This window comes from Motacilla alba, chromosome 27, assembly GCF_015832195.1.
Source record: "Motacilla alba alba isolate MOTALB_02 chromosome 27, Motacilla_alba_V1.0_pri, whole genome shotgun sequence".
Taxonomy (NCBI): Eukaryota; Metazoa; Chordata; class Aves; order Passeriformes; family Motacillidae; genus Motacilla; species Motacilla alba.
In genome coordinates this window covers 22528-157362 of record NC_052042.1, presented here as the reverse complement: position 1 = coordinate 157362, position 134835 = coordinate 22528, and the positions used below count along the sequence as shown (strand labels likewise).

At 55.8% G+C, this 134835-nt stretch overlaps 13 protein-coding genes, 6 long non-coding RNA genes, 1 pseudogene and 14 gene segments (V, D, J or C); 29 read left to right on the top strand and 5 right to left on the bottom strand.

The window, feature by feature from the left end:
• Positions 1 to 452: 452 nt before the first annotated feature.
• On the top strand, positions 453 to 9188 carry LOC119712282. The gene is made up of 5 exons (XR_005259802.1): positions 453 to 596; positions 3633 to 3806; positions 3890 to 3970; positions 4048 to 4186; positions 5345 to 9188. It is a non-coding gene; the product is annotated as an uncharacterized LOC119712282 (long non-coding RNA).
• A 7649-nt stretch (positions 9189 to 16837) lies between these two features.
• Positions 16838 to 18826, top strand: LOC119712260. The gene is made up of 2 exons (XM_038163300.1): positions 16838 to 17479; positions 17984 to 18826. Exons 1-2 carry the CDS (start codon positions 16874 to 16876, stop codon positions 18185 to 18187), a joined length of 810 nt encoding a protein of 269 aa, XP_038019228.1. The 5' UTR covers positions 16838 to 16873; the 3' UTR covers positions 18188 to 18826.
• On the top strand, positions 17258 to 23203 carry LOC119712269. The segment is given in 3 exon segments: positions 17258 to 17316; positions 22021 to 22183; positions 22647 to 23203. Coding segments are annotated over 2 exon segments (591 nt in total).
• Positions 23204 to 23687: 484 nt separating this feature from the next.
• Positions 23688 to 33360, top strand: LOC119712004. Its single transcript, XM_038162803.1, is given in 4 exon segments — positions 23688 to 24571; positions 32038 to 32200; positions 32704 to 32996; positions 32998 to 33360. Coding segments are annotated over 3 exon segments (708 nt in total). The 5' UTR covers positions 23688 to 24571; positions 32038 to 32148.
• Positions 24551 to 25916, top strand: LOC119712272. The segment is given in 2 exon segments: positions 24551 to 24734; positions 25293 to 25916. Coding segments are annotated over 2 exon segments (552 nt in total).
• On the top strand, positions 26878 to 28838 carry LOC119712262. The gene is made up of 2 exons (XM_038163303.1): positions 26878 to 27513; positions 28035 to 28838. The coding sequence occupies exons 1-2, from the start codon at positions 27462 to 27464 to the stop codon at positions 28787 to 28789; spliced, it is 807 nt and encodes a 268-aa protein (XP_038019231.1). The 5' UTR covers positions 26878 to 27461; the 3' UTR covers positions 28790 to 28838.
• Positions 26926 to 51265, top strand: LOC119712274. The segment is given in 3 exon segments: positions 26926 to 26993; positions 49735 to 50266; positions 50753 to 51265. Coding segments are annotated over 2 exon segments (435 nt in total).
• Positions 34465 to 41691, top strand: LOC119712259. The segment is given in 3 exon segments: positions 34465 to 35381; positions 40266 to 40428; positions 40897 to 41691. Coding segments are annotated over 2 exon segments (585 nt in total).
• Positions 35374 to 36817, top strand: LOC119712003. Its single transcript, XM_038162802.1, has 2 exons — positions 35374 to 35544; positions 36075 to 36817. The coding sequence occupies exons 1-2, from the start codon at positions 35493 to 35495 to the stop codon at positions 36815 to 36817; spliced, it is 795 nt and encodes a 264-aa protein (XP_038018730.1). The 5' UTR covers positions 35374 to 35492.
• LOC119712286 lies at positions 44218 to 44699 on the bottom strand. The gene is made up of 3 exons (XR_005259806.1): positions 44616 to 44699; positions 44423 to 44480; positions 44218 to 44332 (listed from the first exon to the last, which is right to left on the bottom strand). It is a non-coding gene; the product is annotated as an uncharacterized LOC119712286 (long non-coding RNA).
• On the top strand, positions 45521 to 48715 carry LOC119712002. Its single transcript, XM_038162801.1, is given in 3 exon segments — positions 45521 to 45648; positions 48152 to 48444; positions 48446 to 48715. Coding segments are annotated over 3 exon segments (612 nt in total). The 5' UTR covers positions 45521 to 45599.
• LOC119712281 lies at positions 50283 to 53750 on the bottom strand. Its single transcript, XR_005259801.1, has 3 exons — positions 53612 to 53750; positions 50606 to 50714; positions 50283 to 50411 (listed from the first exon to the last, which is right to left on the bottom strand). It is a non-coding gene; the product is annotated as an uncharacterized LOC119712281 (long non-coding RNA).
• Positions 53751 to 54001: 251 nt separating this feature from the next.
• On the top strand, positions 54002 to 55443 carry LOC119712261. The gene is made up of 2 exons (XM_038163301.1): positions 54002 to 54131; positions 54635 to 55443. Exons 1-2 carry the CDS (start codon positions 54080 to 54082, stop codon positions 55387 to 55389), a joined length of 807 nt encoding a protein of 268 aa, XP_038019229.1. The 5' UTR covers positions 54002 to 54079; the 3' UTR covers positions 55390 to 55443.
• A 1277-nt stretch (positions 55444 to 56720) lies between these two features.
• Positions 56721 to 61388, top strand: LOC119712271. The segment is given in 2 exon segments: positions 56721 to 56786; positions 60880 to 61388. Coding segments are annotated over 2 exon segments (549 nt in total).
• On the top strand, positions 59813 to 65474 carry LOC119712266. Its single transcript, XM_038163307.1, has 3 exons — positions 59813 to 60257; positions 63894 to 64013; positions 64503 to 65474. Exons 2-3 carry the CDS (start codon positions 63962 to 63964, stop codon positions 65255 to 65257), a joined length of 807 nt encoding a protein of 268 aa, XP_038019235.1. The 5' UTR covers positions 59813 to 60257; positions 63894 to 63961; the 3' UTR covers positions 65258 to 65474.
• Positions 65475 to 65564: 90 nt separating this feature from the next.
• Positions 65565 to 67976, top strand: LOC119712280. The segment is given in 2 exon segments: positions 65565 to 66656; positions 67527 to 67976. Coding segments are annotated over 2 exon segments (432 nt in total).
• Positions 67977 to 68383: 407 nt separating this feature from the next.
• Positions 68384 to 70190, top strand: LOC119712273. The segment is given in 2 exon segments: positions 68384 to 68882; positions 69358 to 70190. Coding segments are annotated over 2 exon segments (552 nt in total).
• A 1230-nt stretch (positions 70191 to 71420) lies between these two features.
• Positions 71421 to 72530, top strand: LOC119712001. The segment is given in 2 exon segments: positions 71421 to 71472; positions 71959 to 72530. Coding segments are annotated over 2 exon segments (624 nt in total).
• A 2677-nt stretch (positions 72531 to 75207) lies between these two features.
• LOC119712264 lies at positions 75208 to 77390 on the top strand. The gene is made up of 2 exons (XM_038163305.1): positions 75208 to 75338; positions 75849 to 77390. The coding sequence occupies exons 1-2, from the start codon at positions 75287 to 75289 to the stop codon at positions 76601 to 76603; spliced, it is 807 nt and encodes a 268-aa protein (XP_038019233.1). The 5' UTR covers positions 75208 to 75286; the 3' UTR covers positions 76604 to 77390.
• On the bottom strand, positions 75284 to 76048 carry LOC119712283. The gene is made up of 3 exons (XR_005259803.1): positions 75922 to 76048; positions 75702 to 75810; positions 75284 to 75483 (listed from the first exon to the last, which is right to left on the bottom strand). It is a non-coding gene; the product is annotated as an uncharacterized LOC119712283 (long non-coding RNA).
• A 136-nt stretch (positions 77391 to 77526) lies between the features above and the next one.
• LOC119712278 lies at positions 77527 to 79256 on the top strand. The segment is given in 2 exon segments: positions 77527 to 78003; positions 78846 to 79256. Coding segments are annotated over 2 exon segments (432 nt in total).
• A 321-nt stretch (positions 79257 to 79577) lies between these two features.
• LOC119712265 lies at positions 79578 to 90157 on the top strand. Its single transcript, XM_038163306.1, has 3 exons — positions 79578 to 79898; positions 87978 to 88097; positions 88616 to 90157. Exons 2-3 carry the CDS (start codon positions 88046 to 88048, stop codon positions 89368 to 89370), a joined length of 807 nt encoding a protein of 268 aa, XP_038019234.1. The 5' UTR covers positions 79578 to 79898; positions 87978 to 88045; the 3' UTR covers positions 89371 to 90157.
• LOC119712263 lies at positions 79888 to 81588 on the top strand. The gene is made up of 2 exons (XM_038163304.1): positions 79888 to 80018; positions 80517 to 81588. Exons 1-2 carry the CDS (start codon positions 79967 to 79969, stop codon positions 81269 to 81271), a joined length of 807 nt encoding a protein of 268 aa, XP_038019232.1. The 5' UTR covers positions 79888 to 79966; the 3' UTR covers positions 81272 to 81588.
• On the bottom strand, positions 79959 to 80716 carry LOC119712284. Its single transcript, XR_005259804.1, has 3 exons — positions 80590 to 80716; positions 80370 to 80478; positions 79959 to 80163 (listed from the first exon to the last, which is right to left on the bottom strand). It is a non-coding gene; the product is annotated as an uncharacterized LOC119712284 (long non-coding RNA).
• Positions 83929 to 85703, top strand: LOC119712276 (annotated as a pseudogene).
• On the bottom strand, positions 87701 to 88815 carry LOC119712285. Its single transcript, XR_005259805.1, has 3 exons — positions 88689 to 88815; positions 88469 to 88577; positions 87701 to 88242 (listed from the first exon to the last, which is right to left on the bottom strand). It is a non-coding gene; the product is annotated as an uncharacterized LOC119712285 (long non-coding RNA).
• A 142-nt stretch (positions 90158 to 90299) lies between the features above and the next one.
• On the top strand, positions 90300 to 93765 carry LOC119712000. The segment is given in 2 exon segments: positions 90300 to 90770; positions 93266 to 93765. Coding segments are annotated over 2 exon segments (549 nt in total).
• A 9224-nt stretch (positions 93766 to 102989) lies between these two features.
• On the top strand, positions 102990 to 104656 carry LOC119712270. The segment is given in 2 exon segments: positions 102990 to 103340; positions 103858 to 104656. Coding segments are annotated over 2 exon segments (555 nt in total).
• An 8-nt stretch (positions 104657 to 104664) lies between these two features.
• Positions 104665 to 109326, top strand: LOC119712267. The gene is given in 3 exon segments (XM_038163308.1): positions 104665 to 105975; positions 106448 to 106740; positions 106742 to 109326. Coding segments are annotated over 3 exon segments (708 nt in total). The 5' UTR covers positions 104665 to 105923; the 3' UTR covers positions 107105 to 109326.
• A 42-nt stretch (positions 109327 to 109368) lies between these two features.
• On the top strand, positions 109369 to 111208 carry LOC119711999. The segment is given in 3 exon segments: positions 109369 to 109829; positions 110333 to 110732; positions 111148 to 111208. Coding segments are annotated over 3 exon segments (513 nt in total).
• A 265-nt stretch (positions 111209 to 111473) lies between these two features.
• On the top strand, positions 111474 to 114948 carry LOC119712277. The segment is given in 2 exon segments: positions 111474 to 112482; positions 113353 to 114948. Coding segments are annotated over 2 exon segments (432 nt in total).
• Positions 114474 to 116972, top strand: LOC119712268. The gene is given in 3 exon segments (XM_038163310.1): positions 114474 to 114525; positions 114959 to 115251; positions 115253 to 116972. Coding segments are annotated over 3 exon segments (708 nt in total). The 3' UTR covers positions 115616 to 116972.
• Positions 116973 to 117712: 740 nt separating this feature from the next.
• Positions 117713 to 119919, top strand: LOC119711998. The segment is given in 3 exon segments: positions 117713 to 118376; positions 118891 to 119238; positions 119842 to 119919. Coding segments are annotated over 3 exon segments (478 nt in total).
• An 844-nt stretch (positions 119920 to 120763) lies between these two features.
• LOC119711997 lies at positions 120764 to 124228 on the top strand. Its single transcript, XM_038162799.1, has 2 exons — positions 120764 to 121016; positions 123486 to 124228. The coding sequence occupies exons 1-2, from the start codon at positions 120968 to 120970 to the stop codon at positions 124226 to 124228; spliced, it is 792 nt and encodes a 263-aa protein (XP_038018727.1). The 5' UTR covers positions 120764 to 120967.
• The last annotated feature ends 10607 nt before the right edge of the window (positions 124229 to 134835 follow it).

The following is a 134835-nucleotide window of genomic DNA, read 5'->3' as shown; positions in this document are numbered from 1 at the left end:
TGTGAGCTGCGAGGATGATGAGGGGCTCAGAGCAGCCCCGGGTGTGAGCTGTGAGGATGATGAGGGCTCAGAGCGGCCCCGGGTGTGAGCTGTGAGGATGATGAGGGGCTCAGAGCGGCCCCAGGTGTGAGCTGCGAGGATGATGAGGGGCTCAGAGCGGCCCCGGGTGTGAGCTGCGAGGATGATGGGGGGGCTCAGAGCGGCCCCGGGTGTGAGCTGCGAGGATGATGAGGGCTCAGAGCGGCCCCGGGTGTGAGCTGTGAGGATGATGAGGGCTCAGAGCGGCCCCGGGTGTGAGCTGTGAGGATGATGAGGGCTCAGAGCGGCCCCGGGTGTGAGCTGTGAGGATGATGAGGGGGCGGCTCCTGCCGGGGGCGAGGCTGTTTTAGGGGGAGGGTTTGCCTCATATTCATTTTGCATGGAGCTGCTGGAGTGGAGGGGTTTATGGGGGACTCCCGGGGCTGTCTCATGGGAGGACGCTGAGAGCGTCTGACAGGGTCTGGGGGAGCACCTGGATATGCGCTTGGATACGTGAAGCGTTGCTTAAAGGAGGTGCCGAGGGACATACCTTTGCCGGGAAGCAGCAGCTTGAACAGGTGGGTCAGTGTGGATTTGTAGTGGGGACTTTTCTCCTTTCCCTTTTCAATTTCATCTTGCTAATCCCTCCCTGGTGCCCCCAGGGAAAAAAAAAAAAAAAAGAAAAAGGAAAGGTTATGAGGACAAAAGATATTTAAATTGAGGGGAAGTACGTTCTCTTCCCTTATTATCTGTGTTTGACCAGATAAAACGGGGAGGTGGGGAGGGAAGTGGAAAAATAGTGTTGTCGTATTATGGGCTTGATTTGACGGTAGCCCCCCCTCCCCCATTTTTGTCATCCTAAGGATGAGGAGGCTGCCCCGTTGTTCCTCCTTTCAAAGGGTTTGAATTGAGGCAAAAATCTCCCTTTCCCATTCATTTGAAGGATTTTTTTTTTGAGAAAAACCCCTTCTTTTCTGCTATTATTAGGGATGAAATTGAAGGGGCGAACACATTTCTTTGCCCTTGTGTTGGTTGAAGCGAGGTGAGCACCCCCTGTTGCGTCACTTTCGGGGGAATCAATTGAAGGAAGCTCCAGCTCTCGCTGCGTTTGCAGGGTTGAAATCGGGCTCTGCCGCTGCATTCGAGGGCGCTTCTTCTGCCCGTGGGGTATTATGCTTTTAAAGGATTTGTTTTTAAAGGTTTACAATGTTTTTTATGGGTCGTAGCATGAAGTAGAGGGGAGGTTTTTAAATTCTGTTGTGGTGGCTTTTATTGGCGTGTGTATATAGTGTTTTGGTGGGTCTGAGTTACTGCCACGTAGTTAATTGGTGAGGTTTTTAAAATATTTATAGTTGCATTATTGTTTATTATAGGGTTTTTTATTTGGTTGGTTTGATTGTACTGTAGGTTTTCTTGTTATGGCTCATTTGAGAGATATTGTTTATGGTTACATTTATCTTTTGGCTTCATGTTTATTTCTAGGTGGTATTTTTATTTTGGTGGTTTGAGGCACTATGGCTTTATTGAGCTAAGAATAATTTTTTTTGTTGGTAATTTAGGTTTATTTGTTTGGGGTTTTTTTTGTAGTTTGATGTATTTGGTTGTTCCTTTTTATTAGTTTTATTTTTAAAAACATGGGTATTTATATGGTGGATTTTTTAGGTAGTTTTTTTTATTGGGGTAGTTATTTTCTTATTAGTGGTTCAGATTTTTTAATTTAATTAATTAGTTTTTAAAGTTAATTTTATAGGGTATTGATTATTCTTTCAGTTAGTGTAGAGGTAGAGTTTTGGTTATTCTTTTTTAGTAATGTTCAGGCTCTGTTGTACTATTTGGAGTTTAGTAAGTTGGTTGGATTTCTTTTTTTTTTTTAGTGGCTTTTGTGATTTGCTATGTGGGTTTCCATATGTTTTGGTTTTTTTTTTTTTTTATGTTTGTGCTGTGATAAGAATTGTTAGTGAAAAGAGTGTAGTGTGGGTTTTTTTGCTGGTAGTTGGTTGGTTCTATGGTGGAATTTTTTTAGTTTGTGTTATTTGTTTTTGGGGTTTTTTGTTATTTAGAGATTAAAGTTTTTCTTTTGGAGTTAATTTGTAATTACCTTTAAGGTTTTGGGGCGATTTAGGTTTTTGATATGGGTATGCTGTGTGACGAGAGTAATTTATATGTTTGATGTGGTATTGATGGCACGGTAGAGGAGATTTCTGTAGAGAATATGTATTTTAATTACCGTAGTTGGGATGGTAGGAGGAGTTGTGTTTTAATGTTTGTTTTTGAGGTGGTTTGGAGTTTTTTTAATAGGTTGGGGTTTTTCTCTTGTCTGGTGGAGCTATTCTGGCTTTTTTTATTCTATTGCTGGGAATTTCATGCTGTTTCTTTTGTTATTTTATTTTTAGGAATTAGATCTTTTCAGTAGGATTTTTGATTTTGCTTTTTTGATGGTAAAATTGTTTTTTAGGAGAATTTGGATATGTTTAAAAAAGCATTTTTGTTACACTTTTTATCTAATGTTGTTGGTTTATTGTAGATGTTTTGGAGGGTTTTTTAGTGTAATTTGGATGAATTGATGGTGGATGTTAGAACTGTGTTTTTATTTTTGGGTAGTTGGTTGTTAGGTGTATTGTATGTTTTCCAAGTGAAGGTAAATTGAGGTTTGTATTCGGTTGTTAGAGGAATGGAGAAAAATGTATTGGTAATGTTAATAGTGGACTATTTTGGTGGTTTGGATTTTAGTTTGTATTGGAGTTTTGATAAGTTTTGTACAGTAGTATTTAATGGTGGAGTTATTGAAGGTATGATGGTTTATAGTTAATTTTTTTTTAGATTTGTGTATGGGTTACATGGGGTTGTTGAAGGACAAGCGGGTTTTGTTGAATATTTATTGGTGTTTTAGTTAATGGAGTATATTTTGGATGGGAGTTACAGTATTTTGAGTTGTTTGGTGTTGCTGGTGGTGTATTGTTGAGGTGGTAATGCATATTTGTTGGGTTTTTTAAGTTTTATTGTAGATGGTTCTAAGTAGTTGAGGTCAGGCATTTAATTGTTTTATGATTTTTGGCTTTATAGTAGTTATTTTAAATGTTTATTTAAGTTTTCTGGGTTTTTTAAATCTTTTGGAGGAAGTTTATGTTTAGAATGTATGGATTTTTGGGTTGGAACAGAATTTTCAAATTTTATTTTTAGTGAGTTTTTTTAGGTTTTATTGCAGTTCAATTTTGTGATATTTGTGTTAGGTTAGTCATAGAAATAGGTTTTATTTTCTATGTTGTGATGAGGGTAGTGTGTACTGCATACTGATGTTCACTAAGGTTTTATATTTTTGTGGTTCTGATGTGTTAGGTTAATGAATTTATATAGTTTAAAAGACATGATATTTTTGTTTGGTTGGAGGCAGGGCTTGTTTAGTTTTGGGGGAGTTTGCATAATTTTAGAGGCTTTATTAAGGGGATTGAACATGGGGTCTTTGTTATTGTATTTGATAGTTTGGTTATGGGTAAATGGAGTTGACAAGTTTTGGTAGAATTTTGGTGTTTTGTGGTTTTTTAAAATTTCTGTATTTGTATGGTTGGGGTAGTGGTGTTTCTGCTGCACCTCTGAGTATCCGTTCTCGTTTGTAGGCTTTAGGTGATCCACTGATATTATGCCAAGACCCCCTCAGCAATGGGCCAACAGACCCGGTTCGTCGCTCTTGTGGGAACTCGGGAAGTAGTACAGGGCTCTGTGATGAAGCCTTGACCTTTTCCATTTGAAGGTGTCCCCTGGGAAGCCTTCAGGAAGGCTGAGGAGTTGCTGTAAGTCAGGGAACTAGTGAGGAGGAGCCAGGGTCCACTCAAGTTTCAGCAATGCCACATCACCTTTTCTCTTCTTAACCCAGGCAGTTCCTGCGATGATGGCATCGGCCCCTGAGCATTGCCGACGCGTGCAGCCCGAGGAGCCGGAAATTCTTAGGAGAATGGTAAGTAGCAGAATTGTTGGGTTTTGGCTGCTGTGCGGCTAAGCTCATGCAGTGATGTTTGGTGTTCTTGGTTGTAGCTGACCAAGGGACCTCAGCCCGGTGACTGTGGGAAATTCCCAGCGAGCAAGGCGGCCTTCCTTTGTACCCAACGTGGATTCTCATCCCCAGATGTCTGAGAGATAAGTCGAGGCCTATGACCTCCCAGAGGAGATGAAAGTAAGGTGCTGGGAGGACTTTTGGAGTCAGCTTTGGAGGTGGGGATGTGCAAGAGGTGGCCCCTTAGGCCACATAAAGGAAAAGTCTCAGAATGCTGAGGTGCTCAGGGCAGAGCATGTTGTGTCTCCTCTGTCTCAGGTACACGTTGTGTCACTTGTCTATCGTGCCTTCTGTGTCTTTTGTGCGTCTCATGTCTTTTGCCTTAGTCCTTTGAAGGGCTTATCAGAAACCCAGGTGTCTATCTTTGCATCTTGGATCTCTCTGTTCCTCGGCTCAGTGCTGATTCCTTTGAACCTTTGACTCAGGAGCCTGGATAGGCATCAGTGTAGCATCTCTCTTTAGAAGCATCCAGTCAGATGTCTTTTAAGACCTTGTTCTGAGCTGTTCTCAGCAGCTGTGCACTGCAACAGTCTATTCTAGCTGATTAGGACTTGTACAAATGCGAAGACAGGTAGAGCATTCTGACTGTAGGATTCTGGGGCATCCATCCTTGCAGTGCTTGGAATAAGTCATTCAGTTAGCATCTTGTCCCTCCAGGCTTCTCTGAGCCTCATCAGCTCGCCATCGGTGTCACCTCGGTCATGTCATTCCACATTTTCTCGGTCCTTGCGGGCATTCTTCTCACCGAGAGCTTTCTCCCCCGTTGTGTCCCCCCGTTTGTCTTGTGCTGTGTCACGGGTGGTGTCTGGGTATTTGGCCCAGAGCTGCTCTGCCCTGCTGCATAGCCTGGTGTAGGTATAATAGGACAAGTCCCGGGGCCTGGAAATTTGTAATGTAGAGTGTAGTTGGACTCTAGATGGGATTTGTAGATTGACACAAGATGTCTGGAGCTGTTAAGTTATCCTGCAGTGCTCTGACTTTTGTCCTAACATTCTTTGAGATGCAGACAGATGAAATCTGTGTCAGAGCACTCCATCCCAGGTGAAGGGGCTCCCATGAGAAGGGCGGTTACCATTTGTCTTTGCAGGGAAAGTAGAAATGTTAACTATGGTACAGCACTGTTCTCTGCCTTTATCGTTAGGAAGGAAAGCTGGATATGTGCAGTAAAGGTCGATGGGCTGAGGTGAGCGGTGACTGGTGGCAGCAAGCAGTTTTTCTTGCTCAGGTCTCAATTTCTGGTACAACTCTAAGCATACTGTTCTTTTTTTCTTATTTTAGGCAGTCCACTTGCAAGATGTCTTTGTTCAGGATGCCGGAGACCAGGTTGGGTGCAAGGTTAAAGTACACTTGTGACATAATTCAGTCGCATCAGGGAGGTTGTGTTTTCACGGTATCTCTGCATGCTTTTTTGCTTTGTTTCTTTGGAGGTGCTACCAATGCCATAGAGTCTGGGTATCAGATTAGAGATGGCATTCGGGGCTCTGAGGACGTGCAGGGTCCAAGTTGCCGGCAACTCGAGTTTAGGAGAAATCCAGTAATGTTTCAGTATTTCTAGGTTGACACTGGGTTATTGGCCAGCGCAAGAGGCCACAAAAGGAGACCATTTTCCAAGGGAAAAGATAATTAATTTCTCCAGGATCTGTTTATCAGAATAGAGGTGGCACTTGGGGCTTCAAGGACTTGCAGGGTCCTAACTGATGGCAGCTTTAGTTTTGGAGAAATCCAGAGAAGTTTGCAAACTTTCTGGTTGGTGCCACACTGTCTGCTAGAACGAGTGCCCGCAGAGGGAGGCCATTTTCCATTCAAAAAATAAGTAATTTCCCCAGGTCTGGGTACCAGCTCAGAGGTGGCCTTTGGGGCTCAGAGGACTTGCCTGGTCTTACTTACTGGCAGCTTTAGTTTTGGTGAAATGCAGCAAAGTTTACAAATTTCTAGCTTGGCAGCCCACTGGCTGCCTATGCGAGTAGATGCAACTGGAGGTAATTTTTAGAGGTTAAGAGAAATTATTTCCCCAGGTCTGGGTATCAATTCAAAGCTAGCTTTTGATCTCTAAAGGTTTACTGGGTTGTAATTGCTTCCAGCTTTAGTTTTGGAGAAATCCAGCAAAGTTTTGAAATATTCAGGCGTGTACCCCAGTGTCAGCCAGTGTGTGTGGCTGCCAGTTGAGACCATTTTCCATGGAAAAGAGAAGTAATTTCCCCGGGGTCTGGGTGTCAGGTTAGAGGTGGCATTTGGGGCTCCAAGGGCATGCTCAGCCCTAGTTGCTGGCAGGTTCAGTTTTGCAGAAATCCAGGAATGTTTGGAATATTTCAGGGTGGTACCCAAGTGTCAGCCAGTGGGTGTGGCTGCATACTGAGGCCATTTTCCATGGGAAAAAAAAGTCCTTCTCCAGGGTCTGGATATCAGCTCAGAGGTGTCCTTTGGGGCTCAAAGGACTTGCAGGGTCCTTGTTACTGGATGCTTTAGTTTTGGAGAAATCCAGGAAAGTTTGGAAATTTCCAGCTCTGCCCCCCACTGTCTACCAGGGCGAGTGGCTTCAAAAGTAAGGCATTTCCCCAGGATCTGGGTATCAGCTCAGAGGTGGCCTTTGGAAGTTTAAGGACTTGCAGGGTCCTAGTTGCTGGCAACCTCACTTTTGGAGAAATCCAGCAAAGACTCCAATTTCTAGCTTGGTACCTTATTGTTGGCAAGTGTGAGTGGCCACAAAGGGAGACCATTTTCCATGGTGAAAATAAAGTCATTTCCCCAGGGTCGGAGTATCATATGAGAGGTGGCCTTTAGGGCTCGAAGGACTTGCAGGGTCCTCCTTGGTGGCAGCTTCAGTTTGGGAGAAAACCAGCAAAGTTTGCGAGTTTTCTAGCTTTGTACTACACTGTCTTCCAGGGCAAGTGGCTGCAATTGGAGGCTATTTTCCATGGGAAAATAAAGTCCTTCTCCAGGGTCTGGATATCAGCTCAGAGGTGTCCTTTGGGGCTCAAAGGACTTGCGTGGTCCTAGATTCTGTAAGTCTCTCACTTTTGGAGAAATCCAGCAAAGATTTCAAATTTCTAGCTTGGCTCTGTACTATTGGCAAGTGCAAGTGGATGCAATTGGAGGCCATTTTCCATTGGAAAGAGAAGTCCTTTCTCACGTCTAGGTATCAGGTCAGAGGTGGCATTTAGGGCTCTAAGGGCATGCGGGGTCCTAGTTACTGGCAGCTTCAGTGTTGGAGAACCCCAGCAAAGTTTGGAAATTTTCAGGTTAGTACTCCAGTGTAAGCTGGTGGGTGTGGCCGCATACAGAGGGCATTTTCCATGGTTAAAAGAGGTCTTTCTCCAGGGTCTGTGTATCAGCTCAGAGGTGGCCTTTAGGGCTCTAAGGACTTGAAGGGTCCTAGTTACTGGATGCTTTACTTTTGGAGAAATCCAGCAAAGCTTGCAAATTTTCTGGTTGGTACCATAGTGTCGGCCTGTGCGTGTGGCTGCCAATTGAGACCATTTCCTCAGGGTCAGAGGTGTCAGAGGTGGCATTTGGGGTTCTAACAACATGCTCAGTCCTCCTTGCTGGCAGCTTTAGTTTTGGAGAAATCCAGCAAAGTTTGGAAATTTCAGGTTGGTACCCCAGTGCTGGCCAGTGGGTGTGGCTGCAAACAGAGGCCATTTTCCATGGGAAAAGGAAGTCGTTTCCCCAGGGTCTGGATATCAGCTCAGAGGTGGCCTTTGTGATTTTAAGGACTTTTAGGGTCCTGGTTGCTGTGAGCCTCAGTATTAGAGAAATTCAGCAAAGTTTGCAAATTTTTGCCTTGGCACCATAGTATTAGCAACTGCGAGGGGATGCAATTGGAGGCCATTTTCCAGGGAAAGAGAAATCCTTTCTCATGGTCCAGGTATCAGCTCAGAAGTGGCATTTGAGGCTGTAAGAGTAAATAATGAATTTGGCAAAAGGAAAAGCCCGGACCTGATTTCCCCTGGCGTCTGGAATGGTCTTGACAAAGGAGAAAACTCGGACTGGATTCCAACCAAGTCCGGAATGGAGTCTGGAAAAGGAAAACTTGGACTGGATTCTGGCCAGCGTCCGGAATGGACTTGGCAAAAGAGAAAACCAAAACTGGATTCCTTCCACAGTCCGGAATGGAGTTGGCAAAAGGGAAAACCTGGACCAGATTTCCCCTGCAGATTTGAATGGAGTTGGCACAAGGGAAAACCCAGGCCGGATTTTCCCTGGAGTTTGGAATGCAGTCGGGAAAAGGGAAAACCTGGGCCAGATTCCAGCCGGAGTCTGCAATGGAGTCAGGAAAAGGGAAAACCCGGACTGGAATCCAGCAGGAGTCTGGAATGGAGTTGGCAAAAGGGAAAACCTGGACCAGATTTCCCCCAGAGTCCAGAATGGAGTCAACAAAAGGGAAAACCGTGACTGGATTCACCCTGGCATCCATAACTGAGTCGGCAAAAGGGAAAATGTGGACCAGATTCCAGATGGAGTCTGGAATGGAGCGAGGAAAAGGGAAAACCCAGGCCAGAATCCGGCAGGAGTCCGGAATGGAGTCAGCAAAAGAGAACACCCAGACCGGATTTCCACCGAAATGCAGAGTGGAGTCTGCAGATGGGAAAACCAAGACCACATTCCCACCAGAGTGCGTAAGGGACTTTGCAAAAGTAAAAAGCCAGAGCGGAATCCAACCAAAGTCTGGAATGGAGTCAGCAAAAGAGAAAACCCAGACCGGGATTTCCCCTGGATTCCAGATGGGAGTCGGAAAAAGGGAAAACCCAGATAGGATTCATGGCTGGGTCCGGAATGGAGTTGGCAAAAGCGGAAAACTCGGACTGGATTCCCTCCGGAGTGTGGAATAGAGCCGGAAAAGCAGAAACCTAGACTGGATTGCAGCCGATGTCTGGAATGGAGTCGACTGAAGGGAAAACCCACACCAGATTCTGGCAGGAGTCTGCAGTGGAGTCAGCAGAATGGAAAACCCAGACCAGATTGCCCCCAGAATCCGGAATGGAGTTGATAAAATGAAAACCTGTCCCGGATCGTGGCTGGAGTCCGGCATGGAGTCTGCAACAGGGAACACCCAGTCAAGATTCCGGCCAAAATCCGGAATGGATTTGGCAAAAGCAGAAGTCCGAGACCGGATTATCCCCCGCAGTGGAATGGAGTAGGCAAAAGCGGAAAACCTGGACTGGATTCCGGCCGAAGTCTGGAGTCGGCTCAGCAAAAGGGAAAACCTGGACCGGATTTCCCATGGAGTGTGGAATGGAGTCAGCAAATGAGAAAACCTGGACCGGATTTTCCCCAGAGTCTGGAACAGACTTGGCAAAACGACAACCCAGATGGGATCGTGGCTGGAATCTGGAGTGGAGTCAGCAAAAGGAAAAACCTGGCCTGGATTTCTCCTGAAACCTGAAATGGAGTTGTCCAAATGGGAAACCCGGACCGGATTTCCTGTGGAGATTTGCATGGAATTTGCCATAGGGAAAACGCTGACTGGATTTCCCCAGGAGTCCAGAATGGAGTCAGCCAAATGGAAAACCCAGCCAGATTTCCCCTGGAGACTTGAATGGAGTCTGCAAAAGGGAAAACCTAGACCGGGTTTTCCCTGGATATTGGAATGGAGTCGGCAATAGGGAAAACCTGGTTCGGATATCAGCTGGAGTCCAGAATAGATTCAGGAAAAGGTAAAAACTGGGCCAGAATCAGGTAGGAGTCCAGAGTGGAGATGGCAAAAGTAAAAACCTGGACCTGATGTCCACCCTAATCTAGAATGGAGTCAGCAAAAGAGAAAATGTGGACCAGATATCCTCAAGAGTCCGTAATGGAGTCAGGAAAAGAGCAAACCTGTAACTGATTTCCACAGGAATCCAGAATGGGGTCAGCAAAAGGGAAAACCCAGAGCAGATTTCCCTGGGAGTTTGGAATGGAGTTGGGAAATGAGAAAACCCAGACCGGAATCTGGACGGAGTCAGGAATGGAGTCAGCAAAAGGGAAAACCTGGACCAGATTTCCCCTAGAGTCTGGAATAGACCTGTTGCTGGCAGCTTTAGTTTTGGAGACATCCAGCAAAGTTTGCAAATTTCAAGCCTGGTAGGCCAAGGTTGGCCAGAGTGTGTAGCCGCAAATGGTGGCCATTTTCCATGGGAAATAGAAGTCATTTCCCCAGGGTCTGGGTGTCAGATGAAAGGTGGTTTCTGGAGGCTCTGAGAACTTGCATGCTCCTTGTTGCTGGCCGCTTTCGTTTTGGAGAAATCCAGCAAAGTTTGCCAATTTCTGGCTTGGCATGTGTGATACTCTGTCTGAAAATGCTCTCATCTGCCTCATGATTTGACCACCGAACATTCTGTTCGATATCCTGGTTTGGTGGGGGCTTGCCAGGGCCCCGGGACTGGAACTTGAGGTATTGCTCGCAGGTGTGTTTGTCCACCTCATGGTATGCTGAACCCAGTGAAAGGAGAAGGGGCACTTTGCCCTTCTTTGCCTGCATCGCTTTGCTACAATGGCCCTGGGATTTTTCCACCTCCTAACCTGGCTGGACTCTTGTCTGGAATTACCTTTTGGTGGTCTCCACAGAAGACCATTCATCTACTGTACAACCACTGGGACAGATGGACTGAGATGGGAGAAGCCATTCCCTCCAAGACTGAGACATGAAACTCCTATATGGAAAAGACTCCTTTTCTCCCCAAGGACTGAAACCTCTAACCTGGGAGGGGAGGGGGGCAGTGTGTGTGGGGGAGAACAGCTGATCAAGCTGAGATGTTTGCCTGCAAGTAGTGACCACTGAACCAAGAAGACAATAGCTCTCACCCACTGCTGACCACATGAGATCATAAAACTATTGCATCTTTCCCCCCCTCCTTCTCAACTTTCAATAGAAAATTCCAATAAAAACCCTCGAGTTAGCTAGCTTGATCGAGATCTTCCCAACTTAAAAGCAACTCCTCGACTGGACCTCAACTGGACCTCAAAGAATTACATCGCCTCTACGTTGGTAGATATACCCATTCCCTCTTTCTTTTCCTTTCCTGCAGGTTTTCTTTCTCTCTCTCTCTCTCTCTCTCTCCCCCTCCAATGCATTATGCTGTGATTATTCAATAAAGTACACTGGTTTTGATTGTTACTGCAAACCCCTTGCCATGTTGGTGCTTTTGTACCCTGAGATCAAGTGACGAACCATCACAATCCTGTCCATGAGGGTGGATCGTGACAGCATGCCACCATCGGTCAAGGCAAGTGGCCACAAATCACAACCAGTTTCTGCAAGAAAAAGGCGCCATCCGCCGGGGTCATGGGTAGCTGATGAAAGCTGGATTTCTGGACTTTAAGGACCTTCAGGCCCCTTGTCACTGGGAGCTTTAGTTTTAGAGAAATCCAGAAGAGTTTGCAAATTTCTGCCCTGGCCTGCCACCGTTGGCTGGGGCGAGAGGCCACAAATGGTGGCCATTTCCTGCGAGAAAAAGGCGCCATCCTCCCAGGCTCCCGGATATCAGATGAAAACTGGCTTTTGGGGTTTTAAGAACCTGCAGGCCCCTGGTCGCTGGTGGCTTTCATTTTGAAGAAATCCAGCAAATTTTGCAAACTAATGACTGGGCCCCCCCATCATCGGCCAAGGCGAGTAGCCGCAAATGGCAGCCACTTTCCGCAGGTAAAAGGTGCCATTCCTCCTGGGTCCTGGGTATCAGATGAAAGCTGGCTTTCAGGGCTTTAAGGACCTTCAGGCCCCTCCTCGCTGGCAGCTTTAGTTTTGGAGAAATGCAGCAAATTTTGCAAACTTCTGGCTTGCCCCACACTGGCTGAACCGAGTGGCCGCAAATGGCGGCCCTTTTGTATGTGATAAAGACACCATTCCCCCAGGGTCCTGGGTATCAGATGAAAGGTGGCTCTTGGGGCTTAAAGGACCTGCAGGCCCTTCGTTGCTGGCAGCTTTCGTTTTGGAGAAATGCAGCAAAGTTTTCAAATTTCTGGCTAGGCCTGCCGCTGTCGGCCGGGGCCAGTCACCAGAAATGGCAGCCATTTTCCGCGGGAAAAAGGCGCCATCCCCCCATACTCCTGAGGATCAGATGAAAGGTGGCTTTAGGGGCTTTAAGGACCTGCAGGCCCCTCGTTGCTGGCAGCTGTCATTTTGGAGAAATGGAGCAAAGTTTGCAAATTTCTGTCTTGGCCCGCTGCTATTGTCCCAGGCGATTGGCCGCAAATGGTGGCCGTTTTCAGTGGAGAAATAAGGTGCTATCCCCCCCAGGTTCCTGAGTATAAGATGAAAGGTGGCTTTTGGGGCTTTAAGGACCAACAGCCCCTTCATTACGGGCAGCTTTCGTTTTTGAAGAAATGCAGCAAATATTGTAAAATTCCTGGATTGGCCCGCCACCATCAGCCGGGGCGAGTGGCCACAAACGATGGACATTTTCTGTGGGAAAAATGCTCCATGCCCAAGGATCTTGGGTATCAGATGAAAGCTGGCTTTTAGGGCTTTAGGGATTTCACACCCTTAGTGGCTGGTGGCTTTCATTTTTGGAGCAATCCAGCAAAGTTGACAAAATATGGTTTGGCCCGCCACCGTCCTCCTGGGCAAGTGGCTGCAAATGACGGCCATGTTCCGTGGGAAAAATGCGCCTTATCACCAGGGTACCAGGTTTCAGATGAAATCTTGCTTTCAGGTCTTTAAGAACCTGCAGGCCCCTCGTCATTGGCGGCTTTCATTTTGGAGAAATTTAGCAAAGTTTGCAAATTGCTGGCTCAGCCTGCCACCATCAGCAGATGAGAGTGGCCGCAAATGGCAGCCATTTTCAGTGGGGAAAAGGCACCATACCTCCAGAGTCCCGGGTATGGGATGAAAGATGGCTTTCGGGGCTTTAAGGACCTGAAGGCCCCTCGTCACTGGCGACTTTCATTGTGGAGAAATCCAGCAAAGTTTGCAAATTCATGGCTTGGCCCACCACCATCGACCGGAGCCAGTGGCCGAAAATGACAGCGATTTTCTGTGGGGAAATGGCAACATCCCCCCAGTGTCCTGGGTACCAGATGAAAGCTGGCTTTCAGGAATTTAAGCTCAGGCAGGCCATTAGTGGCTGGCGGCTTTTGTTTTGGAGAAATCCAGGAAAGTTGGCAAATTATGGCTGGGCCCGCCACCGTTGTCCCGGGCACATGACTTCAAATGGTGGCCATTTTGCGTGGCAAAAAGGTGCTATCCCCCCAGGGTCCTGGGTTTCAGATGAAAGCTGGCTTTCAGGGCTTTAGGGACCTGCAGGCCCCTCATTACAGGTGGCTTTTGTTTTGGAGAAATCCAGTAAAGTTTGCAAATTTCTGGATTGATGCGGCGGTGTCACCGGGTCAAATGGCCTCAAATTGCAGCCATTTTCTGTGGGGAAAAGGCACCATCCCCCCATGATCTGGGGTATCAGATGAAACCTACCTTTCAGGGCTTTAAGGACTCGCAGGCCATTAGTGCCTGGCACTTTTCGTTTTGGAGAAATCCAAGAAAATTGGCAAATTATGGCTCGGCCCGCCACCATCCTCTGGGATGTGTGGTCGCAAATGGCGCCTATTTTCCGTGGGGAAAAAGGCACTGTCCTTCCAGGGTCCTGGGTATTCAGTGAAAGCTGGCTTTCGGGGCTTTAACCCCATGCAGGCCACAGGTCGCAGCTGGCTTTTGTTTTCGAGAAATCAGGCAAAGTTGGCTACTGCTGCCTCACAGCGCCCCCTACAGGCGGGGCAAGCAGCCACTAATTTTGGCCATTTTTGGCGGGAAAAAGGCGCCATCACCCCAGGGTCCTCGATATCAGATGAAAGATGGATTTTGGGGCTTTAACCCCATGCAGGCCACTGGTCCCTTCAAGCTTTTGTTTTGGAGAAATCCGGCAAAGTTTACCAATTGCTGCCTCACAGTGCCCCCTACAGGCGGGGCAAGTAGCCACTAATTTTGGCCATTTTCGGCGGGAAAAAGGCGCCATCCCGCCAGGGTCCTGGGTATCAGATGAAAGCTGGCTTTCGGGGCTTTAACCCCATGCAGGCCCCTGGTCGCTGCCGGCTTTTGTTTTGGAGAAATCCAGCAATGTTTACCAATTGCTATCTTGCAGCGCCCCCTACAGTCGGGGTTAACTGCCCCCAATTTTGGCCATTTTTGGCGGGAAAATGCGCCATCCCGCCAGGGTCCTGGGTATCAGATGAAAGCTGGCTTTCGAGGCTTTTACCCCATGCAGGCCACAGGTCGCTGCCGGCTTTTGTTTTGGAGAAATCGGGCAAAGTTGGCCAACTGCTGCCTCACAGCGCCCCCTACAGGCGGGGCAAGTTGCGGCCAATTTCGGCCATTTTTGGCGGGAAAAATGCGCCATCACCTCAGGGTCCTGGGTATCAGATGAAAGCTGGCTTTCGGGGCTTTTACCCCATGCAGGCCCCTGGTCGCTGCCGGCTTTTGTTTTGGAGAAATCCGGCAAAGTTTACCAATTGCTGCCTCACAGCGCCCCCTACAGGTGGGGCAAGTTGCCACTAATTTTGGCCATTTTTGGCGGGAAAAAGGCGCCATCCCGCCAGGGTCCTGGGTATCAGATGAAAGCTGGCTTTCGGGGCTTTAACCCCATGCAGGCCCCTGGTCGCTGCCGGCTTTTGTTTTGGAGAAATCCCGCAAAGTTTACCAATTGCTGACTCACAGCGCCCCGTACAGGCGGGGTAAACTGCCCCCAATTTTGTCCATTTTTGGCGGGAAAAAGGCGCCATCCCGGTAGGGTCCTGGGTATCAGATGAAAGCTGGTTTGGGGGCTTTAACCCCATGCAGGCCACTGGTCCCTTCCAGCTTTTGTTTTGGAGAAATCCGGCAAAGTTTGCCAGTTGCTGCCTCACAGTGCCCTTTACAGAACTCCATATTACTTCGAGTGACCCCTGAATGACCTCAAATTACCCTTCAATGAAATCAAATGATCACTCCATGACATCAATTGACCCCAGTCAGAGTCACAAATGGCCTCAAGTGACCTCTCAATGACCTCAAGTGACTTCCCAATGACCTCAAATGACCTCTCGATTTTGTCAAGTGAACCCCTAATGACCTCCAGTTACCACTCAATGACATCAAGTGACCCCAGTCAGGGTCTCAAATGACCTCAAGTGAGCCCCCAATGACCTCAAGTGTCCTCCCAATGACCTCAAATTACGCCAGTCAGGGTCTCAAATGACCTCAAGTCACCTCTCAATGACCTCAAGTGACCACCCAATGACCTCAAGTAACCCCTCCATGACCTAAACTGACCCCTGAATGTATTCATGTGACCCCAAATGATCTCAAGTGACATTTAATGACCTAAAGTCACCCCTCCGTGACCTCAAGTGACTTCTCAATGACCTCAAATGACCTCTCGATTACGTCAAGTGACCCCTACAATGACCTCCAGTGACCACTCATTGACCTCAAGTGACCCCAGTCAGGGTCTCAAATGACCTCAAGTGACCCCTCCGTGACCTCAAGTGACCTCGCAATAATCTCAAGTGACTTCTCAATGACCTCAAATGACCCCTCAATTACCTCAAGTGACCCCCCCAATGACCTCCTGTGACAACTCAATGACCTCAAGTAACCCCAGTCAGGCTCTCAAATGACCTCAAGAGACCAATCCACGACCTCAAGTGACCTCCCAATGACCTCAACTGACCCCAGTCAATGTCTTAAATGAGCTCCAGTGACCACTCAATGACCTCAAGTGACCCCAGTCAGGGTCTCAAATGACCTCAAGCGACCCCTCTGTGACCTCAAGTGACCACTGAATATCCTCAGGTGAGACCACAAATGACCTCAAGTGACCGCTCCATGACCTCAAGTGATCACTGAATGACGTCAAATGACCCCTCAATTACCTCAAGTGACCCCCCAATGACCTCCTGTGACCACTCAATAAACTCAAGTGACCCCAGTCAGGGTCTCAAATGACCTCAAGTGACCACTAAATGACCTCAAGTGACCTCCCAATGACCTCAAGTGACCCCAGTCAACGTCTTAAATGACCTCCAGTGACCACTCCATGACCTCAGTCAGGGTCTCAAATGACCTCAAGTGACCTCTTAACGACCTCAAGTGACTTCCCAATGACCTCAAGTAACCCCTCCATGACCTCAAGTGACCCCTGAATGTCCTCAAGTGACACCAAATGACCTCATGTTATACCTCCATGACCTCAAGTGACCCCAGTCAGGGTCTCAAATGACCTCAAGTGACCCTATAATGACCTCAAGTGACCTCCCAATGTTTTCAAGTGACCCCAGTCAGGGTCTCAAATGACTTCATTTGATTTAAATCATTGGGGGGTCACTTAAGGTCATTCAGGGGTCACTTGAGGTCATGGAGGGTTTACTTGAGGTCATTGGGTGGTCACTTGAGGTCATTGAGAGGTCACTTGAGGTCATTTGAGACCCTGCCATTAAGATGCCGCCCAGGGACAAGCTGCCACCTGTACCATCTTGGGCTGCTTTGAGAGTGTCCATGGAGCTCTGCAAACTGAGACCAGGAACGTGGGGTGGTGGGTTTTGTTTTCCTGAGCAGAAGCCTTTGTCAGGACCAGGTAGGTGCCCGGCTGGAGACGCTGCCCACGGCTCTGCCCTGAGCATCCCAGAGCAGCATTTGCGCAGACTCAGATGGAGCCCGGGTGTCATCGGACAGTGATGGAGCAGCCTGCAGGAGATTTGTCCAGGGAAGAGGCGCTGAAATGCAGTCCCTGCTTCCTGAGCCCACCTTTCCCAGGTGTTTTAAACATCACCCTCTGATACTGCCAATTTCCAGCCGCAAAAAGGATGGTTTCACCCAAGTTTGGATTTATACTTTAATTCTCATTGAATTGCTGTGAGTGCCTCAGCATGGCAGGGATTGCTCACACACAGACAGACATACGGATACATAGACGGACAAATGGAAACAGGGACGCCGACAGATCTCTCCAGGCCAATGCACAGCTGCTCTGCCCTGAGCTGCATCCGATTGGTTTCATGGACACGCAGGAAGCCTGGGGCTTTGTGCCCAGGTCCTGGATCCGTGTGAGTGCATTTCTTTCCAGGGCCCTGAAGGACAATTCGGGAGTCCCCACAGGACAGCAAAGGGAGGATGTGAGGGAACTGACGATGGGAGCGAAGGAAAGGCAGGGACTGTCGATGCTGAGCTGCACGATGCCAGCCCGATGCCCTGGGCCCCAGCCCGGCGCCGCCGCTTGCGACGTGCAGAGAGCCGAGCGCCGCCCCGCAGCCCCCGCGCTCGCCTCCGCTCCGTTCCCTGGCGGGACTGGGCGAGAGCCCGAGCGGCAGCGGCGCAGGGCTGAGCCCCGGGGCGGAGCTGGCGGCGGCCCAGAGGAGGCGGCACGGCCGCAGCAGAGCCGGGGCTCAGGGGCACAGCGAGGCTCGGCCGGCGGAGCGGCGCCATGCGGCGGGCTCGGGCCGCGGGGCTGCCGGCGCTGGCCGCGCTGCTGCTCGGTGCGTTTTGGGTGCCGCAGGGGCCGGGTCGGGGTTTGGGTGATCCCGCATCTCCCCGGAGGCTGCTGTCTAGCCTGGCTTCTTCTCAGACCTCTTCCCGAGAGCGGTTCTCTTGTGTATCCCTTACGCTTCTCCATCCCATAGTCCCGCAGAAATCTCGGGATTATTTTCTCTACCCAACCCGGCACAAGCATTCCTTCTTTATTACTCACGAAGTCTGTCCTTACCCCTTGCTCTTTTTCTTCTTGTCTTTCTGTGCTTTCTCCCACATCCTCCCGTTCTCAAGTGACTGCACCGATCCTTCTGTCATTCACTCATTCATCTCTCCACAAACGATTAATGGACACTTCCATTCCTACATATGTCTGTGACATCCCCAGGAACAGTTTTCCTCCTCATCTCTCTGTGTTCCTGGCTGCTTCTGCGGGCTTTGTTCTGGGGATTGGCAGGCAGAGCTGGGTAGGAAGTAGGAGTTGAAGTTTGTTTCTTTTCTCTCCCTGGCAGTGGCTGCGGCCAGAGCTCAAGTGCAGCAGCAGCCGTTCCTGGAGACCACCGAGGGCACCAGCATCAGCATCAAGTGCTCACACGCCAATATCCGGATGGGCGATTTCATCTACTTCTACCGTCAGCTGCCGGGCCAAAGCCCCGAACTCGTGGCGTTCACTGTTAAAGCGGCCAAGAAGGTGCGAGCCCCTGAAGGGCGTCTGACGGTGTAGGCAGATCGGCGCTCCAGCGCGCTGTGGCTGGCTGCGCCCCGGCGCGGGGACGCGGCCGTGTATTACTGCGCGCTGGGGGCCACGGGCAGAGGAGCCGGGGCTGCGGCCGGGCACGAACCGCCGCGGGCGGGGCCGGGCGGGGCCAGCAGGGGCCGCTGCCGCTCCGCCCGCCGGGCTCCCGGGGCGCGGCTCCGCAGCTCCTTCCTCTGCCCCGAGCCCGCCCGCACCGACCCCGCACGGCCCCGCACGGCCCCGGCGCGCCGCACAACCCGCCTGCGACCCGCGCTCGCACGCTCGCCACGCACCGCCCGGCCTCCCCTCTCTCCCGAGCCCGCCGCTGCCTCACGCCAAACTGCTGCGGGCTGCGCCTCTGCCGCCGCCTCTCGCCCTCCGGACACGGCTGCTGCTGCTCTCGGCCTGCTTTGCAAAGCCACGAGCTGCTCCTTGACAGCACCTGGGCTGGGAGCTGGCAAAGCAGCTGCGCTGACGGGCACACGGGGGCTAAATAATGCAGTGCTGTGGCGTCAAGGGGTCATGGATTGAGAGAGGTTTTCAGTGAGGCTTTCTGAGGTGACCGAGGAATGTCCACCTCTGTCTCTGCAGAAATGTCTCTGTTCCATACTGCAAGGGGAATAAGAAGAAGCATTCTTTCTCCTAGGGATGGGTAAAGAACTTGTTAATTGAATCCCACCAGAGCCTGGAATTCACTTCTCTACATTTTATTCCCCTCCCCAAATGTCCACAAACACCCAATGAATGAGCATTCAGAATCTTTCTGAAACAGTAGAACATTGGGAAGGGAAAACAATCAATCAGTGTGAGTACAGGAGCGTTTCAAATCTGCCGAGGAGCCTATGACACCCACCTTCCCACCAAACCTGATTGGTCCCTTTCCTTCCACATCAGTAACATCTCATTTATCCAGAAAATCAAATGCCAGGGATTAGCAATGCTAAAAGTAGTGGAGGGAGACACTTGAAACACTGAGCTCCGCATGAGGTTTCTCCCCCGAGACTTGCTCTGGAGACCCCATTTCCTTTGGGGACAGGAGCCTTTCAGCATCTTCAGGAGCTCTTTGGCTGAGCAAGTTCAGCAGAGGCCACAGTCAGGGCACATGAAAGGCGACAGTGTCTGGTTCTCTGGTACTCACATCACCTCCATTTTCCCTTCCGTGGGAAGAACAGGGGAAAGGGAAAGTGATGAACAAAGCACTCAGTGACACCAATCGGGCTGTAGGTGATAAGGGGAGAAAGAGCTCAGAGCTCTGCAGCCTCTAATTGATGGGCCTTCGGGGAACTGCTGAGAATTGGCTCAGGCTGAGCTGTGTCAGCCACAAGGAGGGACAAGAGGAACAGGAGGATAATGGAGGTTTGAGGGGGTCTCGTGGGGTTAGGGAGCACCCACCAAGGAATGCTTGTGAGGCTGTGCAGCCTCCAGCCTTGGAGTTCTCCAAAAGCCTTCTGGATCGGGAGATGAACAGTGACCCCAGAGAGCTGAGGACACCTCGGGAGGGTGAGAAACCTCAGCGGGGAAGGAGCCCCTGAGCTCCCAAGCGCCCAGGCCTGGGAGTGCAGCAGAGCTGGCCATTGCAGCTGCGGAGGTGAGGCTCCAGTGCGAGCTGAGCGGGAACAGCCCCTTCCCATCACTGAGGCCGCAGGGGCACGGGATGCTCCCAGTGCCAATGGCTGAGGGAGCCTCGGGGGCTGCTGCTGGAGGAGCGACAAACGCACACGGAGCATTTCAGGCACGGCAAGGACAGGGCACTGCTCTGCCTGCTCCCGCCGCCGCTTCCTTTGCTCCCGCCCACAGGCGTTCCCGGCAGCTCTGCTCTCTCGGCGCTCGGACGTGCTTTGGGCTCTTCCTCACTCGGCAAACACGCAGCTTGGTCTCGCCATGCACCTGGCACATCTCATCCTCACCGTCTTCCTGGGCCAGCTCCTGTTTAAGTCCTGGCTCAGCCCCAAGGCACCCCTAGTCTCTTCTTTCTCTTCTTCTCTCTGCACACAGGAAACCCTCAAGAGCCCAATCAAGACCTTTTTCGGAAATATGGTGAAAAGAGGGAAAAGACTGAGAGAAATCAGCTTCTCTTTGTGGTTTTGCAAGTGTTTGTTCAAGAAGTTCTTCGATTTGCAATGGAAAAGGGAAGGAAGGGAAACCTCAGATCTCTTCTCTGTCTTTTCTCTAACCTTAAAATCATCTCCCTCTGCCTCTCTCTTATGATCTTCCCGCAGTCACATCAGCGGATCTCAGTTGTCTCTCCAGCCCCACATTCCTCCCTTTTAAACTTTACATTCCCAGATCCTGTCAAACCCTCCCCAGGCACCTCAATGTTCTCACTCCACTAACATTAGCAGGGAGTCCCATTCTGCCTCCAGGCTGACACAGCTCTGCCACGGCTTCCAGAGTTCTCTCAATTGGCAACACAACCAGGGCTCCCTCTTTCCAAGCTCAGTTTTGTGTGCTCTCAGGGATCGAGGAGCCCTCAGAGGTGACAGAGATGGGGAAGCAGGATGAACCATTCTGCTGTACCTCACTGGGCTCCTCAGGGAGGTGGAGGGTGCTGGCTCCTGCACACAAAGCTCAAGCATGACAGACTGGTCCTTGGGCCTTTAAACAGCTCGGGGACCGGGAGCAGGGACACAGCCCAGCTCTGCTTTGGGTAATGCAGAGCAAAGAGCTCTGAGCTCCTGCCTAAAATCTCTCAGAGCTCTGCTACAGAGCAGGGAGATTTCTCCACCAGAGTTTTCCATGCACTTCCATTTCCTTCCCATTGTCTTTCCCTGGGGAGCTGCTCACCAGCAATTTCTTGCAGGCACCACGGGGCAGGACACGGTCACCCAGGACGATGGACCAGTCACGGTGGAGCAGGGACACCCCTTCCACACCACCTGCAAATACCACATCCGTTATTTTAGGGCATTGCTGTGGTACCAGGTGCGGAAAGGCCAAGCCCCAGAGCTGGTCTCCTATCAGGCAGGGCCTGGCCCCAGGCGCAGCGGCCGGATCACCACGCACCTGAACACCACGAGAAAATCCAGTGTCCTGCAGCTGGAGGAAGTGGAGCTCTCTGACACTGCCTTGTACCTCTGTGCTGTGCAAGGCACCCTGGTGCAGGGAGCTTCCTCAGCTGTGCAACAAGCCAGGGCAGGGAGGGGATGTGTCAGTGCAAGGCTGAGCTTGGGGAAGGGACTCTGATCTCACCCTGATGCTCAGCAGAAGTTGCATCCCCATGTGTGTACAATGGTCTGATGGTTTGGACAGCGTTCATCCCAGCACTTCCATTGGGAAAGTGCTTTGGACAATTTTGACTCATTTCCACATTGTGCAGTCTCTCAGGAAAAGGAAAGAAGAATATCCCCTGTGCTCGCCTGGGAGCCTGTCCTTCCACACTGCAGCCCTGCTGCTTTTGACCGCCATTTGTGCTCAGCAGAGCCCAGGGCTGGCTGTGTGTTGCTGCCTTGGGTGCCCTTGGAGCAGCCCCGTTTGCATGGACACACGTGAAGCACGGATTTGTCTGGGGCTCCGCTCCGGAGAGCACGGCCCTGTGTGTGTCCGTGTGCGTCCCTGATCGGGAGGGAATGTCCCGACCGTGGCAGGGCCAGCGAGCACTGCCCTGGCCCTGCCCAGCCCAGAGCAGCAGCTGCCCAGGCTCACAAGCAGCCCGAGTGCAGCTGGCTGGGGCCGGCAGCTGCCCGCTGCAGGTGTGCGCAGGGCGGATCCGCTTCCCGCGCGGTGCCGCTGGTGTGTGCGATGGGACACGGCTGTCTCTTGTCGCCGGCCGTGCCCAAGGTGCTCGTGTCGCTCGTAGTGCCGGTGCCGTGAGAGGCGCAGGGCTGAGCCCCGGGGCGGAGCTGGCGGCGGCCCAGAGGAGGCGGCACGGCCGCAGCAGAGCCGGGGCTCAGGGGCACAGCGAGGCTCGGCCGGCGGAGCGGCGCCATGCGGCGGGCTCGGGCCGCGGGGCTGCCGGCGCTGGCCGCGCTGCTGCTCGGTGCGCGCGGGTGCCGCAGGGACGTCCGGGTCAGCGGGCTGTGTGAGATCGGCCCCTGCTCAAGATTCATCTCTTACCCTCCTGTTCCTTTTCGATTTTTTTTACCCTCTGTCCCTTTCTCTACCCTCACCTTTTCTTCTCTCTGTAAATCATTGCTTTCCACGCTGCCTTTTTCCTTTTCTGTCTCCATCCATCCGTCCACCCATCCATCCATCCATCCGTCCCTCCATACGTTCCTCGTTGCAAATCTATTTCCCCCTCCCTTTCTGCCCTTAAAAAAATTCAATTCTCCTTCAAAACATCCGTCATTATTTCTTGTCCCAAGCTAAAGCCTCTCAGAGAAACAAACTCCTCATTCTTTATTATCAGAACACATCCCAGTTAACGCTGCTCTGTCTCTGCCGTATCCGACTGCATGATATTTTCAGATAAAGGAAAGTGATTGTGCTTTTCTCCGTGGCAGTGGCTGTGGCCAGAGCCCAGGTAGAGCAGGAGCCTTTCCTGGAGACCACCGAGGGCACCGGCATCAACATCACCTGCTCACATCCCCAAATCCAGACCGGCCAAACGATCTACTGGTACCGTCAGCTGCCGGGCCGAGCACCCGAACTCTTCGTGAGCATTTTCAAAGACTCCAAAGAGCTGCCGGACAGTGCGGGCCATGTGCGGGTGTCGCCAGATCGGCGTTCCAGCGCGCTGTGGCTGGCTGTGCCCCGGCGCGGGGACGCGGCCGTGTATTACTGCGCGCTGGGGGCCACGGGCAGAGGAGCCGGGGCTGCGGCCGGGCACGAACCGCCGCGGGCGGGGCCGGGCGGGGCCAGCAGGGGCCGCTGCCGCTCCGCCCGCCGGGGCCGCCTCGCCCCGCACGTCCCGGGCTGCCGGCACCGACACCGGCACCGGAACCGACACCGGCACCGGGACCGACACCGGCAAATGGACCGACACCGGCACTGTCACCAGAACCGGCCCCTACAACGGGACCGGCACCAGCACCGGCACTGACACAGGACCTAACCCTGGCAATGGCACCGGAACCGACACCGGCACCGACACCGGCACCGACACCAGAACCGAAACCGGCAACGGGACTGGCACCAACACTAGAACTGACACCAGAACCAATACCGGCAATGAGACCGGGACCGACACTGGCGATGGGACCGACACCGGCACTGACACCAGAACCGACACCCGCAATGGGAACGGCACCGGCACCTGCACGGACCCCAGCACCGGCAACGACAGCGGTACTGGCAGCGACACCGACAACAGCACCGACACCAACACCAGCTCCGACTTGTAGTCACGCATCGTGCTCAGTCCCTCTCCTCAGCCCGAGCTCATCCAGCTGAGCTCCTCACGGCAGCAAACAGCCCCGCCCGGCCACAGCTCCATGTGCACACTGAGATGCTCTGTGTTTGGCAGCGAGGGCAGCAGGGTCTTTCCAAAGCCACCCCTTGGTCCTTCAGAAAGGGCTCTGTGCGTTCTGGGTTACGGGGCATCCTCCGGCCTGTCTGCAAAGGTGGGCCAGTGTTGTCTCAGAAATGCATCAGGGAGAGCACACATTCCCACCCAATCCATATCACGTTACTTGTCCTCTGCCTCTGTCCTTTGGTCCATGGAGTGCAGACTTTCAGGGAGAGATGCCTCTGGGCTGAGTCCCTCATGTGTCCACAGGTTCTGCCAGAAATCAGCTCCAGAATGGGCTCCTCTCCAGGGAGGCAGCGTCCTGCCAGGACCTTGCTCCAGTGGGCGTTTCCATGGGGTCACAACTTCCTTAAGGACACATCCACCTGCTGCGGCTTTGGACCTTTCATGGGATGGATTTCTGCTCCACCACAGACCTTCACCAGCTGTAGGGGGACAGCCTTCCTCACCATGGTCTTCATCACAGGCTGCAGAAATATTCGTGCTCTGGTGCCTGCAGCAGCTCCTCTCCCTCCCTCCTCACTGACCTTCCTGACTGCACAGGTGTTTCTCTCACAGGGTCTCTGTCCTTGTTTCCCGCTGATATTGCACAAGTGTTTCTCTGCCTTTTCAATCTTTGCCGGCACAGATGCTCTCTCAGTCAAGCAAGGAGCCCAGGCTCTTGAGGCCAGCAGAGCCCTCTGCCTCTTGTGCCCCTTGTCCGTCCTTACAAACACATGCTCCGAAGGACAAATCTGAAAGCCCCAGGTGCCAGTGGAGGGGGAACGGGAAGGAGGAGATGGTGGAGGAGAAGGGAGAAAATAATCTGCCGGTGCTGTGCTCGCCGGGACAAAGGGCTCGGGGTCTGCGCGCTTGGCCCCGCTGTCTCCGAGGCCACAGTTCCGAGCGCCGCCCCGCAGCCCCCGCGCTCGCCTCCGCTCCGTTCCCTGGCGGGACTGGGCGAGAGCCCGAGCGGCAGCGGCGCAGGGCTGAGCCCCGGGGCGGAGCTGGCGGCGGCCCAGAGGAGGCGGCACGGCCGCAGCAGAGCCGGGGCTCAGGGGCACAGCGAGGCTCGGCCGGCGGAGCGGCGCCATGCGGCGGGCTCGGGCCGCGGGGCTGCCGGCGCTGGCCGCGCTGCTGCTCGGTGCGCGGGGGGGGGGGCGAAGGGACCGCGGTCAGGGTTGGGGTGATCCTGCAGGTCCCCGGAGGCGGCCGTCCTGCCTGGCTTCTTCTCAGACCTCTTCCTGAGAGCTGTTCTCTTGTATATTTCTCCTTCTCCTCCACCCCATACTCCCTCAGAAATCTCCTGATTCTTTTCTATGTCCAAATCTGCACAAGCATTCAATTATTCTCATTCTTTATTGCTTATGAAGTGAGTCCTTAGCCATTCTATCTCATTTTCGTTTTGTGCTTTCTCCCACATGCTCCAGTTCTGCAGTGACTGCACCATTCTTCCTCGCATTCACGCTTTCATCTCTCGACAGTCCCGAAATGGAGAGTGCTATTCTTGCTTGTCTTGAAATCCCCCTCGGTTTTTGGTTTTGTTTGGTTTTTTGGTTTTTTTTGGGTTTTTTTGGTTTTTTTTTTTTTTTTTTTTTTTTTTTTTTTTCCGTCTTAACATTCCTCCCTGAATCTGCAGGCTTTCTTCTGTGAAGTAGGTCATTGCATGATTTCAGTCTTGTCTTTTTTCTGTTCCCGGCAGTGGCTTCAGGCAGAGCCCAAGTGCAGCAGGAGCCGTTCCTGGAGACCACCGAGGGCACCGGCATCAACATCACCTGCTCACATCCCAGAAAACAGATCGAGGATTACATCCATTTCTACCGTCAGCTGCCGGGTCGAGCACCCGAATTCCTCGCCCTCGCTGCTAGAGGCTCCAAGGATGTGGCGGCGATTGCAGGAACGCTGTCGGTGTCGGAGGACGGGCGCTCCAGCGCGCTGTGGCTGGCTGCGCCCCGGCGCGGGGACGCGGCCGTGTATTACTGCGCGCTGGGGACCACGGGCAGAGGAGCCGGGGCTGCGGCCGGGCACGAACCGCCGCGGGCGGGGCCGGGCGGGGCCAGCAGGGGCCGCTGCCGCTCCGCCCGCCGGGCTCCCGGGGCGCGGCTCCGCAGCTCCTTCCTCTGCCCCGAGCCCGCCCGCACCGACAGCGCCGATGGCACCGAAAAGGCCGACACGCTCCGGGCCTGCTGGCCCTCCCTTTAACTACTATTGCTTCTCCTCCCTTCCATCACATCCCTCAGCATCCCTGACGCCTTGCTGGCAACAAAGCAGCAACCCGAGTAGAAGAAGCAATTAAAGAACTCCTACTGCACATACACGAGTTCATGGTACCACACACACACTCTGGGGCTTGCACACGCCCAAATGATAACTCATAGCTCTGCATTTATGAAGAGGTGTGTGCACAAACATTTCCAAAGGAGACCCAGGCACAGACACTTCTCCTTCTGCCATGTCCCCACTGATGTGCAGACACGCACGCTCGCTCCTCTTCCTGCTCCTGCACCCAAGCCTTTGCACGCACATCTACGTGAACACTCCTGTCCAGAGATGGGCACACACAAAACACATCCCAACACACACTCACATATTCACCTTCCCTTCTTCCCTCCTCAGCTCACCCTGATGCTCACTGCTTTCTGCCTCCCTGTGTGTCATCACTGGGCTGCTGGTTCTGACCCTGCCCTGTTAAAATTGCCTTCAGGAAAGTAGCTGTGATTCGCTGGACATCCTACCCTGTGTTCAGCCTGTGAGTACACAAACCATGCCAGGGCCTTGCCTGACTCCTTGGCCTTCCCCACAAGGCTCCAGCCCTGCTGCAGTTGATCTCAGCTTTCCTCAGCAGCGTCCATGGCTGATTGTGTCCTTGCCTGTGCTCCTGCTTTGTGTGCGCTTGCGTTCAGGCAGGGTCCACAGGAATCCATGGGGGAGCACAAATTCCTACATGAATCCCCCCAGGTGTGCAGGAGCCTCTCTGTGTGTCTGTCTGTGTGTGTCTGTGTGTGAGTGTGTGTCCTATTGTGTTACTGAGCCAGTGGAATGCGTTGATCTCATTGGAGACGCTCTCCACGGCTCTGCCCTGAGCATCCCAGAGCAGCATTTGCCCAGACTCAGATGGAGCCCCTGTGTTACTGGACAATGATGGAGCAGCCTGCAGGAGATTTGTCCAGGGAGGAGGTCCCAAAATGCACTCCCTGCATTCTGAGCCCTCCTTTTCCAGCTGCTCTAAATACCACGCTCTGCTACTGCCAGTTGCCAGCCCCAACAAAGATGGTTTCACCCAAGTTTGGATTTTTATTTTGATTCCATTTGAAATGTTTTGAGTGCCTCAGCACGGCTGGGAGGGCTCACAGACACATGGAAACATGGATACATGGACATAGAGACATACAAATACACACAGGTCTCTCCAGGCCAGTGCACAGCTGCTCTCTCCTGAGCTGCATCCGATTGGTTTCATGGACACGCAGAAAGGCTGGGGTTTTGTGCCCAGGTCCTGGATCCGTGTGAGTGCATTTCTTTCCAGGGCCCTGAAGGACAATTCGGGAGTCCCCACAGGACAGCAAAGGGAGGAGGTGAGGGAACAGACGACGGGAGCGAAGGAAAGGCAGGGACTGTCAATGCTGAGCTGCACGATGCCAGCCCGATGCCCTGGGCCCCAGCCCGGCGCCGCCGCTTGCGACGTGCAGAGAGCCGAGCGCCGCCCCGCAGCCCCCGCTCCGTTCCCTGGCGGGACTGGGCGAGAGCCCGAGCGGCAGCGGCGCAGGGCTGAGCCCCGGGGCGGAGCTGGCGGCGGCCCAGAGGAGGCGGCACGGCCGCAGCAGAGCCGGGGCTCAGGGGCACAGCGAGGCTCGGCCGGCGGAGCGGCGCCATGCGGCGGGCTCGGGCCGCGGGGCTGCCGGCGCTGGCCGCGCTGCTGCTCGGTGCGCGCGGGTGCCGCAGGGGCCGGGTCGGGGTTTGGGTGATCCCGCATCTCCCCGGAGATTGCTGTCCTGCTTGGGTTCTTCTCAGATCTCTTCCCGAGAGCTGTTCTCTTCTATCTGTCTCCCTCTTCTCCATCCCATACTTTCCCAGAAACCTCCTGATTCTATTCTATGTCCAATCCTGCACAAGCATTCAATTCCTCTCCTCCTTTATTTCTTACAAAGTCACTCGTTAGGCGTAGTAACTTTTCTTCTTTATTTTTTTCTTTTTTTCTTTTTTTCTTTTTTTCTTTTTTTTACTTTCTTACACAATCAGCCATTCTCAAGTGTCTGCACCTTTCTTCCTGTCATTCACCTCACCACAAACCAGTTACGGAGATGTGCATTCCTGCTTCTCTTGAAATCCCCTCGGTACTGTTTTCTCATAATCTCTTTACGTTCTTAAATGTTTCTTCGGGATTATTTTCTGCGCAATAGGTCATTGTAGAATTTCTGTCGTGTCCTTTTTCTGTTCCCGGCAGTGACTTCAGGCGGAGCCCAGGTGCAGCAGGAGCCGTTCCTGGAGACCACCGAGGGCACCGGCATCAACATCACCTGCTCACATCCAAAAATCAGTACCAACGACTGGATCCAGTGGTACCGTCTGCTACCGGGCCGAGCACCCGAATTCCTCGCCCTCGCTGCTAGAGGCTCCAAGGATGTGCCGGGCATTGCAGGAACGCTGTCGGTGTCGGAGGACCGGCGTTCCAGCGCGCTGTGGCTGGCTGTGCCCCGGCGCGGGGACGCGGCCGTGTATTACTGCGCGCTGGGGGCCACGGGCAGAGGAGCCGGGGCTGCGGCCGGGCACGAACCGCCGCGGGCGGGGCCGGGCGGGGCCAGCAGGGGCCGCTGCCGCTCCGCCCGCCGGGCTCCCGGGGCGCGGCTCCGCAGCTCCTTCCTCTGCCCCGAGCCCGCCCGCACCGGCCCCGCACGGCCCCGCACGGCCCCGGCGCGCCGCACAACCCGCCTGCGACCCGCGCTCGCACGCTCGCCACGCACCGCCCGGCCTCCCCTCGCTCCCGAGCCCGCCGCTGCCTCACGCCAAACTGCTGCGGGCTGCGCCTCTGCCGCCGCCTCTCGCCCTCCGGACACGGCTGCTGCTGCTCTCGGCCTGCTTTGCAAAGCCACGAGCTGCTCCTTGACAGCACCTGGGCAGGGAGCTGGCAAAGCAGCTGCGCTGACAGGCACACGGGGGCTAAATAATGCAGTGCTGTGGCGTCAAGGGGTCATGGATTGAGAGAGGTTTTCAGTGAGGCTTTCTGAGGTGACCGAGGAATGTCCACCTCTGTCTCTGCAGAAATGTCTCTGTTCCATACTGCAAGGGGAATAAGAAGCAGCATTCTCCCAGGGATGGGTAGTGGACGTGTACTTTCAATCCCACCCGAGTTTGGAATTCACTTCTCTACCTTTTGTTCTCATCCTCGGATGTCCACACACGCCCTTGGATGTGCATTCAGCATCTTCCTGAAATAGCAGAACATGCGGGAGGGAAAACAATAAATCTGTTGCAGTACAGGAGCATTTCATATCGTTGAAGGGCTCACTCACACCCAGCCTCCCCCTGAAATTGGATTGCCCCTTCCCTGCACTTTAGTAACCTGTCAAGCATCCAGAAGAACAGATGCCAGACTTCAGCAATGCCGCAAATGTTGCAGGGAGACACTTGAAACACTGAGCTCCACATGAGGTTTCTCCTCCGAGACTTGCTCTGGAGACCCCATTTCCATTGGGGACAGGAGCCTTTCAGCATCTTCAGGAGCTCTTTGGGCTGAGCAAGTTCAGCAGAGGCCACAGTCAGGGCACATGAAAGGCGACAGTGTCTGGTTCTCTGGGGCTCACATCACCTCCATTTTCCTTTCCGAGGGAAGAACAGGGGAAAGGGAAAGTGATGAACAAAGCACGCAGTGACACCAATCGGGCCGTAGGTGATAAGGGGAGAAAGAGCTCAGAGCTCTGCAGCCTCTAATTGATGGGCCTTCGGGGAACTGCTGAGAATTGGCTCAGGCTGAGCTGTGTCAGCCACAAGGAGGGACAAGAGGAACAGGAGGATAATGGAGATTTGAGGGGGTCTCGTGGGGTTAGGGAGCACCCACCAAGGAATGCTTGTGAGGCTGTGCAGCCTCCAGCCTTGGGGTTCTCCAAAAGCCTTCTGGATCGGGAGATGAACAGTGACCCCAGAGAGCTGAGGACACCTCGGGAGGGTGAGAAACCTCAGCGGGGAAGGAGCCCCTGAGCTCCCAAGCGCCCAGGCCTGGGAGTGCAGCAGAGCTGGCCATTGCAGCTGCGGAGGTGAGGCTCCAGTGCGAGCTGAGCGGGAACAGCCCCTTCCCATCACTGAGGCCGCAGGGGCACGGGATGCTCCCAGTGCCAATGGCTGAGGGAGCCTCGGGGGCTGCTGCTGGAGGAGCGACAAACGCACACGGAGCATTTCAGGCACGGCAAGGACAGGGCACTGCTCTGCCTGCTCCCGCCGCCGCTTCCTTTGCTCCCGCCCACAGGCGTTCCCGGCAGCTCTGCTCTCTCGGCGCTCGGACGTGCTTTGGGCTCTTCCTCACTCGGCAAACACGCAGCTTGGTCTCGCCATGCACCTGGCACATCTCATCCTCACCGTCTTCCTGGGCCAGCTCCTGTTTAAGTCCTGGCTCAGCCCCAAGGCACCCCTGTGCTTCTTCCTCTCCCCAGGAAATCCTCAACAGCCTTATCAGGGTCATGTGGGGAAATATCAGTGAATAGAGGGGAAAGGCTGAGAATAATCTGCTCCTCTTTGTGGTTCTGTAAGCCTTTCCTGAAGAAGCTCTTTGGTTTGTAAAGGAAAAGGGAAAGGAGAGAAGTGAAAGCTCCCACCTCTTCTCTGTCTCTTTTCAATCCATCCACCTCTGCCTCTCTCTTCTCATCCTCCTGCAGTCACATCAGCAGATCTCAGCTGTCTCTGCAATGCACACTCTTCCCATTTAAATGTCAATTCCCAAATCCTGTCAAACCTGCCCCAGGCACCTCACTGTTTCTCATTACATTACATTAACAGGGAGTTCCCTTCTGCCTCCAGGCTGACACAGCTCTGCCGCAGCTTGCAGTGTTCTCTGGGCTGGACACAAGCAGGGCTCCCTCATTCCAAGCTCAGCTTTTGTGTACTTAGGAGCCCCCAGAGGGGGCAGGGCTGGGGAAGCAGCATAAACCATTTTGCTCTATCTCGATGGGTCCTCAGCCTGAGCTACCACACTGAATTCAGGCTGTTCTCCTGTCGTCTGAGCAGCAGCAGTAGGAGCGGGGACAAAGCCCAGTTCTTGTCAGGCTCCTGCTGTGCTGAGAGCTCTGAAACACAGCCCAAAATCACTCTCACCCGTGTCCATCGGCACATCTCTGAAACTGCCTGCAGGGCAGGGAGATTTCTCCACGAGGGTTTTGCACACACTTTGCTTTTTTCCTGCCTGGAATCTTTCCCTGTGGAGCTGCTCACCAGCAATTTCTTGCAGGCACCACGGGGCAGGACACGGTCACCCAGGACGATGGACCAGTCACGGTGGAGCAGGGACACCCCTTCCACACCACCTGCAAATACCACACCAGTGGTTTTAGGGCATTGCTGTGGTACCAGGTGCGGAAAGGCCAAGCCCCAGAGCTGGTCTCCTATCAGGCAGGGCCTGGCCCCAGGCGCAGCGGCCGGATCACCACGCACCTGAACACCACGAGAAAATCCAGTGTCCTGCAGCTGGAGGAAGTGGAGCTCTCTGACACTGCCTTGTACCTCTGTGCTGTGCAAGACACCCTGGTGCAGGGAGCTTCCTCAGCTGTGCAACAAGCCAGGGCAGGGAGGGGATGTGTCAGTGCAAGGCTGAGCTTGGGGAAGGGACTCTGATCTCACCCTGATGCTCAGCAGAAGTTGCATCCCCATGTGTGTTCAATGGTCTGATGGTTTGGACAGCGTTCATCCCAGCACTTCCATTGGGAAAGTGCTTTGGACTATTTTGACTCATTTCCACATTGTGCAGTCTCTCAGGAAAAGGAAAGAAGAATATCCCCTGTGCTCGCCTGGGAGCCTGTCCTTCCACACTGCAGCCCTGCTGCTTTTGGCCCCACATGTGCTCAGCAGAGCCCAGGGCTGGCTGTGTGTTGCTGCCTTGGGTGCCCTTGGAGCAGCCCCGTTTGCATGGACACACGTGAAGCAGGGATTTGCCTGGGGCTCCGCTCCCGAGAGCACGGCCCTGTGTGTGTCCGTGTGCGTCCCTGATCGGGAGGGAATGTCCCGACCGTGGCAGGGCCAGCGAGCACTGCCCTGGCCCTGCCCAGCCCAGAGCAGCAGCTGCCCAGGCTCACAAGCAGCCCGAGTGCAGCTGGCTGGGGCCGGCAGCTGCCCGCTGCAGGTGTGCGCAGGGCGGATCCGCTTCCCGCGCGGTGCCGCTGGTGTGTGCGATGGGACACGGCTGTCTCTTGTCGCCGGCCGTGCCCAAGGTGCTCGTGTCGCTCGTAGTGCCGGTGCCGTGAGAGGCGCAGGGCTGAGCCCCGGGGCGGAGCTGGCGGCGGCCCAGAGGAGGCGGCACGGCCGCAGCAGAGCCGGGGCTCAGGGGCACAGCGAGGCTCGGCCGGCGGAGCGGCGCCATGCGGCGGGCTCGGGCCGCGGGGCTGCCGGCGCTGGCCGCGCTGCTGCTCGGTGCGCGCGGGTGCCGCAGGGGCCGGGTGGGGGTTTGGGTGATCCCGCATCTCCCCGGAGGCTGCTGTCCAGCCTGGCTTCTTCTCAGACCTCTTCCCGAGAGCGGTTCTCTTGTGTATCCCTTACGCTTCTCCATCCCATAGTCCCGCAGAAATCTCCGGATTATTTTCTCTACCCAACCCGGCACAAGCATTCCTTCTTTATTACTCACGAAGTCTGTCCTTACCCCTTGCTCTTTTTCTTCTTGTCTTTCTGTGCTTTCTCCCACATCCTCCCGTTCTCAAGTGACTGCACCGATCCTTCTGTCATTCACTCGTTCATCTCTCCACAAACGATTAATGGACACTTCCATTCCTACATATGTCTGTGACATCCCCAGGAACTGTTTTCCTCCTCATCTCTCTGTGTTCCTGGCTGCTTCTGGGGGCTTTGTTCTGGGGATTGGCAGGCAGAGCTGGGTAGGAAGTAGGAGTTGAAGTTTGTTTCTTTTCTCTCCCTGGCAGTGGCTGCGGCCAGAGCTCAAGTGCAGCAGGAGCCCTTCCTGGAGACCACCGAGGGCACCGGCATCAACATCACCTGCTCACACGCCAATATCCGGACTGGCGATTTCATCTACTTCTACCGTCAGCTGCCGGGCCAAAGCCCCGAACTCCTAGCCATGACTGCTAAAGCCTCCAAGGAGGTGCGAGCCCCTGAAGGGCGTCTGACGGTGCCGGTAGATCGGCGTTCCAGCGCGCTGTGGCTGGCTGCGCCCCGGCGCGGGGACGCGGCCGTGTATTACTGCGCGCTGGGGACCACGGGCAGAGGAGCCGGGGCTGCGGCCGGGCACGAACCGCCGCGGGCGGGGCCGGGCGGGGCCAGCAGGGGCTGCTCCGCTCCCGGCTGACGCCGCTCGGCGGGGCACGGACCGAGCCGCGCCTGGAACCCGCGCCACCCCGAACGGGAACCACCACGGGCCCCGCACACGGCCTGGCCTCCTGCCAGAGACACCTCCGAGCACAAGGATGCTGCCCTGCAAGGCGTACGAAACAATTCTGCTGCAGACGAACATTTCAGCAGCGGTTGAGGCACTCAGGGAAGGGATTTCTGAGCCTATGGGCAGCCAAAGGAAAGCTCAGGAGACGTTGGCTCGTGGATCGGTGAGGAAGGGAACCTGCTGACAAATGACAGGGAAAACGGTGACACACTCAGAGCCTATGTTCCCTCAGTTTAACTGCTATTGCTTCTCCTCCCTTCCATCACATCCCTCAGCCTCCCTGACACCTTGCTGGGAATAAAGCAGCATCCAGAGTAGGAGAAGAACTTATTAACGAATTCTTATTGCACATGGAAGAGTGCACGGTACCACAAACACACTCTGGAGCTTGCACATGCCCAAAGAGAAGCTCATAGCTCTGCATCTATGAAGAGGTCTGTGCACATTCATTTCCAAAGGGGACCCAGGAACAGACACTTCTCCTTCTGCCATGTCCCCACTGATGTGCAAACACGCACGCTCGCTCCTATTCCTGCTCCTGCACCCAAGCCTTTGCACGCACATCTACGTGAACACTCCTGTCCAGAGATGGGCACACACAAAGCACATCCCAACACGGATCTATTCCCACACACTTGTTACCACATTTCTCCTCATGGAGAAAAGCAAGGCACGGCTTTTCCCAGGAATATAGCTGGGACCCACGTTCTCTGGACATCAGAGAAAGACAAACCCAGTTCTTATCACTTGCTGTGCCTGTGTTGTGCCAAAGTAGAATGGAATGTGGAGATTGTTTACCCAAAGTGAGGATGTTTTCTTCCCTTGGCCAATCAAGGCCAAGAGTGTGCCTGTGTCGAGATTGTCTGCTGGCAATCTTGACACAGTCAGCGAGAGTCATGGATGAGTGCAGTTGAGCTTGTGAGTGCATGGCAGATTCCACTGTAGATTTATAGAATAAAGTACTTCATCAGCCTTCTGAAGATGGAGTCAGATGCCACGTTATTTTTCTCTCCCCTTGTCCGGGACCCGGGGTCACCTTGCCTTCTTCCTTCCTCAGCTCACCCTGATGCCCACCAGTTTTTCCCGCCCCGTGTGTCATCACTGGGCTGCTGGTTGGGACCCTGCCCTGTTAAAATTGCCTTCAGGAAAGTATTCATGTCTCTCTGGCCATCCTACCCTGTGTTCAGCATGTGAGTACCCAAACCATGCCAGGGCCTTGCCTGACTCCTTGGCCTTCCCCACAAGGCTCCAGCCCTGCTGCAGTTGTTCCCGGGTTTCCTCGGCAGCGTCCATGGCTGATTGTGTCCTTGCCTGTGCTCCTGCTTTGTGTGCGCTTGTGTTCAGGCAGGGTCCACAGGAATCCATGGGGGAGCACAAATTCCTGCATGAATCCTCCCCGATGTGACGGAGCCTCTCTGTGTCTGTCTGTGTGCGTCTGTGTGTGTGAGTGTGTGTCCTATTGTGTTACTGAGCCAGTGGAATGCGTTGATCTCACTGGAGACGCTCTCCATGGCTCTGCCCTGAGCATCCCAGAGCAGCATTTGCCCAGACTCAGAAGGAGTCTGGGAGTCATTGAACAATGATGGAGCAGCCTGCAGGAGATTTTTCCAGGGAAGAGGCGCTGAAATGCAGTGCCTGCTTCCTGAGTTCTCCTTTCCCAGCTGCTCCAAAAACATCACACTCTGCTACTGCCAATTGCAAGCCCCAACAAGGAGGGTTTCACCAAGTCGGGATTTTTAGCTTAATTCCGTTTCAAACGTTGGGAGTGCCTCAGCACGGCTGGGAGTGCTCGCACACACACGGAAACATGGGTACATGGACACTGAGACATACAAATACACACAGGGCCAGTGCACAGCTGCTCTCTCCTGAGCTGAATCCGATTGGTTTCGTGGACACGCAGGAAGGCTGGGGCTTTGTGCCCACGTCCTGGATCCGTGTGAGTGCATTTCTTTCCAGCGCCCTGAGCGACAATTCGGGAGTCCCCACAGGACAGCAAAGAGAGGATGTGAGGGAACAGATGATGGGAGCGAAGGAAAGGCAGGGACTGTCGATGCTGAGCTGCACGATGCCAGCCCGATGCCCTGGGCCCCAGCCCGGCGCCGCCGCTTGCGACGTGCAGAGAGCCGAGCGCCGCCCCGCAGCCCCCGCGCTCGCCTCCGCTCCGTTCCCTGGCGGGACTGGGCGAGAGCCCGAGCGGCAGCGGCGCAGGGCTGAGCCCCGGGGCGGAGCTGGCGGCGGCCCAGAGGAGGCGGCACGGCCGCAGCAGAGCCGGGGCTCAGGGGCACAGCGAGGCTCGGCCGGCGGAGCGGCGCCATGCGGCGGGCTCGGGCCGCGGGGCTGCCGGCGCTGGCCGCGCTGCTGCTCGGTGCGTGGCGTTCGCGGCCGGGGACGTCCGGGTCAGCGGGCTGTGTGAGATCGGCCCATGCTCAAGATTCATCTCTTGCTCTCCTCTTCCTTTTCTGTTCTTACTTGTCCTCTGTCCACCCAGATGACCTCAAATTTTCTTCCATCTGTAAATCATTGCTTCAGACGTTGCCTTTTGTCTTCTATGTCTGTAGCCATCAATCCATGCATTAATCCATCCATCCATGCATTCATCCATCCATCCATCCATCCATCCATCCATCCATCCATCCATCCATCCATCCATCCATCCATCCATCCATCCTTTCATCCATTCCTCTGAGCCAGTCTATTTTTGACATTTATTTGTGATTTACCTTCAAAACATCTCACATAGGTCCTTACCTTCAATCAAATACTCTCAGACAATTACGTCTCCATACTTTAGTATTCAAACATATCCAAGTTCGCTCTGCTCTGTCGTCCTCTCCCATCTCCTCTTGCATGGCATTTTCTGCAAAAGATAACTTATCCTTTTTTTCTCCATGGCAGTGGCTTTGGCCAGAGCCCAGGTGCAGCAGGAGCCATTCCTGGAGACCACCGAGGGCACCGGCATCAACATCACCTGCTCACATCCCCAAAAATTGAGCGGCTATTACATCCATTTCTACCGTCAGCTGCCGGGTCGAGCACCCGAATTCCTCGCCCTCGCTGCTAGAGGCTCCAAGGATGTGCCGGCCATTGCAGGAACGCTGTCGGTGTCGGAGGACGGGCGCTCCAGCGCGCTGTGGCTGGCTGTGCCCCGGCGCGGGGACGCGGCCGTGTATTACTGCGCGCTGGGGACCACGGGCAGAGGAGCCGGGGCTGCGGCCGGGCACGAACCGCCGCGGGCGGGGCCGGGCGGGGCCAGCAGGGGCCGCTGCCGCTCCGCCCGCCGGGCTCCCGGGGCGCGGCTCCGCAGCTCCTTCCTCTGCCCCGAGCCCGCCCGCACCGGCCCCGCACGGCCCCGCACGGCCCCGGCGCGCCGCACAACCCGCCTGCGACCCGCGCTCGCACGCTCGCCACGCACCGCCCGGCCTCCCCTCGCTCCCGAGCCCGCCGCTGCCTCACGCCAAACTGCTGCGGGCTGCGCCTCTGCCGCCGCCTCTCGCCCTCCGGACACGGCTGCTGCTGCTCTCGGCCTGCTTTGCAAAGCCACGAGCTGCTCCTTGACAGCACCTGGGCTGGGAGCTGGCAAAGCAGCTGCGCTGACGGGCACACGGGGGCTGATCCATGCAGTGCTGTCAGGACAGTAGGCCAAGGCTTTCTGAGGTGACAAATGCATCTCCATCTCTGTCCCTGCAGAAATGTCTCTGTTCCATACTGCAAGGAGAATAAGAAGCAGCATTCTGTTGGACATGGGTAGCGGAGGTGTATTTTTAATCCCACCCGAGTTTGGAATTCACTTCTCTACCTTTTGTTCTCATCCTCGGATGTCCACACACGCCCTTGGATCTGCATTCAGCATCTTCCTGAAATAGCAGAACATGCGGGAGGGAAAACAATAAATCTGTTGCAGTACAGGAGCATTTCATATCGTTGAAGGGCTCACTCACACCCAGCCTCCCCCTGAAATTGATTTGCCCCTTCCCTGCACTTTAGTAACCTGTCAAGCATCCCGAAGAACAGATGCCAGACTTCAGCAATGCCGCAAATGTTGCAGGGAGACACTTGAAACACTGAGCTCCACATGAGGTTTCTCCCCCGAGACTTGCTCTGGAGACCCCATTTCCATTGGGGACAGGAGCCTTTCAGCATCTTCAGGAGCTCTTTGGGCTGAGCAAGTTCAGCAGAGGCCACAGTCAGGGCACATGAAAGGCGACAGTGTCTGGTTCTCTGGGGCTCACATCACCTCCATTTTCCTTTCCGAGGGAAGAACAGGGGAAAGGGAAAGTGATGAACAAAGCACTCAGTGACACCAATCGGGCTGTAGGTGATAAGGGGAGAAAGAGCTCAGAGCTCTGCAGCCTCTAATTGATGGGCCTTCGGGGAACTGCTGAGAATTGGCTCAGGCTGAGCTGTGTCAGCCACAAGGAGGGACAAGAGGAACAGGAGGATAACGGAGGTTTGAAGGGGTCTCGTGGGGTTAGGGAGCACGCACCAAGGAATGCTTGTGAGGCTGTGCAGCCTCCAGCCTTGGAGTTCTCCAAAAGCCTTCTGGATCGGGAGATTTGCAGTGACCCCAGAGAGCTGAGGACACCTCGGGAGGGTGAGAAACCTCAGCGGGGAAGAAGCCCCTGAGCTCCCAAGCGCCCAGGCCTGGGAGTGCAGCAGAGCTGGCCATTGCAGCTGCGGAGGTGAGGCTCCAGTGCGAGCTGAGCGGGAACAGCCCCTTCCCATCAGTGAGGCCGCAGGGGCACGGGATGCTCCCAGTGCCAATGGCTGAGGGAGCCTCGGGGGCGGCTGCTGGAGGAGCGACAAACGCACACGGAGCATTTCAGGCACGGCAAGGACAGGGCACTGCTCTGCCTGCTCCCGCCGCCGCTTCCTTTGCTCCCGCCCACAGGCGTTCCCGGCAGCTCTGCTCTCTCGGCGCTCGGACGTGCTTTGGGCTCTTCCTCACTCGGCAAACACGCAGCTTGGTCTCGCCATGCACCTGGCACATCTCATCCTCACCGTCTTCCTGGGCCAGCTCCTGGGTAAGTCCTGGCTCAGCCCCAAGGCACCCCTAGTCTCTTCTTTCTCTTCTTCTCTCTGCCCACAGGAAACCCTCAAGAGCCCAATCAAGACCTTTTGGGAAATATGGTGAAAAGAGGGAAAAGACTGAGAGAAATCAGCTTCCCTTTGTGGTTTTGCAAGCCTTTGCTCAAGAAGTTCTTCGATTTGTAAAGGAAAAGGGAAGGAAGGGAAACCTCAGATCTCTTCTCTGTCTTTTCTCTAACCTTAAAATCATCTCCCTCTGCCTCTCTCTTATGATCCTCCCGCAGTCACATCAGCGGATCTCAGTTGTCTCTACAGCCCCACATTCCTCCCATTTAAACTTTACATTCCCAGATCCTGTCAAACCCTCCCCAGGCACCTCAATGTTCTCACTCCACTAACATTAGCAGGGAGTCCCATTCTGCCTCCAGGCTGACACAGCTCTGCCACGGCTTCCAGAGTTCTCTCAATTGGCAACACAACCAGGGCTCCCTCTTTCCAAGCTCAGTTTTGTGTGCACTCAGGGATCGAGGAGCCCTCAGAGGTGACAGAGATGGGGAAGCAGGATGAACCATTCTGCTGTACCTCACTTGGCTCCTCAGGAAGGTGGAGGGTGCTGGCTCCTGCACACAAAGCTCAAGCATGACAGACTGTTCCTTGGGCCTTTAAGCAGCACGGGGACCGGGAGCAGGGACACAGCCCAGCTCTGCTTTGGGTAATGCAGAGCAAAGAGCTCCGAGCTCCTGCCAAAAATCTCTCAGGGCTCTGCCTGCAGGGCAGGGAGATTTCTCCACCAGAGTTTTCCATGCACTTCCATTTCCTTCCCATTGTCTTTCCCTGTGGAGCTGCTCACCAGCAATTTCTTGCAGGCACCACGGGGCAGGACACGGTCACCCAGGACGATGGACCAGTCACGGTGGAGCAGGGACACCCCTTCCACACCACCTGCAAATACCACACCAGTGCTTTTTCTGCATTGCTGTGGTACCAGGTGCGGAAAGGCCAAGCCCCAGAGCTGGTCTCCTATCAGGCAGGGCCTGGCCCCAGGCACAGCGGCCGGATCACCACGCACCTGAACACCACGAGAAAATCCAGTGTCCTGCAGCTGGAGGAAGTGGAGCTCTCTGACACTGCCTTGTACCTCTGTGCTGTGCAAGGCACCCTGGTGCAGGGAGCTTCCTCAGCTGTGCAACAAGCCAGGGCAGGGAGGGGATGTGTCAGTGCAAGGCTGAGCTTGGGGAAGGGACTCTGATCTCACCCTGATGCTCAGCAGAAGTTGCATCCCCATGTGTGTTCAATGGTCTGACGGTTTGGACAGCGTTCATCCCAGCACTTCCATTGGGAAAGTAGTGGAAGTGTACTTTCTATCCCACCTGTGCCTGGAATTCACTTCTCTACATGTTTTGTTCCCATCCTCAGGTTTCCCCAAACACGCATGGATTTGCATTCATCAACTTCCTGAAATAGTAGAATATCTGGGAGGGAAAACAATAAATGCATTGGAGTAGAGGAGCCTTTTTATCAGGAGTGTATGTTGTACTACTTTGACTCATTTCCACATTGTGCAGTCTCTCAGGAAAAGGAAAGAAGAATATCCCCGGTGCTCTCCTGAGAGCCTGTCCTTCCACACTGCAGCCCTGCTGCTTTTGGCCCCACATGTGCTCAGCAGAGCCCAGGGCTGGCTGTGTGTTGCTGCCTTGGGTGCCCTTGGAGCAGCCCCGTTTGCATGGACACACGTGAAGCACGGATTTGTCTGGGGCTCCGCTCCCGAGAGCACGGCCCTGTGTGTGTCCGTGTGCGTCCCTGATCGGGAGGGAATGTCCCGACCGTGGCAGGGCCAGCGAGCACTGCCCTGGCCCTGCCCAGCCCAGAGCAGCAGCTGCCCAGGCTCACAAGCAGCCCGAGTGCAGCTGGCTGGGGCCGGCAGCTGCCCGCTGCAGGTGTGCGCAGGGCGGATCCGCTTCCCGCGCGGTGCCGCTGGTGTGTGCGATGGGACACGGCTGTCTCTTGTCGCCGGCCGTGCCCAAGGTGCTCGTGTCGCTCGTAGTGCCGGTGCCGTGAGAGGCGCAGGGCTGAGCCCCGGGGCGGAGCTGGCGGCGGCCCAGAGGAGGCGGCACGGCCGCAGCAGAGCCGGGGCTCAGGGGCACAGCGAGGCTCGGCCGGCGGAGCGGCGCCATGCGGCGGGCTCGGGCCGCGGGGCTGCCGGCGCTGGCCGCGCTGCTGCTCGGTGCGTTTTGGGTGCCGCAGGGACGTTCGGGTCAGCGGGCTGTGTGAGATCGGCCCCTGCTCAAGATTCATCTCTTACCCTCCTGTTCCTTTTCGATTTTTTTTACCCTCTGTCCCTTTCTCTACCCTCACCTTTTCTTCTCTCTGTAAATCATTGCTTTCCACGCTGCCTTTTTCCTTTTCTGTCTCCATCCATCCGTCCACCCATCCATCCATCCATCCATCCGTCCCTCCATACGTTCCTCGTTGCAAATCTATTTCCCCCTCCCTTTCTGCCCTTAAAAAAATTCAATTCTCCTTCAAAACATCCGTCATTAATTCTTGTCCCAAGCTAAAGCCTCTCAGAGAAACAAACTCCTCATTCTTTATTATCAGAACGCATCCCAGTTAACGCTGCTCTGTCTCTGCCGTATCCGACTGCATGATATTTTCAGATAAAGGAAAGTGATTGTGCTTTTCTCCGTGGCAGTGGCTGTGGCCAGAGCCCAGGTAGAGCAGGAGCCTTTCCTGGAGACCACCGAGGGCACCGGCATCAACATCACCGGCTCACATCCCCAAATCCAGACCGACCAAACGATCTACTGGTACCGTCAGCTGCCGGGCCGAGGACCCGAACTCTTCGTGAGCATTTTCAAAGACTCCAAAGAGCTGCCGGACAGTGCGGGCCATGTGCGGGTGTCGCCAGATCGGCGTTCCAGCGCGCTGTGGCTGGCTGTGCCCCGGCGCGGGGACGCGGCCGTGTATTACTGCGCGCTGGGGGCCACGGGCAGAGGAGCCGGGGCTGCGGCCGAGCACGAACCGCCGCGGGCGGGGCCGGGCGGGGCCAGCAGGGGCCGCTGCCGCTCCGCCCGCCGGGGCCTCCTCGCTCCGCTCGTCCCGGGCTGCCGGCACCGACACCGGAACCGACACCGGCACCGGGACCGACACCGGCAAAGGGACCGACACCGGCACTGTCACCAGGACCGGCCCCTACAACGGGACCTGCACCAGCATCGGCACTGACACAGGACCTAACCCTGGCAATGGCACCGGAACCGACACCGGAACGGACACCGGCACCGACACCAGAACCGAAACCGGCAACGGGACTGGCACCAACACTAGAACTGATACCAGAACCAATACCGGCAATGAGACCGGGACCGACACTGGCGATGGGACCGACACCGGCACTGACACCAGAACCGACACCCGCAATGGGAACGGCACCGGCACCTGCACGGACCCCAGCACCGGCAACGACAGCGGTACTGGCAGCGACACCGACAACAGCACCGACACCGACAACAGCACCGACACCAACACCAGCTCCGACTTGTAGTCACGCATCGTGCTCAGTCCCTCTCCTCAGCCCGAGCTCATCCAGCTGAGCTCCTCACGGCAGCAAACAGCCCCGCCCGGCCACAGCTCCATGTGCACACTGAGATGCTCTGTGTTTGGCAGCGAGGGCAGCAGGGTCTTTCCAAAGCCACCCCTTGGTCCTTCAGAAAGGGCTCTGTGCGTTCTGGGCTACGGGGCATCCTCCGGCCTGTCTGCAAAGGTGGGCCAGTGTTGTCTCAGAAATGCATCAGGGAGAGCACACATTCCCACCCAATCCATATCACGTTACTTGTCCTCTGCCTCTGTCCTTTGGTCCATGGAGTGCAGACTTTCAGGGAGAGATGCCTCTGGGATGAGTCCCTCATGTGTCCACAGGTTCTGCCAGAAATCAGCTCCAGAATGGGCTCCTCTCCAGGGAGGAAGCGTCCTGCCAGGACCTTGCTCCAGTGGGGGTTTCCATGGGGTCACAACTTCCTTAAGGACACATCCACCTGCTGCGGCTTTGGACCTTTCATGGGATGGATTTCTGCTCCACCACAGACCTTCACCAGCTGTAGGGGGACAGCCTTCCTCACCATGGTCTTCATCACAGGCTGCAGAAATATCCGTGCTCTGGTGCCTGCAGCAGCTCCTCTCCCTCCCTTCTCACTGACCTTCCTGACTGCACAGGTGTTTCTCTCACAGGGTCTCTGTCCTTGTTTCCCGCTGATATTGCACAAGTGTTTCTCTGCCTTTTCAATCTTTGCCGGCACAGATGCTCTCTCAGTCAAGCAAGGAGCCCAGGCTCTTGAGGCCAGCAGAGCCCTCTGCCTCTTGTGCCCCTTGTCCGTCCTTACAAACACATGCTCCGAAGGACAAATCTGAAAGCCCCAGGTGCCAGTGGAGGGGGAACGGGAAGCAAGAGATGGTGGAGGAGAAGGGAGAAAATAATCTGCCCGTGCTGTGCTCGCCGGGACAGAGGGCTCGGGGTCTGCGCGCTTGGCCCCGCTGTCTCCGAGGCCACAGTTCCGAGCGCCGCCCCGCAGCCCCCGCGCTCGCCTCCGCTCCGTTCCCTGGCGGGACTGGGCGAGAGCCCGAGCGGCAGCGGCGCAGGGCTGAGCCCCGGGGCGGAGCTGGCGGCGGCCCAGAGGAGGCGGCACGGCCGCAGCAGAGCCGGGGCTCAGGGGCACAGCGAGGCTCGGCCGGCGGAGCGGCGCCATGCGGCGGGCTCGGGCCGCGGGGCTGCCGGCGCTGGCCGCGCTGCTGCTCGGTGCGCGGGGGGGGGGGGGGGGCGAAGGGACCGCGGTCTGGGTTGGGGTGATCACGCATGTCCCCGTAGACTTCCGACCTGCCTGGCTTCTTCTCAGTTCTTTTCTCCAGAGCTGTTCTCCCGTTCATCCCTTTTTCTTCTCAGTCCCATTCTCCCTCAGAAATCTCCTGATTCTATTCTATGTCCAACCCTGCGCAAGCACTCAATTCCTCTCCTCCTTTATCGCTCACAAAGCCTTAGCCCTTCTAACTTTTCTTCTTTTTTTTTTCCTTTTTTTTTTTTTTTTTCTTTTTGTGCTTTCTCCAACATTCCCTCATACTCAGGTGACTGCACTGTTCTTTCTGGCATTCGGGCATTCATCTCTCCACAGAGCAGCAATGGACACTTCCATTTCTGCTTATCGTGAAATCCCCTCGGTACTGTTTCCCTCATCATCTCTGTAGGATCCAGACTGTTCTGCGGGATTTGATCTGTGCCGTGGGGCTGTGTAGAATTTAAAGTTCATCCATTTTCTGTTCCCCGACAGTGGCTTCAGGCAGAGCCCAGGTGGAGCAGGAGCCATTCCTGGAGACCACCGAGGGCACCGGCATCAACATCACCTGCTCACACTCTAGCAAACGGATGGGCGAACCGATCCATTTCTACCGTCAGCTGCCGGGTCGAGCACCCGAATTCCTCGCCCTCGCTGCTAGAGGCTCCAAGGATGTGCCGGCCATTGCAGGAACGCTGTCGGTGTCGGAGGACGGGCGCTCCAGCGCGCTGTGGCTGGCTGTGCCCCGGCGCGGGGACGCGGCCGTGTATTACTGCGCGCTGGGGGCCACGGGCAGAGGAGCCGGGGCTGCGGCCGGGCACGAACCGCCGCGGGCGGGGCCGGGCGGGGCCAGCAGGGGCCGCTGCCGCTCCGCCCGCCGGGCTCCCGGGGCGCGGCTCCGCAGCTCCTTCCTCTGCCCCGAGCCCGCCCGCACCGGCCCCGCACGGCCCCGCACGGCCCCGGCGCGCCGCACAACCCGCCTGCGACCCGCGCTCGCACGCTCGCCACGCACCGCCCGGCCTCCCCTCGCTCCCGAGCCCGCCGCTGCCTCACGCCAAACTGCTGCGGGCTGCGCCTCTGCCGCCGCCTCTCGCCCTCCGGACACGGCTGCTGCTGCTCTCAGCCTGCTTTGCAAAGCCACGAGCTGCTCCTTGACAGCACCTGGGCTGGGAGCTGGCAAAGCAGCTGCGCTGGCGGGCACACGGGGGCTAAATAATGCAGTGCTATCAGGTCAGTTGGTTAAGCCTTTCCCAGGTGGAAAAGGCATCTCCACCTCTGTCTCTGCAGAAATGTCTCCGTTCCATACTGCAAGGAGAATAAGAACAGCACTCTCCCGGGGATGGGTAGTGGACGTGTACTTTCAATCCCACCCGAGTTTGGAATTCACTTCTCTACCTTTTGTTCTCATCCTCGGATGTCCACACACGCCCTTGGATGTGCATTCAGCATCTTCCTGAAATAGCAGAACATGCGGGAGGGAAAACAATAAATCTGTTGCAGTACAGGAGCATTTCATATGGTTGAAGGGCTTGCTCAAATCCAGCCTCCCTCTGAAATTGATTTGCCCCCTTCCCTGCACTTTAGTAACCTGTCACGCATCCAGATGAACAGATGCCAGACTTCAGCAATGCCGCAAATGTTGCAGGGACACACTTGAAGGACTGAGTTCCACATGAGGTTTCTCCCCCGAGACTTGCTCTGGAGACCCCATTTCCTTTGGGGACAGGAGCCTTTCAGCATCTTCAGGAGCTCTTTGGGCTGAGCAAGTTCAGCAGAGGCCACAGTCAGGGCACATGAAAGGCGACAGTGTCTGGTTCTCTGGGGCTCACATCACCTCCATTTTCCTTTCCGAGGGAAGAACAGGGGAAAGGGAAAGTGATGAACAAAGCACGCAGTGACACCAATCGGGCCGTAGGTGATAAGGGGAGAAAGAGCTCAGAGCTCTGCAGCCTCTAATTGATGGGCCTTCGGGGAACTGCTGAGAATTGGCTCAGGCTGAGCTGTGTCAGCCACAAGGAGGGACAAGAGGAACAGGAGGATAACGGAGGTTTGAGGGGGTCTCGTGGGGTTAGGGAGCACCCACCAAGGAATGCTTGTGAGGCTGTGCAGCCTCCAGCCTTGGGGTTCTCCAAAAGCCTTCTGGATCGGGAGATGAACAGTGACCCCAGAGAGCTGAGGACACCTCGGGAGGGTGAGAAACCTCAGCGGGGAAGGAGCCCCTGAGCTCCCAAGCGCCCAGGCCTGGGAGTGCAGCAGAGCTGGCCATTGCAGCTGCGGAGGTGAGGCTCCAGTGCGAGCTGAGCGGGAACAGCCCCTTCCCATCACTGAGGCCGCAGGGGCACGGGATGCTCCCAGTGCCAATGGCTGAGGGAGCCTCGGGGGCTGCTGCTGGAGGAGCGACAAACGCACACGGAGCATTTCAGGCACGGCAAGGACAGGGCACTGCTCTGCCTGCTCCCGCCGCCGCTTCCTTTGCTCCAGCCCACAGGCGTTCCCGGCAGCTCTGCTCTCTCGGCGCTCGGACGTGCTTTGGGCTCTTCCTCACTCGGCAAACACGCAGCTTGGTCTCGCCATGCACCTGGCACATCTCATCCTCACCGTCTTCCTGGGCCAGCTCCTGGGTAAGTCCTGGCTCAGCCCCAAGGCACCCCTGTGCTTCTTCCTCTCCCCAGGAAATCCTCAACAGCCTTATCAGGGTCATGTGGGGAAATATCAGTGAATAGAGGGGAAAGGCTGAGAATAATCTGCTCCTCTTTGTGGTTCTGCAAGCCTTTCCAGAAGAAGCTCTTTGGTTTGTAAAGGAAAAGGGAAAGGAGAGAAGTGAAAGCTCCCACCTCTTCTCTGTCTCTTTTCAATCCATCCACCTCTGCCTCTCTCTTCTCATCCTCCTGCAGTCACATCAGCAGATCTCAGCTGTCTCTGCAATGCACACTCTTCCCATTTAAATGTCAATTCCCAAATCCTGTCAAACCTGCCCCAGGCACCTCACTGTTTCTCATTACATTACATTAACAGGGAGTTCCCTTCTGCCTCCAGGCTGACACAGCTCTGCCGCAGCTTGCAGTGTTCTCTGGGCTGGACACAAGCAGGGCTCCCTCTTTCCAAGCTCAGCTTTTGTGTACTTAGGAGCCCCCAGAGGGGGCAGGGCTGGGGAAGCAGCATGAACCATTTTGCTCTATCTCGATGGGTCCTCAGCCTGAGCTACCACACTGAATTCAGGCTGTTCTCCTGTCGTCTGAGCAGCAGCAGTAGGAGCGGGGACAAAGCCCAGTTCTTGTCAGGCTCCTGCTGTGCTGAGAGCTCTGAAACACAGCCCAAAATCACTCTCACCCGTGTCCATCGGCACATCTCTGAAACTGCCTGCAGGGCAGGGAGATTTCTCCACAAGGGTTTTGCACACACTTTGCTTTTTTCCTGCCTGGAATCTTTCCCTGTGGAGCTGCTCACCAGCAATTTCTTGCAGGCACCACGGGGCAGGACACGGTCACCCAGGACGATGGACCAGTCACGGTGGAGCAGGGACACCCCTTCCACACCACCTGCAAATACCACACCAGTGCTTTTAATGCCTTGCTGTGGTACCAGGTGCGGAAAGGCCAAGCCCCAGAGCTGGTCTCCTATCAGTCAGGGCCTGGCCCCAGGCGCAGCGGCCGGATCACCACGCACCTGAACACCACGGGCAAATCCAGTGTCCTGCAGCTGGAGGAAGTGGAGCTCTCTGACACTGCCTTGTACCTCTGTGCTGTGCAAGGCACCCTGGTGCAGGGAGCTTCCTCAGCTGTGCAACAACCCAGGGCAGGGAGGGGATGTGTCAGTGCAAGGCTGAGCTTGGGGAAGGGACTCTGATCTCACCCTGATGCTCAGCAGAAGTTGCATCCCCATGTGTGTTCAATGGTCTGATGGTTTGGACAGCGTTCATCCCAGCACTTCCATTGGGAAAGTGCTTTGGACTATTTTGACTCATTTCCACACTGTGCAGTCTCTCAGGAAAAGGAAAGAAGAATATCCCCTGTGCTCGCCTGGGAGCCTGTCCTTCCACACTGCAGCCCTGCTGCTTTTGGCCCCACATGTGCTCAGCAGAGCCCAGGGCTGGCTGTGTGTTGCTGCCTTGGGTGCCCTTGGAGCAGCCCCGTTTGCATGGACACACGTGAAGCACGGATTTGTCCGGGGCTCCGCTCCGGAGAGCACGGCCCTGTGTGTGTCCGTGTGCGTCCCTGATCGGGAGGGAATGTCCCGACCGTGGCAGGGCCAGCGAGCACTGCCCTGGCCCTGCCCAGCCCAGAGCAGCAGCTGCCCAGGCTCACAAGCAGCCCGAGTGCAGCTGGCTGGGGCCGGCAGCTGCCCGCTGCAGGTGTGCGCAGGGCGGATCCGCTTCCCGCGCGGTGCCGCTGGTGTGTGCGATGGGACACGGCTGTCTCTTGTCGCCGGCCGTGCCCAAGGTGCTCGTGTCGCTCGTAGTGCCGGTGCCGTGAGAGGCGGGGCTGAGCCCCGGGGCGGAGCTGGCGGCGGCCCAGAGGAGGCGGCACGGCCGCAGCAGAGCCGGGGCTCAGGGGCACAGCGAGGCTCGGCCGGCGGAGCGGCGCCATGCGGCGGGCTCGGGCCGCGGGGCTGCCGGCGCTGGCCGCGCTGCTGCTCGGTGCGTTGTGTTGGTGGCGGAGGGGCGTCCCGGTCAGCGGGCTGTGTGAGATCTTCGCAGCTCAAGATTCATCTCTTGCTCTCCTGTTCATTTTCTGATCTTCTCTGCCCTCTGTCCCCTCATCTGACCTCTTATTTTCTTCCCTCTACGAATCATTTCTTCCCACCTTGCTTTTTGTCTCCTCTCTCTCCATCCATCCATCCATCCATCCATCCATCCATCCATCCATCCATCCATCCATCCATCCATCCATCCGTCCTTCCATCCATCCATTTAAGCTAGTCTAGTCTGTTATTGACATTCCCTTGTGACTTACCTTCAAAACATCTCTCATAGGTCCTTAAGCTCAATCAAATACTTTCAGAAGTCATGTCTCCATAATTTTATTCGAACATACCCAATTTCGCTCTGCTCTGTCGTCCTCTCCCATCTCCCCTTGCATGGTATTTACAGTAAAAGAAATATGATTCTTTATTTCTCCACGGCAGTGGCTGTGGCTAGAGCCCAGGTGCAGCAGGAGCCATTCCTGGAGACCACCGAGGGCACCGGCATCAACATCACCTGCTCACACTCCAGCAAACGGATGGGCGATACGATCCATTTCTACCGTCAGCTGCCGGGCCAAGGCCCCGAATTCCTCGCCCTCGCTGCTAGAGGCTCCAAGGATGCGCCGGGCATTGCAGGAACGCTGTCGGTGTCGGAGGACGGGCGCCGGAGCGCGCTGTGGCTGGCTGCGCCCCGGCGCGGGGACGCGGCCGTGTATTACTGCGCGCTGGGGACCACGGGCAGAGGAGCCGGGGCTGCGGCCGGGCACGAACCGCCGCGGGCGGGGCCGGGCGGGGCCAGCAGGGGCCGCTGCCACTCCGCCCGCCGGGCTCCCGGGGCGCGGCTCCGCAGCTCCTTCCTCTGCCCCGAGCCCGCCCGCACCGACAGCGCCGATGGCACCGAAAAGGCCGACACGCTCCGGGACTGCTGGCCCTCCCTTTAACTACTATTGCTTCTCCTCCCTTCCATCACATCCCTCAGCATCCCTGACGCCTTGCTGGGAATAAAGCAGCAACCCGAGTAGAAGAAGCAATTAAAGAACTCCTACTGCACATACACGAGTTCATGGTACCACACACACACCCTGGGGCTTGCACACGCCCAAATGATAACTCATAGCTCTGCATCTATGAAGAGGTGTGTGCACACACATTTCCAAAGGAGACCCAGGCACAGACACTTCTCCTTCTGCCATGTCCCCACTGATGTGCAAACACGCACGCTCGCTCCTATTCCTGCTCCTGCACCCAAGCCTTTGCACGCACATCTACGTGAACACTCCTGTCCAGAGATGGGCACACACAAAGCACATCCCAACACACACTCACATATTCACCTTCCCTTCTTCCCTCCTCAGCTCACCCCGATGGCCACCGCTTTTTGCCTCCCTGTGTGTCATCACTGGGCTGCTGGTTCTGACCCTGCCCTGTTAAAATTGCCTTCAGGAAAGTAGCCGTGATTCGCTGGACATCCTACCCTGTGTTCAGCCTGTGAGTACCCAAACCATGCCAGAGCCTTGCCTGACTCCTTGGCCTTCCCCACAAGGCTCCAGCCCTGCTGCAGTTGTTCCCAGGTTTCCTCAGCAGCGTCCACGGCTGATTGTGTCCTTGCCTGTGCTCCTGCTTTGTGTGCGTTTGTGTTCAGGCAGGGTCCACAGGAATCCATGGGGGAGCGCAAATTCGAGCATGAATCCACCCCAATATACAGGAGCCTCTGTGTCTGTGTGTGTGTATCTCTGAGTGTCTGTCTGTCCTATTGTGTTACTGAGCCAGTGGAATGCGTTGATCTCACTGGAGACGCTCTCCACGGCTCTGCCCTGAGCATCCCAGAGCAGCATTTGCCCAGACTCAGAAGGAGCCCGGGTGTCATTGGACAATGATGGAGCAACCTGCAGGAGATTTGTCCAGGGAAGAGGCGCTGAAATGCAGTCCCTGCTTCCTGAGCCCACCTTTTAGAGCTGCCCTAAATGCAGAAACACACATGCACATGAACTCGTGGACACCCGGACTCATCAACACACACACAGGTCTCTCCAGGCCAGTGCACAGCTGCTCTCCCCTGAGCTGCATCCGATTGGTTTCATGGACACGCAGGAAGGCTGGGGCTTTGTGCCCACGTCCTGGATCCGTGTGAGTGCATTTCTTTCCAGGGCCCTGAAGGACAATTCGGGAGTCCCCACAGGACAGCAAAGGGAGGAGGTGAGGGAACAGACGACGGGAGCGAAGGAAAGGCAGGGACTGTCGATGCTGAGCTGCACGATGCCAGCCCGATGCCCGGGGCCCCAGCCCGGCGCCGCCGCTTGCGACGTGCAGAGAGCCGAGCGCCGCCCCGCAGCCCCCGCGCTCGCCTCCGCTCCGTTCCCTGGCGGGACTGGGCGAGAGCCCGAGCGGCAGCGGCGCAGGGCTGAGCCCCGGGGCGGAGCTGGCGGCGGCCCAGAGGAGGCGGCACGGCCGCAGCAGAGCCGGGGCTCAGGGGCACAGCGAGGCTCGGCCGGCGGAGCGGCGCCATGCGGCGGGCTCGGGCCGCGGGGCTGCCGGCGCTGGCCGCGCTGCTGCTCGGTGCGTGGCGTTCGCGTCCGGGGACGTCCGGGTCAGCGGGCTGTGTGAGATCGGCCCATGCTCAAGATTCATCTCTTGCTCTCCTCTTCCTTTTCTGTTCTTACTTGTCCTCTGTCCACCCAGATGACCTCAAATTTTCTTCCATCTGTAAATCATTGCTTCAGACGTTGCCTTTTGTCTTCTATGTCTGTAGCCATCAATCCATGCATTCATCCATCCATCCATGCATTCATCCATCCATCCATGCATCCATCCATCCTTTCATCCATTCCTCTGAGCCAGTCTATTTTTGACATTTCTTTGTGATTTACCTTCAAAACATCTCACATAGGTCCTTACCTTCAATCAAATACTCTCAGACAATTACGTCTCCATACTTTAGTATTCAAACATATCCAAGTTCGCTCTGCTCTGTCGTCCTCTCCCATCTCCTCTTGCATGGCATTTTCTGCAAAAGAAAACTTATCCTTTTTTTCTCCATGGCAGTGGCTTTGGCCAGAGCCCAGGTGCAGCAGGAGCCATTCCTGGAGACCACCGAGGGCACCGGCATCAACATCACCTGCTCACATCCCCAAATCCAGACCAGCGATTACATCCACTGGTACCGCCAGCTCCCAGGCCGAGCTCCCGAATTCCTCGTGAGCATACTCAAAGACTCCAAGGATGTGCCGGCCATTGCAGGAACGCTGTCGGTGTCGGAGGACCGGCGCTCCAGCGCGCTGTGGCTGGCTGCGCCCCGGCGCGGGGACGCGGCCGTGTATTACTGTGCGCTGGGGGCCACGGGCAGAGGAGCCGGGGCTGCGGCCGGGCACGAACCGCCGCGGGCGGGGCCGGGCGGGGCCAGCAGGGGCCGCTCCGCTCCCGGCTGACGCCGCTCGGCGGGGCACGGACCGAGCCGCGCCTGGAACCCGCGCCACCCCGAACGGGAACCACCACGGGCCCCGCACACGGCCTGGCCTCCTGCCAGAGACACCTCCGAGCACAAGGATGCTGCCCTGCAAGGCGTACGAAACAATTCTGCTGCAGACGAACATTTCAGCAGCGGTTGAGGCACTCAGGGAAGGGATTTCTGAGCCTATGGGCAGCCAAAGGAAAGCTCAGAAGGTGTTGGTTCGTGGATCGGTGAGGAAGGGAACCTGCTGACAAATGACAGGGAAAAGGGTGACACACTCCGGGCCAGCTTGCCCTCAGTTTAACTGCTGTTGCTTCTCCTCCCTTCCATCACATCCCTCAGCCTCCCTGACGCCTTGCTGGGAATAAAGCAGCATCCAGAGTAGGAGAAGAACTTATTAACGAACTCTTATTGCACATGGAAGAGTGCACGGTACCACAAACACACTCTGGAGCTTGCACATGCCCAAAGAGAAGCTCATAGCTCTGCATCTATGAAGAGGTCTGTGCACATTCATTTCCAAAGGGGACCCAGGCACAGACACTTCTCCTTCTGCCATGTCCTTACTGATGTGCAAACACACACGCTCGCTCCTATTCCTGCTGCTGCACCCAAGCCTTTGCACGCACATCTACGTGAACACTCCTGTCCAGAGATGTGCACACACAAAGCACATCCTGTGATACTTTGTCCGAAGATACTCTCATCTACCTCATGATATTCAGACCACCGGGCATCCTGTTTGACATCCTGGTTTGGTGGGGGCTTGCCAGGGCCCCGGGACTGGAACTTGAGTTGTTGTTCGCAGGTGTGTTTATCCACCCCATGGAACACCGAACCCAGTGAAAGGAGAAGGGGCACTTTGCCCTTCTTTGCCTGCATCGCTTTGCTACAATGGCCCTGGGATTTCTCCACCTCCTAACCTGGCTGGACTCTTTTCTGGAATGACCTTTGGTGATCTCCAGAGAAGACCCTTCATCCACTGTACAACCACCGTGACAGATGGACTGAGATGGGAGAAGCCATTCCCTCCAAGACTGAGACATGAGATCCCAATATGGAAAAGACTCCTTTTCTCCTAAGAACTGAGATTGAAACTTCTAACCCAAGTGGGAGGATGTGTGGGGTGGGGGGCAAGTAGCTGCGGGTGTGACCACTGGACCAAGAAGACAATAGCCCTTGCTCAATGCTGACCAGATGAGATCATAAGACCATTGTATCTTTTCCCCCCTCCTTTCCAACTTTCAATAGAAAAATCCTAATAAAAACCCCTCGGGTTAGCCTGAGATTTCGAGATCTCCGCAGCGTGAAAGCAACTCCTCGACTGGACCTGGACTGGACCTTGACTGGACCACGAAGAACTTCGTTGTCTCTACACTGGAAACTATTACCTCCCTTTCTCTCAACGTTTTTCTTTCCATAGGCTTTCTCTCTTTTTTCCCCAATCCCCTCCAAGGCATTTTGCTGTGATTACTCAGTAAAGTATACTGGTTTTGATTGTTACTGCAAACCCCTTGCCGTGTTGGTGTTTTGTACCCTGAGATCCAGTAACGAACCATCACAATCTCCGTTCGTAAGGATGGATCGTGACACATCCCAACACAGATCTATTCCCACACACTCACATATTCACCTTGCCTTCTTCCCTCCTCAGCTCACCCTGATGCCCACCGGTTTCTGCCTCCCCATGTGACGCCATTGGGCTGCTGGTTCTGACCCTGCCCTGTTAAAATTGCCTTCAGAAAAGTAGCCATGATTCGCTGGACATCCTACCCTGTGTCCAGCCTGTGAGTACCCAAACCATGCCAGGGCCTTGCCTGACTCCTTGGCCTTCCCCACAAGGCTCCAGCCCTGCTGCAGTTGTTCCCGGGTTTCCTCAGCAGCGTCCATGGCTGATTGTGTCCTTGCCTGTGCTCCTGCTTTGTGTGCGCTTGTGTTCAGGCAGGGTCCACAGGAATCCATGGGGGAGCACAAATTCCTGCATGAATCCACCCGATGTGACGGAGCCTCTCTGTGTGTGTCTGTGTGCGTCTGTGTGTGTGAGTGTGTGTCCTATTGTGTTACTGAGCCAGTGGAATGCGTTGATCTCACTGGAGACGCTCTCCACAGCTCTGCCCTGAGCATCCCAGAGCAGCATTTGCCCAGACTCAAAAGGAGGCCGGGTGTAACTGGACAATGATGGAGCAGCCTGCGGTAGAGTTGTCCAGAGAAGAGGTGCTGAAATGCAGTCCCTCCTTCCTGAGTTCTCCTTTCCCAGCTGCCCTAAACACATCACACTTTGCTACTGCCAATTGCCAGCACGAACAAAAATGGTTTCACCAAGTCGGGATTTTTAGCTTAATTCCGTTTCAAAGGTTGTGAGTGCCTCAGCACGACTGGGAGGGCTCACAGACACATGGAAACATGGATACATGGACATAGAGACATACAAATACACACAGGTCTGTCCATACCAGTGCACAGCTGCTCTCCCCTGAGCTGCATCCGATTGGTTTCATGGACACGCAGGAAGGCTGGGGCTTTGTGCCCACGTCCTGGATCCGTGTGAGTGCATTTCTTTCCAGCGCCCTGAAGGACAATTCGGGAGTCCCCACAGGACAGCAAAGGGAGGAGGTGCGGGAACAGATGATGGGAGCGAAGGAAAGGCAGGGACTGTCGATGCTGAGCTGCACGATGCCAGCCCGATGCCCTGGGCCCCAGCCCGGCGCCGCCGCTTGCGACGTGCAGAGAGCCGAGCGCCGCCCCGCAGCCCCCGCGCTCGCCTCCGCTCCGTTCCCTGGCGGGACTGGGCGAGAGCCCGAGCGGCAGCGGCGCAGGGCTGAGCCCCGGGGCGGAGCTGGCGGCGGCCCAGAGGAGGCGGCACGGCCGCAGCAGAGCCGGGGCTCAGGGGCACAGCGAGGCTCGGCCGGCGGAGCGGCGCCATGCGGCGGGCTCGGGCCGCGGGGCTGCCGGCGCTGGCCGCGCTGCTGCTCGGTGCGTTTTGGGTGCCGCAGGGGCCGGGTCGGCGTTTGGGTGATCCCGCATCTCCCCGGAGGCTGCTGTCCAGCCTGGCTTCTTCTCAGACCTCTTCCCGAGAGCGGTTCTCTTGTGTATCCCTTACGCTTCTCCATCCCATAGTCCGCAGAAATCTCCGGATTATTTTCTCTTCCCAACCCGGCAAAAGCATTCCTTCTTTATTACTCACGAAGTCTGTCCTTACCCCTTGCTCTTTTTCTTCTTGTCTTTCTGTGCTTTCTCCCACATCCTCCCGTTCTCAAGTGACTGCACCGATCCTTCTGTCATTCACTCGTTCATCTCTCCACAAACGATTAATGGACACTTCCATTCCTACATGTGTCTGTGACATCCCCAGGAACAGTTTTCCTCCTCATCTCTCTGTGTTCCTGGCTGCTTCTGCGGGCTTTGTTCTGGGGGTTGGCAGGCAGAGCTGGGTAGAAAGTAGGAGTTGAAGTTTGTTTCTTTTCTCTCCCTGGCAGTGGCTGCGGTCAGAGCTCAAGTGCAGCAGGAGCCGTTCCTGGAGACCACCGAGGGCACCAGCATCAGCATCAAGTGCTCACACGCCAATATCCGGACTGGCGATTTCATCCATTTCTACCGTCAGCTGCCGGGCCAAAGCCCCGAACTCGTGGCGGTCACTGCTAAAGCGGCCAAGAAGGTGCGAGCCCCTGAAGGGCGTCTGACGGTGTCGAAAGATCGTCGCTCCAGCGCGCTGTGGCTGGCTGCGCCCCGGCGCGGGGACGCGGCCGTGTATTACTGCGCGCTGGGGGCCACGGGCAGAGGAGCCGGGGCTGCGGCCGGGCACGAACCGCCGCGGGCGGGGCCGGGCGGGGCCAGCAGGGGCCGCTGCCGCTCCGCCCGCCGGGCTCCCGGGGCGCGGCTCCGCAGCTCCTTCCTCTGCCCCGAGCCCGCCCGCACCGGCCCCGCACGGCCCCGCACGGCCCCGGCGCGCCGCACAACCCGCCTGCGACCCGCGCTCGCACGCTCGCCACGCACCGCCCGGCCTCCCCTCGCTCCCGAGCCCGCCGCTGCCTCACGCCAAACTGCTGCGGGCTGCGCCTCTGCCGCCGCCTCTCGCCCTCCGGACACGGCTGCTGCTGCTCTCGGCCTGCTTTGCAAAGCCACGAGCTGCTCCTTGACAGCACCTGGGCTGGGAGCTGGCAAAGCAGCTGCGCTGACGGGCACACGGGGGCTAAATAATGCAGTGCTGTGGCGTCAAGGGGTCATGGATTGAGAGAGGTTTTCAGTGAGGCTTTCTGAGGTGACCGAGGAATGTCCACCTCTGTCTCTGCAGAAATGTCTCTGTTCCATACTGCAAGGAGAATAAGAAGCAGCATTCTCCCGGGGATGGGTAGTGGACGTGTACTTTCAATCCCACCCGAGTTTGGAATTCACTTCTCTACCTTTTGTTCTCATCCTCGGATGTCTACACACGCCCTTGGATGTGCATTCAGCATCTTCCTGAAATAGAAGAACATTGGGAAGGGAAAACAATAAATCTGTTGCAGTACAGGAGCATTTCATATCGTTGAAGGGCTCACTCACACCCAGCCTCCCCCTGAAATTGATTTGCCCCTTCCCTGCACTTTAGTAACCTGTCAAGCATCCAGAAGAACAGATGCCAGACTTCAGCAATGCCGCAAATGTTGCAGGGACAGACTTGAAGGACTGAGCTCCACATGAGGTTTCTCCCCCGAGACTTGCTCTGGAGACCCCATTTCCTTTGGGGACAGGAGCCTTTCAGCATCTTCAGGAGCTCTTTGGGCTGAGCAAGTTCAGCAGAGGCCACAGTTAGGGCACATGAAAGGCGACAGTGTCTGGTTCTCTGGGGCTCACATCACCTCCATTTTCCCTTCCGAGGGAAGAACAGGGGAAAGGGAAAGTGATGAACAAAGCACTCAGTGACACCAATCGGGCCGTAGGTGATAAGGGGAGAAAGAGCTCAGAGCTCTGCAGCCTCGAATTGATGGGCCTTCGGGGAACTGCTGAGAATTGGCTCAGGCTGAGCTGTGTCAGCCACAAGGAGGGACAAGAGGAACAGGAGGATAATGGAGGTTTGAGGGGGTCTCGTGGGGTTAGGGAGCACCCACCAAGGAATGCTTGTGAGGCTGGGCAGCCTCCAGCCTTGGAGTTCTCCAAAAGTCTTCTGGATCGGGAGATTTGCAGTGACCCCAGAGAGCTGAGGACACCTCGGGAGGGTGAGAAACCTCAGCGGGGAAGAAGCCCCTGAGCTCCCAAGCGCCCAGGCCTGGGAGTGCAGCAGAGCTGGCCATTGCAGCTGCGGAGGTGAGGCTCCAGTGCGAGCTGAGCGGGAACAGCCCCTTCCCATCAGTGAGGCCGCAGGGGCACGGGATGCTCCCAGTGCCAACGGCTGAGGGAGCCTCGGGGGCTGCTGCTGGAGGAGCGACAAACGCACACGGAGCATTTCAGGCACGGCAAGGACAGGGCACTGCTCTGCCTGCTCCCGCCGCCGCCGCTTCCTTTGCTCCCGCCCACAGGCGTTCCCGGCAGCTCTGCTCTCTCGGCGCTCGGAGGTGCTTTAGGCTCTTCCTCACTCGGCAAACACGCAGCTTGGTCTCGCCATGCACCTGGCACATCTCATCCTCACCGTCTTCCTGGGCCAGCTCCTGGGTAAGTCCTGGCTCAGCCCCAAGGCACCCCTAGTCTCTTCTTTCTCTTCTTCTCTCTGCCCACAGGAAACCCTCAAGAGCCCAATCAAGACCTTTTTGGCAAATATGGTGAAAAGAGGGAAAAGACTGAGAGAAATCTGCTTCCCTTTGTGGTTTTGCAAGCCTTTGTTCAAGAAGTTCTTCGATTTGTAAAGGAAAAGGGAAGGAAGGGAAACCTCAGATCTCTTCTCTGTCTTTTCTCTAACCTTAAAATCATCTCCCTCTGCCTCTCTCTTATGATCTTCCCGCAGTCACATCAGCGGATCTCAGTTGTCTCTACAGCTCCACATTCCTCCCATTTAAGCTTTACATTCCCAGATCCTGTCAAACCCTCCCCAGGCACCTCAATGTTCTCACTCCACTAACATTAGCAGGGAGTCCCATTCTGCCTCCAGGCTGACACAGCTCTGCCACGGCTTCCAGAGTTCTCTCAATTGGCAACACAACCAGGGCTCCCTCTTTCCAAGCTCAGTTTTGTGTGCTCTCAGGGATCGAGGAGCCCTCAGAGGTGACAGAGATGGGGAAGCAGGATGAACCATTCTGCTGTACCTCACTGGGCTCCTCAGGGAGGTGGAGGGTGCTGGCTCCTGCACACAAAGCTCAAGCATGACAGACTGTTCCTTGGGCCTTTAAGCAGCACGGGGACCGTGTCTTGGTTTGAGAGGAAATGAGTTTTTGGGAGGTGGTGGTGGTCAAACCAATAGGTGCCCAGATGTGGATATTGGCACCTGGTTTGACCATTGAGGATATGGATATGCCTCTGAGAACACAGGGGTTAAAAGCGAGGAACTCCCACGGGAATTTTCTCTGCGTTCCGGTGGATGGAAGAGTTCAGACCTCCCCTGCCCGGCTTCGGGCTGGGCGGGGGAGGGGAAAGCCATGCGGCCGAGGGAGTGGGCCGGAGCCTTGGGCAGAGGACGGGAGGCGATGGTTCGGTCAAGAGTGAGTTCCCCACACAGATGGAAGGGTGGAGGAACTCAGAGAGGCAGTGGGCAGCCCCCCCTCCTCGGGAGAGAGAGAGAGGGAGAGAGGTGCCAGTGCTATCTTAAACTTGATAAGCACCGGCCTGGCTGAGGAAGAGAAGGGGGGGCCGACAAGGGAAGAGTGCGGAGCGGTGTGGGAGTTCAAAATGAGCAGAGACTGTGATTTTAACCCTTCTGTGGGACGGTGGAAACCTGGCAAATGCTGATCCTCCGGGAGTCGAAGGAGGAGAGAAACGGATAAGAGGAAATGTGCAAGTGTGATGAGAGCTGTGCAAGTGGAGAAGGACTGAGAGATGTTGAGAAAATCCTAAGTGGAGGAGATGATGGAGTGGCTTTTGGCTGGACTTTTCTTGTATAGCCATGGACAGAACCTTTTCCTGTAATACAGAGACTGCATTTTAGGGGGAGGCGGTGCCAAAGGAGTGATGTGAGCAGAGACGACAGGTGATGAGTGATGGTGAGACCCCTCGGCCCCAGGGGGTGAAATATTGGGGGGGACTGGTGTCCCGAAAAGAGGTGAGAGACTGTCGTTCTCTTCTGGAACTGGGCAAGGCATCCTTGAAAGGGGAAACCCTAAAAGCAGCTCTGGTCCATGTTCAGTGGTGAGAGCACTGAACATGGAAGGAAGAAGTCACGAAGGCGATGGCTGAGTGACGGGGAAACACAGCTGGATTCGGCCGTGTGTTTTTCCAGGGGAAACCTGTGGCACAAGGAGGGCTCCTTCTCTCCTTGATGAAATGAGAAGTGATTATCGGAAGGGTGGAGATGGACTGAGTTGATTATCTGAAGGGTGATGGATTGGGAAGAGATCTAAGGTTTTGTGTCATTCTGTAAAATTGAGTGGGGGGAGGAGAAATGTTTGAGAGGTTTCCATTCTGCTCTATGTGTGTTCATTTTATTAGAATTGTAAGATAATAAAGTTTTTTTCTTTCTTGTTTACAAGTGGAGGCCTGCTTTGCTCTGTCTCTGATCACATCTCACAGCAGACACCAGGGGAGAATGGGTTTTCATGGGGGCACTGGCATGGGGCCAGCGCCAAACCATGACAACTGGGAGCAGGGAAACAGCCCAGCTCTGCATTGGGTAATGCAGAGCTCCGAGCTCCTGCCTAAAATCTCTCAGGGCTCTGCTACAGAGCAGGGAGATTTCTCCACCAGAGTTTTCCATGCACTTCCATTTCCTTCCCATTGTCTTTCCCTGTGGAGCTGCTCACCAGCAATTTCTTGCAGGCACCACGGGGCAGGACACGGTCACCCAGGACGATGGACCAGTCACGGTGGAGCAGGGACACTCCTTCCACACCACCTGCAAATACCACACCAGTGCTTTTAATGCCTTGCTGTGGTACCAGGTGCGGAAAGGCCAAGCCCCAGAGCTGGTCTCCTATCAGGCAGGGCCTGGCCCCAGGCGCAGCGGCCGGATCACCACGCACCTGAACACCACGGGCAAATCCAGTGTCCTGCAGCTGGAGGAAGTGGAGCTCTCTGACACTGCCTTGTACCTCTGTGCTGTGCAAAGCACCCTGGTGCAGGGAGCTTCCTCAGCTGTGCAACAACCCAGGGCAGGGAGGGGATGTGTCAGTGCAAGGCTGAGCTTGGGGAAGGGACTCTGATCTCACCCTGATGCTCAGCAGAAGTTGCATCCCCATGTGTGTACAATGGTCTGATGGTTTGGACAGCGTTCATCCCAGCACTTCCATTGGGAAAGTAGCGGAAGTGTACTTTCTATCCCACTTGTGCCTGGAATTCACTTCTCTACATGTTTTGTTCCCATCCTCAGGTTTCCCCAAACACGCATGGATTTGCATTCAGCATCTTCCTGAAATAGTAGAATATCTGGGAGGGACAACAATAAATGCATTGGAGTAGAGGAGAATATGTTGTACTACTTTGACTCATTTCCACATTGTGCAGTCTCTAAGTAAAAGGAAAGAAGAATATCCCCGGTGCTCGCCTGGGAGCCTGTCCTTCCACACTGCAGCCCTGCTGCTTTTGGCCCCACATGTCCTCAGCAGAGCCCAGGGCTGGCTGTGTGTTGCTGCCTTGGGTGCCCTTGGAGCAGCCCCGTTTGCATGGACACACGTGAAGCAGGGATTTGTCCGGGGCTCCGCTCCGGAGAGCACGGCCCTGTGTGTGTCCGTGTGCGTCCCTGATCGGGAGGGAATGTCCCGACCGTGGCAGGGCCAGCGAGCACTGCCCTGGCCCTGCCCAGCCCAGAGCAGCAGCTGCCCAGGCTCACAAGCAGCCCGAGTGCAGCTGGCTGGGGCCGGCAGCTGCCCGCTGCAGGTGTGCGCAGGGCGGATCCGCTTCCCGCGCGGTGCCGCTGGTGTGTGCGATGGGACACGGCTGTCTCTTGTCGCCGGCCGTGCCCAAGGTGCTCGTGTCGCTCGTAGTGCCGGTGCCGTGAGAGGCGGGGCTGAGCCCCGGGGCGGAGCTGGCGGCGGCCCAGAGGAGGCGGCACGGCCGCAGCAGAGCCGGGGCTCAGGGGCACAGCGAGGCTCGGCCGGCGGAGCGGCGCCATGCGGCGGGCTCGGGCCGCGGGGCTGCCGGCGCTGGCCGCGCTGCTGCTCGGTGCGTTGTGTTGGTGGCGGAGGGGCGTCCCGGTCAGCGGGCTGTGTGAGATCTTCGCAGCTCAAGATTCATCTCTTGCTCTCCTGTTCATTTTCTGATCTTCTTTGCCCTCTGTCCCCTCATCTGACCTCTTATTTTCTTCCCTCTGCGAATCATTACTTCCCACCTTGCGTTTTGTCTCCTCTCTCTGTATCCATCCATCCATCCATCCATCCATCCATCCATCCATCCATCCATCCATCCATCCATCCATCCATCGTTTCATCCATCCATCCTTTCATCCATTCCTCTTAGCCAGTCTATTTTTGACATTTCTTTCTGATTCCCCTTCAAAGCATCTCTCAGAGGTCCTTACCTTCAATCAGATACTCTCAGAGAAGTCATGTCTCCATATTTCATTATTCGAACAGAACCAAGTTTGCTCTGCTCTTTCGTCCTCCCCCATTTCCCCCTGCATGGCATTGTCGGTAAAAGAAACTAATTCTTCTTTTCTCCCCGGCAGTGGCTGAGGCCAGAGCCCAGGTAGAGCAGGAGCCATTCCTGGAGACCACCGAGGGCACCGGCATCAACATCACCTGCTCACATCCCCAAATCCAGATCAGCGATTGGATCCAGTGGTACCTTCTGCTCTCGGGCCAAAGACCTGAACTTCTTGCACTCACAGTTAAAGAGACCAAAGACCTGTCGGCCATTGCAGGAACGCTGTCGGTGTCGGAAGATCGGCGCTCCAGCGCGCTGTGGCTGGCTGTGCCCCGGCGCGGGGACGCGGCCGTGTATTACTGCGCGCTGGGGGCCACGGGCAGAGGAGCCGGGGCTGCGGCCGGGCACGAACCGCCGCGGGCGGGGCCGGGCGGGGCCAGCAGGGGCCGCTGCCGCTCCGCCCGCCGGGCTCCCGGGGCGCGGCTCCGCAGCTCCTTCCTCTGCCCCGAGCCCGCCCGCACCGACAGCGCCGATGGCACCGAAAAGGCCGACACGCTCCGGGCCTGCTGGCCCTCCCTTTAACTACTATTGCTTCTCCTCCCTTCCATCACATCCCTCAGCCTCCGTGACGCCTTGCTGGCAACAAAGCAGCAACCCGAGTAGAAGAAGCAATTAAAGAACTCCTACTGCACATACACGAGTTCATGATACCACACACACACTCTGGGGCTAGCACAGGCCCACATGATAACTCATAGCTCTGCATTTATGATGAGGTGTGTGCACACACATTTCCAAAGGAGACCCAGGCACAAACACTTCTCCTTCTGCCATGTCCCCACTGATGTGCAAACACGCACGCTCGCTCCTATTCCTGCTCCTGCATCCAAGCCTTTGCCCGCACATCTACGTGAACACTCCTGTCCAGAGATGGGCACACACAAAGCACATCCCAATACTGTCACGATCCGCCCTTATGGACGAGATTGTGATGGTTCGTTATCTGATTTCAGGGTACAAAACACCAACACGGCAAGGGGGTTTGCAGTAACAAAATCAATGTACTTTATTGAACAATCACAGCAAAATGCATTGGAGGGAATTAGAGAGAGAGAGAGAGAGAGAGAGAAAGAAAACCCCTATAGGAAAGGAAGGAAAGACTGAGTAAGTATATCTGGCAACATAGAGGCGATGCAATTCTTCGAGGTCCAGTCGGTGTCCAGTCGAGGAGTCGCCTTTACGTTGGGGAAGATCTTCGAAGGCTAGCTGACTTGAGGGGCCTTTTCTATTGAAAGTTGGGAAGGAGGGGGGAAAGAATACAATAGTCTTATGATCTCAACAGTGGGGAGAGCTATTATTTTCCTGGTTCACTGCCTGCAGGCAAACATGATCAGCTTGATTAGCTGTTCTCCCCACACACACTGCCCTCCTCCCCCCAGATTACAGGTTTCAGTCCTTGAGGACAAAAAGAGTCTTGTCCACATAGGGATTTCATGTCTCAGTCCTAGAGGGAGTGGCTTCTCCCATCTCAGTCCATCTGCCACGGTGGTTGTACAGTAGATGAAGGGTCTTCTGTGGAGACCACCAAAGGGTAATTCCAGAAGAGAGTCCAGCCAGGCTTGGGGGTGGAAAACTCCAGGCCATTGTTACAGAGCAAGGCAGGTGAAGGAAGGTCAAGATGCTCCTTGTCCTTTTCACTGGGAGCAGTGTAGCGTGAGGTACAATAACTCAAGTTCCAGTCCCGGGAACTTGGCGAACCCCCACCAAACCAGGATGTAGGATCCTCTTTCTTTTGGTGGTCTCAGTCTTTCTTCACGACGATCGTGAGGTAGATGAGAAAGCAATCTCGGGCAGAGTCTTACAAACACACACTCACATATTCACCTTGCCTTCTTCCCTCCTCAGCTCACCCTGATGCTCACTGCTTTTTGCCTCCCTGTGTGTCATCACTGGGCTGCTGGTTCTGACCCTGCCCTGTTAAAATTGCTTTCAGGAAAGTAGCCATGATTCGCTGGCCATCCTACCCTGTGTTCAGCCTGTGAGTACCCAAACCATGCCAGGGCCTTGCCTGACTCCTTGGCCTTCCTCACAAGGCTCCAGCCCTGCTGCAGTTGTTCCCAGGTTTCCTCAGCAGCGTCCATGGCTGATTGTGTCCTTGCCTGTGCTCCTGCTTTGTGTGCACTTGTGTTCAGGCAGGGTCCACAGGAATCCATGGGGGAGCACAAATTCGAGCATGAATCCACCCCAATATACAGGAACCTCTGTGTCTGTGTGTGTGTATCTCTGAGTGTCTGTCTGTCCTATTGTGTTACTGAGCCAGTGGAATGTGTTGATCTCACTGGAGACGCTCTCCACGGCTCTGCCCTGAGCATCCCAGAGCAGCATTTGCCCAGACTCAGAAGGAGCCCGGGTGTAACTGGACAATGATGGAGCAGCCTGCAGGAGATTTGTCCAGGGAAGAGGCGCTGAAATGCAGTCCCTGCTTCCTGAGCTCTCCTTTCTCAGCTGCTCTAAACATCACACTCTGCTACTGCCAATTGTCAGCCCCGGGAATTATAGTTTCACTCAAGTTTGGATTTTTAGTTTGATTCCATTTGAATTGTTGGGAGTGTCTCAGCATGGCTGGGAGTGCCCACACACAGGGACACGCAGACACATGGACACATGGTCACAGGGACACGTGGACACAAGCAGACACAGACACCAACACAGGGACACATGGACACACAGACACCGAGACACAGACTGGTGTCTCCAGGCCAGTGCACAGCTGCTCTCTCCTGAGCTGCATCCGATTGGTTTCATGGACACGCAGGAAGGCTGGGCCTTTGTGCCCACGTCCTGGATCCGTGTGAGTGCATTTCTTTCCCGCGCCCTGAAGGACAATTCGGGAGTCCCCACAGGACAGCAAAGGGAGGAGGTGCGGGAACAGATGGGCCCCAGCCCGACGCCGCTGCTTCCGACGAGCAGAGAGCCGAGCGCCGCCCCGCAGCCCCCGCGCTCGCCTCCGCTCCGTTCCCTGGCGGGACTGGGCGAGAGCCCGAGCGGCAGCGGCGCAGGGCTGAGCCCCGGGGCGGAGCTGGCGGCGGCCCAGAGGAGGCGGCACGGCCGCAGCAGAGCCGGGGCTCAGGGGCACAGCGAGGCTCGGCCGGCGGAGCGGCGCCATGCGGCGGGCTCGGGCCGCGGGGCTGCCGGCGCTGGCCGCGCTGCTGCTCGGTGCGCGGCGGTCTGGGTTGGGGTGATCCCGCATGTCCCCGGAACCTGCCGTCCTGCCTTGCTTCTTCACAGACCTTTTCTCTAGAGCTCTTCTCTCCTTCATCCCTCCCTCTTCTCCATCTCATACTTTCCCAGAAATCTCCGGATTCTATTCTATGCCCAAACCTGCACAAACGATCCTTCTTGTTCCTTCTTTATGAACCAACTGATGAAGTCTATCCTTACCTCATGCTAATTTGCGTCTTTCCCCCCCCCCCCCCATTCTCTCACATCCTTCCGTTCTCCAGCGACTCTCCTCATCGTCCTGTCCTTCACGCATTTATCATTCCACAAACGATTAATGAACACTTGCATTGCTGCGTATCTTGACAACCGCTCGGAAATGTTTTCCTAACTATATCTGTAGGATCCTGACTGTTTCTATGGGATTTGATCTGTGCAGTGGAACCGTGTAGAATTTGAAGTTTATTAATTTTCATTCCCCTGCAGTGACTTCAGGCAGAGCCCAGGTGCAGCAGGAGCCATTCCTGGAGACCACCGAGGGCACCGGCATCAACATCAACTGCTCACACTCCAGCAAACGTAGCACTGATTACATCCATTTCTACCGTCTGCTACCGGGCCGGGGACCCGAATTCCTCGCAGCTGCCTATACAGGCTCCAAGGATGTGGCGGCGATTGCAGGAACGCTGTCGGTGTCGGAGGACGGGCGCTCCAGCGCGCTGTGGCTGGCTGTGCCCCGGCGCGGGGACGCGGCCGTGTATTACTGCGCGCTGGGGGCCACGGGCAGAGGAGCCGGGGCTGCGGCCGGGCACGAACCGCCGCGGGCGGGGCCGGGCGGGGCCAGCAGGGGCCGCTGCCGCTCCGCCCGCCGGGCTCCCGGGGCGCGGCTCCGCAGCTCCTTCCTCTGCCCCGAGCCCGCCCGCACCGGCCCCGCACGGCCCCGCACGGCCCCGGCGCGCCGCACAACCCGCCTGCGACCCGCGCTCGCACGCTCGCCACGCACCGCCCGGCCTCCCCTCGCTCCCGAGCCCGCCGCTGCCTCACGCCAAACTGCTGCGGGCTGCGCCTCTGCCGCCGCCTCTCGCCCTCCGGACACGGCTGCTGCTGCTCTCGGCCTGCTTTGCAAAGCCACGAGCTGCTCCTTGACAGCACCTGGGCTGGGAGCTGGCAAAGCAGCTGCACTGACGGGCACACGGGGGCTAAATAATGCAGTGCTGTGGCGTCAAGGGGTCATGGATTGAGAGAGGTTTTCAGTGAGGCTTTCTGAGGTGACCGAGGAATGTCCACCTCTGTCTCTGCAGAAATGTCTCTGTTCCATACTGCAAGGAGAATAAGAAGCAGCATTCTCCCAGGGATGGGTAGTGGACGTGTACTTTCAATCCCACCCGAGTTTGGAATTCACTTCTCTACCTTTTGTTCTCATCCTCGGATGTCCACACACGCCCTTGGATGTGCATTCAGCATCCTCCTGAAATAGAAGAAAATTGGGAAGGGAAAACAATAAATCTGTTGCAGTACAGGAGCATTTCATATCGTTGAAGGGCTCACTCACACCCAGCCTCCCCCTGAAATTGATTTGCCCCTTCCCTGCACTTTAGTAACCTGTCAAGCATCCAGAAGAACAGATGCCAGACTTCAGCAATGCCGCAAATGTTGCAGGGACAGACTTGAAGGACTGAGCTCCACATGAGGTTTCTCCCCCGAGACTTGCTCTGGAGCCCCCCTTTCCTTTGGGGACAGGAGCCTTTCAGCATCTTCAGGAGCTCTTTGGGCTGAGCAAGTTCAGCAGAGGCCACAGCCAGGGCACATGAAAGGCGACAGTGTCTGGTTCTCTGGGGCTCACATCACCTCCATTTTCCTTTCCGAGGGAAGAACAGGGGAAAGGGAAAGTGATGAACAAAGCACGCAGTGACACCAATCGGGCCGTAGGTGATAAGGGGAAAAAGAGAGAGCTCAGAGCTCTGCAGCCTCTAATTGATGGGCCTTCGGGGAACTGCTGAGAATTGGCTCAGGCTGAGCTGTGTCAGCCACAAGGAGGGACAAGAGGAACAGGAGGATAATGGAGGTTTGAGGGGGTCTCGTGGGGTTAGGGAGCACCCACCAAGGAATGCTTGTGAGGCTGGGCAGCCTCCAGCCTTGGAGTTCTCCATAAGCCTTCTGGATTGGGAGATGAACAGTGACCCCAGAGAGCTGAGGACACCTCGGGAGGGTGAGAAACCTCAGCGGGGAAGGAGCCCCTGAGCTCCCAAGCGCCCAGGCCTGGGAGTGCAGCAGAGCTGGCCATTGCAGCTGCGGAGGTGAGGACTCCAGTGCGAGCTGAGCGGGAACAGCCCCTTCCCATCAGTGAGGCCGCAGGGGCACGGGATGCTCCCAGTGCCAATGGCTGAGGGAGCCTCGGGGGCTGCTGCTGGAGGAGCGACAAACGCACACGGAGCATTTCAGGCACGGCAAGGACAGGGCACTGCTCTGCCTGCTCCCGCCGCCGCTTCCTTTGCTCCCGCCCACAGGCGTTCCCGGCAGCTCTGCTCTCTCGGCGCTCGGACGTGCTTTGGGCTCTTCCTCACTCGGCAAACACGCAGCTTGGTCTCGCCATGCACCTGGCACATCTCATCCTCACCGTCTTCCTGGGCCAGCTCCTGGGTAAGTCCTGGCTCTTCCCCAAGGCACCCCTAGTCTCTTCTTTCTCTTCTTCTCTCTGCCCACAGGAAACCCTCGAGAGCCCAATCAAGACCTTTTGGGAAATATGGTGAAAAGAGGGAAAAGACTGAGAGAAATCAGCTTCCCTTTGTGGTTTTGCAAGCCTTTGCTCAAGAAGTTCTTCGATTTGCAGAGGAAAAGGGAAGGAAGAGAAACCTCAGATCTCTTCTCTGTCTTTTCTCTAACCTTAAAATCATCTCCCTCTGCCTCTCTCTTATGATCCTCCCGCAGTCACATCAGCGGATCTCAGTTGTCTCTACAGCCCCACATTCCTCCCATTTAAACTTTACATTCCCAGATCCTGTCAAACCCTCCCCAGGCACCTCAATGTTCTCACTCCACTAACATTAGCAGGGAGTCCCATTCTGCCTCCAGGCTGACACAGCTCTGCCACGGCTTCCAGAGTTCTCTCAATTGGCAACACAACCAGGGCTCCCTCTTTCCAAGCTCAGTTTTGTGTGCTCTCAGGGATCGAGGAGCCCTCAGAGGTGACAGAGATGGGGAAGCAGGATGAACCATTCTGCTGTACCTCACTGGGCTCCTCAGGAAGGTGGAGGGTGCTGGCTCCTGCACACAAAGCTCAAGCATGACAGACTGTTCCTTGGGCCTTTAAGCAGCACGGGGACCGGGAGCAGGGACACAGCCCAGCTCTGCTTTGGGTAATGCAGAGCAAAGAGCTCCGAGCTCCTGCCAAAAATCTCTCAGGGCTCTGCCTGCAGGGCAGGGAGATTTCTCCACCAGAGTTTTCCATGCACTTCCATTTCCTTCCCATTGTCTTTCCCTGTGGAGCTGCTCACCAGCAATTTCTTGCAGGCACCACGGGGCAGGACACGGTCACCCAGGACGATGGACCAGTCACGGTGGAGCAGGGACACCCCTTCCACACCACCTGCAAATACCACACCAGTGCTTTTAGGGCATTGCTGTGGTACCAGGTGCGGAAAGGCCAAGCCCCAGAGCTGGTCTCCTATCAGGCAGGGCCTGGCCCCAGGCGCAGCGGCCGGATCACCACGCACCTGAACACCACGGGCAAATCCAGTGTCCTGCAGCTGGAGGAAGTGGAGCTCTCTGACACTGCCTTGTACCTCTGTGCTGTGCAAGACACCCTGGTGCAGGGAGCTTCCTCAGCTGTGCAACAAGCCAGGGCAGGGAGGGGATGTGTCAGTGCAAGGCTGAGCTTGGGGAAGGGACTCTGATCTCACCCTGATGCTCAGCAGAAGTTGCATCCCCATGTGTGTTCAATGGTCTGATGGTTTGGACAGCGTTCATCCCAGCACTTCCATTGGGAAAGTAGTGGAAGTGTACTTTCTATCCCACCTGTGCCTGGAATTCACTTCTCTACATGTTTTGTTCCCATCCTCAGGTTTCCCCAAACACGCATGGATTTGCATTCAGCAACTTCCTGAAATAGTAGAATATCTGGGAGGGAAAACAATAAATGCATTGGAGTAGAGGAGCCTTTTTATCAGGAGTGTATGTTGTACTACTTTGACTCATTCCCACATTGTGCAGTCTCTCAGGAAAAGGAAAGAAGAATATCCCCTGTGCTCTCCTGAGAGCCTGTCCTTCCACACTGCAGCCCTGCTGCTTTTGGCCCCACATGTGCTCAGCAGAGCCCAGGGCTGGCTGTGTGTTGCTGCCTTGGGTGCCCTTGGAACAGCCCCGTTTGCATGGACACACGTGAAGCACGGATTTGTCTGGGGCTCCGCTCCGGAGAGCACGGCCCTGTGTGTGTCCGTGTGCGTCCCTGATCGGGAGGGAATGTCCCGACCGTGGCAGGGCCAGCGAGCACTGCCCTGGCCCTGCCCAGCCCAGAGCAGCAGCTGCCCAGGCTCACAAGCAGCCCGAGTGCAGCTGGCTGGGGCCGGCAGCTGCCCGCTGCAGGTGTGCGCAGGGCGGATCCGCTTCCCGCGCGGTGCCGCTGGTGTGTGCGATGGGACACGGCTGTCTCTTGTCGCCGGCCGTGCCCAAGGTGCTCGTGTCGCTCGTAGTGCCGGTGCCGTGAGAGGCGGGGCTGAGCCCCGGGGCGGAGCTGGCGGCGGCCCAGAGGAGGCGGCACGGCCGCAGCAGAGCCGGGGCTCAGGGGCACAGCGAGGCTCGGCCGGCGGAGCGGCGCCATGCGGCGGGCTCGGGCCGCGGGGCTGCCGGCGCTGGCCGCGCTGCTGCTCGGTGCGTTGTGTTGGTGGCGGAGGGGCGTCCCGGTCAGCGGGCTGTGTGAGATCTTCGCAGCTCAAGATTCATCTCTTGCTCTCCTGTTCATTTTCTGATCTTCTTTGCCCTCTGTCCCCTCATCTGACCTCTTATTTTCTTCCCTCTGCGAATCATTTCTTCCCACCTTGCTTTTTGTCTCCTCTCTCTCCATCCATCCATCCATCCATCCATCCATCCATCCATCCATCCATCCATCCATCCGTCCTTCCATCCATCCATTTAAGCTAGTCTAGTCTGTTATTGACATTCCCTTGTGACTTACCTTCAAAACATCTCTCATAGGTCCTTAAGCTCAATCAAATACTTTCAGAAGTCATGTCTCCATATTTTATTCGAACATACCCAATTTCGCTCTGCTCTGTCGTCCTCTCCCATCTCCCCTTGCATGGTATTTACAGTAAAAGAAAAATGATTCTTTATTTCTCCACGGCAGTGGCTGTGGCTAGAGCCCAGGTGCAGCAGGAGCCATTCCTGGAGACCACCGAGGGCACCGGCAACAACATCACCTGCTCACACTCCAGCAAACGGATGGGCGATACGATCCATTTCTACCGTCAGCTCCCGGGCCAAGGCCCCGAATTCCTCGCCCTCGCTGCTAGAGGCTCCAAGGATGCGCCGGGCATTGCAGGAACGCTGTCGGTGTCGGAGGACGGGCGCTCCAGCGCGCTGTGGCTGGCTGTGCCCCGGCGCGGGGACGCGGCCGTGTATTACTGCGCGCTGGGGGCCACGGGCAGAGGAGCCGGGGCTGCGGCCGGGCACGAACCGCCGCGGGCGGGGCCGGGCGGGGCCAGCAGGGGCCGCTGCCGCTCCGCCCGCCGGGCTCCCGGGGCGCGGCTCCGCAGCTCCTTCCTCTGCCCCGAGCCCGCCCGCACCGACAGCGCCGATGGCACCGAAAAGGCCGACACGCTCCGGGCCTGCTGGCCCTCCCTTTAACTACTATTGCTTCTCCTCCCTTCCATCACATCCCTCAGCATCCCTGACGCCTTGCTGGCAACAAAGCAGCAACCCGAGTAGAAGAAGCAATTAAAGAACTCCTACTGCACATACACGAGTTCATGGTACCACACACACACTCTGGGGCTTGCACATGCCCAAATGATAACTCATAGCTCTGCATCTATGAAGAGGTGTGTGCACACACATTTCCAAAGGAGACCCAGGCACAGACACTTCTCCTTCTGCCATGTCCCCACTGATGTGCAAACACGCACGCTCGCTCCTATTCCTGCTCCTGCACCCAAGCCTTTGCACGCACATCTACGTGAACACTCCTGTCCAGAGATGCGCACACACAAAGCACATCCCAACACACACTCACATATTCACCTTCCCTTCTTCCCTCCTCAGCTCACCCCGATGGCCACCGCTTTTTGCCTCCCTGTGTGTCATCACTGGGCTGCTGGTTCTGACCCTGCCCTGTTAAAATTGCCTTCAGGAAAGTAGCCGTGATTCGCTGGCCATCCTACCCTGTGTTCAGCCTGTGAGTACCCAAACCATGCCAGAGCCTTGCCTGACTCCTTGGCCTTCCCCACAAGGCTCCAGCCCTGCTGCAGTTGTTCCCAGGTTTCCTCAGCAGCGTCCACGGCTGATTGTGTCCTTGCCTGTGCTCCTGCTTTGTGTGCGCTTGTGTTCAGGCAGGGTCCACAGGAATCCATGGGGGAGCGCAAATTCGAGCATGAATCCACCCCAATATACAGGAGCCTCTGTGTCTGTGTGTGTGTATCTCTGAGTGTCTGTCTGTCCTATTGTGTTACTGAGCCAGTGGAATGCGTTGATCTCACTGGAGACGCTCTCCACGGCTCTGCCCTGAGCATCCCAGAGCAGCATTTGCCCAGACTCAGAAGGAGCCCGGGTGTCATTGGACAATGATGGAGCAGCCTGCAGGAGATTTGTCCAGGGAAGAGGCCCTGAAATGCAGCCCCTGCTTCCTGAGCCCACCTTTTAGAGCTGCCCTAAATGCAGAAACACACATGCACATGAACTCGTGGACACCCGGACTCATCAACACACACACAGGTCTCTCCAGGCCAGTGCACAGCTGCTCTCCCCTGTGCTGCATCCGATTGGTTTCATGGACACGCAGGAAGGCTGGGGCTTTGTGCCCAGGTCCTGGATCCGTGTGAGTGCATTTCTTTCCAGGGCCCTGAAGGACAATTCGGGAGTCCCCACAGGACAGCAAAGGGAGGAGGTGAGGGAACAGATGATGGGAGCGAAGGAAAGGCAGGGACTGTCGATGCTGAGCTGCACGATGCCAGCCCGATGCCCGGGGCCCCAGCCCGGCGCCGCCGCTTGCGACGTGCAGAGAGCCGAGCGCCGCCCCGCAGCCCCCGCGCTCGCCTCCGCTCCGTTCCCTGGCGGGACTGGGCGAGAGCCCGAGCGGCAGCGGCGCAGGGCTGAGCCCCGGGGCGGAGCTGGCGGCGGCCCAGAGGAGGCGGCACGGCCGCAGCAGAGCCGGGGCTCAGGGGCACAGCGAGGCTCAGCCGGCGGAGCGGCGCCATGCGGCGGGCTCGGGCCGCGGGGCTGCCGGCGCTGGCCGCGCTGCTGCTCGGTGCGTGGCGTTCGCGACCGGGGACGTCCGGGTCAGCGGGCTGTGTGAGATCGGCCCATGCTCAAGATTCATCTCTTGCTCTCCTCTTCCTTTTCTGTTCTTACTTGTCCTCTGTCCACCCAGATGACCTCAAATTTTCTTCCATCTGTAAATCATTGCTTCAGACGTTGCCTTTTGTCTTCTATGTCTGTAGCCATCAATCCATGCATTCATCCATCCATCCATGCATTCATCCATCCATCCATGCATCCATCCATCCTTTCATCCATTCCTCTGAGCCAGTCTATTTTTGACATTTCTTTGTGATTTACCTTCAAAACATCTCACATAGGTCCTTACCTTCAATCAAATACTCTCAGACAATTACGTCTCCATACTTTAGTATTCAAACATATCCAAGTTCGCTCTGCTCTGTCGTCCTCTCCCATCTCCCCTTGCATGGCATTTTCTGCAAAAGAAAACTTATCCTTTTTTTCTCCATGGCAGTGGCTTTGGCCAGAGCACAGGTGCAGCAGGAGCCATTCCTGGAGACCACCGAGGGCACCGGCATCAACATCACCTGCTCACATCCCCAAATCCAGACCAGCGATTACATCCACTGGTACCGCCAGCTCCCAGGCCGAGCTCCCGAATTCCTCGTGAGCATACTCAAAGACTCCAAGGATGTGCCGGCCATTGCAGGAACGCTGTCGGTGTCGGAGGACCGGCGCTCCAGCGCGCTGTGGCTGGCTGCGCCCCGGCGCGGGGACGCGGCCGTGTATTACTGCGCGCTGGGGGCCACGGGCAGAGGAGCCGGGGCTGCGGCCGGGCACGAACCGCCGCGGGCGGGGCCGGGCGGGGCCAGCAGGGGCCGCTGCCGCTCCCGGCTGACGCCGCTCGGCGGGGCACGGACCGAGCCGCGCCTGGAACCCGCGCCACCCCGAACGGGAACCACCACGGGCCCCGCACACGGCCTGGCCTCCTGCCAGAGACACCTCCGAGCACAAGGATGCTGCCCTGCAAGGCGTACGAAACAATTCTGCTGGAGAGGAACATTTCAGCAGCGGTTGAGGCACTAAGGGAAGGGATTTCTGAGCCTATGGGCAGCCAAAGGAAAGCTCAGAAGGTGTTGGTTCGTGGATCGGTGAGGAAGGGAACCTGCTGACAAATGACAGGGAAAACGGTGACACACTCCGGGCCAGCTTGCCCTCAGTTTAACTGCTATTGCTTCTCCTCCCTTCCATCACATCCCTCAGCCTCCCTGACACCTTGCTGGGAATAAAGCAGCATCCAGAGTAGGAGAAGAACTTATTAACGAACTCTTATTGCACATAGAATAGTGCACGGTACCACAAACACACTCTGGAGCTTGCACATGCCCAAAGAGAAGCTCATAGCTCTGCATCTATGAAGAGGTCTGTGCACATTCATTTCCAAAGGGGACCCAGGCACAGACACTTCTCCTTCTGCCATGTCCCCACTGATGTGCAAACACGCTCGCTCGCTCCTATTCCTGCTGCTGCACCCAAGCCTTTGCACGCACATCTACGTGAACACTCCTGTCCAGAGATGTGCACACACAAAGCACATCCTGTGATACTTTGTCCGAAGATACTCTCATCTACCTCATGATATTCAGACCACCGGGCATCCTGTTTGACATCCTGGTTTGGTGGGGGCTTGCCAGGGCCCCGGGACTGGAACTTGAGTTGTTGTTCGCAGGTGTGTTTATCCACCCCATGGAACACCGAACCCAGTGAAAGGAGAAGGGGCACTTTGCCCTTCTTTGCCTGCATCGCTTTGCTGCAATGGCCCTGGGATTTCTCCACCTCCTAACCTGGCTGGACTCTTTTCTGGAATGACCTTTGGTGGTCTCCAGAGAAGACCCTTCATCCACTGTACAACCACCGTGACAGATGGACTGAGATGGGAGAAGCCATTCCCTCCAAGACTGAGACATGAGATCCCAATATGGAAAAGACTCCTTTTCTCCTAAGAACTGAGATTGAAACTTCTAACCCAAGTGGGAGGATGTGTGGGGTGGGGGGCAAGTAGCTGCGGGTGTGACCACTGGACCAAGAAGACAATAGCCCTTGCTCAATGCTGACCAGATGAGATCATAAGACCATTGTATCTTTTCCCCCCTCCTTTCCAACTTTCAATAGAAAAATCCTAATAAAAACCCCTCGGGTTAGCCTGAGATTTCGAGATCTCCGCAGCGTGAAAGCAACTCCTCGACTGGACCTGGACTGGACCTTGACTGGACCACGAAGAACTTCGTTGTCTCTACACTGGAAACTATTACCTCCCTTTCTCTCAACGTTTTTCTTTCCATAGGCTTTCTCTCTTTTTTCCCCAATCCCCTCCAATGCATTTTGCTGTGATTACTCAGTAAAGTATACTGGTTTTGATTGTTACTGCAAACCCCTTGCCGTGTTGGTGTTTTGTACCCTGAGATCCAGTAAGGAACCATCACAATCTCCGTTCGTAAGGACGGATCGTGACACATCCCAACACAGATCGATTCCCACACACTCACATATTCACCTTGCCTTCTTCCCTCCTCAGCTCACCCCGATGGCCTCCTCTTTCTGCCTCCCCATGTGACGCCATTGGGCTGCTGGTTCAGACCCTGCCCTGTTAAAATTGCCTTCAGAAAAGTAGCCATGATTCGCTGGACATCCTACCCTGTGTTCAGCCTGTGAGTACCCAAACCATGCCAGGGCCTTGCCTGACTCCTTGGCCTTCCCCACAAGGCTCCAGCCCTGCTGCAGTTGTTCCCGGGTTTCCTCAGCAGCGTCCATGGCTGATTGTGTCCTTGCCTGTGCTGCTGCTTTGTGTGCGCTTGTGTTCAGGCAGGGTCCACGGGAATCCATGGGGGAGCACAAATTCGAGCATGAATCCACCCGATGTGACGGAGCCTCTCTGTGTGTGTCTGAGTGCGTCTGTGTGTGTGAGTGTGTGTCCTATTGTGTTACTGAGCCAGTGGAATGCGTTGATCTCACTGGAGACGCTCTCCACAGCTCTGCCCTGAGCATCCCAGAGCAGCATTTGCCCAGACTCAGAAGGAGGCCGGGTGTAACTGGACAATGATGGAGCAGCCTGCGGTAGAGTTGTCCAGAGAAGAGGTGCTGAAATGCACTCCCTGCTTCCTGAGTTCTCCTTTCCCAGCTGCCCTAAACACATCACACTTTGCTACTGCCAATTGCCAGCACGAACAAAAATGGTTTCACCAAGTCGGGATTTTTAGCTTAATTCCGTTTCAAAGGTTGTGAGTGCCTCAGCACGACTGGGAGGGCTCGCAGACACATGGAAACATGGATACATGGACATAGAGACATACAAATACACACAGGTCTGTCCATACCAGTGCACAGCTGCTCTCCCCTGAGCTGCATCCGATTGGTTTCATGGACACGCAGGAAGGCTGGGGCTTTGTGCCCACGTCCTGGATCCGTGTGAGTGCATTTCTTTCCAGCGCCCTGAAGGACAATTCGGGAGTCCCCACAGGACAGCAAAGGGAGGAGGTGAGGGAACAGATGATGGGAGCGAAGGAAAGGCAGGGAGTGTCGATGCTGAGCTGCACGATGCCAGCCCGATGCCCTGGGCCCCAGCCCGGCGCCGCCGCTTGCGACGTGCAGAGAGCCGAGCGCCGCCCCGCAGCCCCCGCGCTCGCCTCCGCTCCGTTCCCTGGCGGGACTGGGCGAGAGCCCGAGCGGCAGCGGCGCAGGGCTGAGCCCCGGGGCGGAGCTGGCGGCGGCCCAGAGGAGGCGGCACGGCCGCAGCAGAGCCGGGGCTCAGGGGCACAGCGAGGCTCGGCCGGCGGAGCGGCGCCATGCGGCGGGCTCGGGCCGCGGGGCTGCCGGCGCTGGCCGCGCTGCTGCTCGGTGCGTGGCGTTCGCGACCTGGGACGTCCGGGTCAGCGGGCTGTGTGAGATCGGCCCATGCTCAAGATTCATCTCTTGCTCTTCTCTTCCTTTTCTGTTCTTACTTGTCCTCTGTCCACCCAGATGATCTCAAATTTTCTTCCGTCTGTAAATCATTGCTTCAGACGTTGCCTTTTGTCTTCTATGTCTGTAGCCATCAATCCATGCATTCATCCTTTCATCCATGCATCCATGCATCCATCCATCCATCCATCCATCCATCCATCCATCCATCCATCCATCCTTTCATCCATTCCTCTGAGCCAGTCTATTTTTGACATTTCTTTGTGATTTACCTTCAAAACATCTCACATAGGTCCTTACCTTCAATCAAATACTCTCAGAGAATTACGTCTCCATACTTGAGGATTCAAACATATCAAAGTGCGCTCTGCTCTGTCGTCCTCTCCCATCTCCCCTTGCATGGCATTTTCTGCAAAGGAAAATTGATCCTTTTTTTCTCCATGGCAGTGGCTTTGGCCAGAGCCCAGGTGCAGCAGGAGCCGTTCCTGGAGACCACCGAGGGCACCGACATCAACATCACCTGCTCACATCCCCAAAAAGTGAGCGGCGATTTCATCCATTTCTACCGTCAGCTGCCGGGTCGAGCACCCGAATTCCTCGCCTTCGCTGCTAGAGGCTCCAAGGATGTGGCGGGCATTGCAGGAACGCTGTCGGTGTCGGAGGACGGGCGCTCCAGCGCGCTGTGGCTGGCTGTGCCCCGGCGCGGGGACGCGGCCGTGTATTACTGCGCGCTGGGGGCCACGGGCAGAGGAGCCGGGGCTGCGGCCGGGCACGAACCGCCGCGGGCGGGGCCGGGCGGGGCCAGCAGGGGCCGCTGCCGCTCCGCCCGCCGGGCTCCCGGGGCGCGGCTCCGCAGCTCCTTCCTCTGCCCCGAGCCCGCCCGCACCGGCCCCGCACGGCCCCGCACGGCCCCGGCGCGCCGCACAACCCGCCTGCGACCCGCGCTCGCACGCTCGCCACGCACCGCCCGGCCTCCCCTCGCTCCCGAGCCCGCCGCTGCCTCACGCCAAACTGCTGCGGGCTGCGCCTCTGCCGCCGCCTCTCGCCCTCCGGACACGGCTGCTGCTGCTCTCGGCCTGCTTTGCAAAGCCACGAGCTGCTCCTTGACAGCACCTGGGCTGGGAGCCGGCAAAGCAGCTGCGCTGACGGGCACACGGGGGCTAAATAATGCAGTGCTGTCGCGTCAAGGGGTCATGGATTGAGAGAAGTTTTCAGTGAGGCTTTCTGAGGTGACCGAGGAATGTCCACCTCTGTCTCTGCAGAAATGTCTCTGTTCCATACTGCAAGAGGAATAAGAAGCAGCATTCTCCCAGGGATGGGTAAAGAACTTGTTAATTGAATCCCACCAGAGCCTGGAATTCACTTCTCTACATTTTTTTCCCCTCCCCAAATGTCCACAAACACCCATGGATGTGCATTCAGCATCTTTCTGAAACAGTAGAACATTGGGAAGGGAAAACGATCAATCAGTGTGAGTACAGGAGCGTTTCAAATCTGCCGAGGAGCCTATGACACCCACCTTCCCACCAAACCTGATTGGTCCCTTTCCTTCCACATCAGTAACATCTCACTTATCCAGAAAATCAAACGCCAGGGATTAGCAATGCTAAAAGTAGTGGAGGGAGACACTTGAAGGACTGAGCTCCACATGAGCTTTCTCCCCCGAGACTTGCTCTGGAGACCCCATTTCCTTTGGGGACAGGAGCCTTTCAGCATCTTCAGGAGCTCTTTGGGCTGAGCAAGTTCAGCAGAGGCCACAGTCAGGGCACATGAAAGGCGACAGTGTCTGGTTCTCTGGGGCTCACATCACCTCCATTTTCCTTTCCGAGGGAAGAACAGGGGAAAGGGAAAGTGATGAACAAAGCACTCAGTGACACCAATCGGGCCGTAGGTGATAAGGGGAAAAAGAGAGAGCTCAGAGCTCTGCAGCCTCGAATTGATGGGCCTTCGGGGAACTGCTGAGAATTGGCTCAGGCTGAGCTGTGTCAGCCACAAGGAGGGACAAGAGGAACAGGAGGATAATGGAGGTTTGAGGGGGTCTCGTGGGGTTAGGGAGCACGCACCAAGGAATGCTTGTGAGGCTGGGCAGCCTCCAGCCTTGGGGTTCTCCAAAAGCCTTCTGGATCGGGAGATGAACAGTGACCCCAGAGAGCTGAGGACACCTCGGGAGGGTGAGAAACCTCAGCGGGGAAGAAGCCCCTGAGCTCCCAAGCGCCCAGGCCTGGGAGTGCAGCAGAGCTGGCCATTGCAGCTGCGGAGGTGAGGACTCCAGTGCGAGCTGAGCGGGAACAGCCCCTTCCCATCACTGAGGCCGCAGGGGCACGGGATGCTCCCAGTGCCAATGGCTGAGGGAGCCTCGGGGGCTGCTGCTGGAGGAGCGACAAACGCACACGGAGCATTTCAGGCACGGCAAGGACAGGGCACTGCTCTGCCTGCTCCCGCCGCCGCTTCCTTTGCTCCCGCCCACAGGCGTTCCCGGCAGCTCTGCTCTCTCGGCGCTCGGACGTGCTTTGGGCTCTTCCTCACTCGGCAAACACGCAGCTTGGTCTCGCCATGCACCTGGCACATCTCATCCTCACCGTCTTCCTGGGCCAGCTCCTGGGTAAGTCCTGGCTCAGCCCCAAGGCACCCCTGTGCTTCTTCCTCTCCCCAGGAAATCCTCAACAGCCTTATCAGGGTCATGTGGGGAAAGATCAGTGAATAGAGGGGAAAGGCTGAGAATAATCTGCTCCTCTTTGTGGTTCTGCAAGTGTTTCCTGAAGAAGCTCTTTGGTTTGTAAAGGAAAAGGGAAAGGAGAGAAGTGAAAGCTCCCACCTCTTCTCTGTCTCTTTTCAATCCATCCACCTCTGCCTCTCTCTTCTCATCCTCCTGCAGTCACATCAGCAGATCTCAGCTGTCTCTGCAATGCACACTCTTCCCATTTAAATGTCAATTCCCAAATCCTGTCAAACCTGCCCCAGGCACCTCACTGTTTCTCATTACATTACATTATCAGGGAGTTCCCTTCTGCCTCCAGGCTGACACAGCTCTGCCGCAGCTTGCAGTGTTCTCTGGGCTGGACACAAGCAGGGCTCCCTCTTTCCAAGCTCAGCTTTTGTGTACTTAGGAGCCCCCAGAGGGGACAGGGCTGGGGAAGCAGCATGAACCATTTTGCTCTATCTCGATGGGTCCTCAGCCTGCGCTACCACACTGAATCCAGGCTGTTCTCCTGTCGTCTGAGCAGCAGCAGTAGGAGCGGGGACAAAGCCCACTTCTTGTCAGGCTCCTGCTGTGCTGAGAGCTCTGAAACACAGCCCAAAATCACTCTCACCCGTGTCCATCGGCACATGTCTGAAACTGCCTGCAGGGCAGGGAGATTTCTCCACAAGGGTTTTGCACACACTTTGCTTTTTTCCTGCCTGGAATCTTTCCCTGTGGAGCTGCTCACCAGCAATTTCTTGCAGGCACCACGGGGCAGGACACGGTCACCCAGGACGATGGACCAGTCACGGTGGAGCAGGGACACCCCTTCCACACCACCTGCAAATACCACACCAGTGGTTTTACTGCCTTGCTGTGGTACCAGGTGCGGAAAGGCCAAGCCCCAGAGCTGGTCTCCTATCAGGCAGGGCCTGGCCCCAGGCGCAGCGGCCGGATCACCACGCACCTGAACACCACGAGAAAATCCAGTGTCCTGCAGCTGGAGGAAGTGGAGCTCTCTGACACTGCCTTGTACCTCTGTGCTGTGCAAGGCACCCTGGTGCAGGGAGCTTCCTCAGCTGTGCAACAAGCCAGGGCAGGGAGGGGATGTGTCAGTGCAAGGCTGAGCTTGGGGAAGGGACTCTGATCTCACCCTGATGCTCAGCAGAAGTTGCATCCCCATGCGTGTTCAATGGTCTGATGGTTTGGACAGCGTTCATCCCAGCACTTCCATTGGGAAAGTGCTTTGGACTATTTTGACTCATTTCCACATTGTGCAGTCTCTCAGGAAAAGGAAAGAAGAATATCCCCGGTGCTCGCCTGGGAGCCTGTCCTTCCACACTGCAGCCCCGCTGCTTTTGGCCCCACATGTGCTCAGCAGAGCCCAGGGCTGGCTGTGTGTTGCTGCCTTGGGTGCCCTTGGAGCAGCCCCGTTTGCATGGACACACGTGAAGCACGGATTTGTCTGGGGCTCCGCTCCCGAGAGCACGGCCCTGTGTGTGTCCGTGTGCGTCCCTGATCGGGAGGGAATGTCCCGACCGTGGCAGGGCCAGCGAGCACTGCCCTGGCCCTGCCCAGCCCAGAGCAGCAGCTGCCCAGGCTCACAAGCAGCCCGAGTGCAGCTGGCTGGGGCCGGCAGCTGCCCGCTGCAGGTGTGCGCAGGGCGGATCCGCTTCCCGCGCGGTGCCGCTGGTGTGTGCGATGGGACACGGCTGTCTCTTGTCGCCGGCCGTGCCCAAGGTGCTCGTGTCGCTCGTAGTGCCGGTGCCGTGAGAGGCGGGGCTGAGCCCCGGGGCGGAGCTGGCGGCGGCCCAGAGGAGGCGGCACGGCCGCAGCAGAGCCGGGGCTCAGGGGCACAGCGAGGCTCGGCCGGCGGAGCGGCGCCATGCGGCGGGCTCGGGCCGCGGGGCTGCCGGCGCTGGCCGCGCTGCTGCTCGGTGCGTGGCGTTCGCGACCTGGGACGTTCGGGTCAGCGGGCTGTGTGAGATCGGCCCATGCTCAAGATTCATCTCTTGCTCTTCTCTTCCTTTTCTGTTCTTACTTGTCCTCTGTCCACCCAGATGATCTCAAATTTTCTTCCGTCTGTAAATCATTGCTTCAGACGTTGCCTTTTGTCTTCTATGTCTGTAGCCATCAATCCATGCATTCATCCTTTCATCCATGCATCCATCCATCCATCCATCCATCCATCCATCCATCCATCCATCCTTTCATCCATTCCTCTGAGCCAGTCTATTTTTGACATTTCTTTGTGATTTACCTTCAAAACATCTCACATAGGTCCTTACCTTCAATCAAATACTCTCAGAGAATTACGTCTCCATACTTGAGGATTCAAACATATCAAAGTGCGCTCTGCTCTGTCGTCCTCTCCCATCTCCCCTTGCATGGCATTTTCTGCAAAGGAAAATTGATCCTTTTTTTCTCCATGGCAGTGGCTTTGGCCAGAGCCCAGGTGCAGCAGGAGCCGTTCCTGGAGACCACCGAGGGCACCGACATCAACATCACCTGCTCACATCCCCAAAAAGTGAGCGGCGATTTCATCCATTTCTACCGTCAGCTGCCGGGTCGAGCACCCGAATTCCTCGCCTTCGCTGCTAGAGGCTCCAAGGATGTGGCGGGCATTGCAGGAACGCTGTCGGTGTCGGAGGACGGGCGCTCCAGCGCGCTGTGGCTGGCTGTGCCCCGGCGCGGGGACGCGGCCGTGTATTACTGCGCGCTGGGGGCCACGGGCAGAGGAGCCGGGGCTGCGGCCGGGCACGAACCGCCGCGGGCGGGGCCGGGCGGGGCCAGCAGGGGCCGCTGCCGCTCCGCCCGCCGGGCTCCCGGGGCGCGGCTCCGCAGCTCCTTCCTCTGCCCCGAGCCCGCCCGCACCGGCCCCGCACGGCCCCGCACGGCCCCGGCGCGCCGCACAACCCGCCTGCGACCCGCGCTCGCACGCTCGCCACGCACCGCCCGGCCTCCCCTCGCTCCCGAGCCCGCCGCTGCCTCACGCCAAACTGCTGCGGGCTGCGCCTCTGCCGCCGCCTCTCGCCCTCCGGACACGGCTGCTGCTGCTCTCGGCCTGCTTTGCAAAGCCACGAGCTGCTCCTTGACAGCACCTGGGCTGGGAGCCGGCAAAGCAGCTGCGCTGACGGGCACACGGGGGCTAAATAATGCAGTGCTGTCGCGTCAAGGGGTCATGGATTGAGAGAAGTTTTCAGTGAGGCTTTCTGAGGTGACCGAGGAATGTCCACCTCTGTCTCTGCAGAAATGTCTCTGTTCCATACTGCAAGAGGAATAAGAAGCAGCATTCTCCCAGGGATGGGTAAAGAACTTGTTAATTGAATCCCACCAGAGCCTGGAATTCACTTCTCTACATTTTTTTCCCCTCCCCAAATGTCCACAAACACCCATGGATGTGCATTCAGCATCTTTCTGAAACAGTAGAACATTGGGAAGGGAAAACGATCAATCAGTGTGAGTACAGGAGCGTTTCAAATCTGCCGAGGAGCCTATGACACCCACCTTCCCACCAAACCTGATTGGTCCCTTTCCTTCCACATCAGTAACATCTCACTTACCCAGAAAATCAAACGCCAGGGATTAGCAATGCTAAAAGTAGTGGAGGGAGACACTTGAAGGACTGAGCTCCACATGAGCTTTCTCCCCCGAGACTTGCTCTGGAGACCCCATTTCCTTTGGGGACAGGAGCCTTTCAGCATCTTCAGGAGCTCTTTGGGCTGAGCAAGTTCAGCAGAGGCCACAGTCAGGGCACATGAAAGGCGACAGTGTCTGGTTCTCTGGGGCTCACATCACCTCCATTTTCCTTTCCGAGGGAAGAACAGGGGAAAGGGAAAGTGATGAACAAAGCACTCAGTGACACCAATCGGGCCGTAGGTGATAAGGGGAAAAAGAGAGAGCTCAGAGCTCTGCAGCCTCGAATTGATGGGCCTTCGGGGAACTGCTGAGAATTGGCTCAGGCTGAGCTGTGTCAGCCACAAGGAGGGACAAGAGGAACAGGAGGATAATGGAGATTTGAGGGGGTCTCGTGGGGTTAGGGAGCACCCACCAAGGAATGCTTGTGAGGCTGTGCAGCCTCCAGCCTTGGAGTTCTCCATAAGCCTTCTGGATTGGGAGATTTGCAGTGACCCCAGAGAGCTGAGGACACCTCGGGAGGGTGAGAAACCTCAGCGGGGAAGAAGCCCCTGAGCTCCCAAGCGCCCAGGCCTGGGAGTGCAGCAGAGCTGGCCATTGCAGCTGCGGAGGTGAGGCTCCAGTGCGAGCTGAGCGGGAACAGCCCCTTCCCATCACTGAGGCCGCAGGGGCACGGGATGCTCCCAGTGCCAATGGCTGAGGGAGCCTCGGGGGCTGCTGCTGGAGGAGCGACAAACGCACACGGAGCATTTCAGGCACGGCAAGGACAGGGCACTGCTCTGCCTGCTCCCGCCGCCGCCGCTTCCTTTGCTCCCGCCCACAGGCGTTCCCGGCAGCTCTGCTCTCTCGGCGCTCGGACGTGCTTTGGGCTCTTCCTCACTCGGCAAACACGCAGCTTGGTCTCGCCATGCACCTGGCACATCTCATCCTCACCGTCTTCCTGGGCCAGCTCCTGGGTAAGTCCTGGCTCTTCCCCAAGGCACCCCTAGTCTCTTCTTTCTCTTCTTCTCTCTGCCCACAGGAAACCCTTGAGAGCCCAATCAAGACCTTTTGGGAAATATGGTGAAAAGAGGGAAAAGACTGAGAGAAATCTGCTTCCCTTTGTGGTTTTGCAAGCCTTTGCTCAAGAAGTTCTTCGATTTGCAATGGAAAAGGGAAGGAAGAGAAACCTCAGATCTCTTCTCTGTCTTTTCTCTAACCTTAAAATCATCTCCCTCTGCCTCTCTCTTATGATCCTCCCGCAGTCACATCAGCGGATCTCAGTTGTCTCTACAGCCCCACATTCCTCCCATTTAAACTTTACATTCCCAGATCCTGTCAAACCCTCCCCAGGCACCTCAATGTTCTCACTCCACTAACATTAGCAGGGAGTCCCATTCTGCCTCCAGGCTGACACAGCTCTGCCACGGCTTCCAGAGTTCTCTCAATTGGCAACACAACCAGGGCTCCCTCTTTCCAAGCTCAGTTTTGTGTGCTCTCAGGGATCGAGGAGCCCTCAGAGGTGACAGAGATGGGGAAGCAGGATGAACCATTCTGCTGTACCTCACTTGGCTCCTCAGGAAGGTGGAGGGTGCTGGCTCCTGCACACAAAGCTCAAGCATGACATACTGTTCCTTGGGCCTTTAAGCAGCTCGGGGACCGGCAGCAGGGACACAGCCCAGCTCTGCTTTGGGTAATGCAGAGCAAAGAGCTCCGAGCTCCTGCCAAAAATCTCTCAGGGCTCTGCCTGCAGGGCAGGGAGATTTCTCCACCAGAGTTTTCCATGCACTTCCATTTCCTTCCCATTGTCTCTCCCTGTGGAGCTGCTCACCAGCAATTTCTTGCAGGCACCACGGGGCAGGACACGGTCACCCAGGACGATGGACCAGTCACGGTGGAGCAGGGACACCCCTTCCACACCACCTGCAAATACCACATCCGTTATTTTAGGGCATTGCTGTGGTACCAGGTGCGGAAAGGCCAAGCCCCAGAGCTGGTCTCCTATCAGGCAGGGCCTGGCCCCAGGCGCAGCGGCCGGATCACCACGCACCTGAACACCACGAGAAAATCCAGTGTCCTGCAGCTGGAGGAAGTGGAGCTCTCTGACACTGCCTTGTACCTCTGTGCTGTGCAAGACACCCTGGTGCAGGGAGCTTCCTCAGCTGTGCAACAAGCCAGGGCAGGGAGGGGATGTGTCAGTGCAAGGCAGAGCTTGGGGAAGGGACTCTGATCTCACCCTGATGCTCAGCAGAAGTTGCATCCCCATGTGTGTACAATGGTCTGATGGTTTGGACAGCGTTCATCCCAGCACTTCCATTGGGAAAGTGCTTTGGACAATTTTGACTCATTTCCACATTGTGCAGTCTCTCAGGAAAGAAGAATATCCCCTGTGCTCGCCTGGGAGCCTGTCCTTCCACACTGCAGCCCTGCTGCTTTTGGCCCCACATGTGCTCAGCAGAGCCCAGGGCTGGCTGTGTGTTGCTGCCTTGGGTGCCCTTGGAGCAGCCCCGTTTGCATGGACACACGTGAAGCAGGGATTTGTCTGGGGCTCCGCTCCGGAGAGCACGGCCCTGTGTGTGTCCGTGTGCGTCCCTGATCGGGAGGGAATGTCCCGACCGTGGCAGGGCCAGCGAGCACTGCCCTGGCCCTGCCCAGCCCAGAGCAGCAGCTGCCCAGGCTCACAAGCAGCCCGAGTGCAGCTGGCTGGGGCCGGCAGCTGCCCGCTGCAGGTGTGCGCAGGGCGGATCCGCTTCCCGCGCGGTGCCGCTGGTGTGTGCGATGGGACACGGCTGTCTCTTGTCGCCGGCCGTGCCCAAGGTGCTCGTGTCGCTCGTAGTGCCGGTGCCGTGAGAGGCGCAGGGCTGAGCCCCGGGGCGGAGCTGGCGGCGGCCCAGAGGAGGCGGCACGGCCGCAGCAGAGCCGGGGCTCAGGGGCACAGCGAGGCTCGGCCGGCGGAGCGGCGCCATGCGGCGGGCTCGGGCCGCGGGGCTGCCGGCGCTGGCCGCGCTGCTGCTCGGTGCGTTTTGGGTGCCCCAGGGGCCGGGTCGGCGTTTGGGCGATCCCGCATCTCCCCGGAGGCTGCTGTCCAGCCTGGCTTCTTGTCATACCTCGTCCCGAGAGCGGTTCTCTTGTGTATCACTTACGCTTCTCCATCCCATAGTCCGCAGAAATCTGCGGATTATTTTCTCTACCCAACCCGGCACAAGCATTCCTTCTTTATTACTCACGAAGTCTGTCCTTACCCCTTGCTCTTTTTCTTCTTGTCTTTCTGTGCTTTCTCCCACATCCTCCCGTTCTCAAGTGACTGCACCGATCCTTCTGTCATTCACTCGTTCATCTCTCCACAAACGATTAATGGACACTTCCATTCCTACATGTGTCTGTGACATCCCCAGGAACTGTTTTCCTCCTCATCTCTCTGTGTTCCTGGCTGCTTCTGCGGGCTTTGTTCTGGGGGTTGGCAGGCAGAGCTGGGTAGAAAGTAGGAGTTGAAGTTTGTTTCTTTTCTCTCCCTGGCAGTGGCTGCGGTCAGAGCTCAAGTGCAGCAGGAGCCGTTCCTGGAGACCACCGAGGGCACCGGCATCAGCATCAAGTGCTCACACGCCAATATCCGGACTGGCGATTTCATCCATTTCTACCGTCAGCTGCCGGGCCAAAGCCCCGAACTCGTGGCGGTCACTGCTAAAGCGTCCAAGGAAGTGTGAGCCCCTGAAGGGCGTCTGACGGTGTCGGCAGATCGGCGTTCCAGCGCGCTGTGGCTGGCTGTGCCCCGGCGCGGGGACGCGGCCGTGTATTACTGCGCGCTGGGGGCCACGGGCAGAGGAGCCGGGGCTGCGGCCGGGCACGAACCGCCGCGGGCGGGGCCGGGCGGGGCCAGCAGGGGCCGCTCCGCTCCCGGCTGACGCCGCTCGGCGGGGCACGGACCGAGCCGCGCCTGGAACCCGCGCCACCCCGAACGGGAACCACCACGGGCCCCGCACACGGCCTGGCCTCCTGCCAGAGACACCTCCGAGCGCAAGGATGCTGCCCTGCAAGGCGTACAGAACAATTCTGCTGGAGAGGAACATTTCAGCAGCGGTTGAGGCACTCAGGGAAGGGATTTCTGAGCCTATGGGCAGCCAAAGGAAAGCTCGGGAGACGTTGGCTCGTGGATCAGTGAGGAAGGGAACCTGCTGACAAATGACAGGGAAAAGGGTGACACACTCCGGGCCAGCTTGCCCTCAGTTTAACTGCTATTGCTTCTCCTCCCTTCCATCACATCCCTCAGCGTCCCTGACACCTTGCTGGGAATAAAGCATCACCCAGAGTAGGAGAAGAACTTATTAACGAATTCTTATTGCACATGGAAGAGTGCACGGTACCACAAACACGCTCAGGAGCTTGCACATGCCCAAAGAGAAGCTCATAGCTCTGCATTTATGAAGAGGTCTGTGCACTCACCTTTCCAAAGGGGACCCAGGCACAGACACTTCTCCTTCTGCCATGTCCCCACTGATGTGCAAACACGCACGCTCGCTCCTATTCCTGCTCCTGCACCCAAGCCTTTGCACGCACATCTACGTGAACACTCCTGTCCAGAGATGGGCACACACAAAGCACATCCCAACACGGATCTATTCCCACACACTTGTTACCACATTTCTCCTCATGGAGAAAAGCAAGGCACGGCTTTTCCCAGGAATATAGCTGGGACCCACGTTCTCTGGACATCAGAGAAAGACAAACCCAGTTCTTATCACTTGCTGTGCCTGTGTTGTGCCAAAGTAGAATGGAATGTGGAGATTGTTTACCCAAAGTGAGGATGTTTTCTTCCCTTGGCCAATCAAGGCCAAGAGTGTGCCTGTGTCGAGATTGTCTGCTGGCAATCTTGACACAGTCAGCGAGAGTCATGGATGAGTGCAGTTGAGCTTGTGAGTGCATGGCAGATTCCACTGTAGATTTATAGAATAAAGTACTTCATCAGCCTTCTGAAGATGGAGTCAGATGCCGCGTTATTTTTCTCTCCCCTCGTCCGGGACCCGGGGTCACCTTGCCTTCTTCCTTCCTCAGCTCACCCTGATGCCCACCAGTTTTTCCCGCCCCGTGTGTCATCACTGGGCTGCTGGTTCTGACCCTGCCCTGTTAAAATTGCCTTCAGGAAAGTATTCGTGTCTCTCTGGCCATCCTACCCTGTGTTCAGCCTGTGAGTACCCAAACCATGCCAGGGCCTTGCCTGACTCCTTGGCCTTCCCCACAAGGCTCCAGCCCTGCTGCAGTTGTTCCCAGGTTTCCTCAGCAGCGTCCTTGGCTGATTGTGTCCTTGCCTGTGCTCCTGCTTTGTGTGCGCTTGTGTTCAGGCAGGGTCCACAGGAATCCATGGGGGAGCGCAAATTCCTACATGAATCCACTCCTGATGTAAATGAGCGTCTGTGTGTGTGTCGGTATGTGTGCATCTCTGAGTGTGTGTCTGTGTGTGTGTCTGTCTGTCCTATTGTGTTACTGAGCCAGTGGAATGCGTTGATCTCACTGGAGACGCTCTCCACGGCTCTGCCCTGAGCATCTCAGAGCAGCATTTGCCCAGACTCAGAAGGAGTCCGGGTGCCATTGGGCAGTAATGCAACAGCCTGCAGGAGATTTGTCCAGGGAAGAGGCGCTGAAATGCAGTCCCTGCTTCCTGAGCTCTCCTTTCTCAGCTGCTCTAAACATCACACTCTGCTACTGCCAATTTTCAGCCCCAGGAATTATAGTTTCACTCAAGTTTGGATTTTTAGTTTGATTCCATTTGAATTGTTGGGAGTGTCTCAACATGGCTGGGAGTGCCCACACACAGGGACACGCAGACACATGGACACATGGACACAGGGACACACAGACACCAAGACACAGACTGGTGTCTCCAGGCCAGTGCACAGCTGCTCTCCCCAGAGCTGCATCCGATTGGTTTCATGGACACGAATAAAGGCTGGGCCTTTATGCCCAGGTCCTGGATCCGTGTGAGTGGATTTCTTTCCAGCGCCCTGAAGGACAATTCGGGAGTCCCCACAGGACAGCAAAGGGAGGAGGTGAGGGAACAGATGATGGGAGCGAAGGAAAGGCAGGGAGTGTCGATGCTGAGCTGCACGATGCCAGCCCGATGCCCTGGGCCCCAGCCCGGCGCCGCCGCTTGCGACGTGCAGAGAGCCGAGCGCCGCCCCGCAGCCCCCGCGCTCGCCTCCGCTCCGTTCCCTGGCGGGACTGGGCGAGAGGCCGAGCGGCAGCGGCGCAGGGCTGAGCCCCGGGGCGGAGCTGGCGGCGGCCCAGAGGAGGCGGCACGGCCGCAGCAGAGCCGGGGCTCAGGGGCACAGCGAGGCTCGGCCGGCGGAGCGGCGCCATGCGGCGGGCTCGGGCCGCGGGGCTGCCGGCGCTGGCCGCGCTGCTGCTCGGTGCGTGGCGTTCGCGACCTGGGACGTCCGGGTCAGCGGGCTGTGTGAGATCGGCCCATGCTCAAGATTCATCTCTTGCTCTTCTCTTCCTTTTCTGTTCTTACTTGTCCTCTGTCCACCCAGATGATCTCAAATTTTCTTCCGTCTGTAAATCATTGCTTCAGACGTTGCCTTTTGTCTTCTATGTCTGTAGCCATCAATCCATGCATTCATCCTTTCATCCATGCATCCATGCATCCATCCATCCATCCATCCATCCATCCATCCATCCATCCATCCATCCATCCATCCTTTCATCCATTCCTCTGAGCCAGTCTATTTTTGACATTTCTTTGTGATTTACCTTCAAAACATCTCACATAGGTCCTTACCTTCAATCAAATACTCTCAGAGAATTACGTCTCCATACTTGAGGATTCAAACATATCAAAGTGCGCTCTGCTCTGTCGTCCTCTCCCATCTCCCCTTGCATGGCATTTTCTGCAAAGGAAAATTGATCCTTTTTTTCTCCATGGCAGTGGCTTTGGCCAGAGCCCAGGTGCAGCAGGAGCCGTTCCTGGAGACCACCGAGGGCACCGACATCAACATCACCTGCTCACATCCCCAAAAAGTGAGCGGCGATTTCATCCATTTCTACCGTCAGCTGCCGGGTCGAGCACCCGAATTCCTCGCCTTCGCTGCTAGAGGCTCCAAGGATGTGGCGGGCATTGCAGGAACGCTGTCGGTGTCGGAGGACGGGCGCTCCAGCGCGCTGTGGCTGGCTGTGCCCCGGCGCGGGGACGCGGCCGTGTATTACTGCGCGCTGGGGGCCACGGGCAGAGGAGCCGGGGCTGCGGCCGGGCACGAACCGCCGCGGGCGGGGCCGGGCGGGGCCAGCAGGGGCCGCTGCCGCTCCGCCCGCCGGGCTCCCGGGGCGCGGCTCCGCAGCTCCTTCCTCTGCCCCGAGCCCGCCCGCACCGGCCCCGCACGGCCCCGCACGGCCCCGGCGCGCCGCACAACCCGCCTGCGACCCGCGCTCGCACGCTCGCCACGCACCGCCCGGCCTCCCCTCGCTCCCGAGCCCGCCGCTGCCTCACGCCAAACTGCTGCGGGCTGCGCCTCTGCCGCCGCCTCTCGCCCTCCGGACACGGCTGCTGCTGCTCTCGGCCTGCTTTGCAAAGCCACGAGCTGCTCCTTGACAGCACCTGGGCTGGGAGCCGGCAAAGCAGCTGCGCTGACGGGCACACGGGGGCTAAATAATGCAGTGCTGTCGCGTCAAGGGGTCATGGATTGAGAGAAGTTTTCAGTGAGGCTTTCTGAGGTGACCGAGGAATGTCCACCTCTGTCTCTGCAGAAATGTCTCTGTTCCATACTGCAAGAGGAATAAGAAGCAGCATTCTCCCAGGGATGGGTAAAGAACTTGTTAATTGAATCCCACCAGAGCCTGGAATTCACTTCTCTACATTTTTTTCCCCTCCCCAAATGTCCACAAACACCCATGGATGTGCATTCAGCATCTTTCTGAAACAGTAGAACATTGGGAAGGGAAAACGATCAATCAGTGTGAGTACAGGAGCGTTTCAAATCTGCCGAGGAGCCTATGACACCCACCTTCCCACCAAACCTGATTGGTCCCTTTCCTTCCACATCAGTAACATCTCACTTATCCAGAAAATCAAACGCCAGGGATTAGCAATGCTAAAAGTAGTGGAGGGAGACACTTGAAGGACTGAGCTCCACATGAGGTTTCTCCCCCGAGACTTGCTCTGGAGACCCCATTGCCTTTGGGGACAGGAGCCTTTCAGCATCTTCAGGAGCTCTTTGGGCTGAGCAAGTTCAGCAGAGGCCACAGTCAGGGCACATGAAAGGCGACAGTGTCTGGTTCTCTGGGGCTCACATCACCTCCATTTTCCTTTCCGAGGGAAGAACAGGGGAAAGGGAAAGTGATGAACAAAGCACTCAGTGACACCAATCGGGCCGTAGGTGATAAGGGGAAAAAGAGAGAGCTCAGAGCTCTGCAGCCTCGAATTGATGGGCCTTCGGGGAACTGCTGAGAATTGGCTCAGGCTGAGCTGTGTCAGCCACAAGGAGGGACAAGAGGAACAGGAGGATAATGGAGGTTTGAGGGGGTCTCGTGGGGTTAGGGAGCACGCACCAAGGAATGCTTGTGAGGCTGGGCAGCCTCCAGCCTTGGGGTTCTCCAAAAGCCTTCTGGATCGGGAGATGAACAGTGACCCCAGAGAGCTGAGGACACCTCGGGAGGGTGAGAAACCTCAGCGGGGAAGGAGCCCCTGAGCTCCCAAGCGCCCAGGCCTGGGAGTGCAGCAGAGCTGGCCATTGCAGCTGCGGAGGTGAGGACTCCAGTGCGAGCTGAGCGGGAACAGCCCCTTCCCATCACTGAGGCCGCAGGGGCACGGGATGCTCCCAGTGCCAATGGCTGAGGGAGCCTCGGGGGCTGCTGCTGGAGGAGCGACAAACGCACACGGAGCATTTCAGGCACGGCAAGGACAGGGCACTGCTCTGCCTGCTCCCGCCGCCGCTTCCTTTGCTCCCGCCCACAGGCGTTCCCGGCAGCTCTGCTCTCTCGGCGCTCGGACGTGCTTTGGGCTCTTCCTCACTCGGCAAACACGCAGCTTGGTCTCGCCATGCACCTGGCACATCTCATCCTCACCGTCTTCCTGGGCCAGCTCCTGGGTAAGTCCTGGCTCAGCCCCAAGGCACCCCTGTGCTTCTTCCTCTCCCCAGGAAATCCTCAACAGCCTTATCAGGGTCATGTGGGGAAAGATCAGTGAATAGAGGGGAAAGGCTGAGAATAATCTGCTCCTCTTTGTGGTTCTGCAAGTGTTTCCTGAAGAAGCTCTTTGGTTTGTAAAGGAAAAGGGAAAGGAGAGAAGTGAAAGCTCCCACCTCTTCTCTGTCTCTTTTCAATCCATCCACCTCTGCCTCTCTCTTCTCATCCTCCTGCAGTCACATCAGCAGATCTCAGCTGTCTCTGCAATGCACACTCTTCCCATTTAAATGTCAATTCCCAAATCCTGTCAAACCTGCCCCAGGCACCTCACTGTTTCTCATTACATTACATTATCAGGGAGTTCCCTTCTGCCTCCAGGCTGACACAGCTCTGCCGCAGCTTGCAGTGTTCTCTGGGCTGGACACAAGCAGGGCTCCCTCTTTCCAAGCTCAGCTTTTGTGTACTTAGGAGCCCCCAGAGGGGACAGGGCTGGGGAAGCAGCATGAACCATTTTGCTCTATCTCGATGGGTCCTCAGCCTGCGCTACCACACTGAATCCAGGCTGTTCTCCTGTCGTCTGAGCAGCAGCAGTAGGAGCGGGGACAAAGCCCACTTCTTGTCAGGCTCCTGCTGTGCTGAGAGCTCTGAAACACAGCCCAAAATCACTCTCACCCGTGTCCATCGGCACATGTCTGAAACTGCCTGCAGGGCAGGGAGATTTCTCCACAAGGGTTTTGCACACACTTTGCTTTTTTCCTGCCTGGAATCTTTCCCTGTGGAGCTGCTCACCAGCAATTTCTTGCAGGCACCACGGGGCAGGACACGGTCACCCAGGACGATGGACCAGTCACGGTGGAGCAGGGACACCCCTTCCACACCACCTGCAAATACCACACCAGTGGTTTTACTGCCTTGCTGTGGTACCAGGTGCGGAAAGGCCAAGCCCCAGAGCTGGTCTCCTATCAGGCAGGGCCTGGCCCCAGGCGCAGCGGCCGGATCACCACGCACCTGAACACCACGAGAAAATCCAGTGTCCTGCAGCTGGAGGAAGTGGAGCTCTCTGACACTGCCTTGTACCTCTGTGCTGTGCAAGGCACCCTGGTGCAGGGAGCTTCCTCAGCTGTGCAACAAGCCAGGGCAGGGAGGGGATGTGTCAGTGCAAGGCTGAGCTTGGGGAAGGGACTCTGATCTCACCCTGATGCTCAGCAGAAGTTGCATCCCCATGTGTGTTCAATGGTCTGATGGTTTGGACAGCGTTCATCCCAGCACTTCCATTGGGAAAGTGCTTTGGACTATTTTGACTCATTTCCACATTGTGCAGTCTCTCAGGAAAAGGAAAGAAGAATATCCCCGGTGCTCGCCTGGGAGCCTGTCCTTCCACACTGCAGCCCCGCTGCTTTTGGCCCCACATGTGCTCAGCAGAGCCCAGGGCTGGCTGTGTGTTGCTGCCTTGGGTGCCCTTGGAGCAGCCCCGTTTGCATGGACACACGTGAAGCACGGATTTGTCTGGGGCTCCGCTCCGGAGAGCACGGCCCTGTGTGTGTCCGTGTGCGTCCCTGATCGGGAGGGAATGTCCCGACCGTGGCAGGGCCAGCGAGCACTGCCCTGGCCCTGCCCAGCCCAGAGCAGCAGCTGCCCAGGCTCACAAGCAGCCCGAGTGCAGCTGGCTGGGGCCGGCAGCTGCCCGCTGCAGGTGTGCGCAGGGCGGATCCGCTTCCCGCGCGGTGCCGCTGGTGTGTGCGATGGGACACGGCTGTCTCTTGTCGCCGGCCGTGCCCAAGGTGCTCGTGTCGCTCGTAGTGCCGGTGCCGTGAGAGGCGGGGCTGAGCCCCGGGGCGGAGCTGGCGGCGGCCCAGAGGAGGCGGCACGGCCGCAGCAGAGCCGGGGCTCAGGGGCACAGCGAGGCTCGGCCGGCGGAGCGGCGCCATGCGGCGGGCTCGGGCCGCGGGGCTGCCGGCGCTGGCCGCGCTGCTGCTCGGTGCGTTGTGTTGGTGGCGGAGGGGCGTCCCGGTCAGCGGGCTGTGTGAGATCTTCGCAGCTCAAGATTCATCTCTTGCTCTCCTGTTCATTTTCTGATCTTCTTTGCCCTCTGTCCCCTCATCTGACCTCTTATTTTCTTCCCTCTGCGAATCATTACTTCCCACCTTGCCTTTTGTCTCCTCTCTCTGTATCCATCCATCCATCCATCCATCCATCCATCCATCCATCCATCCATCCATCCATCCGTCCTTCCATCCATCCATTTAAGCTAGTCTAGTCTGTTATTGACATTCCCTTGTGACTTACCTTCAAAACATCTCTCATAGGTCCTTACCTTCAATCAAATACTTTCAGAAGTCATGTCTCCATAATTTTATTCGAACATACCCAATTTCGCTCTGCTCTGTCGTCCTCTCCCATCTCCCCTTGCATGGTATTTACAGTAAAAGAAAAATGATTCTTTATTTCTCCACGGCAGTGGCTGTGGCTAGAGCCCAGGTGCAGCAGGAGCCATTCCTGGAGACCACCGAGGGCACCGGCATCAACATCACCTGCTCACACTCCAGCAAACGGATGGGCGATACGATCCATTTCTACCGTCAGCTCCCAGGCCAAGGCCCCGAATTCCTCGTCCTCGCTGCTAGAGGCTCCAAGGATGCGCCGGGCATTGCAGGAACGCTGTCGGTGTCGGAGGACGGGCGCTGGAGCGCGCTGTGGCTGGCTGCGCCCCGGCGCGGGGACGCGGCCGTGTATTACTGCGCGCTGGGGACCACGGGCAGAGGAGCCGGGGCTGCGGCCGGGCACGAACCGCCGCGGGCGGGGCCGGGCGGGGCCAGCAGGGGCCGCTGCCGCTCCGCCCGCCGGGCTCCCGGGGCGCGGCTCCGCAGCTCCTTCCTCTGCCCCGAGCCCGCCCGCACCGACAGCGCCGATGGCACCGAAAAGGCCGACACGCTCCGGGACTGCTGGCCCTCCCTTTAACTACTATTGCTTCTCACTTCCATCACATCCCTCAGCATCCCTGACGCCTTGCTGGCAACAAAGCAGCAACCCGAGTAGAAGAAGCAATTAAAGAACTCCTACTGCACATACACGAGTTCATGGTACCACACACACACTCTGGAGCTAGCACAGGCCCACATGATAACTCATAGCTCTGCATTTATGAAGCGGTCTGTGCACTCACCTTTCAAAGGAGACCCAGGCACAGACACTTCTCCTTCTGCCATGTCCCCACTGATGTGCAAACACGCACGCTCGCTCCTCTTCCTGCTCCTGCACCCAAGCCTTTGCACGCACATCTACGTGAACACTCCTGTCCAGAGATGGGCACACACAAAGCACATCCCAACACGGATCAATTCCCACACACTCACATATTCACCTTCCCTTCTTCCCTCCTCAGCTCACCCTGATGGCCACCGCTTTTTGCCTCCCCATGTGTCACGATTGGGCTGCTGGTTCTGATCCTGCCCTGTTAAAATTGCCTTCAGGAAAGTATTCGTGTCTCTCTGGCCATCCTACCCTGTGTTCAGCCTGTGAGTACCCAAACCATGCCAGGGCCTTGCCTGACTCCTTGGCCTTCCCCACAAGGCTCCAGCCCTGCTGCAGTTGTTCCCAGGTTTCCTCAGCAGCGTCCATGGCTGATTGTGTCCTTGCCTGTGCTCCTGCTTTGTGTGCGCTTGTGTTCAGGCAGGGTCCACAGGAATCCATGGGGGAGTGCAAATTCCTACATGAATCCACCCCAATATACAGGAGCCTCTGTGTCTGTGTGTGTGTATCTCTGTGTGTCTGTCTGTCCTATTTGTGGGGTTTCACCCCCGGATTGGGATGACCCCGAAAGATGGAAAAGTCCCTCCTCCAACCTGTGCCTTCGAAGAAAGACTCAGTAGTCTTCTGTTGTCTGTTCTCAAGGTTGTTTATTGTTGGTTATCTACAAGATTCTTCTCCCTGAACTGCTGTGGCCCTTTCAGCAGCTCAGACAAAGGCACTCTCTCTGCCCTCCCAGGGGGCTGGTGCTATCTTTTATATCATATATTACGTACTACATGTTTATGCTTTTTCCCCAATACCTACTATCTATATTGAATGGTGACTTTCTACTCTAAACCAATCTGTGAGTGCCAACATCACCAAAGACATGGAGGTTAGGAAGGAGAAAGAAAGAGGACAGGGCACACCCAAGTCCCTCCATCTTAGAACTCCTTACCCCCATGTACAAAACTTGGACCCCTGCGTACAAGGCTTAAAACCCCCCTGTACAGCACTCAGGAATCCTTCCTTTCACTTTGTGATTATCTCTACTATGCTATCTAAACTTGTGTGTGTGTGGCTTGTAATTCTTCATACAGAGTTAGTAATTTGCTCCACGGGCTAAGATCAAAACCCCACGTGTGTCTTTGGCTGCATGCCAGGGTCTCAGAGCCCCCTGCCAGCGGCTCTGGCCATGCAGGACACCCAGAGGAGAGTCCTGGGTTCCGACACTATTGTGTTACTGAGTGTCCTAGGGTGACGTTATGATGCTTGTATCCCCATTTGTGTGTTCTGTTTATGCTGGATATTATGTTCTGTGCCTTCAAGACTGGCTCTGAAGAGTGAATGTTTTGTTTTGGGTTTTGTTATCAGCCCACTCCCCCACGGCTGGCGGGACACAGAGACAGGGAGTACATAGTGCGGCTTTTGCTTTTTGCTGGGCTTTTTTGCTTTGCTCTTGCTCTGGCTTCTGCTTGCTCCTGCTTCGCTCTTGCTTTTGCTTTTGCTTCTGCTCATTAGCTAGTTTAGCTAAGCAGTCCAATTTTTTTTCCCCCTGGACTGTTTTTTTTCTTTTTCCTTTTTTTTCCTTTTTTCCTTTTTTTTTTCCCTCCCCTTTTTGGAACTACTTGAACCTGCTCTGGACTGGGACCTGGAAACACCGAGAGCTTGCACCTCGTGGCTTGTAGCAGCCATCTCCAGCGCTGGAGGGACTGACAACAGAGCAACCACCCCCCAAGAGAGACTTTCTGAATTTGTCATCCTTTTCAGAGTGGTGAAGGAGTGTTATCATCCGGTATTGTTCATTCTGTGTGCTGGGGGGGTGCTGTGCCTGTTAAATAAACAGGTTCTTTCCACTTCTCTCCGAGGAATCCTTCCCAAACCGGTTGGAGGGAGGGGCTGTGTGGGTTTGCTTTCTGAAGGGGCCTCCTTTTGTAGATTTTCTCCCAAATTTGCCCTAAACTAGGACAAAATTTGGCGCCCAATGTGTAGGGCAGTGTGAGAGTGTGGAAAAATCCCTGTTTTGAGTGCATTTTGGTTGCCATTACTCTGTGTTGTTATATAGTAGTTAATAGCCATGTTTTTTGAATTCATAATGTCTCTTGGGGTGAGGGCTTGCATGCATTTCTGGTCCCTAGGGTTTTTTGAGATCTTAATACCTCTATGGTCCCTAGGTTTATTTTCTTATCCAGAAATCATTCTAGCATTGTCCCTAATACGTAGTTTTTATAGCAGAGGGGCTGTGACTAGAATAGCTATCCTGCTGGGCTTGGTGGTAATGATTTGTAAGAAGTTTATAAACATGCTGGGGTCTGTTCCAGGTATGAATGGTTCATGGCTATGGTTATGCATCCAGTTTGTTAAAGGAGGAGCAGAGAATGAGGCTTTTCAGCCTTTGCTTTCCTTCTTCTCCTCTGAATCTGTTATATCATTATTGAAGAATGTTCAGTTTCCTCTGAATGTTAAAGAGACCATCTTTCTGGTATTTAATCTGGTAAGCTTCCTCTATACAGTTTGCAGCTTTTCTAGAATGAGGGCAGAGATTTCTAGACGGGGTGATGAAACCCCTGACCCAGGAGTAGACCCAGGCATGGAAAATCCTGAGTGGGGTGGGAAATGGGAGGATATGGGCCAAATCCTGAAGGAATTCTCTGACCCTATAGTGTGGGACTTTCCTCATCAACACATTCAGGACCCAGCTGAGGTGGGGAAATACCTGAGAGAGAAGTACCATGATGACCCTAAAGAGAAAAAGATCATTGCAGTGTGCTGGGCCCTGGCATATGCTTATCGCACGCTGCTAGATACTGTAGGGCAGCAGTCAGAGGCAGGGGGGCAGAGAGATAAATCAACAGCTATCCCAGTCTCTCAGGCTGCAGCCAACACTCCAGGCTCGAAGCCAGCAGCTAAACCAGACAATGAGCCTCAACCAATGGCTGTTGCTACTAGCACTAGAAGTGGAAAGTGCACAGACAAGACCGATCGACCAGTGGATGATGATGATGACGCAGGAGAAGGACCTTCAACACCTCCTGACATAAAATCAGGAGTCAGAGCAACAGGCGCAAGGTCGGAAGCCAATATTGAGTCCTTTTCCCTGAAGGACCTCCATGGCCTAAGGAAGGATTACACCCGACGATCTGATGAATCCATAATTAGCTGGCTAGTCCGTCTTTGGGATGCTGCAGGTGAGGCTACAATTCTGGATGGCACTGAGGCGAGGCATTTGGGATCCCTGTCACATGATCCTGTCATCAACCAAGGAATGATGAGGGGGGCTGACCCTCACAGCCTCGGGGCACGGGTCTTGGATAGTGTTGCACAAAGGTACCTGTGTGCAGATGATCTCTATATGCAACAAACCCAGTGGAAGACTATAGAACAAGGGATCCAACGCCTGAGAGAAATGGCAGTGGCAGAGATTATCTTCTCAGATGACATAACAACTAGGAATCCAGACTTGGTACCATGCACATCTGTGATGTGGCGAAAACTCGTACGACTTGGGCCACATGAATATGCTTCTGCTTTAGCCATAATGCAGCGGGATGACAGGGATGAGACCGTGCTTGATATGGCAAGGAAGCTGCGAGCATATGCAGATGCTGTACATGGCCCAACACACGCCAGAATCGCAGCGGTGGAGACACGTCTACAGAAGTTGGAGGACAAGATAGAGGAGAATCATAAGAAGCTCAGAGATGAGATTAAAGAAGACCTTCTCCAAATCTCGGCAGTGCAGATCAGAGGTTCTGGTACCCAACACAGACGTTCCCCAGATGGAGAGAGAAGATACACCCCACGAACTGAGCTGTGGTTCTTCCTGCGGGATTGCGGAGAAAACATGAGGAGATGGGATGGAAGATCTACTGCTGCTCTGGCCCAACGGGTGCGTGAATTGAAGGAAGACAGGGCTCAGAGAGGAAGTCCCACCAGAAGGAAAGCAGCTCCAGTTGCCCATAGCCGAACTGCCAGATATGATGATGATGACATGTCCGATCCCCTTGAAGGAACTTCCAAGGCATACGTCCAAGGAAAGAAGGATAGCCAGGCTTAGAGGGGCCCTGCCTCTAGCCAGGTAGAGGCTAGGGAAAATCGTGTTTTCTGGACTGTGTGGATTCGTTGGCCTGGCACATCAGAACCACAGGAGTATAAGGCTTTGGTTGACACTGGTGCCCAGTGCACATTGATCCCATCAAGATATGTGGGGACAGAATCCGTTTCTATTGCCGGTGTGACAGGGGGATCACAGGATTTCACTTTGGTGGAAGCTGATGTGAGCCTGACGGGAAATGAGTGGAAGAAACACCCTATTGTGACTGGCCCAGAGGCCCCATGTATTTTGGGCATAGATTATCTCCGAAGTGGGTATTTCAAAGACCCAAAAGGACTCAAGTGGGCATTTGGGATAGCAGCTGTAGCAACAGAGGGTGTCCAGCAATTGAACACCTTGCCTGGACTGTCCGAGAATCCATGTACAGTAGGACTCCTGAAGGGAGAAGAGCAACAGGTACCAATTGCCACTTCCACAGTGCATCGTCGACAGTATAGAACCACTCGAGATGCTGTGATTCCCATCCATAAGATGATCCGAGAGCTGGAGAGCCAAGGGGTGGTCAGCAAGACCCACTCACCCTTTAATAGCCCTATTTGGCCTGTGCGTAAATCTGAAGGAGAATGGAGATTGACGGTGGACTACCGTGCATTGAATGAAGTGACTCCACCACTGAGTGCTGCCGTGCCAGACATATTAGAGCTCCAGTACGAGCTGGAGTCCAAGGCAGCGAAGTGGTATGCCACTATCGATATTGCCAATGCATTTTTCTCCATTCCTTTAGCAGCAGAATGCAGGCCTCAGTTTGCCTTCACGTGGAGGGGAGTGCAGTACACCTGGAACCGACTGCCCCAGGGGTGGAAGCACAGTCCTACTATCTGCCATGGACTGATCCAGACTGCACTAGAAAAGGGTGAGGCTCCAGAACATCTACAGTATATTGATGACATCATTGTATGGGGGAACACAGCTGCAGAAGTGTTTGAGAAAGGAGAGAAAATCATCCGAATCCTCCTGGGAGCTGGTTTTGCCATCAAAAAGAGCAAAGTAAAGGGACCAGCTCGTGAGATTCAGTTCCTAGGAGTAAAGTGGCAAGATGGTCGGCGTCAGATTCCTATGGATGTTATCAACAAGATCACAGCTATGTCTCCACCGACCAATAAGAAGGAGGCACAAGCTTTCCTAGGTGCCATAGGCTTTTGGAGAATGCACGTTCCCGAGTACAGTCAGATTGTGAGCCCTCTTTACCTGGTCACCCGGAAGAAGAACAATTTCCACTGGGGCCCTGAGCAGCAACAAGCCTTTGTCCAGATCAAGCAGGAGATTGCTCATGCAGTAGCCCTTGGCCCGGTCAGGACAGGACCAGAGGTGAGAAACATGCTCTACTCTGCAGCCGGGAACCATGGTCTATCTTGGAGTCTTTGGCAGAAGGTGCCTGGGGAGACTCGGGGTCGACCACTGGGATTTTGGAGTCGAAGCTACAGAGGGTCTGAATCTAACTACACTCCAATAGAGAAAGAGATCTTGGCTGCCTATGAAGGAGTCCAAGCTGCCTCAGAAGTGATTGGTATAGAAGCACAACTCCTCCTGGCACCCCGACTGCCGGTGCTGGGGTGGATGTTCAAAGGGAAGGTTCCTTCCACCCACCATGCCACCAGTGCTACATGGAGCAAGTGGATTGCTCTTATCACACAGCACGCCCGTATAGGTAAACTGAATCGCCCTGGGATTTTGGGGGTAATTACAAATTGGCCCGAAGGTGAAAATTTTGGTGTCACAGACGAAGAACAAGAACCAGTGACACGGGCTGAAGAAGCTCCACCATATAACCAACTGCCCCCAGAGGAAACACGCTATGCTCTTTTCACTGATGGGTCCTGTCACATCGTTGGAATGAATCGGAAGTGGAAAGCAGCCGTATGGAGCCCCACACGACAGGTTGCACAAGCTATCGAAGGAGAAGGTGGATCGAGCCAGTTTGCGGAACTCAAAGCTATACAGCTGGCCCTGGACATTGCTGAAAGAGAGAAGTGGCCAAAGCTCTACCTCTACACTGACTCATGGATGGTAGCCAATGCTCTGTGGGGTTGGCTGGAAAGGTGGAAAAAGACTAATTGGCAGCGTAGAGGGAAACCAATTTGGGCTGCTGAAGAGTGGAAAGACATCGCTACCAGGGTAGGGAGGCTACCTGTGAAGGTCCGCCATGTGGATGCCCATGTCCCCAAGAGCAGAGCGAATGAGGAGCACCAAAACAATGAGCAGGTAGACCAGGCTTCAAAGATAGGAGTGTCCAAGATAGATCTAGATTGGGAACATAAGGGAGAGTTATTCCTAGCTCGATGGGCCCATGATGCCTCAGGTCATCAGGGTAGAGATGCCACCTATAAGTGGGCACGAGACCGAGGGGTGGATTTAACCATGGACAGTATTTCGCAGGTCATCCATGACTGTGAGACGTGTGCTGCCATCAAACAGGCCAAGCCAGTGAAGCCCCTGTGGTATGGTGGGCGGTGGTCCAAGTACAAGTATGGAGAGGCCTGGCAGATTGACTACATCACACTGCCCCAGACACGCCAAGGCAAGCGCTATGTGCTGACCATGGTAGAAGCCACTACAGGATGGTTGGAAACCTACCCTGTGTCTCATGCTACAGCCCGTAACACCATCCTGGGCCTTGAAAAGCAGGTCCTTTGGAGGCATGGTACCCCTGAGAGGATTGAGTCAGACAATGGGACTCATTTCAAGAACAACCTTATCAACACCTGGGCTAGAGAACATGGCATTGAGTGGGTGTACCATATCCCCTACCATGCACCAGCTGCAGGCAAAGTGGAGAGGTACAATGGACTGTTAAAAACCCAGTTGAAAGCCTTGGGTGGGGGATCTTTCAAAAATTGGGAGCAGCATTTAGCAAAGGCCACCTGGTTAGTTAACACCCGAGGTTCCACCAAGCGAGCAGGTCCTGCCCAGTCTGAGTCCCTGAATATAACAGATGGAGATAAAGTCCCGGTGGTACATGTCAGGGGTTTGTTAGGGAAGACCGTGTGGATCAATTCTGCCTCAAATACAGACAAACCCATTCGTGGGGTTGTCTTCGCCCAGGGACCAGGTTGCACATGGTGGATAATGCAGAGAGATGGAACAACACGATGTGTACCTCAGGGAGATCTGATTGTGGGGTGAGAATGATATGCAAATATTACTGTTTGGTGGATGTTACTGCCATTGTCTGTACATTAAACCATACAGACATGAGATAGAAAGAAATGTGTAAGTGTGAAAGGTCTGAGCAAGTGAAAGATGGAGAAGGAAATGGGTAGGTGTTGAAGGTTTGAGCAAGTGAAAGATGGAGTTTTGAGTGAGTAAAATGAAAGTGGGGAATCCTGCAGCTCTGTGGTATGGGGCCTGGATTCAGTGGTCCGGTGTGGGGATGCGATGAGGGCATGATGGGTATAGCTTGTAATGTTTGGGGGTAATGGATGGAAGTTTTACTTGAATAAAATGCATGATGTGTGGTATGTTGATGATATGGGGATAAGGGGAGGAATGTCCTAGGGTGACGTTATGATGCTTGTATCACCATTTGTGTGTTCTGTTTATGCTGGATATTATGTTCTGTGCCTTCAAGACTGGCTCTGAAGAGTGAATGTTTTGTTTTGGGTTTTGTTATCAGCCCACTCCCCCACGGCTGGCGGGACACAGAGACAGGGAGTACATAGTGCGGCTTTTGCTTTTTGCTGGGCTTTTTTGCTTTGCTCTTGCTCTGGCTTCTGCTTGCTCCTGCTTCGCTCTTGCTTTTGCTTTTGCTTCTGCTCATTAGCTAGTTTAGCTAAGCAGTCCAATTTTTTTTCCCCCTGGACTGTTTTTTTTCTTTTTCCTTTTTTTTCCTTTTTTCCTTTTTTTTTTCCCTCCCCTTTTTGGAACTACTTGAACCTGCTCTGGACTGGGACCTGGAAACACCGAGAGCTTGCACCTCGTGGCTTGTAGCAGCCATCTCCAGCGCTGGAGGGACTGACAACAGAGCAACCACCCCCCAAGAGAGACTTTCTGAATTTGTCATCCTTTTCAGAGTGGTGAAGGAGTGTTATCATCCGGTATTGTTCATTCTGTGTGCTGGGGGGGTGCTGTGCCTGTTAAATAAACAGGTTCTTTCCACTTCTCTCTGAGGAATCCTTCCCGAACCGGTTGGAGGGAGGGGCTGTGTGGGTTTGCTTTCTGAAGGGGCCTCCTTTTGTAGATTTTCTCCCAAATTTGCCCTAAACTAGGACACTGAGCCAGTGGAATGCATTGATCTCACTGGAGACGCTCTCCACGGCTCTGCCCTGAGCATCCCAGAGCAGCATTTGCCCAGACTCAGAAGGAGCCCGGGTGTAACTGGACAATGATGGAGCAGCCTGCAGATTTTCCAGGGAAGAGGTGCTGAAATGCAGTCCCTGCTTCCTGAGCTCTCCTTTCTCAGCTGCTCTAAACATCACCCTCTGCTACTGCCAATTGTCAGCCCGAGGAATTACAGTTTCACTCAAGTTTGGATTTTTCGTTTGATTCTATTTGAATTGTCTGGAGTGTCTCAACATGGCTGGGAGTGCCCACACACTCCCATGGCTGGGACACACAGACACATGGACACATGGACACAGGGACACGTGGACACAAGCAGACACAGACACCAACACAGGGACATAGGGACACATGGACACACAGACACCGGGACACAGACTGGACTCTCCAGGCCAGTGCACAGCTGCTCTCCCCTGAGCTGCATCCGATTGGTTTCATGGACACGCAGGAAGGCTGGGGCTTTGTGCCCAGGTCCTGGATCCGTGTGAGTGCATTTCTTTCCAGGGCCCTGAAGGACAAGTCGGGAGTGCCCACAGGACAGCAAAGGGAGGAGGTGAGGGAACAGACGATGGGAGCGAAGGAAAGGCAGGGACTGTCGATGCTGAGCTGCACGATGCCATCCCGATGCCCTGGGCCCCAGCCCGGCGCCGCCGCTTGCGACGTGCAGAGAGCCGAGCGCCGCCCCGCAGCCCCCGCGCTCGCCTCCGCTCCGTTCCCTGGCGGGACTGGGCGAGAGCCCGAGCGGCAGCGGCGCAGGGCTGAGCCCCGGGGCGGAGCTGGCGGCGGCCCAGAGGAGGCGGCACGGCCGCAGCAGAGCCGGGGCTCAGGGGCACAGCGAGGCTCGGCCGGCGGAGCGGCGCCATGCGGCGGGCTCGGGCCGCGGGGCTGCCGGCGCTGGCCGCGCTGCTGCTCGGTACGCGGGGGAGGGGGGGGCGAAGGGACCGCGGTCTGGGTTGGGGTGATCACGCATGTCCCCGGAGGCTTCCGACCTGCCTGGATTCTTCTCAGGCCTTTTCTCCAGAGCTGTTCTCCCGTTCATCCCTTTTTCTTCTCAGTCCCATTCTCCCTCAGAAATCTCCTGATTCTATTCTATGTCCAACCCTGCACAAGCACTCAATTCCTCTCCTCCTTTATTGCTCACAAAGCCTTAGCCCTTCTAATTTTTCTTCTTTTTTTTTCTTTTTTTTTTTCTTTTTGTGCTTTCTCCAACATTCCCTCATACTCAGGTGACTGCACTGTTCTTTCTGGCATTCGGGCATTCATCTCTCCTCAGAGCAGCAATGGACACTTCCATTTCTGCTTATCGTGAAATCCCCTCGGTACTGTTTCCCTCATCATCTCTGTAGGATCCAGACTGTTTCTATGGGATTTGATCTGTGCCGTGGGGCTGTGTAGAATTTAAAGTTCATCCATTTTCTGTTCCCCGGCAGTGGCTTCAGGCAGAGCCCAGGTGCAGCAGGAGCCATTCCTGGAGACCACCGAGGGCACCGGCATCAACATCACCTGCTCACATTCCCAGAAATTGAGCGGCGATTTCATCCATTTCTACCGTCAGCTGCCGGGTCGAGCACCCGAATTCCTCGCCCTCGCTGCCTATACAGGCTCCAAGGATGTGCCGGGCATTGCAGGAACGCTGTCGGTGTCGGAGGACGGGCGCTCCAGCGCGCTGTGGCTGGCTGTGCCCCGGCGCGGGGACGCGGCCGTGTATTACTGCGCGCTGGGGGCCACGGGCAGAGGAGCCGGGGCTGCGGCCGGGCACGAACCGCCGCGGGCGGGGCCGGGCGGGGCCAGCAGGGGCCGCTGCCGCTCCGCCCGCCGGGCTCCCGGGGCGCGGCTCCGCAGCTCCTTCCTCTGCCCCGAGCCCGCCCGCACCGACAGCGCCGATGGCACCGAAAAGGCCGACACGCTCCGGGACTGCTGGCCCTCCCTTTAACTACTATTGCTTCTCCTCCCTTCCATCACATCCCTCAGCATCCCTGACGCCTTGCTGGGAATAAAGCAGCAACCCGAGTAGAAGAAGCAATTAAAGAACTCCTACTGCACATACACGAGTTCATGGTACCACACACACACCCTGGGGCTTGCACACGCCCAAATGATAACTCATAGCTCTGCATCTATGAAGAGGTGTGTGCACACACATTTCCAAAGGAGACCCAGGCACAGACACTTCTCCTTCTGCCATGTCCCCACTGATGTGCAAACACGCACGCTCGCTCCTATTCCTGCTCCTGCACCCAAGCCTTTGCCCGCACATCTACGTGAACACTCCTGTCCAGAGATGGGCACACACAAAGCACATCCCAACACACACTCACATATTCACCTTCCCTTCTTCCCTCCTCAGCTCACCCCGATGGCCACCGCTTTTTGCCTCCCCATGTGACGCCATTGGGCTGCTGGTTCTGACCCTGCCCTGTTAAAATTGCCTTCAGGAAAGTAGCCGTGATTCGCTGGACATCCTACCCTGTGTTCAGCCTGTGAGTACCCAAACCATGCCAGAGCCTTGCCTGACTCCTTGGCCTTCCCCACAAGGCTCCAGCCCTGCTGCAGTTGTTCCCAGGTTTCCTCAGCAGCGTCCACGGCTGATTGTGTCCTTGCCTGTGCTCCTGCTTTGTGTGCGCTTGTGTTCAGGCAGGGTCCACAGGAATCCATGGGGGAGCGCAAATTCGAGCATGAATCCACCCCAATATACAGGAGCCTCTGTGTCTGTGTGTGTGTATCTCTGAGTGTCTGTCTGTCCTATTGTGTTACTGAGCCAGTGGAATGCGTTGATCTCACTGGAGACGCTCTCCACGGCTCTGCCCTGAGCATCCCAGAGCAGCATTTGCCCAGACTCAGAAGGAGCCCGGGTGTCACTGGACAATGATGGAGCAACCTGCAGGAGATTTGTCCAGGGAAGAGGCGCTGAAATGCAGTCCCTGCTTCCTGAGCCCACCTTTTAGAGCTGCCCTAAATGCAGAAACACACATGCACATGAACTCGTGGACACCCGGACTCATCAACACACACACAGGTCTCTCCAGGCCAATGCACAGCTGCTCTCCCCTGTGCTGCATCCGATTGGTTTCATGGACACGCAGAAAGGCTGGGGCTTTGTGCCCACGTCCTGGATCCGTGTGAGTGCATTTCTTTACAGGGCCCTGAAGGACAATTCGGGAGTCCCCACAGAACAGCAAAGGGAGGAGGTGAGGGAACAGACGACGGGAGCGAAGGAAAGGCAGGGACTGTCGATGCTGAGCTGCACGATGCCAGCCCGATGCCCTGGGCCCCAGCCCGGCGCCGCCGCTTGCGACGTGCAGAGAGCCGAGCGCCGCCCCGCAGCCCCCGCGCTCGCCTCCGCTCCGTTCCCTGGCGGGACTGGGCGAGAGCCCGAGCGGCAGCGGCGCAGGGCTGAGCCCCGGGGCGGAGCTGGCGGCGGCCCAGAGGAGGCGGCACGGCCGCAGCAGAGCCGGGGCTCAGGGGCACAGCGAGGCTCGGCCGGCGGAGCGGCGCCATGCGGCGGGCTCGGGCCGCGGGGCTGCCGGCGCTGGCCGCGCTGCTGCTCGGTACGCGGGGGCTGGCGGTGGAGGTGGCGGAGGCAGGGGCTGGCGCTGTGTCTGCCTTTAATAACCATTGGTCTCAGCATTTGTATCTGGCACTCCTGCTTCTCCTTGCTTCTTTTTCACCCACTGACCTCAGTCCTTCTCTCCTCAATGATTCCGTTCACTCCCAGCTTCCCCGCTCTACAGCTCCATACATTAACTCATACAAACATTTATTCATCCCTGCATTTCAGCCGTTCTCGTTTCTTCATTCCAATCTCCACTTCTGCAGTCTGACACTTCTCCCACATTCTGACTTCCATAAAATATACCACATTCCTATTTCCGTTAAATTATTTTCAGAGAAATAGTATCTCCATGCTTTATTCTCAAAATATACCATCTACCTGTGACCTGTCCTGTAACGCCCTCTTTGCTCTTTGCGTTCGTGGCCTTTGATGCCAATGGAAAGTGATTGCTCTTTTCTCCGTTGCAGTGGCTGTGACCAGAGCTCAGGTCCAGCAGGAGCCGTTCCTGGAGACCACCGAGGGCACCGGCATCAACATCACCTGCTCACATCCCCAAATCCAGACCAGCGATTACATCCACTGGTACCGCCAGCTCCCAGGCCGAGCACCCGAATTCCTCGTGAGCACACTCAAAGACTCCAAGGATGTGCCGGGCATTGCAGGAACGCTGTCGGTGTCGGAGGACGGGCGCTCCAGCGCGCTGTGGCTGGCTGTGCCCCGGCGCGGGGACGCGGCCGTGTATTACTGCGCGCTGGGGGCCACGGGCAGAGGAGCCGGGGCTGCGGCCGGGCACGAACCGCCGCGGGCGGGGCCGGGCGGGGCCAGCAGGGGCCGCTCCGCTCCCGGCTGACGCCGCTCGGCGGGGCACGGACCGAGCCGCGCCTGGAACCCGCGCCACCCCGAACGGGAACCACCACGGGCCCCGCACACGGCCTGGCCTCCTGCCAGAGACACCTCCGAGCACAAGGATGCTGCCCTGCAAGGCGTACGAAACAATTCTGCTGCAGACGAACATTTCAGCAGCGGTTGAGGCACTCAGGGAAGGTATTTCTGAGCCTATGGGCAGCCAAAGGAAGGCTCAGGAGATGTTGGCTCCTGGATCGGTGAGGAAGGGAACCTGCTGACAAATGACAGGGAAAAGGGTGACACACTCCGGGCCAGCTTGCCCTCAGTTTAACTGCTATTGCTTCTCCTCCCTTCCATCACATCCCTCAGCCTCCCAGACACCTTGCTGGGAATAAAGCATCACCCAGAGTAGGAGAAGAACTTATTAACAAACTCTTATTGCACATAGAATAGTGCACGGTACCACAAACACACTCTGGAGCTTGCACACACCCAAAGAGTAACTCATAGCTCTGCATCTATGAAGAGGTCTGTGCACATTCATTTCCAAAGGAGACCCAGGCACAGACACTTCTCCTTCTGCCATGTCCCCACTGATGTGCAAACACACACGCTCGCTCCTATTCCTGCTCCTGCATCCAAGCCTTTGCCCGCACATCTACGTGAACACTCCTGTCCAGAGATGTGCACACAGAATGCACATCCCGTGATACTTTGTCCGAAGATACTCTCATCTACCTCATGATATTCAGACCACTGGGCATCCTGTTCGACATCCTGGTTTGGTGGGGGCTTGTCAGGGCCCCGGGACTGGAACTTGAGTTGTTGTTCGCAGGTGTGTTTGTCCACCCCATGGAACACCGAACCCAGTGAAAGGAGAAGGGGCACTTTGCCCTTCTTTGCCTGCATCGCTTTGCTACAATGGCCCTGGGATTTCTCCACCTCCTAACCTGGCTGGACTCTTTTCTGGAATGACCTTTTGGTGGTCTCCAGAGAAGACCCTTCAACCACTGTACAACCACCGTGACAGATGGACTGAGATTGGGAGAAGCCATTCCCTCCAAGACTGAGACAGGAAAACCCAATATGGAGAAGACTCCTTTTCTCCTAAGAACTGAGATTGAAACTTCTAACCCAAGGAGGGGGATGTGTGGGGTGGGGGGCAAGTAGCTGCAGGTGTGACCACGGGACCAAAAAGAAAATAGCCCTTGCTCAATGCTGACCAGATGAGATAATGAGAACATTGTATCTTTTCCCCCCTCCTTTCCAACTTTCAATAGAAAAATCCTCATAAAAACCCCCCGGGTTAGCCTGAGATTTCGAGATCTCCACAGCGTGAAAGCGACTCCTCGACTGGACCTGGACTGGACCTCGACTGGACCACAATGAACTTCGTCAACTCTAGGTTGGTAGCTATTGCCTCCCTTTCTCTCAACCGTTTTCTTTCCATAGGCTTTCTCTCTTTTTCCCCCAATCCCCTCCAAGGCATTTTGCTGTGACTATTCAATAAAGTATACTGGTTTTGATTGTTACTGCAAACCCCTTGCCGTGTTGGTGTTTTGTACCCTGAGATCCAGTAAGGAACCATCACAATCTCCGTTCCTAAGGATGGATCGTGACACATCCCAACACAGATCGATTCCCACACACTCACATATTCACCTTGCCTTCTTCCCTCCTCAGCTCACCCCGATGGCCACCGCTTTTTGCCTCTCTGTGTGTCATCACTGGGCTGCTGGTTCTGACCCTGCCCTGTTAAAATTGCCTTCAGGAAAGTAGCCATGATTCGCTGGACATCCTACCCTGTGTTCAGCCTGTGAGTACCCAAACCATGCCAGGGCCTTGCCTGACTCCTTGGCCTTCCCCACAAGGCTCCAGCCCTGCTGCAGTTGTTCCCGGGTTTCCTCAGCAGCGTCCATGGCTGATTGTGTCCTTGCCTGTGCTGCTGCTTTGTGTGCGCTTGTGTTCAGGCAGGGTCCACAGGAATCCATGGGGGAGCACAAATTCCTGCATGAATCCCCCCCGATGTGACGGAGCCTCTGTGTGTGTGTCTGTGTGCGTCTGTGTGTGTGAGTGTGTGTCCTATTGTGTTACTGAGCCAGTGGAATGCGTTGATCTCACTGGAGACGCTCTCCACGGCTCTGCCCTGAGCATCCCAGAGCAGCATTTGCCCAGACTCAGAAGGAGCCCGGGTGTAACTGGACAATGATGGGGCAGCCCGCGGTAGAGTTGTCCAGGGAAGAGGTGCTGAAATGCAGTCCCTGCTTCCTGAGATCTCCTTTCCCAGCTGCCCTAAACACATCACACTTTGCTACTGCCAATTGTCAGTCCGAACAAAAATGGTTTCACCAAGTCGGGATTTTTAGCTTAATTCCGTTTCAAAGGTTGTGAGTGCCTCAGCACGACTGGGAGGGCTCACAGACACATGGAAACATGGATACATGGACATAGAGACATACAAATACACACAGGTCTGTCCATACCAGTGCACAGCTGCTCTCCCCTGTGCTGCATCCGATTGGTTTCATGGACACGCAGGAAGCCTGGGGCTTTGTGCCCACGTCCTGGATCCGTGTGAGTGCATTTCTTTCCAGCGCCCTGAAGGACAATTCGGGAGTCCCCACAGGACAGCAAAGGGAGGAGGTGCGGGAACAGATGATGGGAGCGAAGGAAAGGCAGGGAGTGTCGATGCTGAGCTGCACGATGCCAGCCCGATGCCCTGGGCCCCAGCCCGGCGCCGCCGCTTGCGACGTGCAGAGAGCCGAGCGCCGCCCCGCAGCCCCCGCGCTCGCCTCCGCTCCGTTCCCTGGCGGGACTGGGCGAGAGCCCGAGCGGCAGCGGCGCAGGGCTGAGCCCCGGGGCGGAGCTGGCGGCGGCCCAGAGGAGGCGGCACGGCCGCAGCAGAGCCGGGGCTCAGGGGCACAGCGAGGCTCGGCCGGCGGAGCGGCGCCATGCGGCGGGCTCGGGCCGCGGGGCTGCCGGCGCTGGCCGCGCTGCTGCTCGGTGCGTTTTGGGTGCCGCAGGGGCCGGGTCGGGGTTTGGGTGATCCCGCATCTCCCCGGAGGCTGCTGTCCAGCCTGGCTTCTTCTCAGACCTCTTCCCGAGAGCGGTTCTCTTGTGTATCCCTTACGCTTCTCCATCCCATAGTCCGCAGAAATCTCCGGATTATTTTCTCTTCCCAACCCGGCACAAGCATTCCTTCTTTATTACTCACGAAGTCTGTCCATACCCCTTGCTCTTTTTCTTCTTGTCTTTGTGTGCTTTCTCCCACATCCTCCCGTTCTCAAGTGACTGCACCGATCCTTCTGTCATTCACTCGTTCATCTCTCCACAAACGATTAATGGACACTTCCATTCCTACATGTGTCTGTGACATCCCCAGGAACAGTTTTCCTCCTCATCTCTCTGTGTTCCTGGCTGCTTCTGCGGGCTTTGTTCTGGGGGTTGGCAGGCAGAGCTGGGTAGAAAGTAGGAGTTGAAGTTTGTTTCTTTTCTCTCCCTGGCAGTGGCTGCGGTCAGAGCTCAAGTGCAGCAGGAGCCGTTCCTGGAGACCACCGAGGGCACCAGCATCAGCATCAAGTGCTCACACGCCAATATCCGGACTGGCGATTTCATCCATTTCTACCGTCAGCTGCCGGGCCAAAGCCCCGAACTCGTGGCGGTCACTGCTAAAGCGGCCAAGAAGGTGCGAGCCCCTGAAGGGCGTCTGACGGTGTCGAAAGATCGTCGCTCCAGCGCGCTGTGGCTGGCTGCGCCCCGGCGCGGGGACGCGGCCGTGTATTACTGCGCGCTGGGGACCACGGGCAGAGGAGCCGGGGCTGCGGCCGGGCACGAACCGCCGCGGGCGGGGCCGGGCGGGGCCAGCAGGGGCCGCTGCCGCTCCGCCCGCCGGGCTCCCGGGGCGCGGCTCCTCAGCTCCTTCCTCTGCCCCGAGCCCGCCCGCACCGGCCCCGCACGGCCCCGCACGGCCCCGGCGCGCCGCACAACCCGCCTGCGACCCGCGCTCGCACGCTCGCCACGCACCGCCCGGCCTCCCCTCGCTCCCGAGCCCGCCGCTGCCTCACGCCAAACTGCTGCGGGCTGCGCCTCTGCCGCCGCCTCTCGCCCTCCGGACACGGCTGCTGCTGCTCTCGGCCTGCTTTGCAAAGCCACGAGCTGCTCCTTGACAGCACCTGGGCTGGGAGCTGGCAAAGCAGCTGCGCTGACGGGCACACGGGGGCTAAATAATGCAGTGCTGTCGCGTCAAGGGGTCATGGATTGAGAGAGGTTTTCAGTGAGGCTTTCTGAGGTGACCGAGGAATGTCCACCTCTGTCTCTGCAGAAATGTCTCTGTTCCATACTGCAAGGAGAATAAGAAGCAGCATTCTCCCAGGGATGGGTAAAGAACTTGTTAATTGAATCCCACCAGAGCCTGGAATTCACTTCTCTACATTTTATTCCCCTCCCCAAATATCCACAAACACCCATGGATGTGCATTCAGCATCTTTCTGAAACAGTAGAACATTGGGAAGGGAAAACGATCAATCACTGTGAGTACAGGAGCGTTTCAAATCTGCCGAGGAGCCTATGACACCCACCTTCCCACCAAACCTGATTGGTCCCTTTCCTTCCACATCAGTAACATCTCACTTACCCAGAAAATCAAACGCCAGGGATTAGCAATGCTAAAAGTAGTGGAGGGAGAAACTTGAAGGACTGAGCTCCACATGAGGTTTCTCCCCCGAGACTTGCTCTGGAGACCCCATTTCCATTGGGGACAGGAGCCTTTCAGCATCTTCAGGAGCTCTTTGGGCTGAGCAAGTTCAGCAGAGGCCACAGTCAGGGCACATGAAAGGCGACAGTGTCTGGTTCTCTGGGGCTCACATCACCTCCATTTTCCTTTCCGAGGGAAGAACAGGGGAAAGGGAAAGTGATGAACAAAGCACTCAGTGACACCAATCGGGCCGTAGGTGATAAGGGGAGAAAGAGCTCAGAGCTCTGCAGCCTCTAATTGATGGGCCTTCGGGGAACTGCTGAGAATTGGCTCAGGCTGAGCTGTGTCAGCCACAAGGAGGGACAAGAGGAACAGGAGGATAACGGAGGTTTGAGGGGGTCTCGTGGGGTTAGGGAGCACCTACCAAGGAATGCTTGTGAGGCTGTGCAGCCTCCAGCCTTGGAGTTCTCCAAAAGCCTTCTGGATCGGGAGATGAACAGTGACCCCAGAGAGCTGAGGACACCTCGGGAGGGTGAGAAACCTCAGCGGGGAAGAAGCCCCTGAGCTCCCAAGCGCCCAGGCCTGGGAGTGCAGCAGAGCTGGCCATTGCAGCTGCGGAGGTGAGGCTCCAGTGCGAGCTGAGCGGGAACAGCCCCTTCCCATCAGTGAGGCCGCAGGGGCACGGGATGCTCCCAGTGCCAACGGCTGAGGGAGCCTCGGGGGCTGCTGCTGGAGGAGCGACAAACGCACACGGAGCATTTCAGGCACGGCAAGGACAGGGCACTGCTCTGCCTGCTCCCGCCGCCGCTTCCTTTGCTCCCGCCCACAGGCGTTCCCGGCAGCTCTGCTCTCTCGGCGCTCGGACGTGCTTTGGGCTCTTCCTCACTCGGCAAACACGCAGCTTGGTCTCGCCATGCACCTGGCACATCTCATCCTCACCGTCTTCCTGGGCCAGCTCCTGGGTAAGTCCTGGCTCTTCCCCAAGGCACCCCTAGTCTCTTCTTTCTCTTCTTCTCTCTGCCCACAGGAAACCCTCGAGAGCCCAATCAAGACCTTTTTGGGAAATACGGTGAATAGAGGGAAAAGACTGAGAGAAATCAGCTTCCCTTTGTGGTTTTGCAAGTGTTTGTTCAAGAAGTTCTTCGATTTGCAAAGGAAAAGGGAAGGAAGAGAAACCTCAGATCTCTTCTCTGTCTTTTCTCTAACCTTAAAATCATCTCCCTCTGCCTCTCTCTTATGATCTTCCCGCAGTCACATCAGCGGATCTCAGTTGTCTCTCCAGCCCCACATTCCTCCCATTTAAACTTTACATTCCCAGATCCTGTCAAACCCTCCCCAGGCACCTCAATGTTCTCACTCCACTAACATTAGCAGGGAGTCCCATTCTGCCTCCAGGCTGACGCAGCTCTGCCACGGCTTCCAGAGTTCTCTCAATTGGCAACACAACCAGGGCTCCCTCTTTCCAAGCTCAGTTTTGTGTGCTCTCAGGGATCGAGGAGCCCTCAGAGGTGACAGAGATGGGGAAGCAGGATGAACCATTCTGCTGTACCTCACTGGGCTCCTCAGGGAGGTGGAGGGTGCTGGCTCCTGCACACAAAGCTCAAGCATGACAGACTGTTCCTTGGGCCTTTAAGCAGCACGGGGACCGGCAGCAGGGACACAGCCCAGCTCTGCTTTGGGTAATGCAGAGCAAAGAGCTCCGAGCTCCTGCCAAAAATCTCTCAGGGCTCTGCAACAAGGCAGGGAGATTTCTCCACCAGAGTTTTCCATGCACTTCCATTTCCTTCCCATTGTCTTTCCCTGTGGAGCTGCTCACCAGCAATTTCTTGCAGGCACCACGGGGCAGGACACGGTCACCCAGGACGATGGACCAGTCACGGTGGAGCAGGGACACCCCTTCCACACCACCTGCAAATACCACACCAGTGGTTTTAGGGCATTGCTGTGGTACCAGGTGCGGAAAGGCCAAGCCCCAGAGCTGGTCTCCTATCAGGCAGGGCCTGGCCCCAGGCGCAGCGGCCGGATCACCACGCACCTGAACACCACGAGAAAATCCAGTGTCCTGCAGCTGGAGAAAGTGGAGCTCTCTGACACTGCCTTGTACCTCTGTGCTGTGCAAGGCACCCTGGTGCAGGGAGCTTCCTCAGCTGTGCAACAAGCCAGGGCAGGGAGGGGATGTGTCAGTGCAAGGCTGAGCTTGGGGAAGGGACTCTGATCTCACCCTGATGCTCAGCAGAAGTTGCATCCCCATGTGTGTTCAATGGTCTGATGGTTTGGACAGCGTTCATCCCAGCACTTCCATTGGGAAAGTGCTTTGGACTATTTTGACTCATTTCCACATTGTGCAGTCTCTCAGGAAAAGGAAAGAAGAATATCCCCTGTGCTCGCCTGGGAGCCTGTCCTTCCACACTGCAGCCCTGCTGCTTTTGGCCCCACATGTGCTCAGCAGAGCCCAGGGCTGGCTGTGTGTTGCTGCCTTGGGTGCCCTTGGAGCAGCCCCGTTTGCATGGACACACGTGAAGCACGGATTTGTCCGGGGCTCCGCTCCGGAGAGCACGGCCCTGTGTGTGTCCGTGTGCGTCCCTGATCGGGAGGGAATGTCCCGACCGTGGCAGGGCCAGCGAGCACTGCCCTGGCCCTGCCCAGCCCAGAGCAGCAGCTGCCCAGGCTCACAAGCAGCCCGAGTGCAGCTGGCTGGGGCCGGCAGCTGCCCGCTGCAGGTGTGCGCAGGGCGGATCCGCTTCCCGCGCGGTGCCGCTGGTGTGTGCGATGGGACACGGCTGTCTCTTGTCGCCGGCCGTGCCCAAGGTGCTCGTGTCGCTCGTAGTGCCGGTGCCGTGAGAGGCGGGGCTGAGCCCCGGGGCGGAGCTGGCGGCGGCCCAGAGGAGGCGGCACGGCCGCAGCAGAGCCGGGGCTCAGGGGCACAGCGAGGCTCGGCCGGCGGAGCGGCGCCATGCGGCGGGCTCGGGCCGCGGGGCTGCCGGCGCTGGCCGCGCTGCTGCTCGGTGCGTTTTGGGTGCCGCAGGGACCTTCGGGTCAGCGGGCTGTGTGAGATCGGCCCCTGCTCAAGATTCATCTCTTACCCTCCTGTTCCTTTTCGATTCTTTTTTACCCTCTGTCCCTTTCTCTACCCTCACCTTTTCTTCTCTCTGTAAATCATTGCTTTCCACGCTGCCTTTTGTCTTCTATTTCTGTATCCATCCATACATTCCTCGTTGCAAATCAATGTTCCCCTCCCTTTCTGCCCTTAAAAAATTTCAATTCTCCTTCAAAACATCCGTCATTAATTCTTGTCCCTTGCTAAAGCCTCTCAGAGAAACAAACTCCTCATTCTTTATTATCAGAACGCATCCCAGTTAACGCTGCTCTGTCTGTGCCGTATCCGACTGCATGGCATTTTCTGATAAAGAAAAGTGATTGTGCTTTTCTCCATGGCAGTGGCTGCGGCCAGAGCCCAGGTAGAGCAGGAGCCGTTCCTGGAGACCACCGAGGGCACCGGCATCAGCATCAAGTGCTCACACGCCAATATCCGGATGGGCAATTTCATCCATTTCTACCGTCAGCTGCCGGGCCAAAGCCCCGAACTCGTGGCGGTCACTGCTAAAGCCTCCAAGGAGGTGCGAGCCCCTGAAGGGCGTCTGACGGTGCCGGTAGATCGGCGTTCCAGCGCGCAGTGGCTGGCTGTGCCCCGGCGCGGGGACGCGGCCGTGTATTACTGCGCGCTGGGGGCCACGGGCAGAGGAGCCGGGGCTGCGGCCGGGCACGAACCGCCGCGGGCGGGGCCGGGCGGGGCCAGCAGGGGCCGCTCCGCTCCCGGCTGACGCCGCTCGGCGGGGCACGGACCGAGCCGCGCCTGGAACCCGCGCCACCCCGATCGGGAACCACCACGGGCCCCGCACACGGCCTGGCCTCCTGCCAGAGACACCTCCGAGCACAAGGATGCTGCCCTGCAAGGCGTACGAAACAATTCTGCTGGAGAGGAACATTTCGGCAGCGGTTGAGGCACTCAGGGAAGGGATTTCTGAGTCTATGGGCAGCCAAAGGAAAGCTCAGGAGACGTTGGCTCGTGGGTCGGTGAGGAAGGGGACGTGCTGACAAATGACAGGGAAAAGGGCTGTCACACTCCGGGCCAGCTTGCCCTCAGTTTAACTGCTATTGCTTCTCCTCCCTTCCATCACATCCCTCAGCCTCTCTGACGCCTTGCAGGGAATAAAGCATCACCCAGAGTAGGAGAAGAACTTATTAACAAATTCTTATTTCACACAGAATAGTGCACGGTACCACAAACACACTCTGGAGCTTGCACACACCCAAAGAGTAACTCATAGCTCTGCATCTATGAAGAGGTCTGTGCACATTCATTTCCAAAGGAGACCCAGGCACAGACACTTCTCCTTCTGCCATGTCCTTACTGATGTGCAAACATGCACGCTCGCTCCTATTCCTGCTCCTGCACCCAAGCCTTTGCCCGCACATCTACATGAACACTCCTGTCCAGAGATGTGCACACACAAAGCACATGCTGTGATACTCTGTCCGAAGATACTCTCATCTACCTCATGATATTCAGTCCACCGGGCATCCTGTTCGATATCCTGGTTTGGTGGGGGCTTGTCAGGGCCCCGGGACTGGAACTTGAGTTATTGTTCGCAGGTGTGTTTATCCACCCCATGGAACACCGAACCCAGTGAAAGGAGAAGGGGCACTTTGCCCTTCTTTGCCTGTATCGCTTTGCTACAATGGCCTTGGGATTTCTCCACCTCCTAACCTGGCTGGACTCTTTTCTGGAATGACCTTTTGGTGATCTCCAGAGAAGACCCTTCATCCACTGTACAACCACCGTGACAGATGGACTGAGATGGGAGAAGCCATTCCCTCCAAGACTGAGACATGAGATCCCAATATGGAAAAGACTCCTTTTCTCCTAAGAACTGAGACTGAAACTTCTAACCCAAGGGGGAGGATATGTGGGGTGGGGGGCAAGTAGCTGCGGGTGTGACCACTGGACCAAGAAGACAATAGCCCTTGCTCAATGCTGACCAGATGAGATCATAAGACCATTGTATCTTTTCCCTCATCCTTCCTAACTTTCAATAGAAAAATCCTAATAAAAACCCCTCGGGTTAGCCTGAGATTTCGAGATCTCCGCAGCGTGAAAGCAACTCCTCGACTGGACCTGGACTGGACCTTGACTGGACCACAAAGAACTTCGTCGCCTCTATGTTGGTAGCTATTGCCTCCCTTTGTCTCAACCCTTTTCTTTCCATAGGCTTTCTCTCTCTTTTCCCCAATCCCCTCCAAGGCATTTTGCTGTGACTATTCAATAAAGTATACTGGTTTTGATTGTTACTGCAAACCCCTTGCCGTGTTGGTGTTTTGTACCCTGAGATCCAGTAAGGAACCATCACAATCTCCGTTCGTAAGGACGGATCGTGACACATCCCAACACAGATCTATTCCCACACACTCACATATTCACCTCCCCTTCTTCCCTCCTCAGCTCACCCCGATGGCCACCGCTTTTTGCCTCCCTGTGTGTCATCACTGGGCTGCTGGTTCTGACCCTGCCCTGTTAAAATTGCTTTCAGGAAAGTATTCGTGTCTCTCTGGCCATCCTACCCTGTGTTCAGCCTGTGAGTACCCAAACCATGCCAGAGCCTTGCCTGACTCCTTGGCCTTCCCCACAAGGCTCCAGCCCTGCTGCAGTTGTTCCCAGGTTTCCTCAGCAGCGTCCATGACTGATTGTGTCCTTGCCTGTGCTCCTGCTTTGTGTGCGCTTGTGTTCAGGCAGGGTCCACAGGAATCCATGGGGGAGCGCAAATTCCTACATGAATCCACTCCTGATGTAAATGAGCGTCTGTGTGTGTGTCGGTATGTGTGCATGTCTGAGTGTGTGTCTGTGTGTCTCTGTGCCCTATTGTGTTACTGAGCCAGTGGAATGCGTTGATCTCACTGGAGACGCTCTCCACGGCTCTGCCCTGAGCATCCCAGAGCAGCATTTGCCCAGACTCAGAAGGAGCCCGGGTGCCATTGGGCAGTAATGCAACAGCCTGCAGGAGATTTGTCCAGGGCAGAGGCGCTGAAATGCAGTCCCTGCTTCCTGAGCTCTCCTTTCTCCGCTGCTCTAAACATCACACTCTGCTACTGCCAATTGCCAGCCCCAGGAATTATAGTTTCACTCAAGTTTGGATTTTTAGTTTGATTCCATTTGAATTGTTGGGAGTGTCTCAACATGGCTGGGAGTGCCCACACACAGGGACACGCAGACACATGGACACATGGACACAGGGACACAGGGACACACAGACATCGAGACACAGACTGGTGTCTCCAGGCCAGTGCAGAGCTGCTCTCTCCTGAGCTGCATCCGATTGGTTTCATGGACACGCAGGAAGGCTGGGGCTTTATGCCCAGGTCCTGGATCCGTGTGAGTGCATTTCTTTCCAGGGCCCTGAAGGACAATTCGGGAGTCCCCACAGGACAGCAAAGGGAGGAGGTGAGGGAACAGACGATGGGAGCGAAGGAAAGGCAGGGACTGTCAATGCTGAGCTGCACGATGCCAGCCCGATGCCCTGGGCCCCAGCCCGGCGCCGCCGCTTGCGACGTGCAGAGAGCCGAGCGCCGCCCCGCAGCCCCCGCGCTCGCCTCCGCTCCGTTCCCTGGCGGGACTGGGCGAGAGGCCGAGCGGCAGCGGCGCAGGGCTGAGCCCCGGGGCGGAGCTGGCGGCGGCCCAGAGGAGGCGGCACGGCCGCAGCAGAGCCGGGGCTCAGGGGCACAGCGAGGCTCGGCCGGCGGAGCGGCGCCATGCGGCGGGCTCGGGCCGCGGGGCTGCCGGCGCTGGCCGCGCTGCTGCTCGGTGCGTGGCGTTCGCGGCCGGGGACGTCCGGGTCAGCGGGCTGTGTGAGATCGGCCCATGCTCAAGATTCATCTCTTGCTCTCCTCTTCCTTTTCTGTTCTTACTTGTCCTCTGTCCACCCAGATGACCTCAAATTTTCTTCCATCTGTAAATCATTGCTTCAGACGTTGCCTTTTGTCTTCTATGTCTGTAGCCATCAATCCATGCATTCATCCATGCATCCATCCATCCATGCATCCATCCATCCATCCATCCATCCATCCATCCATCCATCCATCCATCCATCCTTTCATCCATTCCTCTGAGCCAGTCTATTTTTGACATTTCTTTGTGATTTACCTTCAAAACATCTCACATAGGTCCTTACCTTCAATCAAATACTCTCAGAGAATTACGTCTCAATACTTTAGTATTCAAACATATCCAAGTTCTCTCCGCTCTGTCGTCCGCTCCCATCTCCCCTTGCATGGCATTCTCTGCAAAAGAAAATTGATCCTTTTTTTCTCCATGGCAGTGGCTTTGGCCAGAGCCCAGGTGCAGCAGGAGCCGTTCCTGGAGACCACCGAGGGCTCCGGCATCAACATCACCTGCTCACATCCCCAAATCCAGACCGGCCAAACGATCTACTGGTACCGTCAGCTGCCGGGCCGAGGACCCGAACTCTTCGTGAGCATTTTCAAAGACTCCAAAGAGCTGCCGGACAGTGCGGGCCATGTGCGGGCGTCGGAAGATCGGCGTTCCAGCGCGCTGTGGCTGGCTGTGCCCCGGCGCGGGGACGCGGCCGTGTATTACTGCGCGCTGGGGACCACGGGCAGAGGAGCCGGGGCTGCGGCCGGGCACGAACCGCCGCGGGCGGGGCCGGGCGGGGCCAGCAGGGGCCGCTGCCGCTCCGCCCGCCGGGCTCCCGGGGCGCGGCTCCGCAGCTCCTTCCTCTGCCCCGAGCCCGCCCGCACCGGCCCCGCACGGCCCCGCACGGCCCCGGCGCGCCGCACAACCCGCCTGCGACCCGCGCTCGCACGCTCGCCACGCACCGCCCGGCCTCCCCTCGCTCCCGAGCCCGCCGCTGCCTCACGCCAAACTGCTGCGGGCTGCGCCTCTGCCGCCGCCTCTCGCCCTCCGGACACGGCTGCTGCTGCTCTCGGCCTGCTTTGCAAAGCCACGAGCTGCTCCTTGACAGCACCTGGGCTGGGAGCTGGCAAAGCAGCTGCGCTGACGGGCACACGGGGGCTAAATAATGCAGTGCTATCAGGTCAGTTGGTTAAGCCTTTCCCAGGTGGAAAAGGCATCTCCACCTCTGTCTCTGCAGAAATGTCTCCGTTCCATACTGCAAGGAGAATAAGAACAGCACTCTCCCGGGGATGGGTAGTGGACGTGTACTTTCAATCCCACCCGAGTTTGGAATTCACTTCTCTACCTTTTGTTCTCATTCTCGGATGTCCACACACGCCCTTGGATGTGCATTCAGCATCTTCCTGAAATAGCAGAACATGCGGGAGGGAAAACAATAAATCTGTTGCAGTACAGGAGCATTTCATATCGTTGAAGGGCTCGCTCACACCCAGCCTCCCTCTGAAATTGATTTGCCCCCTTCCCTGCACTTTAGTAACCTGTCACGCATCCAGATGAACAGATGCCAGATTTCAGCAATGCCGCAAATGTTGCAGGGACACACTTGAAGGACTGAGTTCCACATGAGGTTTCTCCCCCGAGACTTGCTCTGGAGACCCCATTTTCTTTGGGGACAGGAGCCATTCAGCATCTTCAGGAGCTCTTTGGGCTGAGCAAGTTCAGCAGAGGCCACAGTCAGGGCACATGAAAGGCGACAGTGTCTGGTTCTCTGGGGCTCACATCACCTCCATTTTCCTTTCCGAGGGAAGAACAGGGGAAAGGGAAAGTGATGAACAAAGCACTCAGTGACACCAATCGGGCTGTAGGTGATAAGGGGAGAAAGAGCTCAGAGCTCTGCAGCCTCTAATTGATGGGTCTTCGGGGAACTGCTGAGAATTGGCTCAGGCTGAGCTGTGTCAGCCACAAGGAGGGACAAGAGGAACAGGAGGATAATGGAGGTTTGAGGGGGTCTCGTGGGGTTAGGGAGCACCCACCAAGGAATGCTTGTGAGGCTGTGCAGCCTCCAGCCTTGGAGTTCTCCAAAAGCCTTCTGGATCGGGAGATGAACAGTGACCCCAGAGAGCTGAGGACACCTCGGGAGGGTGAGAAACCTCAGCGGGGAAGGAGCCCCTGAGCTCCCAAGCGCCCAGGCCTGGGAGTGCAGCAGAGCTGGCCATTGCAGCTGCGGAGGTGAGGCTCCACTGCGAGCTGAGCGGGAACAGCCCCTTCCCATCAGTGAGGCCGCAGGGGCACGGGATGCTCCCAGTGCCAACGGCTGAGGGAGCCTCGGGGGCTGCTGCTGGAGGAGCGACAAACGCACACGGAGCATTTCAGGCACGGCAAGGACAGGGCACTGCTCTGCCTGCTCCCGCCGCCGCTTCCTTTGCTCCCGCCCACAGGCGTTCCCGGCAGCTCTGCTCTCTCGGCGCTCGGACGTGCTTTGGGCTCTTCCTCACTCGGCAAACACGCAGCTTGGTCTCGCCATGCACCTGGCACATCTCATCCTCACCGTCTTCCTGGGCCAGCTCCTGGGTAAGTCCTGGCTCAGCCCCAAGGCATCCCTGTGCTTCTTCCTCTCCCCAGGAAATCCTCAACAGCCTTATCAGGGTCATGTGGGGAAATATCAGTGAATAGAGGGGAAAGGCTGTAATAATCTGCTCCTCTTTGTGGTTCTGCAAGCCTTTCCAGAAGAAGCTCTTTGGTTTGTAAAGGAAAAGGGAAAGGAGAGAAGTGAAAGCTCCCACCTCTTCTCTGTCTCTTTTCAATCCATCCACCTCTGCCTCTCTCTTCTCATCCTCCTGCAGTCACATCAGCGGATCTCAGCTGTCTCTGCAATGCACACTCTTCCCATTTAAATGTCAATTCCCAAATCCTGTCAAACCTGCCCCAGGCACCTCACTGTTTCTCATTACATTACATTATCAGGGAGTTCCCTTCTGCCTCCAGGCTGACACAGCTCTGCCGCAGCTTGCAGTGTTCTCTGGGCTGGACACAAGCAGGGCTCCCTCTTTCCAAGCTCAGCTTTTGTGTACTTAGGAGCCTCCAGAGGGGACAGGGCTGGGGAAGCAGCATGAACCATTTTGCTCTATCTCGATGGGTCCTCAGCCTGAGCTACCACACTGAATTTAGGCTGTTCTCCTGTCGTCTGAGCAGCAGCAGTAGGAGCGGGGACAAAGCCCACTTCTTGTCAGGCTCCTGCTGTGCTGAGAGCTCTGAAACACAGCCCAAAATCACTCTCACCCGTGTCCATCGGCACATCTCTGAAACTGCCTGCAGGGCAGGGAGATTTCTCCACGAGGGTTTTGCACACACTTTGCTTTTTCCTGCCTGGAATCTTTCCCTGTGGAGCTGCTCACCAGCAATTTCTTGCAGGCACCACGGGGCAGGACACGGTCACCCAGGACGATGGACCAGTCACGGTGGAGCAGGGACACCCCTTCCACACCACCTGCAAATACCACACCAGTGGTTTTAGGGCATTGCTGTGGTACCAGGTGCGGAAAGGCCAAGCCCCAGAGCTGGTCTCCTATCAGGCAGGGCCTGGCCCCAGGCGCAGCGGCCGGATCACCACGCACCTGAACACCACGAGAAAATCCAGTGTCCTGCAGCTGGAGGAAGTGGAGCTCTCTGACACTGCCTTGTACCTCTGTGCTGTGCAAGGCACCCTGGTGCAGGGAGCTTCCTCAGCTGTGCAACAAGCCAGGGCAGGGAGGGGATGTGTCAGTGCAAGGCTGAGCTTGGGGAAGGGACTCTGATCTCACCCTGATGCTCAGCAGAAGTTGCATCCCCATGTGTGTACAATGGTCTGATGGTTTGGACAGCGTTCATCCCAGCACTTCCATTGGGAAAGTGCTTTGGACTATTTTGACTCATTTCCACATTGTGCAGTCTCTCAGGAAAAGGAAAGAAGAATATCCCCGGTGCTCGCCTGGGAGCCTGTCCTTCCACACTGCAGCCCCGCTGCTTTTGGCCCCACATGTGCTCAGCAGAGCCCAGGGCTGGCTGTGTGTTGCTGCCTTGGGTGCCCTTGGAGCAGCCCCGTTTGCATGGACACACGTGAAGCACGGATTTGTCCGGGGCTCCGCTCCGGAGAGCACGGCCCTGTGTGTGTCCGTGTGCGTCCCTGATCGGGAGGGAATGTCCCGACCGTGGCAGGGCCAGCGAGCACTGCCCTGGCCCTGCCCAGCCCAGAGCAGCAGCTGCCCAGGCTCACAAGCAGCCCGAGTGCAGCTGGCTGGGGCCGGCAGCTGCCCGCTGCAGGTGTGCGCAGGGCGGATCCGCTTCCCGCGCGGTGCCGCTGGTGTGTGCGATGGGACACGGCTGTCTCTTGTCGCCGGCCGTGCCCAAGGTGCTCGTGTCGCTCGTAGTGCCGGTGCCGTGAGAGGCGGGGCTGAGCCCCGGGGCGGAGCTGGCGGCGGCCCAGAGGAGGCGGCACGGCCGCAGCAGAGCCGGGGCTCAGGGGCACAGCGAGGCTCGGCCGGCGGAGCGGCGCCATGCGGCGGGCTCGGGCCGCGGGGCTGCCGGCGCTGGCCGCGCTGCTGCTCGGTGCGTTTTGGGTGCCGCAGGGACCTTCGGGTCAGCGGGCTGTGTGAGATCGGCCCCTGCTCAAGATTCATCTCTTACCCTCCTGTTCCTTTTCGATTCTTTTTTACCCTCTGTCCCTTTCTCTACCCTCACCTTTTCTTCTCTCTGTAAATCATTGCTTTCCACGCTGCCTTTTTCCTTTTCTGTCTCTATCCATCCGTCCACCCATCCATCCGTCCATCCATACATTCCTCGTTGCAAATCTATGTTCCCCTCCATTTCTGCCGTTAAAAATTTCAATTCTCCTTCAAAACATCCGTCATTATTTCTTGTCCCAAGCTAAAGCCTCTCAGAGAAACAAACTCCTCATTCTTTATTATCAGAACCCATCCCAGTTAACGCTGCTCTGTCTCTGCCGTATCCGACTGCATGATATTTTCAGATAAAGGAAAGTGATTGTGCTTTTCTCCGTGGCAGTGGCTGTGGCCAGAGCCCAGGTAGAGCAGGAGCCGTTCCTGGAGACCACCGAGAGCACCGGCATCAACATCACCTGCTCACATCCCCAAATCCAGACCGGCCAAACGATCTACTGGTACCGTCAGCTGCCGGGCCGAGGACCCGAACTCTTCGTGAGCATTTTCAAAGACTCCAAAGAGCTGCCGGACAGTGCGGGCCATGTGCGGGTGTCGGAAGATCGGCGTTCCAGCGCGCTGTGGCTGGCTGTGCCCCGGCGCGGGGACGCGGCCGTGTATTACTGCGCGCTGGGGACCACGGGCAGAGGAGCCGGGGCTGCGGCCGGGCACGAACCGCCGCGGGCGGGGCCGGGCGGGGCCAGCAGGGGCCGCTGCCGCTCCGCCCGCCGGGCTCCCGGGGCGCGGCTCCGCAGCTCCTTCCTCTGCCCCGAGCCCGGCCGCACCGACCCCGCACGGCCCCGCACGGCCCCGGCGCGCCGCACAACCCGCCTGCGACCCGCGCTCGCACGCTCGCCACGCACCGCCCGGCCTCCCCTCGCTCCCGAGCCCGCCGCTGCCTCACGCCAAACTGCTGCGGGCTGCGCCTCTGCCGCCGCCTCTCGCCCTCCGGACACGGCTGCTGCTGCTCTCGGCCTGCTTTGCAAAGCCACGAGCTGCTCCTTGACAGCACCTGGGCTGGGAGCTGGCAAAGCAGCTGCGCTGACGGGCACACGGGGGCTGATCCATGCAGTGCTGTCAGGACAGTAGGCCAAGGTTTTCTGAGGTGACAAATGCATTTCCATCTCTGTCCCTGAAGAAATGTCTCTGTTCCATACTGCAAGGAGAATAAGAAGCAGCATTCTGTCGGACATGGGTAGCGGAGGTGTATTTTTAATCTCACCCGAGTTTGGAATTCACTTCTCTACCTTTTGTTCTCATTCTCGGATGTCCACACACGCCCTTGGATGTGCATTCAGCATCTTCCTGAAATAGCAGAACATGCGGGAGGGAAAACAATAAATCTGTTGCAGTACAGGAGCATTTCATATCGTTGAAGGGCTCACTCACACCCAGCCTCCCCCTGAAATTGATTTGCCCCCTTCCCTGCACTTTAGTAACCTGTCAGGCATCCAGAAGAACAGATGCCAGACTTCAGCAATGCCGCAAATGTTGCAGGGAGATACTTGAAACACTGAGCTCCACATGAGGTTTCTCCCCCGAACTTGCTCTGGAGACCCCATTTCCTTTGGGGACAGGAGCCTTTCAGCATCTTCAGGAGCTCTTTGGGCTGAGCAAGTTCAGCAGAGGCCACAGTCAGGGCACATGAAAGGCGACAGTGTCTGGTTCTCTGGGGCTCACATCACCTCCATTTTCCCTTCCGAGGGAAGAACAGGGGAAAGGGAAAGTGATGAACAAAGCACTCAGTGACACCAATCGGGCTGTAGGTGATAAGGGGAGAAAGAGCTCAGAGCTCTGCAGCCTCTAATTGATGGGTCTTCGGGGAACTGCTGAGAATTGGCTCAGGCTGAGCTGTGTCAGCCACAAGGAGGGTGTCCTAGGGTGACGCTATGATGCTTGTATCCCCATTTGTGTGTTCTGTTTATGCTGGATATTATGTTCTGTGCCTTCAAGACTGGCTCTGAAGAGTGAATGTTTTGTTTTGGGTTTTGTTATCAGCCTGCTCCCCCACGGCTGGCGGGACACAGAGACAGGGAGTACATAGGGCGGTTTTTGCTTTTTGCTGGGCTTTTTGCTTTGCTCTTGCTCTGGCTTTTGCTTGCTCCTGCTTTGCTCTTGCTTTTGCTTCTGCTTCTGCTTCTGCTCATTAGCTAGTTTAGCTAAGCAGTCCAATTTTTTTTTCCCTGGACTGTTTTTTTTTCCTTTTTTTCTTTTTTTCTTTTTTTTTTCCTTTTTTTCCCCTCCCCTTTTTGGAACTACTCGAACCTGCTCTGGACTGGGACCTGGAAACACCGAGAGCTTGCACCTCGTGGCTTGTAGCAGCCATCTCCAGTGCCGGAGGGACTGACAACAGAGCAACCACCTCCCAGAAGAGACTTTCTGAATTTGTCATCCTTTTCAGAGTGGTGAAGGAGTGTTATCATCTGGTATTGTTCATTCTGTGTGCTGGGGGGTGCTTTGCCTGTTAAATAAACAGGTTCTTTCCACTTCTCTCCGAGGAATCCTTCCCGAACCGGTTGGAGGGAGGGGCTGTGTGGGTTTGCTTTCTGGAAGGGCCTCCTTTTGCAGATTTTCTCCCAAATTTGCCCTAAACTAGGACAAAATTTGGCGCCCAACGTGTGGGGCAGTGTGAGAGAGTGGAAAAACCCTGTTTTGAGTGCATTTTGGTTGCCATTACTCTGTGTTGTTATATAGTAGTTAATAGCCATGTTTTTTGAATTCATAATGTCTCTTGGGGTGAGGGCTTGCATGCATTTCTGGTCCCTAGGGTTTTTTGAGATCTTAATACCTCTATGGTCCCTAGGTTTATTTTCTTATCCAGAAATAGCTTTGGTATTGTCCCTAATACGTAGTTTTTATAGCAGAGGGGCTGTGACTAGAATAGCTATCCTGCTGGGCTTGGTGGCAATGATTTGTAAGAAGTTTATAAACATGCTGGGGTCTGTTCCAGGTATGAATGGTTCATGGCTATGGTTATGCATCCAGTTTGTTAAAGGAGGAGCAGAGAATGAGGCTTTTCAGCCTTTGCTTTCCTTCTTCTCCTCTGAATCTGTTACATCATTATTGAAGAATGTTCAGTTTCCTCTGAATGTTAAAGAGACCATCTTTCTGGTATTTAATTTGGTAAGCTTCCTCTATATGGTCTGCAGCTTTTCTAGAATGAGGGCTGAGATTTCTAGACGGGGTGATGAAACCCCTGACCCAGGAGTAGACCCAGGCATGGAAAATCCTGAGTGGGGTGGGAAATGGGAGGACATGGGCCAAATCCTGAAGGAATTCTCTGACCCTATAGTGTGGGACTTTCCCCATCAACACATTCAGGACCCAGCTGAGGTGGGGAAATACCTGAGAGAGAAGTACCAGGATGACCCTAAAGAGAAAAAGATCATTGCAGTGTGCTGGGCCCTGGCATATGCTTATCGCACGCTGCTAGATACTGTAGGGCAGCAGTCAGAGGCAGGGGGGGCAGGGAGATAAATCAACAGCTATCCCAGTCACCCAGGCTGCAGCCAACACCCCAGGCTCGAAGCCAGCAGCTAAACCAGACAATAAGCCTCAACCAATGGCTGTTGCTACTAGCACTAGAAGTGGAAAGTGCACAGACAAGACCAATCGACCAGTGGATGATGATGATGATGCAGGAGAAGGACCTTCAACACCTCCTGACATAAAATCAGGAGTCAGAGCAACAGGCGCAAGGTCGGAAGCCAATATTGAGTCCTTTTCCCTGAAGGACCTCCGTGGCCTAAGGAAGGATTACACCCGACGATCTGATGAATCCATAATTAGCTGCTAGTCCGTCTTTGGGATGCTGCAGGTGAGGCTACAATTCTGGATGGCACTGAGGCGAGGCATTTGGGATCCCTGTCACATGATCCTGTCATCGACCAAGGAATGATGAGGGGGGCTGACCCTCACAGCCTCTGGGCACGGGTCTTGGATAGTGTTGCACAAAGGTACCTGTGTGCAGATGATCTCTATATGCAACAAACCCAGTGGAAGACTATAGAACAAGGGATCCAACGCCTGAGAGAAATGGCAGTGGCAGAGATTATCTTCTCAGATGACATAACAACTAGGAATCCAGACTTGGTACCATGCACATCTGTGATGTGGCGAAAACTCGTACGACTTGGGCCCATGAATATGCTTCTGCTTTGGCCATAATGAAGCGGGATGACAGGGATGAGACCGTGCTTGATATGGCAAGGAAGCTGCGAGCATATGCAGATGCTGTACATGGCCCAACACACGCCAGAATCGCAGCGGTGGAGACACGTCTACAGAAGTTGGAGGACAAGATAGAGGAGAATCATAAGAAGCTCAGAGATGAGATTAAAGAAGACCTTCTCCAAATCTCGGCAGTGCAGATCAGAGGTTCTGGTACCCAACACAGACGTTCCCCAGATGGAGAGAGAAGATACACCCCACGAACTGAGCTGTGGTTCTTCCTGCGGGATTGCGGGGAAAACATGAGGAGATGGGATGGAAGATCTACTGCTGCTCTGGCCCAACGGGTGCGTGAATTGAAGGAAGACAGGGCTCAGAGAGGAAGTCCCACCAGAAGGAAAGCAGCTCCAGTTGCCCATAGCCGAACTGTCAGATATGATGATGATGACATGTCCGATCCCCTTGAAGGAACTTCCAAGACATACGTCCAAGGAAAGAAGGACAGCCAGGCTTAGAGGGGCCCTGCCTCTAGCCAGGTAGAGGCTAGGGAAAATCGTGTTTTCTGGACTGTGTGGATTCGTTGGCCTGGCACATCTGAACCACAGGAGTATAAGGCTTTGGTTGACACTGGTGCCCAGTGCACATTGATCCCATCAAGATATGTGGGGACAGAATCCGTTTCTATTGCTGGTGTGACAGGGGGATCACAGGATTTCACTTTGGTGGAAGCTGATGTGAGCCTGACGGGAAATGAGTGGAAGAAACACCCTATTGTGACTGGCCCAGAGGCCCCATGTATTTTGGGCATAGATTATCTCCGAAGTGGGTATTTCAAAGACCCAAAAGGACTCAAGTGGGCATTTGGGATAGCAGCTGTAGCGACAGAGGGTGTCCAGCAATTGAACACCTTGCCTGGACTGTCCGAGAATCCATGTGCAGTAGGACTTCTAAAGGGAGAAGAGCAACAGGTACCAATTGCCACCTCCATAGTGCATCGTCGACAGTATAGAACCACTCGAGATGCTGTGATTCCCATCCATAAGATGATCCGAGAGCTGGAGAGCCAAGGGGTGGTCAGCAAGACCCACTCACCCTTTAATAGCCCTATTTGGCCTGTGCGTAAATCTGAAGGAGAATGGAGATTGACGGTGGACTACCGTGCATTGAATGAAGTGACTCCACCACTGAGTGCTGCCGTGCCAGACATATTAGAGCTCCAGTACGAGCTGGAGTCCAAGGCAGCGAAGTGGTATGCCACTATCGATATTGCCAATGCATTTTTCTCCATTCCTTTGGAAGCAGAATGCAGCCTCAGTTTGCCTTCACATGGAGGGGAGTGCAGTACACCTGGAACCGACTGCCCCAGGGGTGGAAGCACAGTCCTACTATCTGCCATGGACTGATCCAGACTGCACTAGAAAAGGGTGAGGCTCCAGAACATCTACAATATATTGATGACATCATTGTATGGGGGAACACAGCTGCAGAAGTGTTTGAGAAAGGATAGAAAATCATCCGAATCCTCCTGGGAGCTGGTTTTGCCATCAAAAAGAGCAAAGTAAAAGGGACCAGCTCGTGAGATTCAGTTCTAGGAGTAAAGTGGCAAGATGGTCGGCGTCAGATTCCTATGGATGTTATCAACAAGATCACAGCTATGTCTCCACCGACCAATAAGAAGGAGGCACAAGCTTTCTTAGGTGCCATAGGCTTTTGGAGAATGCACGTTCCCGAGTACAGTCAGATTGTGAGCCCTCTTTACCTGGTCACCCGGAAGAAGAACAATTTCCACTGGGGCCCTGAGCAGCAACAAGCCTTTGTCCAGATCAAGCAGGAGATTGCTCATGCAGTAGCCCTTGGCCCGGTCAGGACAGGACCAGAGGTGAGAAACATGCTCTACTCTGCAGCCGGGAACCATGGTCTATCTTGGAGTCTTTGGCAGAAGGTGCCTGGGGAGACTCGGGGTCGACCACTGGGATTTTGGAGTCGAAGCTACAGAGGGTCGGAATCTAACTACACTCCAATAGAGAAAGAGATCTTGGCTGCCTATGAAGGAGTCCAAGCTGCCTCAGAAGTGATTGGTATAGAAGCACAACTCCTCCTGGCACCCCGACTGCCGGTGCTGGGGTGGATGTTCAAAGGGAAGGTTCCTTCCACCCACCATGCCACCAGTGCTACATGGAGCAAGTGGATTGCTCTTATCACACAGCGCGCCCGTATAGGTAAACTGAATCGCCCTGGGATTTTGGAGGTAATTACAAATTGGCCCGAAGGTGAAAGTTTTGGGTGTCACAGACGAAGAACAAGAACCAGTGACACGGGCTGAAGAAGCTCCACCATATAACCAATTGCCCCCAGAGGAAACACGCTATGCTCTTTTCACTGATGGGTCCTGTCGCATCGTTGGAATGAATCGGAAGTGGAAAGCAGCCGTATGGAGCCCCACACGACAGGTTGCACAAGCTATCGAAGGAGAAGGTGGATCGAGCCAATTTGCGGAACTCAAAGCTATACAGCTGGCCCTGGATAATGCTGAAAGAGAGAAGTGGCCAAAGCTCTACCTCTACACTGACTCATGGATGGTAGCCAATGCTCTGTGGGGATGGCTGGAAAGGTGGAAAAAGACTAATTGGCAGCGTAGAGGGAAACCAATTTGGGCTGCTGAAGAGTGGAAAGACATCGCTACCAGGGTAGGGAGGCTACCTGTGAAGGTCCGCCATGTGGATGCCCATGTCCCCAAGAGCAGAGCAAATGAGGAGCACCAAAACAATGAGCAGGTAGACCAGGCTTCAAAGATAGGAGTGTCCAAGATAGATCTAGATTGGGAACATAAGGGAGAGTTATTCCTAGCTCGATGGGCCCATGATGCCTCAGGTCATCAGGGTAGAGATGCCACCTATAAGTGGGCACGAGACCGAGGGGTGGATTTAACCATGGACAGTATTTCGCAGGTCATCCATGACTGTGAGACGTGTGCTGCCATCAAACAGGCCAAGCGAGTGAAGCCCCTGTGGTATGGTGGGCGGTGGTCCAAGTACAAGTATGGAGAGGCCTGGCAGATTGACTACATCACACTGCCCCAGACACGCCAAGGCAAGCGCTACGTGCTGACCATGGTAGAAGCCACTACAGGATGGTTGGAAACCTACCCTGTGTCTCATGCTACAGCCCGTAACACCATCCTGGGCCTTGAAAAGCAGGTCCTTTGGAGGCATGGTACCCCTGAGAGGATTGAGTCAGACAACGGGACTCATTTCAAGAACAGCCTTATCAACACTTGGGCCAGAGAACATGGCATTGAGTGGGTGTACCATATCCCCTACCATGCACCAGCTGCAGGCAAAGTGGAGAGGTACAATGGACTGTTAAAAACCCAGTTGAAAGCCTTGGGTGGGGGATCTTTCAAAAATTGGGAGCAGCATTTAGCAAAGGCCACCTGGTTAGTTAACACCCGAGGTTCCACCAACCGAGCAGGTCCTGCCCAATCTGAGTCCCTGAATATAACAGATGGAGATAAAGTCCCGGTGGTACATGTCAGGGGTTTGTTAGGGAAGACCGTATGGATCAATTCTGCCTCAAGCACAGACAAACCCATTCGTGGGGTTGTCTTCGCTCAGGGACCAGGTTGCACATGGTGGATAATGCAGAGAGATGGAACAACACGATGTGTACCTCAGGGAGATCTGATTGTGGGGTGAGAATGATATGCAAATATTACTGTTTGTTGGATGTTACTGCCATTGTCTGTACATTAAACCATACAGACATGAGATAGAAAGAAATGTGTAAGAGTGAAAGGTCTGAGCAAATGAAAGATGGAGTTTTGAGTGAGTAAAATGAAAGTGGGGAATCCTGCAGCTCTGTGGTATGGGGCCTGGATTCAGTGGTCCGGTGTGGGGACGCGATGAGGGCATGATGGGTATAGCTTGTAATTTTTGGGGGTAATGGATGGAAGTTTGACTTGAATAAAATGCATGATGTGTGGTATGTTGATGATATGGGGATAAGGGGTGGAATGTCCTAGGGTGACGCTATGATGCTTGTATCCCCATTTGTGTGTTCTGTTTATGCTGGATATTATGTTCTGTGCCTTCAAGACTGGCTCTGAAGAGTGAATGTTTTGTTTTGGGTTTTGTTATCAGCCTGCTCCCCCACGGCTGGCGGGACACAGAGACAGGGAGTACATAGGGCGGTTTTTGCTTTTTGCTGGGCTTTTTGCTTTGCTCTTGCTCTGGCTTTTGCTTGCTCCTGCTTTGCTCTTGCTTTTGCTTCTGCTTCTGCTTCTGCTCATTAGCTAGTTTAGCTAAGCAGTCCAATTTTTTTTTCCCTGGACTGTTTTTTTTTTCCTTTTTTTTCTTTTTTTCTTTTTTTTTTCCTTTTTTTCCCCTCCCCTTTTTGGAACTACTCGAACCTGCTCTGGACTGGGACCTGGAAACACCGAGAGCTTGCACCTCGTGGCTTGTAGCAGCCATCTCCAGTGCCGGAGGGACTGACAACAGAGCAACCACCTCCCAAGAGAGACTTTCTGAATTTGTCATCCTTTTCAGAGTGGTGAAGGAGTGTTATCATCTGGTATTGTTCATTCTGTGTGCTGGGGGGTGCTTTGCCTGTTAAATAAACAGGTTCTTTCCACTTCTCTCCGAGGAATCCTTCCCGAACCGGTTGGAGGGAGGGGCTGTGTGGGTTTGCTTTCTGGAAGGGCCTCCTTTTGCAGATTTTCTCCCAAATTTGCCCTAAACTAGGACAGAGGGACAAGAGGAACAGGAGGATAATGGAGGTTTGAGGGGGTCTCGTGGGGTTAGGGAGCACCCACCAAGGAATGCTTGTGAGGCTGTGCAGCCTCCAGCCTTGGAGTTCTCCAAAAGCCTTCTGGATCGGGAGATGAACAGTGACTCCAGAGAGCTGAGGACACCTCGGGAGGGTGAGAAACCTCAGCGGGGAAGGAGCCCCTGAGCTCCCAAGCGCCCAGGCCTGGGAGTGCAGCAGAGCTGGCCATTGCAGCTGCGGAGGTGAGGCTCCAGTGCGAGCTGAGCGGGAACAGCCCCTTCCCATCAGTGAGGCCGCAGGGGCACGGGATGCTCCCAGTGCCAGTGGCTGAGGGAGCCTCGGGGGCTGCTGCTGGAGGAGCGACAAACGCACACGGAGCATTTCAGGCACGGCAAGGACAGGGCACTGCTCTGCCTGCTCCCGCCGCCGCTTCCTTTGCTCCCGCCCACAGGCGTTCCCGGCAGCTCTGCTCTCTCGGCGCTCGGACGTGCTTTGGGCTCTTCCTCACTCGGCAAACACGCAGCTTGGTCTCGCCATGCACCTGGCACATCTCATCCTCACCGTCTTCCTGGGCCAGCTCCTGGGTAAGTCCTGGCTCTTCCCCAAGGCACCCCTAGTCTCTTCTTTCTCTTCTTCTCTCTGCCCACAGGAAACCCTCGAGAGTTCAATCAAGACTTTGTTGGGAAATATGGTGAAAAGAGGGAAAAGACTGAGAGAAATCAGCTTCCCTTTGTGGTTTTGCAAGTGTTTGTTCAAGAAGTTCTTCGATTTGCAAAGGAAAAGGGAAGGAAGAGAAACCTCAGATCTCTTCTCTGTCTTTTCTCTAACCTTAAAATCATCTCCCTCTGCCTCTCTCTTATGATCTTCCCGCAGTCACATCAGCGGATCTCAGTTGTCTCTCCAGCCCCACATTCCTCCCATTTAAACTTTACATTCCCAGATCCTGTCAAACCCTCCCCAGGCACCTCAATGTTCCCACTCCACTAACATTAGCAGGGAGTCCCATTCTGCCTCCAGGCTGACGCAGCTCTGCCACGGCTTCCAGAGTTCTCTCAATTGGCAACACAACCAGGGCTCCCTCTTTCCAAGCTCAGTTTTGTGTGCACTCAGGGATCGAGGAGCCCTCAGAGGTGACAGAGATGGGGAAGCAGGATGAACCATTCTGCTGTACCTCACTGGGCTCCTCAGGGAGGTGGAGGGTGCTGGCTCCTGCACACAAAGCTCAAGCATGACAGACTGTTCCTTTGGCCGTTAAGCAGCACGGGGACCGGGAGCAGGGACACAGCCCAGCTCTGCTTTGGGTAATGCAGAGCAAAGAGCTCCGAGCTCCTGCCAAAAATCTCTCAGGGCTCTGCAACAAGGCAGGGAGATTTCTCCACCAGAGTTTTCCATGCACTTCCATTTCCTTCCCATTGTCTTTCCCTGTGGAGCTGCTCACCAGCAATTTCTTGCAGGCACCACGGGGCAGGACACGGTCACCCAGGATGATGGACCAGTCACGGTGGAGCAGGGACACCCCTTCCACACCACCTGCAAATACCACACCAGTGCTTTTACTGCCTTGCTGTGGTACCAGGTGCGGAAAGGCCAAGCCCCAGAGCTGGTCTCCTATCAGGCAGGGCCTGGCCCCAGGCGCAGCGGCCGGATCACCACGCACCTGAACACCACGAGAAAATCCAGTGTCCTGCAGCTGGAGGAAGTGGAGCTCTCTGACACTGCCTTGTACCTCTGTGCTGTGCAAGGCACCCTGGTGCAGGGAGCTTCCTCAGCTGTGCAACAAGCCAGGGCAGGGAGGGGATGTGTCAGTGCAAGGCTGAGCTTGGGGAAGGGACTCTGATCTCACCCTGATGCTCAGCAGAAGTTGCATCCTGTCCTAGTTTAGGGGAAATTTGGGAGAAAATCTACAAAAGGAAGCCCCTTCAGAAAGCAAACCCACACAGCCCCTCCCTCCAACCGGTTCGGGAAGGATTCCTCGGAGAGAAGTGGAAAGAACCTCTTTATTTAACAGGCACAGCACCCCCCAGCACACAGAATGAACAATACCAGATGATAACACTCCTTCACCACTCTGAAAAGGATGACAAATTCAGAAAGTCTCTCTTGGGGGGTGGTTGCTCTGTTGTCAGTCCCTCCGGCGCTGGAGATGGCTGCTACAAGCCACGAGGTGCAAGCTCTCGGTGTTTCCAGGTCCCAGTCCAGAGCAGGTTCAAGTAGTTCCAAAAAGGGGAGGAAAAAAAAAAAAGGAAAAAAGGAAAAAAAAAGGAAAAAGAAAAAAAAACAGTCCAGGGAAAAAAAATTGGACTGCTTAGCTAAACTAGCTAATGGGCAGAAGCAAAAGCAAAAGCAAGAGCGAAGCAGGAGCAAGCAGAAGCCAGAGCAAGAACAAAGCAAAAAGCCCAGCAAAAAGCAAAAGCCGCACTATGTACTCCCTGTCTCTGTGTCCCGCCAGCCGTGGGGGAGCGGGCAGATAACAAAACCCAAAACAAAACATTCACTCTTCAGAGCCAGTCTTGAAGGCACAGAACATAATATCCAGCATAAACAGAACACACAAATGGGGATACAAGCATCATAACGTCACCCTAGGACACATCCCCATGTGTGTTCAATGGTCTGATGGTTTGGACAGCGTTCATCCCAGCACTTCCATTGGGAAAGTAGTGGAAGTGTACTTTCTATCCCACCTGTGCCTGGAATTCACTTCTCTACATGTTTTGTTCCCATCCTCAGGTTTCCCCAAACACACATGGATTTGCATTCAG

Bases quoted from the DNA above. Each gene is read 5' to 3' on its own strand.
- LOC119712003 (XM_038162802.1), top strand. From the start codon at position 35,493: ATGCGGCGGGCTCGGGCCGCGGGGCTGCCGGCGCTGGCCGCGCTGCTG. The intron at 35,545-36,074 runs GTGCGTGGCGTT...TCTCCATGGCAG, and splicing joins GCTGGCCGCGCTGCTGCTCG to TGGCTTTGGCCAGAGCCCAG.
- LOC119712264 (XM_038163305.1), top strand. From the start codon at position 75,287: ATGCGGCGGGCTCGGGCCGCGGGGCTGCCGGCGCTGGCCGCGCTGCTG. The intron at 75,339-75,848 runs GTGCGTGGCGTT...TCTCCATGGCAG, and splicing joins GCTGGCCGCGCTGCTGCTCG to TGGCTTTGGCCAGAGCCCAG.
- LOC119712266 (XM_038163307.1), top strand. From the start codon at position 63,962: ATGCGGCGGGCTCGGGCCGCGGGGCTGCCGGCGCTGGCCGCGCTGCTG. The intron at 64,014-64,502 runs GTGCGCGGCGGT...ATTCCCCTGCAG, and splicing joins GCTGGCCGCGCTGCTGCTCG to TGACTTCAGGCAGAGCCCAG.
- LOC119712265 (XM_038163306.1), top strand. From the start codon at position 88,046: ATGCGGCGGGCTCGGGCCGCGGGGCTGCCGGCGCTGGCCGCGCTGCTG. The intron at 88,098-88,615 runs GTGCGTGGCGTT...TCTCCATGGCAG, and splicing joins GCTGGCCGCGCTGCTGCTCG to TGGCTTTGGCCAGAGCCCAG.
- LOC119712263 (XM_038163304.1), top strand. From the start codon at position 79,967: ATGCGGCGGGCTCGGGCCGCGGGGCTGCCGGCGCTGGCCGCGCTGCTG. The intron at 80,019-80,516 runs GTGCGTGGCGTT...TCTCCATGGCAG, and splicing joins GCTGGCCGCGCTGCTGCTCG to TGGCTTTGGCCAGAGCCCAG.
- LOC119712260 (XM_038163300.1), top strand. From the start codon at position 16,874: ATGGCAGGGATTGCTCACACACAGACAGACATACGGATACATAGACGG. The intron at 17,480-17,983 runs GTGCGTTTTGGG...TCTCCCTGGCAG, and splicing joins GCTGGCCGCGCTGCTGCTCG to TGGCTGCGGCCAGAGCTCAA.
- LOC119711997 (XM_038162799.1), top strand. From the start codon at position 120,968: ATGCACCTGGCACATCTCATCCTCACCGTCTTCCTGGGCCAGCTCCTG. The intron at 121,017-123,485 runs GTAAGTCCTGGC...TCTCCGTGGCAG, and splicing joins CTTCCTGGGCCAGCTCCTGG to TGGCTGTGGCCAGAGCCCAG.
- LOC119712262 (XM_038163303.1), top strand. From the start codon at position 27,462: ATGCGGCGGGCTCGGGCCGCGGGGCTGCCGGCGCTGGCCGCGCTGCTG. The intron at 27,514-28,034 runs GTGCGCGCGGGT...TGTTCCCGGCAG, and splicing joins GCTGGCCGCGCTGCTGCTCG to TGACTTCAGGCGGAGCCCAG.
- LOC119712261 (XM_038163301.1), top strand. From the start codon at position 54,080: ATGCGGCGGGCTCGGGCCGCGGGGCTGCCGGCGCTGGCCGCGCTGCTG. The intron at 54,132-54,634 runs GTGCGTTTTGGG...TCTCCCTGGCAG, and splicing joins GCTGGCCGCGCTGCTGCTCG to TGGCTGCGGTCAGAGCTCAA.